The sequence below is a fragment of the Electrona antarctica genome, assembly GCF_951216825.1.
Source record: "Electrona antarctica genome assembly, chromosome: 7".
NCBI lineage: Eukaryota > Metazoa > Chordata > Actinopteri > Myctophiformes > Myctophidae > Electrona > Electrona antarctica.
Genome location: NC_136812.1, coordinates 17,516,673 through 17,660,851, shown reverse-complemented (window position 1 = coordinate 17,660,851; position 144,179 = coordinate 17,516,673). Strand labels below are relative to the sequence as shown.

The following is a 144,179-nucleotide window of genomic DNA, read 5'->3' as shown; positions in this document are numbered from 1 at the left end:
AGTATCTCTATGGTCATGTGCTCAAGTCGGATCTGTCCGATATTTCATATTCCATCCTAATTGGCTATAATTGGCTTTCACAGTTTGCAAGATTGCCCCGTTTGGAACAAAAGCCTCAAATCATGAACGCAGCATGCAATTTACGTGAAATCTTTCACACATTTTCTTACTAGGCTGAGGAATATATCCCACCCTTTTCACATTGGCCTGTTATAGCGCCACCAACAGGTTGATTTTTGCAAAACACATTTTTGGAACAAAATGCCTCAAATCATCCAATTGCCATCAAAGGCAAACATGTTTATATTACTCCTAAACATTTTGCCAAACATCTCACACAGTCCTATCCTCCTGGTGGAGACCTGTGCCCAGAAGGGCACTTTTTCTAGTTTTAGATGTGTTTTTAGTAGAACATAAACATTACACAGACTTTAATTGTCACTGTACAATACTTAAAATAGGAGTGCACGATTATGAAATTATGACTGATATCCGATCTCTGATTATTTGCAGGGTCATATCTGCCGATTCTGACCAATTTCCGATATTGGGCAGAGGACCACAATGGAAACAAGCCTAGGCCCTAGAGGGGCTTGGCCCAAAGTCTGTTAATAAAGTATTCAATCAATCAATAAATATACTCTTTTTCCTGAATGAGATGAGTACACAAATTAAATGTGGAATTTAGCCATTCACGGTCACATTATTATTGCATCATCAATGTCGGTGAAAATAATCTGGATTATTTTGAGACCAAGCCGATACCGATATGGTATTTTCATGACCGATATGGCCGATTCAGACATACTACAGATTATATTGTTTATCTCTACTTTAAAACAGCTGTCATGTTGCAACTTGTGAAATGGGACATTCATGCATTGAAGCATTTGGGTACTTTTTAAACCACTGTCAGCCATGAACTATATGATCCATGACTCTGCAGAGTCATGAGCCTATAGCGCTTGTCTTACCTATTGAGTAGCCTGTACTCCTCTCCTATTATTATTCTTTCTTATGAAGCAACCTTTTGAACCCCCCGTCAGTCTTGTCTTCAGTTCAGTGCAGCCTACTGAGACTGTATATGTCTGACATGGTCGATACTGCTAATGATGTAGCGGAGCTTTTTAGCCCTGACTGTGTTGTGAACCACCACATGGTCCTTGAATGGCTGCCCTGGGTCAGCACTCCTATGGGCTAAACCTCCACCCTCTGCCCCCCCCCCCCCCCCCAAGCCCCCCCTCCCCACAAACACAATTGACTGACTTCTATGTATGACTTCTATGTGTTTTCTTTGAAACATTAGACTATGTGAGGCCGAGCAGAGGGTCGAACAAACAGCGACCTTCCATTCCCAGACGGCCTCTCCCACTATGGCTTCGACGTTAAGGTTTGCTCTGTGTCCTCACACACTGCCTGAATAAATGAAATGTATAGCGAATGTGCACCTGAGGCAATTCAACTGAATTCAAAGACTTTAGACAATGGATAAGTTTTCTTGTGTGCAATAGTGATTCTATTTCTCGAGTGACAGTGGCACCGCAGCCACTTTGAAGAAAGGGATTGTTATTTTAGTACATTTCAACATATGAAAAGCCAGTAGGCCTACACTCACACTGAGGGACCAGCCTAATGATCATCATGCAGGTGAAATATTAACTTTTACACACTAATTTAGCTGACAGTCTAGACTAGAGCCCTGCTCGGGCAGAGAGATAGCAGAGAGAGAGAGAAAGCAGTTGAATATCCTGTAGTCCATGAGCAGAAATGCCAGACATGAGCATGAGTCATTAATCCAAGGCCAGAGCGGTACGCCTGGTGGCTTTGTTACATAGATTCATGACTACTGCGTGTGTGTGTGTGTGTGTGCGTGTGTGCGTGCGTGCGTGCGTGCGTGTGTGTGCATGTGTGTGTGCGTTTGTGAGCACATTTGTACCGGCGCACTGGACAACTGAATCTAAATAAATTGTTGACAGAATTGATTATTCAACAGAAAGCATAACTTAGTGGTTATTGGTTGCAATGCAATTTGTGTTTCAACAGAGGTCTTTCATGGTTCTTATTAAGTCCTGCAGCATCCATCATCCCAGTTATATCAGTATAATGTCACTTTGAAGTGAAGGGCTGCGCAGGCCTGCTATGTGTCTGATATCCATGTGACAATATAACAGTAGCCAAGTCAAAGTAAATGTAATGCCTCACTGGTCTAGCAGGATGGGCCGTCAGATTTTGAGGTAATAGAGTTTGAACAAAACAACAACACAGAACTGGTGAAATCAATGGATATAATGAACAACATCTTTCTGCAGGGTATAATGTCCTCAGCTTGTCGAGGGAGGGAAGCTGTGATCCACATGATCCACAAGGGCCACATGATGCTGTCTTGCTTTTCGAAGGGCTCTCTAATCCTGCTCAAGTTTTTGTATGTGAGTAGTCACGTACTGTATCTAGGGCACATGCACCGACAAAAGGTCCTTTGTTAAGCCTAACAAAACGTGGTGATACAGGCAGATGGCATAGAAATGAATTTACACTTTTTATATAGCAACTGTCCATATTGATTGAAGTAGCACCATATTTAACAAAACACGTGGATTCCGAGGCTACACCATATTCAATCCCACTCTAAAACTTTGCTTTACGTTTCTCCCTCAACACAGATGGTCACAAGACAAGACCATTTACATTTAAATGTGAATTTAAATGTACATTTAAATGTGCAATTAAATGCGTATTTAAATGCATATTTAAATGTACATTTAAATGTACGTTAAAATGTGCATTTAAATGCATATTTCAATGGGTATTTCAATGTGTATTTAAATGTGTATTTAAATACACATTGATTCATACATTCAATACATTTATTCATTTATTTATTTATTTTTTAGATTTTAGCCCTCCATATTGACAAGGTAGAGTTATAGGTCCCTATGGGGTCAGTAGTTGCAGAACTACCTTACAACTGACAAATGAGGTTTGCAGATATACAGTAAACGTAGTCCTGCAGAGCTGTGTTTATATGTGCTAAATTAGCCAGGAAAAGTGGTTGAGGAATTAGGGGCTCCATTTTTGTCTCATCTTTCTAAAGCCACTATTTGGGGATTTAGGAGTGGGGAAAGGGGGCTCCAATTTTGTCGCAGCCTTTACCCGCAGCGCGGCCCGCAATTCAGCCGCTGCCCGAAGATTAGCTTTCTCTGTCCCTTAATGGTATTTTCGTCCCGCGTCACCCGCTATATTTTTTGCCGACACCGGTATTTGCGCCTAGAGGTGTGGTCATGGGCGTGTTGGCACGCTTTCCCCTAAATTGCTATTTTGGTCACATACATTTGGGAAGTCGCTAGTGGAGTTTAAAAGCACCCGTAAGCCGTGCCAAATTAGTTCGGTAGAGCGGCGCACGGCACGCCGCACGCACCTCAATGGAGATGCCTGCAGGCACAGACAGGCTGCCTCATCTCTCCTTATTCTCCTATCTCTTTGTAATTTTCCTATAATCAGCAGATGCCTGCCACTTCCTTGTGTCCATTGTGTTTATATAATTGTATAGTCAAATAAGCTATTTGTGCGCGATTCCATTTCCATTTGCTCTTTCAGTTCATGATCACCCCAGCAGCAAATGGGGTTTATTGACCGAACTTTCCTTTTCGCTTCATACCGTTCCGTAGAGACGGCCTACACGCCTACACAATCTATATACCAAATGAAAGCCCTAATTTCGTAGTTTACATAGAACTTAGGTGTTTAAGGGATTTAGACAGGTAACCAAAATACCAACTTTAGTGGGGGAACACCCTTTCCCCACTCCTAAAACCCCAAATAGTGGCTTTAGAAAGATGAGACAAAAATGGAGCCCAGGGGGTAACAAAATTAATTGCCTTCTTCAGGTGAGAAGACACCCTGAAGAAGGCAATTTGTTTGCCGAAACGTTGGTAACCCAATAAAAAGTATGTTTTGCATCGTGACTACGAGCTCCTTTCTATTTCCAACTTCCAATCTTAAAAAACATGTACCTTACTACCTGTACTTTCAAATAGCCTACTTTTAGTAGGCATTTAGTAGAATCGGCCTCGCCACCTCACTGACTTGACTTTAACGGGTTAAGTCAAGTATACGTTGGGCATCAAATGGTTTAAAGACCTATTTATAGAAGGGAGCTTTGCATCCTTTGATCAAATTTCAAAGAAATATAGTCTACCTTGACCACACTTCTACAGATTTAGTAGAATCGGCCTCGCCACCTCACTGACTTGACTTTAACGGGTTAAGTCAAGTATACGTTTGACAGAGCAACCCTGAGTAACATTCGACCAGGAGTATATATTTTTTTACTTTCTTTTTTACTCATTTCAAGTGTACTGGAGTTGAGTACTTTGTCCACCTACTGTCCACATTCCCACATAGCTCTACTCTTCAGTCTGCTGCCAGATTGTGTTCATGTTGCCAACATGCTGTTGACATTATGGCCAAATGTTCTATAGCTTTCAGTCTCCCACCTGTGGGGTTTAATTGCCAGAACTTCCGCTTGACAGCGTGTTTCTCTGTTACTTCCGTCTTTGCCAGCCCTGCCTGCCAGCCTGTGCCCCCCACGCTGTGTGTTTTGCCAGCCAGCCTGCCTAGCTCGCTCGCTCCACCGTTCCGCAATGTTTGTATGTCTGCCTCATTCAGAATCACTTCCACCTAGACTATAGTCACATACCCTTTAAGGTTGAGAAGAGTCAATTTACCTACTTAGGCGTATCGGTTACGCGCAAATGTAAGGATCTTTTCCCAAAAAACGTTGTCTTTCTTGCAAACGAGTTAAGGAGTCATTACAGCAGTGGTCGCCTCTTACAATGTCCCTTGCTGGCCGCATAAATTCAATCAAAATGAATGTTCTTCCTAAATTCACATACCTCTCAGGTGACCCAGCCGGGGTGATCAAGTCCCGACTTACGTCCCAGTAGCTACCCTCGATCAGTCCCATTAGGGAAAAAACAGGGCCACACAATCCGTTCCTCCTGAACTACTCTGCCGGGACTGGGAGGTACCATTCTGGCGCGTGGAAGGACTAGGCTCTGTGGGTTGACTCCTGCCCGGGCCCCTCCTACGTCTCACCAGGTCCACTCCTGCTCTCACCAGGTCAGGCCCTGTGCGGTGCACCAGACTCCCAGCACCGCAGGCACTTTATTCAGGAATGGTGGATTCTCGAGCCGCAACGGTTCCGCAGGCTCGAGAATGTTACTTAAAAGGGTAAAGAGGGATGGAGGCATGGGGCTCCCCGATTTTCGTCATTACTATTGGGCTGCTAACATCCGGTGTCTTGCCTTTTGGAATCATTTATACCTTAAGCCTAATTGCCCAGAATGTCGTGCAGCGATTTATCACTCACCGGTGGTGCGTCATACGCTGAGAGTGTGGGCCCAGTTCAGGAAAACTTATAGAGACCTCTCCCTGGTCCTGTTGCTTCCAACCACCTTTTTGTTCCATCAATGCAAGACATGACCTTTCAGAGTTGGTATGGGAAGGGCATCAAATGGTTTAAAGACCTATTTATAGAAGGGAGCTTTGCATCCTTTGATCAAATTTCAAAGAAATATAGTCTACCTTGACCACACTTCTACAGATTTTTGCAGGCCTGACATTATGTGAGCTCTATATTACCTGGCTTCCCCAATAAGCCTAATGCTAACCCTATTGATGAATTTCTGTCGTTAAGGGCGCCATTTCAATATTATATGATATCATTTCAAATTCGAGGCCAGCGCCCTTAGATAAGATAAAGGCCGACTGGGAACATGATCTGGGGCTCACACTGTCTGATTAAAATAGTCCATAGAGCTCATATGTCTAAGGCTAAACTGGCTAGTATTTATCCTGACGTAACTCCTACCTGTGCAAGTGCAAGAGTGCAAGAGCGGTGCATGATGCAACTTTGATCCATCAGTATTGGATGTGTCCGAAATTACAACAATTTTGGGGGAATGTGTTCAATACTCTATCCAACATTCTACATCAAAATCTAGACCCAGATCCCTTAATGGCTCTCCTTGGCACTGCTGGAAGGGATGACCTTCCTTTAACACGCATACGTATATGGTCGACTTTGCCTTATTGCTTGCTAGGCGTGCCATTCTGCTCAAATGGAAGGATGCTGCCCCGCCCGTGCTCCGTCAGTGGCTTTGTGATATAATGTCCTGTCTCGAGTTGGAGATGTTAAGGTTTTCAATTGCCGGCTCTGAGAAAAAGTTTTACAAGACCTGGGGCCCGTTTATGTCATTCTACCACAACACACAAACTGCATAGTGTGCCGTGCCTATGCCTCGGCCAACGCCAAACCACAACAGAAACAAAATCTGCTCTGCTATGAAAAATCTGCTCTGCTATCTTTTTATTATTATTTTTGTAATTATGTATGCATGTATTTTTGTGTATATGTGTATATAGATATTTTTATTTATTTGTATTTCCTCCAGACTGTTTTTCCGACTATCCTTGGGATTGTGGGTGGGGGGAGGGTGGGATAGGGGATTGAGTTTTATTTTGTATATGTCTGTTTAATACTTGCCCCTGGGCTTCTGTTAGAAAAAACCTGAATAAAAAGATTTTGAAAAGAAATAATCACTTCCAACTGCACTCTCCTCTCCATAACAAACGGTTCACTGTTCCCGCTTGTTCTTTTGCTCCATAATATCGTCATTGTGGTGCGACTCATCGACATCGTCACCCTATAATCACTGTTTAATGAACCCGTGTTTTGTTTTGTTTTTGTTTTTAAGATTTGTTTTTGGCTTTTCTGCCTTTATTGATAGTTTCACGTGAAGACTGACAGGAAAGAGGGAGAGAGAAGGGGAGAGACATGCAGCAAAGGTCGTCATGAACGGGACTCGAACACGCGATGCGCTGTCAGGCCAGAGCCTATATGTGGCATGCGCCTCGACCACTAGGCCCCAATAAACCTGTGTTTGAAGGTCAGAACAACTAAACCTGAAATTATTGCAGCTAAAATGAACGAGGAGCAAGTCAGGACACGTGGGGAATACGAACCAGTGGTGTAAAGTAACTATATGTACTCAAGTACTGTACTTAAACTTAAGCACACTTTTTCAATACTTTCACTTCTACTCCACTACATCTCAGAGCCAAATATCCTACTTTTTACCCGACATTTATTTCGAGTAGCATTTATTTTAACACTTTATTTAGTAGTTACTCAGACTGAATGTACCCAAGCTTTACTTGGCACAACACAGAGGGGTGGAGCAAACTAGCGCTGGAAACGGACGCCGGCATTGGTTGAACAACCTATGTTCATTGTTCAAGAATTCAGGATGCCAATATTGTTTGTACTTTTACATCATTGTAAAAGGCCCGGGCGGCTGGTGTAGCGGTTCGGGCACCTAGCTTGACAACGTGACGCGGGTTCGATTCCCGATCCCGACATCCTTTGCTGCGTCACTCCCCGCGTGAATCTATTCTACGTCTGAGCATAGACATGGTAACTCCCCGCCTGCCTCTGATATACCGACACTGCCCGTCTTGCCCCATGGTCAGCGGTGGCCGAACGGTTTGCCGAGCGGTCTTGTTATCGGAAGGTCGCCAGTTCGAATCCCCGGACCGGCACGTTCAAATTACCACCGATGAAGTGCCCTTGAGCAAGGCATTGAACCCCTACCATGAAATGTTCTATGAGCAGGGTCTGGCTGTAAACAAGCCTCTCGAGCTTAGTCCATTCACCCTGGGTAAACAAAGAACTTTGCTTTGCTTTGCTTTGCTTTGCTGGTCTCACCAGACTGTCCTCCGAGAATGACAGCTTGGCACGCGTGACAGGCTGCAGCCTTGTAACTAACTTGTGACTTTTGTAGAAGAGGCAAACTAATATTGTTTATGCCGTTTGCTTTGATTGAATAATTGATTGAACACGTACGCTGTACTATGATTTGATTTGGGTGTGCTCTAAATAAAGTGTTAGTGTTGATTAGCATGTATTAATCTATAGTAAACTAATACTATTATACTAAAAAGGATAAAGACTAGACACATCAGACTATCCAGCATAGCGCTATATCCACCTCGGAAGCAAGTCTGGTAAGGCCGGCAGTGTCGGTAGGCCAATCAGAGGCAGGCGGGGCGTTACCATGTCTATGCTCGGACGTAGAATAGATTCACGCTCACTCCCCATCTCTCTTTCCAGGGCTATTTCCTGTCAGATTAGTGTATAGGCCTACTATCTAATGAAAAGGCAGAAAAAGCCCCCCAAAATATAAAAAAGAATCACACTTGTGTGAAGTGAAGGCCGCTCTTATCATCATGCAGCATCATACATCATCTCATTCCAGCCAATGAGAATTTGCGCGTCCTCACCTTCATCTTCAATGTTTGTGTTTACGCAATATTTGTGTAACTGGCAAAACTGGCCATTCATTGTCAATGGCATTCAATGTTCGTGTTTGCACAAACACTCAAAACTGGCCATTCATTGTCAATGGCATTCAATGTTTGTGTTAGAACAAACACTCAAAACTGGCCATTCATTGTCAATGGCCGGGTTTCCCGAAAGAACCTTCTTAAGAACACATTTCTACGCATGCGCAGATGCCCTCTAGGCCGCAAACAGAAGCCTGTCTGCTGCCTAATTGGCTGCATGGGCAGCGAATCAGACACCATGTCCTTTTTTGGGAAACGCCGTCAAACACGACAACATAGACATAGAATACAGGTAGAGCACAGCCTTACGTGTCATAAGGCCTCCTGCACGAATGAATTTAGAAGCAACCCCGTTTTTCCTAAAGCCTTTTTAAATATAAGAATGTCGTAATTAAATTAATATTTTTATCTCAGCATCATCTAGAGAATTTCAGCCATCTTGCCATATGTTTTATATTTCTTTTAGAATTATTTGATTACCCGTGACAGCACATTTAGGAAAATGCGGCTATTATGCGGCTATTATAACAGTACACTGTGGAGGATTTTATTCATTCAGTGTGTGATTGTGTGCCAGTCTGACTGAGGCTATATACTCTTTCTCTCATGTCCGCTGCATGTGCGCTCATGCTCCGCATCGCTGCAGAGGAGAAAAACGGGGAAAAGGGTTCTGTTTAAAGTGTGATCATTTAGGCTAACCTAGGATCAGGTTAGTGTTGCAGCGACACGAACGGCTGTGTTACGTGTGATGATTATTAGGCTGATTTAGGATCAGCAGCGCAAGACTTACCACACAATTCAAGCCCCGTCCTGCATGGTTTTGCCTTGCGCTGATTTTAATGAAAACACCGACGTGCAATTATACTTTATATCACGATCACGGATCTCGACAACAGTGTTGACCTCAACGAGGTGAAAGCAAACTAGCAAAGCTCAAATCAAATTAATATAAGAAGGATTAAAGCAACCATGACAACTCTCCTGTGTATCCCATGCATTCCCCACACGTGGATAAAGAAGAGAACAAAGTATAGGAGCTGTTTATAAGTAATAATATATTATAATATTCCATTCAGCCAAGACCGGTACATGCATGATGTATCTGCTTCTGCTAAAACTCTGATTGTGTGTAAAAAAAACAAAAAGTCCAAATATTATTAAATTAAATTTCAGAATGGTAGACCTGAGGCCTACCATACCAGGCCTCAAGCCTGGTATCTATGCACGGAATGTCTATGTTCACAGGCTTCATGTGCGGCCTAGAGGGCAAGTGCGCATGAGTAGAAAAGTCTTCTTAAGAAGAGGTGTAAGAATAATTATTTGAGAAACCCGGCCAATGGCATTCAATGTTTGTGTTAGGACAATGTTTGCGTTTACACAAACCCTCAAAGCTGGACATATGAGGGGCTAGCGCCCCTCTCAATGATACTGTATAGCCAACATGTGCAGCTAGATGCAGAGATATAAGTATTCAAGGACATGATATGTGAGTTTGCAGACTGCGGAGTGCTTTTATTGGATGTGAGCAGCAAACGGGAGGCATTGGAGAAGTGGACAGATGAGAACAGAAGACCAGAAACTGGTAGTTGCAGTCAGTGGCATTTCCAGGAATTACATTTTGGGCAGGCAAGAATTACATTTTGGACAGGCCCCCCCGCGCACAATCGTAGCACTAAAGCCAGAGCAGCCAGACGAGTAGTATACAAAGGCTGAAAGGCATGCATTTACATTCCAATGGGTGATGACGCGCTCTACCGCGACGGCCAATCAGCTGTCCACTAATAGTTCTCATGTCTTGTTTTTCTCATTGTATGGATTTTGGCCAGGCCAGAAATTTGGACAGGCGGACGCCTGCCCTCGCCTTATTGTAGATACGCCTCTGGTTGCAGTAGTTGAGCCTGATGCTGCTTGGATAAGGAAGGGTCTGATCTTCAAGGTGACCTTAAGTGAGAACCAACAGGCTTGAATGGTCACTCCGCATGTGCCTTGAAGAAGAGCTGACTGTAATCACGCCCAGGTTATTGGCAGTGTGGGTGTCACCATGATATTAACGATGGAATGGAAATGGAAGGAGACCAGGTTCAGTTAGGGACACACACTTGCCTCCAGCAGTCTGTGCAGTCACTTTGACACTGCTGCCATGCTGTCATTGCAATTTACTCATTTTCCAATGGATAGTTCTTAATCAAAGTTACATTTCCATTTAAATAAAATATGAAACGGTAAATGTGTTTGTGTTTTGTTCAACTGAAGATCAGCTTCATGCATCTTGAAAATAATTGTTAAAAGCATGCAGCAACATGGATTAAGGGTGGTGAAAATGTTCCTAATTTGATTTGTCATATTAGCTACATTATTACTTGGAGCCATGCGTGTTCAATAAAGATTCTGGTAGAGTGACCTCAATTATCATAAAAGTAATAAAATCTTCACATCTTCCCTAATTATAATCCTACAGCAATGATGGAATATGTAATAGATAAGGATAAAATGAGAAAAGACATGATGATAATAATTCTAGAAATATAACTTCACTGCACAAAAGGCTTTTGATAATTTCACAGAAGTGTAATGTCACAGAAGATACAATGAAACCACACATTTACACAAAGAGAGCAGATTCAAATTCAGAAAAGTCAATATATTTGTGGCACTGGGAGCATAATTATGTTATTCCTGCTGAAATTACTTTTCTTTCCACAGAAAGAACGCTGTGATGGGTGATGTTGATATAGCCAAGGTTTGAGAGAGAAAGAGATGTTTGTAAAATACAAATTCTGGTAGAGTGACCTCAATTATCATAAAAGTAATGAAATCTTCACACCTTCCCTAAGTAACCTGACCTATTCTGCCTACACGTGACGTGTCATTCAGGACGTGGTCTGCGCCATTTTGAAATAGGGTTAAACAGTCAGTTGAAACCAATGGGAAGCAGTGCAGCAGTCTTTCGTCGTAGGGTTTCATTAGTTAAGCTGTTGTTTTATCGACTTTTCCGTTTTTTGAGGGGCGCTAGCCCCTCATATGTCCAGCTTTTGGTGTGTGTAATCCAAAATTTGCCCTAACACAAACATGAAATGCCATTGACAATGAATGGACAATTTTGAGTGTTATAACACAAACATTGTGTAACACAAACATTGAAGATGAAGGTGAGGACGCAAATTCTGATTGGCCAGAATGAGATGATGTATGATGAATATACAATGATAAGAGCGTCCCTCACTTCACACGGGTGTGATTTTTAAATGTCAGCTGACTACTTTGAACTAAAGGGCTCGCACCAATTAAGAGCATTAGCTCAGTATAAACAAAAGTTGGCGACAAAGTGTCCATACACACTCCTCGGAGATGGAAATGCCCCGGGCCACACCCCAAAATACCCCAAAAGACACGATAGTGCTGCCAAAAGTAGAAGAAACTAGAAAAAGTGCCCTTCTGGGCACAGGTCTCCACCAGGAGGATGTTTTGTGTGTGTGTGTGTGTGTGTGTGTGTGTGTGTGTGTGTGTGTGTGTGTGTGTGTGTGTGTGTGTGTGTGTGTGTGTGTGTGTGTGTGTGTGTGTGTGTGTGTGTGTTAGAGACTGACACGGGAGTGGATTTTCACTCCTGTCCTGTCCCACTCCCACAGAAAAAATCCTGTCCTGTCCCAATCCTGGGCCAGAGTTAAAAAAAAAAATCCTGTCCTGTCCCACTCCTGTAGAATGACTCCTGATCCCATCCCGCTCCCACTCGAAATTACTCCCGCTCCCATCCCGCTCCTGTTTTTTTTTTTTTTTTAATTAGTCATTAGGAAAGGCAATTGATGAATTGATCGATCCATCTATCCATCTATCGATCCATCTACTGTATCTATCTATAGGCCTATCTATCTATCACTTCTGGCTTCTCAAGACAGATAGCCTACCAATAAAATTAAAATAAATAAAGTGGGCAATGTTGGATTTAACTTTGACTACCAAATACAGTTCTGACACTTCATTTAAGTCCTATACGGTTTTTCCCTGAACAGAACTTAAAGCTTAACAGTTAACAAGTGCTTTGTCAATTAAGATTTAAAAAAAAAACCTCAGTGTTAATTTAACTCTATATGAATAATTATTCAGTGTACAAGTCTGTATGGCAGTGGTTCCCAGGGGTCCTTGAGAGAGTTCCAGGGGGTCCCCAGCTAATTAATAGTTTGGAACCAAATGGACCCTTATGGGTCTGTAACAAATTATGTTATGTGAGTGTACAAATGGAACCAAATGTTGTTCCATTTGTACACTCAGAGTTAAATTAACATTGATTTTACAATATAAATTGGGGGTCCCAGCGATAAAAATATCATTAAATGGGGGTCCGTAGACTAATGCATGTCAAACTGGGGGTCCTTGAAATTAAAATGGTTGAGAATCACAGCTACAGAACCGTAATACAAACATAGCATCACAATTGAAAGTTGGAACGTTGCCACTGCCAGGGGAAACAAATGCATCAGGATGATCTGGCTATAAATAATCGATTAAATCACGGCACCGGCGCGATGCAGAATCATACACGGCCGCATTACGATGTCTTCATATAAAACTTTATAAGACGTCCAGCCCGACTGGTTTGCAATTGGAGGTTTTTGTGTTGTGGAAGCACTATAGTAAGGGCATTTTATCCGGTATTTGACCAATCTGGGAACTAAATCGTTACCAAGAAATTTCTTCACCAATGTGTTTCTAAAGGTGTCTAATAACATATACTAAAAGTTTGAAATTCAACTCCCGTGGGAAATTGAGTTATTAGCATAATATGTGATATATACCCATAACATCCTATATAAGGCAAAAAAGTCCAAATTTCATCATTCTTTAAGTAGCATGTGACATATGAAACTAGGGGGTTTTCATGATTCTGAATCCATTCCAAGCATTAGTTTTGCACAAAAAACACTCCTTGGGCTAAATTAGGCCATATCCACTTGACCAAATGTGCTGACCTCATCACGTTTGTGAGGCCGTTTTCCCCCCAAGGAGTGTTTTTTGTGCAAAACTAATGCTTGGAATGGATTCAGAATCATGAAAACCCCCTAGTTTCATATGTCACATGCTACTTAAAGAATGATTAAATTTGGACTTTTTTGCCTTATATAGGATGTTATGGGTATATATCACATATTATGCTAATAACTCAATTTCCCACGGGAGTTGAATTTCAAACTTTTAGTACATGTTATTAGACACCTTTAGAAACACATTGGTGAAGAAATTTCTTGGTAACGATTTAGTTCCCAGATTTTCATAGATTTCTCTTACTACTAGCACTGCTGGATTATGGGTAATGCAGTTCTTTTGACTTGCGTCAGTCTCTAGTACTGTGTGTGTGTGTGTGTGTGTGTGTGTGTGTGTGTGTGTGTGTGTGTGTGTGTGTGTGTGTGTGTGTGTACAAAGCTACTCCTGAAAGGTTTAGAAGCCAATTGTAGGCAATGAAGGTGGATTATGAGAAATCAAACAAACGCGTCTTGATCACATGACCATGGAGAGCATGTGTACCGATTTGCGTGAAATTTGGATAAAATCTGAAGGAGTAATATTAGAAAATGTGTTTTACATATGTCGGCCTCCTGGTGGCGCTATAAAGAGCAGATGAGCAGGCTGAGTTGAAAATGTTCATGTGGCATTTCTTCCTCGGCCTAGTGGGAATGTGCGTGCACAATTTCACGGAAATCACACGATGTGTCCATGATTTGCAGCATTTTGTTTGAAACTGAGCACTCCTGCAAACTTTGGAAGCCAATCTTAGCCAATCAGGATGGAGTCTGAGAAATCTGAAAGACCCGTTTCGTTCAATGGCTCTAGAGAGACTGTGTACCAATTTGTGTGATGTTTGGACAAAATCTGTAGGTGTACTGTCCAAAAACTTGTTTTGCACAAAGCGGCCTCCTGGTGGCGCTATAACAGGCCGTTCTGGAAATTCTGGGGCAGAGGTTCATCGTTGGCATCCAGGGGGTGTGTGTGCAAAATTTGACATCGACCGGGTTAACGGTGCCAGAGATTAGCTGTTCACAGACGGACGGGGACACACACACACGGACGGACGGACGGACACACGGACGGACGGACGGAGTGCAAAACATACTCTCTCCCCATGCCTTCGGCCTGGTGGAGACAATCACATTCAGGTCTGAGTTCTCGCTGTCATTTCAATCCATAGCCAATTACACAGCTGGAGATGCCTGCCATTTCTCCCTGTCTATCATGCTGTCCGAGTATTTTCCAGTGTCATTGCAAAATGGTTGATACGGCATAACTGACAGGTTAGGTGTGGGAGTAAATTAATACATTTCACTTTTCTTGCTCACCTTCTATCAGGTAAAATAAACTGTTCTCCATGTGTGTGTGTGTGTGTGTGTGTGTGTGTGTGTGTGTGTGTGTGTGTGTGTGTGTGTGTGTGTGTGTGTGTGTGTGTGTGTGTGTGTGTGTGTGTGTTATTTCTAATTCTGGTACTTAATCTGACATCCTGTATCCCTCTCACCCTGGCCTATACAGTGAAATTCATCTCATAATGGTAAATGGTGCATTTATATAGCGCCTTTATCCAAGGCGCTTTACATAGATAGAACCTCCATAACCTCAGGCATGAAGTCCTCCACCAGCATCCTCGACCCTATCCCATCCACCCTATAGTCATAGCCTGCCTCCCATCACTCTCATCAATCATCACCAATGTAATAAACTCCTCCCTGTCCACTGGCTCTGTCCCTCCTGCCCTCAAGCTGGCTGCCATCACCCCCATCCTCAATAAACCAGGTCTTGACCCCAACACCCCCAATAACTACCGGCCCATCTCCAACCTTCCCTTTCTGTCCAAAATACTGGAACGAGCAGTTGCCTCTCAACTCAAATCCCACCTAGACAACAATAACCTCTATGAGACCTTCCAATCTGGCTTCCGTTCACTCCACAGCACCGAAACAGTTCTCCTTAAGGTCACCAACGGCAACGACATCCTCCGCTCTGCCGACTCTGGTTCCCTGCATCCTCATCCTCCTCGACCTCAGTGCTCCCGCTCCACTCAGGACTTCTCACTTAACATCGACGGCTCCCTTGTCAAACCCTCCCGAGTCCCCACACATCCGCAACTTAGGTGTCATTTTTGACCCAACTCTCTCATTCCTCCCCCACATTAACCACATCACAAAAACCGCCTTCAATCACCTCAGAAACATTGCCTGCCCCTCCCTGACACCCTCAGCAGCTGAAACCCTCATCCATGCCTTCATTTCATCCCGACTGGACTACTGCAACAGCATCCTCTACGGCACCACCACAAAAACCCTCAATAAACTCCAATATGTTCAAAACTCGGCCGCCCGCCTACTCACCTCCACCCGATCCAGAGACCACATCACACCAGTCCTTCATGATCTCCACTGGCTCCCCGTCAAACAACGAATCGACTTCAAATTACTCCTCACCACCTACAAATCACTGCACAACCTGGCTCCCCCCTACCTCTCCGATCTCCTCAAGCCACACGCCCCATCCCGCTCCCTCAGGTCCAGCGAAGCCGGCCTCCTTGAGGTCCCTAAAAGGATCAAACGGAAAACCTGGGGCGACAGGGCCTTCTCTGTGGCCGCCCCCACCCTCTGGAACGCTCTCCCCAAACACATCCGAGATGCCCCCTCACTTCCCACCTTCAAATCTGCACTGAAAACCCACCTGTTCACAATCGCATTTCCAAGCTGATGTGTTTTTAAAACTTGTTATATGCACTGTTTTATTGGTTTTATTCTTATAATAGTTTTTTTCTAATAAAGTTGTCTTTTTTCTTGTTCCTCCCCTGGCCCCAACACATGTAAAGCGTCTTTGAGTGTCATGAAAAGCGCTATATAAATCCCAGATATTATTATTATTATTATTAAAACAACTATGTTTTTATGCATTTCTATAAGAGATGGATGAGTCATCTCTTCTTCCCCACCAAGTCATTTCTCTATTGATAATCAATATCATAGGATTAGCATGCAGTTAAACGTTTCATCATACATATTTTTTCCCCCATGACATGAATTTTAAGTGACCACATATTTTTAAGGTATCCATGCATATGCATTTTATGCATATATGTTTGTACACTCTCAGAGTTGAATTAACAGTCAGGAGTTTGTTGTACTGCAAGTCTATCTGTAATCAAAACATTTCAGAGAGACTGGGCGAAAAAGGTGAACAAACAAACACCCTCCTATTGCTGCCAAGGTTCCCTGCTCAGCCTCAGTGCTCATACATAAAAATAAATCAACGAAAATCACACACGTGTGAAGTGAGGGGCGATCTTATCATCTAACTCATGTTGCTATGATTAGGTGATGTAATGATGATGTAAAACAAACGGTGTCAAAACAAACATTAAATTATCTTTATTGTTAATGGGATTTAATGTTTGTGTTAGGGACAAAACAAACATGAAATTCTCTTTATTGTCAATGGCGTTTTTAAAACAAACATTGAACTAAAATCAAACATTAAACCTGTATATAGGAAGGGCTATATAGCACAACATTTGAGTGTCTTGTTGTCGTAGCCCCTCCAATATGTCCAGCTTTTAGTGTGTGTGCAAACACAAACTTTGTCCTAACACAAACATTAAATACCATTGACAATGAATGGACAATTTTGAGTGTTTTTGCGTAACACAAACATTGAAGACGAAGGTGAGGACGCAAATTCTGATTGGCCAGAATGAGATGATGTATGATGATGATGTGCGATGATAAGAGCGCCCCTCACTTCCCACGGGTGTGATTTTTGAGGGGCGCTAACCCCTCCTATATACAGCTTTTGTCCCCACAAAATGTCCGCAACACAAACATTAAATGCCATTGACAATGAAGGGACAATTTGTCATCTTGTCCCCACACGTCTCATATTTTCCATCGACAATGAAAGGAGAAATTAGGTCAAATGTCCGCCAAATATGACGTATGTCCGCAACACAAACATTAAATGCCATTACTTACTTACTTATGCTCTTCGCCCCCAATGGGGCATAAGGCATGCCATTGTGAAGGGAAAATCTACGTCATCTTGTCCCCACACGTCTCATATTTGCCATCGACAATGAAAGGAGAAATTAGGTCAAATGTCCACCAAATATGACGTCAAATTGTGGCAACAGGCAACAGGCATTCTTGATTGGCCATGCAGTATGAGATGATGCATGAGGATGTACGATGATAAGAGCGCCCTCACTTCACACAGGTGTGATTTTTGAGTGGTGCAAACCACTCCAACAACTGGCTTTTTTTGAGTGGTTCAAACCACTCCAACAACTGGCTTTGTTAGTACCCGTGTGTGTTTGTGCCTGTACGGGTGAGCATGGTTGCTATGATTAGTATGTGACGTCACTGACATCACCGACATCACGCGGAGAGTACTTATGACACAGATGCTTTCCTGGTTCTAATGTACAGTAACTATAACAATAAATGTGTAGTTGCACCACTCAGTTCACACAGGTGTGATTTTTTCATTCTATTTGATTTCCATCTCATCTTTATTTTAGTATAGTATAAAATCAACAAGTTGTCTCAAGACACTTCAGAGACCCATCATTCCCCCCTGGGCAAGACTAGGGTGAGGGCACTTGAACGTGTTGGGAACTCCAGTGTACGGAATTTAATTAAACTAACCTTTTAGCTTAACCAATAGGCCTATACCCTCTGCATGGGGGTTACCTGAGCTGGAACCATCGGTGAAATTACTCAATCACTCGAAATTGTAATAAACGCAAGCAAACAACAACATTGTCTTTTAGTCATTTATTTACTAATCACACTCAAAACATGTATTAATTAAACTATACTGTGAAAAGATATATGAACATGCCCGACTTGCGTTTCTCACAAGGCGGTTAGCAATGTGAGCATCAACACTTTAACTGGTAGGTATACTGTAACACTGTCTAAAACACAAAAGATTACAAAGAAAATAAACTATTAACATCACCATACATACTACATCGACTGTATAAACCGTATCAATGTGAATATAATCAAGGCATTTTAACATCAATAATAACACGAGCAATAACATCGGCACCGCACGTACACATTGGCGTGTTACCCTCAGATGTCTACCATCTCCGACTGAACTCCTAGTAAAGCTGCACATCTAAAATTATATGTGAATTATTGTTTTGAGAATACTATGTCGAAAAGAAAAATCAATAAATAGGCTATATGTAAAAAAAAATTAAAAAAATCACACCCGTGTGAACTGAGTGGTGTAACTACACATTTATTGTTATAGTTACTGTCAGTGACGTCACATACTAATCATAGAAACCATGCTCACCCGTACAGGCACAAACACACACGGGTACTAACAAAGCCAGTTGTTGGAGTGGTTTGCACCACTCAAAAAAAGGAAAAAAAAGCTGCACATCTAATATCCATGAGATAGATTGTAATGAGCGAAAAAGGTGCTAATATTTATTACCAGTAAGACTCAGACAGCAGACTGCTGGGCGAGCGCTGGTGCTTTGGCATGGGAGGTCAGATATCAACATATGGGCCTGTTGAGAACTTTAGTTTTCGCCGGCTGCCGGGCACGGCTGCATTAATAACTTTGGGGCAGGCCCGTCTAGAGTTCCAATGGACAGGTATCGGTCAAAAGGGAGACATACTGTATGACATATGGAATGTCAGAACAGCGTGAATCTATTCTACATCCGAGCATAGACATGGTAACACCCCGCCTGCCTCTGATTGGCCTACCGACACTGCCCGTCTTGACTGTCTTCCGAGATCCGAGGTTACTCCGTGGTGGTAAATAATACAAGAGAATGACAGCTTGGTACGTGCAACAGAAGGCAGCCATGTAACTTTTAAGTTTTATTTTTGTAGAAGAGGCAAAAAACTAATATTGTTTATGCCGTTTGCTTTGATTGAATAATTGATTGAACAGTGAACTTTGTACTATGATTTGATTTGGGTGTGTTCTAAATAAAGTGTTAGTGTTGATTATTGTGTATTAATCTAATTATAGTAAACTAATACTATTAATAAAATAATAAAGATTAAGGGAAAAGAGACCTTTTTACAGTACAATAATGTAAAATGTAAAACTTACAAATAAATTACACAATAATCAACACAAACACTTTATTTAGAACACAACCAAATAAAATTATATTACAGTGTACAGGTTCAATCAATTATTCAATAAAAGCAAACGGCATAAACAATATTAGTTTGCCTCTTCTACAAAAAATTAAAGTTACAAGTTACAAGGCTGCATTCTGGAATTTCCCACCACTGAGTAACCTCGTCTGGTTTTGACATATATCCATGGAGATCTAAGGGTTTGAGGTCAATTGTGGAGTTGCTGGCCATTATTGATGACATCCGGGATCTCCATATATGGGCTTAATTGCGAGAGCAGGTCGTATTTACTATGACATCATCTCCATCCCTGATGATGTCATGAGACCTCATCGGGGCGACTGTGGCTCAGGAGGTAGAGCAGGTCGTCCAATGATCCATGGGTTGGCGGTTCGAATCCAGGCTCCTCCGGTCTACATGTCGAAGTGTCCTTGGGCAAGACACTAAACCCCAAATTGCTCCTGATGTGCGGGTTGGTACCTTGCATGGCTTCCGCAGCAATCGGTGTATGAATGGGTGAATGTAATGCACATCTATGTAAAGCGCCTTGGATAAAGGCACTATATAAATGCACCATTTACCTTTATATATTTACCTTATATATTTAACATTTACCTTACCTCATTTATATATGGGGGCTTTCCCATGTATAGGGATTCTGAGTGATACACTGACTGACTCTGACTGACGGACAAAAATTTACAATTTCATAGTAAATGCGAGCTGCTGTTGCAATTTAAGTGTATATAAAATGCGAGACCTCGCTTCACCACTATAGAGGCTTTCAGCCACTCAGCCACTACATTCATTTTGATTAATGTGACTGATGGAAATAAAATTCCGGCGACCCCAAGGATCGTATGAATGGATAAAAATAAATTATATCTATTCTGTAATGCTAATTAGAAAGGACTGTAAATATATATATACCTTCAATAACCCAGCAGGGAGACCAAATACCGTGCTGTATTTACCTTAAAAATGAGTGAGTAGCCCTTTAAATCTTGAATGACAGTCACTCTACCATAAAAAATAGAAGGATACCTTAAAAACGAATTGGAGACAGACGAAATAAAGTTCTGAGAGGAAGTTTAAGGTTTTAACTGTAATTTTTAGTAGGTAATAAAGTCAATTTACATAGAGAATGTGCTACATGGTTCAGATAATAATAATAATAGTACAATACATCACTATAATTTAGAGTATTCAATTGTTCCAATATGGATCCGAACTGCCCCTCTTCACAGCATCTTCCTGGCTTATACTGCATCTGACGTCAGTTGTTGATAAACGTTCATTGGCTGAATAGATAGTTCATTTCCGCAATATCCACGGTGGTGCTGGTTGTCGAGCGCTCATTGGACCAGCACATGGATGATGAGACTGGTATCGTGACATCTTCCTCGGTTCCGTCATTGAGGGCCATCGACCGGGAAAGCACTGAGGCTGGCGTTGCTATGGCAACCTGAAGATAACATTCTTTCCCTGCTAGCTGTGAACTGTTTAACAGAGAAATGGCCGGCTATCTACTTTCTCACTGGGCACCAAGGTCAAATACATGTCTCAAATCAAAATAGGCCTCACAGTATGCGAGTTAACTTGCCTGGGGACAGACAGTATGGAGACCGAATAAGGAGTCAACAAGATATATGATATAAAATCTGAATGTGGCGTCAGGAAATCCATAATATAAATATGATAAAATAATATAAAGGATAATATAGGGCTGAGATGACATAAATAGGATAAGGAGAACAACCCGGAGTAAACAGGCAGTAGGCTAAGAGTAAAATGATAAAAAGGGCAAGATGACCAAATATGACCTATATGGAACACGGTCTGGGCCCAAGTTCTATCTGAGTTGACCCACAGAATATGATGGAATGGCCAACTTGACATGACGTGTAAACAACATGTCAGAATTTATCTATCAACTCCGCCCTTAGTTTACAAATAATGTCAAGGTGGCAACAAAATAAACCTACTTAAAAATGGGAAAAGGTAAATTATAATTTATGGAATTTAGGATGTCCGAATGTGGAAAAAAAATAAAACAATTAAAACCTATTTTTTTTTAATAAAAAGATAATAATAGAAGCATAAGCTAAGCAACTAGCAACAAAATAATTATATAAATGTACCTAATAATTGAACAAGGTAAACCAAGGTAAACCAAGGTAAACAACCTAAAATTTGGAGCCAAAGGTCAAATGGACCACAGTACCTTCAACATGGGGGGCTTTGTCAGCCAGGTGCACTAATCACATTCCTTCAGATCACATCAGTGGGTCACATTTCAGGGCTCTCAAACAGCAAACACAGTAAACTTAAGAGAGGCTATCCTTATGACAGGTAGAAGTTAGTGAAAAGTCAAGATTTTTTTGTCTGGGGTCCTGTGGAAACCTTACTAACATTATCACCCACAAAGGTGGGTTCTCATAGCCAACAGGCCTGGATACAAGTCCATAGGATCTATGTCCATGTATCCTGAAAATAATTTAGACAAAACTCACATGAGATGGTATATTCCTCATTCCCTTTATTCAATACTTCCTGAGTCCTCGTCGGTCCTAATGGGGAGGCACACCAGTTCCTGAACAGGATGAACAGAATGAAAGGGGAAAAATTAAAACATGTTTTGGAGATATGAACTGGGAGATATGTGGAAGAATTATTGAATTCAGAATGGTAACTTAACTATGGGATAATGGCAATGGAATGCCACAGCAGAGGTTTGGTTCTGACTTCTTTGACTACCTGCGATATGAATATCAGAGGAGAGAAAGGAGAGAAAAATACTTTGGCCAAGGCCCAATATTAATATCAAATCAATAACAGTAATACAAATAAGTTACATTAAGTGATTGAGACGGTGGATGTCCATGGTAAAAAAATGGGAAAACACCCTAAAACTGAGAGTGTCAAAAACGGTATAAAATTAACCTTGAGTGTCATGAATGGACTAAATTTAACCTTAAGTTGGGAAGGCTGCGTTCCCGATTGGAATGCACCCAAAACTGGGAGGGATGGTGATTAGATAGCTGTTTATATAACAAAGAAGCAAGTGTTCTCAAAACATAAAAACAAATGAAGAAAATAAGAAATGGAAGGACAATGGGTGAAGGGGGGGAGGGGGTGGGGGGAAACAAAAAAACAACTGTACGAGTATGAGTGTGGTTGGTGCAAAAATAAAAATAATGATTGAATCAGGGTAATAAAAAATAAAAATAAAATAACCATTAGAGGCATGGTGAAATAAAATTAACCTTAAAGGCATGGTGAGGTAGAAAACATACCCAATAATCAAAATGAATAATGAACTGAGGCTGGGTTTCCAGTACTCACTATCACTGGGAAATACAGTACTCAAGGCTGAGGTTCAGAGAGAACAAGAGAGTGCACTATGACCAGCATATCACTCACCTCGATCCTCTGAAACCCCGCCCTTCACGTCTACACCAGTGATAGCGGCCAGTAAATCCTGTGGGTGAACCATAAAGAAAACAAAATATCAGAATTATACAGGGAAATATCAGAAATAAAAATATATCAGGTGAAAATGAATAATAACAATGTAACTAGGTGATTAAAAAAAAAAAATACAATACAATACTTGAGGGTTTACTGTGTAGTTTGGCAGGCAGAATTCCATATAGGAAAACTATAACACATGGGTGAGACAGGTTAAATCATATGGGCAAAAACATGACTAATAAATGATAAATTTAAACAAATATTTGCACCGGTTATAAATTGACTTTCACAAAAGTCATAAAAAGGTGTTCCTCGCAGAGGAAGAAAATCAGACAACCCTACACAAAAACACGTGACAGGTTAAGCCTCTCGATAAACTAGCAGATAGCACTTCATGGCTCCTAGCACTTAATGGCCAAAAATAGACGGTCAAATTGTCTCGTAGTTCACGAATCAGCAAAGTATACGGGATTGAAGAGATGGCTACCCTCAACGCTCATTCCCCCAGTGCTAACTGGTATGTCAGAGACATCGTACCCATAAATGGCAAAATAGGCATTAGTTGCCTATAGCCGGAAAATATGAAATGGAGAGAAAATTATAAAATAAATGCCGGTATGAAAGTGTTCAAATGAAAGAAATGAAAATGGGCTACATAATCTCCCTCCTGTAGTTAAAAGAGAGGAGAATATACTTAAAAAATGAATGGAAAGAACAGTGTGATCTGTTCACTTTGGAAAATGGTGAAATGTTTCTTTAAGGGGAAAATAATTCTAAAGGGAGAATAACTAAGAGTTAAATACTGTTGAGGGTCACGGTTAAGATAAAATAAGTACCCTGTTAATCCTCTACTGTTCCGGCCAAGAAGAGCAGAAAATATAATGGAAAGAAAATATAGAGGCGACGCAAGCAGTGTACTCCAGCAGCTAACTGAAACACAACGCTCTGCCACTCACAGTATGAAGTTAGGAGAGGTATAGCCAAACTGAAGAGATAGGACCTACGTATGTCCTGAAACGTTATAAAGTTTAGATGTATGATAGACAACCTATTGTGACCATTCGTTAGCAGGTAAAAAAATGAAATTAACTAAATTGGACAAAATAAAAGTAGTAATTAAAAAATGATAAATAGGGAGAATAAGTTCTGTCTTGAATGTTAAAACTGTTATGACTGAAAATAATTTATTTAATTCAAAAAGGGAGTATTCCACACATACACAGGGAGAGAGAGAAAGAGACAGACCCAGGCCCAGCGTTCTCCCCGTAAATCTCACCTGGAGGGAGGACAGACAGAGACAGACCGTTCTCACTGTGCATATCACTTATTGGAGGGAGAATAGAGAGAGACAGACATATGTCAGACATATGTCACTCACACTATGTATTTCACATATAGGAGGGAGGACAGACAGAAAGAGACTGTTCTCACACTGTGCATTTCACATGAGAGATATTACGCAGATAGACCGACCCAGGGCTGCTCTTTCAGGCATACAGACACAAAATAGGATACACTGAAATTTGTACCTAATGTTACATGTAATATTATGAAAAATATCCAGATGTAATCTTAAGGCAATGATAAAAAATTTAAATGCAGTAAAAACTGTAAAAATAACTATTCCTAATACACTTCTGAAGTTATAAAACAAGATGGCGTTCCCACAGCACACACCCACAGACTGGGAGGGGGACACGCACGCACACACACGCACTGAGACTGCACTGACATGCATTACAAAGTAAACGCACGCTAACGGGAGTGTAATGGGAGACACAAAACAAATGTAGATAAGAAAAGCGTAAATTAAAACAGTCGGACAGGGAAAAAATCGCCTCAGCTGAGGAGGGGAACGAGATAAATGAATCATAATAATCATAAAACTATCTAGTAAAAAGCAAAAGCTACGCTATGCCACAGCGCTAAAAAAAATAAAAATAAGAATATAAAACAAAAAGGGAAAAAGGTGTGTGGAGGGGGAGAGGGAACAGACGTCATATCTGACGTGGCCATGATAGCTCCGTCACATATGAGTCCGCTTGTATTTACTAAAGACGTAAATAATTGCCATGATGCAAAGTACTATATGGAGCACATTTTCTCTGTAAATTGATTCCTACCTTATATCGTTGTTCACGTCGAAGGAGTCAAGATGGAGAGCAGCTCTTCAAACGAGGCAACACAAAAATGTCTAATTAAAAAAGAATTATGATGGGGAAAAAAAATGGGGAAAAAAAGAACTGTAAATTTGGAAAACACTGATTCTTTTTTCTGTCCCCCTGTCTAGTGATTAACACTTGCAGGGTTCTGAATCCGGCTCGAAGGACCAATTGATGGAAATAAAATTCCGGCGACCCCAAGGATCGTATGAATGGATAAAAATAAATTATATCTATTCTGTAATGCTAATTAGAAAGGACTGTAAATATATATATACCTTCAATAACCCAGCAGGGAGACCAAATACCGTGCTGTATTTACCTTAAAAATGAGTGAGTAGCCCTTTAAATCTTGAATGACAGTCACTCTACCATAAAAAATAGAAGGATACCTTAAAAACGAATTGGAGACAGACGAAATAAAGTTCTGAGAGGAAGTTTAAGGTTTTAACTGTAATTTTTAGTAGGTAATAAAGTCAATTTACATAGAGAATGTGCTACATGGTTCAGATAATAATAATAATAGTACAATACATCACTATAATTTAGAGTATTCAATTGTTCCAATATGGATCCGAACTGCCCCTTTTCACAGCATCTTCCTGGCTTATACTGCATCTGACGTCAGTTGTTGATAAACGTTCATTGGCTGAATAGATAGTTCATTTCCGCAATATCCACGGTGGTGCTGGTTGTCGAGCGCTCATTGGACCAGCACATGGATGATGAGACTGGTATCGTGACATCTTCCTCGGTTCCGTCATTGAGGGCCATCGACCGGGAAAGCACTGAGGCTGGCGTTGCTATGGCAACCTGAAGATAACATTCTTTCCCTGCTAGCTGTGAACTGTTTAACAGAGAAATGGCCGGCTATCTACTTTCTCACTGGGCACCAAGGTCAAATACATGTCTCAAATCAAAATAGGCCTCACAGTATGCGAGTTAACTTGCCTGGGGACAGACAGTATGGAGACCGAATAAGGAGTCAACAAGATATATGATATAAAATCTGAATGTGGCGTCAGGAAATCCATAATATAAATATGATAAAATAATATAAAGGATAATATAGGGCTGAGATGATTAGGCACGTGGATGGTGACATGACATAAATAGGATAAGGAGAACAACCCGGAGTAAACAGGCAGTAGGCTAAGAGTAAAATGATAAAAAGGGCAAGATGACCAAATATGACCTATATGGAACACGGTCTGGGCCCAAGTTCTATCTGAGTTGACCCACAGAATATGATGGAATGGCCAACTTGACATGACGTGTAAACAACATGTCAGAATTTATCTATCAGTGACGATAGCGGAGGAAAGCATGGCACCAACCTGCACATCGGGAGCAATTAGGGGTTCAGCGTTTTGCTCAAGGACACTTCGACACTAACTCTGGCATCAAAATATACTGAAAGTACCAAAATAAAAGTACTGATTAGTGATTATGCAGGAAGTGATCTATAAAATATATAAAAAAATCTTTTGAAAATAACAGATCTGATCTACAAGCTCATCTGTATAAAATATATTTTGAAAATAGCAGATCTCCAAGCTCACAACTTGTTGTGTGCTTGTAAATTGGCTATTTTCAAATAGCCAAAGGGCTAATAATAATGTATTATTATTATATTATTGAGATGCCTGAAGAAGGTCTTTGACCTAAACGTTGCCAATAAAGTTCGTATTGCAAGTGCAGACGGTTTATGTGCATTTTTCTGAATACATTGAGCCCTACCTACGCACCCGCCTCAGAGCATACAGGTGTGCATAAGACTTTGTTGCCTAATAATAATGTATACAATTAAAATTCACAAAGTAAATAAAGTTTTCAAAGAATTGTGTTGAGTAAAAGTATAGTTGCCTCTCAGATGTAGAAGTAAAAGTATAGAAAAATGCATTATGGGAATAGTGCAGATAGGCTACAGTAAAGTGAAAGTAGCCTATACTTCAAAATTTAACGTATTTGAGTACTACATTGTTTCTTACCACTGGACTATGGAATATATAGCACTGACTAACATGGAGCTGACGCAGCTGGTTAACATTCTATGGCACTGATATGAAAGCAGAAATCTCTGAATATGATGCAGAGGCACCATCTACTGGAGGGACGAATATAATGTGACGTGGCACTGCCAGCCATATCCATTGGTGGAAAGTAACCATGAAGTACATTTACTTAAGTACTGTACTTAAGTTAAGTACAGTTTTGAGGTATTTGTACTTTACTTTCCAATTTCCAGTACTTTTACTTCTACTCCACTATACATCTCAGAGGCAAATATAGTACTTTTACTCCACTACATTTATTTGAAAACATTAGTTACTATAGTTGTTACTTTGTAGATTTGTATTATTATTACAAAACATCTACATTAACAACTTCAGCCCTATATTTCAGCCATTTGAAAATAGCCGATCTAGCCGATCTACAAGCTACAATGCATCGCGATACAACGCATTGTGAGCTTGTAGATCTGCTATTTTCAAATTATTTTTATACATTTGAAAACTTGAAATGGAATATTCTGCATAATGAGTACTTTATACTTTTGGTAGGCCTACTTAAGTACTTTTTGATGCTGATATTTCTGTACTTTTACTCAATTTTTGAATTCCGGACATTACAAAATGTGAGTACGTTTTCTACCACTGGCCATATCTCATTTAATGCACTGAGCCAAACCAACATGACACGAATGAATGGGATTATGAATACATGAATGGGATTATGTTATGTCCATCCATTGCCATTAAACATTGTAAAATCTATACATTTTGTCTTCTGCAGGAGATTGGCTTCACATTCACATGGATTTCTAATCCTTATTAACTAATGTAAACTAGAGCTAAATCCTTTTTTTTTTGTTTTATTTAACCTTTATTTAACCCGTAGAAACCACATTGAGACTAAAGTCTCTTTTACAAGTGTGAACTGGCCAAGAGAAGAGGCGAAATAAGTAACACAGCTCTGCCAGTAACAATACAAGACAATAACAGGACAGACAATCATGCAACGTTCATAAATACAGTAGGCCTACCCACTACCGAAGAAGCTCAAAGGGAGAACAGGAACATTCAACCAATAAAGGCTAATATATTGCGGTATATTATTTTACAGGACACCCTAGTCCCTACCGTATCCACTGTACAGAGACTAACCAAAAATGGGAGAGCACTCGAGATAGAGAGTTTTAGACGGCAGACAGCAACTTGATGGTTCCCTCGGCTGTTTATTTCAACAAAGTACAGCAGCAAAGGTTAAGGCTCACACAACTGTGTGATGAACTCAGAACAAATGGCACTATTATAATCAAGATAACACCCTAGGGGTCCCCTGAGAAGAGGGTCTCAGGCCGACACGCTGTAGGTGAACAGGATGAAACAGGCCTACTTAAATACACAGAGCACATTTGTCCCAAGACGTGACATATTGTAGAATTATGAATGAATGAATGAATGAATGAATGAATGAATGGTTTATTTCGATCTATTCAGTTAGACAATTTTTTCTTTTTTAAACACGATCGAAAAGGAATAGGCAGAAGTTTATAGCTTATGTATGACTATCCTCATTACATAAGCAGTTAAAGGACCACTTCACCACTTTTCAACTTCTCTTCCTATAATTGGTCCTAACTAATGTTCATGATAAAATACCACAATTTTTTCCTACTCAGTCTGTGTCTCATAGGAAGGCTGTGGGCAGTTCAGAAACCCGTCCACCAGTGACATCATCGATGGTGAATCCAAGCTAATAGAAACGGCAGGCTTTCTTTTCCTGAAAAGTTGCAATGCAAAAGTTGAAGCCATCGTTCTCACGATAATACAAATCTAAATATATTTTAAAACAAATCTTGTTTTAAAAAAAATCTGCCTAATGATGATGTCACTGGTGGACGGGTGTCCGAACTGCCCAAAGCCCTCCTATGAGACACAGACTGAGTAGGAAAAAATGGTGGTGTTTTATCATGAACATTAGTGAGGACCAATTATATGAGTGGTGAAGTGGTCCTTTAAGCAGGAGCAATGTTTCAGAAGTGTGCCCATGGCAATCCTTTTAAAACTCACTAGGGGAATCACAGAAGCCAGTTTGAGTCTGGTCTGTAGGTCATTCCAAGACCAGGATCCAAAAAAAGCAAGACTTCTTTTTTTCCCAGACTCAGATTTTGTTGGGGGCACGACATAGCCTTAGGTTGAGAGAGTTTTGGACAAGTTCAAATTTAGAACAAATGTAAAGTGGAAAATGACCAAGAATGGCTTTATAAGTGAGAATTACAATATACCATTGTAGCAACCTGCGAGACATTAAAGAGCACCAACCCACTGGCGTACAGACTAGTAGCTACACTGACAGTGATGAGTCACTGGGAGTCACTGGGAGTTCTTGCCACCACCTCTCTTCAAAGGACATGATTACTCTTTATTTAATTTCCTTTATCCTTCATTATGTTGAAAATGTGTTGCTCACCAGTCACCATCCAAAATAATTGACAAATGGCATTATTATTATTATTATTATTATTATTATTATTATTATTATTATTATTATTATTATTATTATTATTATTATTATTATTATTATTATTATTTGCAGCCAGGCGGCATGGAGCCTGGCTGGATGATTATAGGCTCCAACTTTGGACTGGACTCAGCTTCGGTCACTTAGAAGTGAGGCATAGCCTGGGAAATTCCTTTTGGGTACTTAAATGTGTGTGTGTGAGTGGATTGGTAATAGTAAATTATGTTGAGAATTTGAGATATGTCCACCCCGAACCATATAGGCCTTATGTAGGCTATGATTGTCACGGCATGGCCACTTTCTAGGGAGGCTGGTGAGCTTATAGTCCACCCTCATAAGTCATCATATTTTATTTGTAGGCCTACTTTGTAACATTGTAAGCTTACTTCAAAATATTGAGAGGTCAATCCAATTTTAGTGAAATTAAAATGCATAGGCCTATTCTGAGAAAACACGCTGAAATTATTAATTAATGATATTCATTATTCATTTTAATTACCGGTTGTAACGAAGACTCTGACTAGGACGTTGGGCTATACGACATATGACATGTTTAGTATGACAATCCCTATATTTGGGCCCGAGCCGACCTAGTGCTGATATCAGATAGATATGGTAGAACCATATATGGATAGATCTAACTGGCTTAGTCATCGTGACAAGCCTGGTCGGAGAATATATAGAGGGTCGGCTTCAGGGAGAAGGCAGAAGTCAAAGCATCCTGGTTTAAGTTCTAACCGGACACCACTGCGGGGGTCCTAAGCTAAGTAATCAGCAATACAGCCTTGAGCTATTTTATACCGGTATTGCATTTTGTCATCGACCAAGGTTTTCTCTAAATTCAGTAAATAAAGTGCTGATCTTGTCATCGCCTGGCGAGATGACGTAAAAGCAGTACGTGCTTACGCACCGTGTTACGCACATGGTATAAAACCGTGCGTGTTGACGTCAGCGGTCTCTTCCCTGCCAATGCCCCTCGTGAGCTAGGCAGTGTAACAATACTCTCCTTTTCTCCACTGCGCGAATCCCCATCCATCTGTCAAAATGGTAAGTCGAAATTATGTATTTGTTTGGTTTATGTACCCGACGCTGACAGTAGAATTGTCTAACATTCCTATTTGTTTACATTTAGGTCTGTCTTTATTGCGGATTTGTTTGCCTAACTCAGCTGTGAATTGTGCCTTGGAACAAAATGGCGACCATTTTATCCTTTGCCGCACCGTTATTTCTCAACATAACATGACTGAAGTGTCACGCATTCCGTTATGTCTTTGTCAAGAGCTTTTCCACAATATTCACTATTTCTAGCTGCTCTCCGGCTGTTTGAAGACAGTTCCAACTGATCCAATGAAGCATAATCAGGAATGAGACTACGTCTCAACATTGGTCTTGCGCCGGTTGTCTACGTGTCGTGCTTGTGTCGCAGCATACAATAAACGAAACGGGTTGTCTGAAACGTGAAACGACAGTTTACCAGTATTGTTGCATTGAGTAGCTCCCAATGTTGACGGTGTTACTGTTCACTGTCACTGATATCTGACATGTCTAGTATGGTTGGGTGGATACCGGCATTTCGGGTCGTTAGCTAACTGGATAGTCTTAGCATTAAATGCTACTCTGTACACGTGGCCTATTATGCCGGGCGTAGCCGGTTAGACTGTAAATGTTGCGAGGTTTTGATTATCTCTGCCGGCTTAAGTGAAACTGCCTTTTAAGGTTGCCGAACCTAAAAAGTAAAAGTTTTCAAAGTAATCATAAGTGACGTTTGCTGGCCGCTAGCAATGTGATGGCGGTTGGCAGACTGCCTTGTTAAATGGGCCTGGGAGTGTTGCCTCAGAATTACGCACTGGCTTTTCCTCGCAAAAGACCAAGTGGGGTTAGATCTACGTGTAATAATGCTTCAGAATGATAACACTGTTTTTTGCTCACACAAGATCAAGTGGCGTTATATATCTACGTGTATGGTTTTCGCTCACACAAGATCAAGATTCTGATGCAATATTACGCTCACAAGATCAAGATTCTGATGCAATATTACACGTAGCCAACATCTACGTGTAATATTGCATCAGAATGATTCACTGGTCTTTGCTCACAAGACGGACTAGGCGGGTTATAAATCTATAATATGTAAATTGTTTTGAGTGAGGTTAGATTGGAGCATGCTGCTCAGATGACAGCTGAGCTGTCATAGCCAATTTATGTGTAATCACTTGGAAAGCTGACCATAATGAACCACCCTGAATGCAATATAATGGCCCTAGGCACAACGATCCAGCACTTTCCCCCAGTATCTATGTAGTTTAGAAATCATTGTTGAAGAACAATGGTCAGTGGAATTCCTGGCCCCATGCTATAAAACATGTCTCAATGGAGTAAAATAAAATGGGATGAAGCTGCAAGTGAGAAAATTATAAACTTCTTAAAAAAATCAAATTACATCTGACATTGTCTGTTCTGCTGCAGTGCTCTAATCAAAGCTTTCCCCTCAGGTGAACTTCACGGTAGACCAGATCCGTGGCATCATGGACAAGAAGGCAAACATCCGTAACATGTCTGTGATTGCGCACGTAGACCACGGAAAGTCTACCTTGACTGACTCGCTGGTGTCGAAGGCTGGCATCATCGCCGCTTCCCGTGCCGGTGAGACCCGTTTCACCGACACGCGCAAAGACGAGCAGGAACGTTGCATCACCATCAAGTCCACGTAAGTGTTCTGTGGTCAATCTTATCTGAATCACTCCTTATTCCCATAGTTCCATTCTCACCATAATCTAATGAGATGCCCTTTTTTGCCTCAGAATGCTGACTCACCTGGTCACTCCACATTTGGCAGCAATTGGAACAGTGTTTACTTGACTCCAAGTTACTTATACTGGCGTTTGCATTCATGTCTTGCCACATTCGGCCAACAATCTTTCTTCACATACCCTCCATGTGACCCCAATGTGATTTAAGGAATGGAATATTCCTGTGATTGGATATTGTTTCTATTTCAAATCTTGGTTACAGGTTTATGTAATTGTTGCAAGAGTCAACAATTGCATACATTTCATTACATAAGAGTCAAATTATGTCTGGTTACTAAATGGTTTATAAAAATGACAAACGTCTGCATGTAAAAGGTTCTTACTCCTAGGTTATAAACATCTGAGTGCAAAAGTTGTAAAGTGACCTGGCTTACACATGTCTAATTGCTTGTTCTGTCATCTCAACTTCCACAGTGCCATCTCTTTGTACTATGAGCTGCCAGAGAGTGACCTGGCCTTCATCAAGCAGAGCAAAGATGGTTTCGGTTTCCTAATTAACCTGATCGATTCCCCCGGGCACGTTGACTTCTCCTCTGAGGTGACCGCCGCTCTCCGCGTCACTGACGGAGCCCTGGTTGTGGTCGATTGTGTATCTGGTAAGAGATTTCATAAATCAAGAGTGCCATGTAAATCTCTTTCAATATTGTAATTCTGTGAGGTTATGTATTTTAACTGAACCCGTTGCACTATGTTGTGTTGGACTTCTAAGTGGCTAAATATGCATCCGTCTGTGCTTTCCCACCAGGTGTGTGTGTGCAGACCGAGACTGTGCTGCGTCAGGCCATTGGTGAGCGCATTAAGCCTGTCCTGATGATGAACAAGATGGACCGTGCCTTGCTGGAGCTGCAGCTGGAACCCGAGGACCTCTACCAGACGTTCCAACGTATTGTTGAAAACGTCAACGTCATCATTGCCACCTATGGAGAGGATGAGACTGGACCCATGGGTAGCATCATGGTGAGTGGGCAGTCTTTGTCCTATTTGGTATTTTTATTTATTTGGAGCTATAATGGCCATGCTTGTCCGCTTCAATTTTCCCTTGAAGACATGAGTCACTTCCCAAGAGTAATTAAGCTTTTGTACTTGCAAAAGTGTCAGGCCCTTATTAAATGTATATGAAGCCAGGAAATGAATAAGTTGAAATATCAGACTTGTAAATACAATGGACGGTTTGAATCTGTAAATCTTTTCTGATTGTGTATATTGCTATACATTTAATTTATGCTTCCAGATTGACCCAATCATTGGTACAGTTGGCTTTGGTTCTGGTCTCCACGGCTGGGCCTTCACCCTTAAGCAGTTTGCTGAGATGTATGTAGCCAAGTTTGCTGCCAAGGGCAATGCACCACTGACGCCAGTTGAGAACTGCAAGAAGGTGGAGGACATGATGAAGAAACTGTGGGGTGATAAGTAAGTTTCAGTCCAGAATGTATGAGATGGATACAACTTACAAGGAATTGTCCTTACGTTAGGTGCTGAGACACACAAACCTAACACTTGATTCAAGGCTAAGCAAATTAATAGACATTCGATTATCTATTTATAATCTAATATGAAATGGCTTCTGGCTGCTACCTTGGAAGTTTTATTGGCTTAATACACATTAAATATACCATCTAATGGTGATTTCATTTTTTAGGTTCTTTGACCCTGAGACTGGAAAGTTCTCAAAGTCGCAGATGCTTGAGAATGGCAGGAAGCTGCCCCGTACCTTTGCCCAACTCGTCCTGGATCCAATCTTCAAGGTGATTTATTATAGCAAGCTGCTGCTTTTCTAAATCAATCTGTCACTTAAACATTTTCAGTTAATCCAATTTAAAGAATTGGAAAAGGATTTGTGCAAGAATTTATGCCAAAATATATATATTTTCAATGCTTTCTTTCAGACAACTTAAAGATGACAATTGTAAAACACATGTAAGTGTGTAAAGCATGAGTGCAAAATGCTTATTGTGAGTGCATAGCATTAGCAATTTAGCAAGCATAACATTTACCACAAATAGAAGTACTGCTTTTGCTTAGGCTTGTGGGGTTTTTTTCAGGCTAATCGTGTTCTGTTATGTAGTAGTGTGTTCATTGCGGAGAAATGCAACCATGCGATTAAGTGGGTTGTGTGCACGTTCACGTTTGTTGCTGCTTTTTGGCAGGCAGTAGTTTTGCAGTATACCCTTATGCATTTCGACCACACCCATGACAAACCTCATTTCCACCAACAAATGGAGCTCACTGAAAAGAAATGTCTCTCCTTGCATTAGTTTTCCAGAAGTGCAAACAACTCTGGCAAATAACTTTTACTATTTTTATTTTTTTACACCAATTTTGTCCATGCAGCTACATTACTCACTGCTCTTCTGCAGTGCACACATCTTGAGAAAAGTGTCCACTCCCCTCAAATGAATCTCCACAATTGGGGATGCACAGAAAATTCAGTGATCAAAATAATTTGGCAGTGTTTCCTTATTTTTGATTCCACAACGCCTACGCTTCAGTCACCAGTATTGCAATTCACAATTGTCAAATGTTCCCGCAACATGTAGCCGTCTAGAAATGAGGCCGCAGAGTGAGGTGTAAATTAACAGTGATTACCAATGGTAAAACGTGGCTAATTGATATTGGCATTCAATGGGTACTGATGCCTGGCCTGCTCAAATATCAGTGCATGTTCCCCCACTAAATACTGGCCTTTACAGCACTGATTGTTGTACTCTAATGCAGAAATATTATCTTAAGTTTAAATGTGTACTGCTGCAACTAATGTATGGCTCACTTTCAGAATGAGAACTTTGTTTTGCAACAGTTAATTGTGGATGGATTTATTTGAGTGCCTATTTGACAGATTATATTGGTCTAATTCTGGAAATGTCTCATCTTATCTCTTGCTATGAATACAAATGAGAGTTCCTCTTATCGGCATATAATGGGTGTTTGTCACATGAATACGAGGCTAGATATACTTTTTGGCTTGAGTGGCTTACTTTTCTGTACTCTATTAATGTGTTGGCATGTTTTCACTTTTTGAGCCCAGGAAAGCTTAATCATTCTTTTTCAGGTACTTGTGCATCACTGTAGCCGTGTAGTGCCATGTAAGCTCACCTTTGCACATTTAGCTGTAAATGGTCTTTAAAGACTTGAAGGCAAGGTGTTCCCATACGTTGGAAGATTTGGGTTTCACTCATATCGTGTTTAGCAGTGTTGGCGACTTGGCGGTCAACATGAAACATTTGAAATTAGTTGCCAACAAATTTGTATTTGTTATACATTGCTCCTTATATTTGTGTCTGTGTTAAGAAAATGTGCCCAGTGTCAAGTCAGTGGGATATTAATGGATGGGAAATTGAAATGTCTATGATCAATATGTAGACTGCGCCTGCAAGTGATGACATACATTATCTTCACTTTGACCTGATTGTCCAGTGATGAATATCTTCAGTCTGAGCATGGCAAGCAGCGGTTTGCCCCATACCTCTACTCCGATGATCCTATATCTACTCCGATGATCCTATATCGTATCTCCATATACAAGTGATTTGTTCTCTGCTGTTGCCCCAATTTAGGTGTTTGATGCGATCATGAACTTCAAGAAGGAGGAGATTGAAAAGCTGCTTGAAAAGCTGGACATCAAGCTGTCTACTGAAGACAAGGAGATGGAGGGCAAACCCCTGCTGAAGGCTGTTATGCGTCGCTGGCTGCCCGCTGGAGAAGCTCTTCTTCAGATGATCACCATCCACCTGCCTTCCCCTGTCACAGCCCAGCGCTACCGTTGTGAACTGCTCTATGAAGGACCTGGAGATGATGAGGCTGCCATGGGTATGAAACGCTTGATATGCCTATACATCAATTCCTTTGCTACAATTATGGCTTATCCTAAAATATTTCTTGATCAGTGTTTGGTGAACCAGTTGTGTATTGACAATTGTGGTCTTACTATAATTTCCTAGGTATCAAGAACTGTGACCCCAAGGCTCCCCTGATGATGTACATCTCTAAGATGGTGCCCACCACCGACAAGGGACGCTTCTATGCTTTTGGCCGTGTCTTCTCTGGCACCGTCGGAAGTGGCTCGAAGGTGCGCATTATGGGACCAAACTACACCCCTGGAAAGAAGGACGACCTCAACATCAAACCGATTCAGAGGTTTGTTTCTGCTGTTGGATCAATGCTTTAAAGTTTTGAGTTGAGAAAAGCGGCTTCAGGTTTTTAGCCTGTATGTGAAACTAGACTGTATAATGATGCATTTTTCTTTTCAGGACCATTCTGATGATGGGACGTTATGTTGAGCCCATCGAGGATGTACCATGTGGAAATATTGTAGGTCTTGTGGGCGTTGACCAGTACCTTGTCAAGACCGGGACCATCACCACCTATGAGCATGCCCACAACATGAGGGTGATGAAGTTTAGTGTCAGTCCTGTGGTCAGAGTGGCTGTGGAGGCCAAGAACCCAGCTGACCTGCCTAAGCTGGTGGAGGGTCTGAAACGTCTGGCCAAGTCTGACCCTATGGTCCAGTGTTCCATTGAAGAGTCTGGGGAGCACATCATCGCTGGAGCTGGAGAACTGCATCTGGAGATCTGCCTTAAAGACCTCGAGGAGGACCATGCCTGCATTCCACTCAAGGTAAGAAGTACAATGTGAAGTATTGTGAAAGCTGAATTTGATCCACAACCTACTCCTTGTATAGCTCAACTGAAACATGATGTGTTTGTGTAGAAATCCGACCCTGTGGTGTCCTACAGAGAGACAGTCAGCGAGGAATCATCAGTGATGTGCCTCTCAAAGTCTCCCAACAAGCACAACCGTCTGTTCATGAGGGCCGCTCCCTTACCAGAGGGCCTTGCAGAGGACATCGAAAAGGGTGACATCAGCAATCGTCAGGAGCTCAAGGCTCGTGCCCGTTTCCTGACTGACAAGTACGAGTGGGAGGTCACTGAGGCCCGTAAGATCTGGTGCTTCGGACCTGAGGGAACTGGACCCAACCTGCTGGTAGATGTGACCAAGGGAGTGCAGTACCTTAACGAGATCAAGGACAGCGTTGTCGCTGGCTTCCAGTGGGCTACCAAGGAGGTAAGAGGAAGCGATGACTGGTGTTGAGGCTAGAAGTTTTTGCCATATTGCATGAAATTGGTAGCGAATAGCGATGATCATAGCTATGACGGCACACTACTGTTGGGTCATCAGTGAAATGTACTTTTGCCAGTATCTAAAAACATTCACTTTGTCTAGGGTGTCCTGTGTGAAGAGAACATGCGTGCTTGCCGCTACAACATCCATGACGTCACCCTGCATACTGATGCTATCCACCGTGGTGGCGGCCAGATCATTCCCACAGCTCGTAGAGTACTGTATGCCTGCCAACTCACAGCTGCACCCAGACTCATGGAGCCAGTATATCTGGTTGAGATCCAGGTAAGTGCCCCTCCTTTGCTGCTGTTTTGACTCGTTAGAAATGTTAAATGGTATTTTTTTTTGTCCTTTTTCCTCCAGTATAATATCAGACGTTCCCCCCTTCTCATTCTTTTTCCCCTAGTGTCCTGAGCAAGTGGTCGGTGGAATCTATGGTGTGTTGAACAGGAAACGTGGACACGTGTTTGAGGAGTTCCATGTCATGGGAACACCCATGTTTATTGTTAAGGCCTACCTGCCTGTCAATGAGTCATTTGGTAAGTTTACATTGTGATGGGACTAGGAATTTCTCTTATCTGCTGTGGTGTATAAATATGAAACTAGATGACGCTAGTGTGAAAACTTTTGCTTAGAAAAAGATCCGTTTTAACCTCCCTTTGCATTGTTCTGCCTAGGTTTCACAGCTGATCTGCGTTCCAACACTGGTGGCCAGGCTTTCCCACAGTGCGTGTTTGACCACTGGCAGATTCTTCAGGGAGACCCAATGGATCCTACATCCAAGCCTTTCCAGGTTGTCGCTGAGACGCGCAAACGCAAGGGTCTCAAAGAAGGCATCGCTGCATTGGACAACTATATGGACAAGTTGTAAAAGGAGGCCCCCCCACTTCTTCCCTAATTCCGCCCCTCTTAAATTACCTACACATTGTGGGACAGGACTGTACAGAACACCATGAGCACTAATGTTTGCCAAAAGGATTGTTATTATCCACAAAACTATTAGAAAAATTGTAAACATCAAATAAAGGAAATAAAAATTGTCATTGTGTAGGTCTCATTCATAGTTGTGGTGGTGTTAAGTTGTGAGAATTGAGTTTTGTCACAGACAGTGGTAGAGACAAAATTGAATGTGGCAAACTTTATTTACAACTTGCATGAACAAATGGGTGATGGGGCTTAAAAGCAAACATGTACTGTGTGATATGGTCTTGCTGGTAAACCTGTTGGGCAATGCACTCAAAGCCCATTTACAGTTTACATACACCTTGAGTATTGGCCAGTGTGCAATTTTGGCTTTTCTTGCATGAAACTTATGACATGCAGCAACTTGCTGCTTTACTTGTATAAAGATATCTAAGCATGTTTAAGATGCTAGAATAGAAATTATGCAAGACTAAGTATAGCATTTATGAATTGTAAGACTTGAGATGTTACACATACAGCTTAAGAGTTGCTTTTTGCTTTAGCTACCAGGTCAGTAAAGGGCTGAGGCTGCAGTACCTTTGTTCTCATGGAAGGATAAAATTGTTGGCTCTGCGCTTGCACCCAACGTGGGTTTAAAGCTCCATGTCATAATTCTGGCATCCTGTCAAAGTGCTTCAGTGCCACCGTTGCTTGGATAGGAAACTACTCTTGTAGCCCTGCATGGTTCTTGCATTGTTTCTGCACATTAATGGTATTTACATGTTGGGAGAGGGGTAATTAAACCAGTCCTGCATGCCATTTACAACCTGCTGACCACAGATGAGGTCTCACTAGAAAACATACCTGTGCTAAATTGTTTTCTGGAAAGACAGTTCAACCCTGTTGGATGACTGCAGAGGTCAAGTGACAATGAAGACGTTCTGACAAGTTAATTTGCCGTGGAAGTAGCTTATTAAAAAGTCAGACGATTCTCTAAGCCGAATGGCATTTGAACTTTACACAGTATGAGTCAGCATGTGATGGGTATAATATACAGAAGGTATTAAAGGTCTTATGTATAGAAGATAACTTCTGGGATCTGTCCATCTTCTACAGAAGTGCCATTGTTGTTGCCTGCAGCATAGCAGAAAGTAAAGCATGTCTTGGTGCCAGTGGCAGAACCCTCATGGGTGACCTTCCGCATGCCTTTGGTACCATAGTGAGAGTCGGGCCCCTATGAAATTAAATTGTCATTTTAGTTCAATGTCACATGTTCATGCTAACCATACACAAGGTGGTTTGTTTCAATCAAAAATGGTATCCCAAAATGACATAGTTACTAGAGGTGCTCCGATCAGGTTTTTTGGGGCCGATCACCGATTGGTTTCCTCGCGCTTGGCCGATACCGATCTTGGAAAATTTGAATATTTCTAAAATGTCAAAACTTTTCCTGTGAGTGTGGCAAGGAAGGGGAGAATGTTCAAGCCTCTCACAAAGATCCAAAATGATATATTAATACTATACCTGTGTGTGTGTATGTGTGTTAATATATATATATCTATATATATATTATTATTATTTTATAGCACTTATATGTTATAAATGATCGCCTTGTCCAGATCGGGTAAATTGCCAATCACCGATCAAATCATTTGGAGTGAAAATCGGCCAATCAATCGGAGCACCTCTAGTGGTTATGAACAGTTGTGAAATAATTGTTGGGGTATTCCCTTAAGACTTTCCCCATAATGGATAACTGCAGTGTACTGTAAATATTGGAGAATGTGTGGAATATGCATTCACCTTGAGAGTGGCACAGGCAATATAGTTGACACTAGGCAGAATTTCCACTGGTTCCTTGAACATGACGCGGAATGCACTGGCAGAGCCATCACAACTGAAGCCTGTATCATTCTGGCCCAGGATTGTGTTACTGTCTGTGTGAATGATCTGGAAGACATATTTAAGGATTGTACATGTGAGAAGATTGTGCTGCAATTAATCTGAGTCTGCACAATCAAATTGAGACCAACCATTTTTACATTGCTATAGGAATTCAATTAAAATCTTACAGCTCTGGGAGCTTGTTAAACGTATTCGTTGTTATCATTTTTAATCTGGGACTGCATCTGTGTCACAGTAGTTGTTATATACGTAATTTATATATTAGCATATGTTTTTCAGAAAATCTAGGTTAGGGTTTAGAATGAGTTTTTAGAATTGGCCTCAGGTCTAAATGGGTTTAGACCTGCCAAATAGTACATGTGGCATGAGAGGAATATCACATGTCTAGAAGTAAAAGAACACACCCTCTCATATAATATTGCTTAATTTGACTGCTTTGAGAATGGAAGTTGTACAGGAACCTCTGTCTTATGTACAGCTTCTAATACTGGTAACAACAAAAAACTCAACACATGGTGGCTATTCAAGATGCACTGTTGAAACTGATCTAATAAGCACCCCGACATTATTCCATACCTGTATGTTGACCTGGTAGTCTGTAGGACCATGTATTGAACCATATAATCCAAAGCCCACAACAAATATCCTGCGATTTACTGAAAACCTGCATGAAGACATTGTACAATAAAGTTTAATAAGCAACATATTGTGCATGTACATGAACATGACTGGTGTGTGTGTGTGTGTGTGTGTGTGTGTGTGTGTGTGTGTGTGTGTGTGTGTGTGTGTGTGTGTGCGCGCGTGTGCATGCGTGCGTGTGCATGCCTGTGTATCCATTCCACATGCATTAATATGACTAGAAGACTCACCGAATGCGGTCACTGGTCCCGCTGTATCCCCATCGGCTCTCCACCTGTCCAAAGCGTGTGATGCTGCACTCCTTGCCCCTCAGGCAGCAGCGAGGACGGTCAATGAACTCCACATGAGGTTTGGGATTAACTGTGAAGTGGAGGAACAGACTCACCACCTCCCGGTCTGTCAGGATACCAGACTGTGCAGGACCTGATATAAAACCAACAACATTGAGACATGCATCATCAGCACAGAATGTATAATTTTTTATACAAGTGTTTGCTCTTGCATTATGTGTGAATAATGCCTGTCATATCAGCACTGTACCAGCAGCAAACTCCTCGATAGTCATCAGAGGGAAGCGGATGAGAGAGATGGCTTTGCCCAGGACTTTGCGTCTGTTCTCTGGAGTGGGCTGGAACTGCTGCCGCGGAGTTTCTGCCTCTGACCAACGCACTGCTGCTGCAAACAGACGTATCTCACGCACCCCCAATGTGTCCCTCTCAAGAACTGCAACCAATGTGTCTGTGTAGCAGGGCATGAGAATATTACCTTAGAATATTTTGTTTTGCTTTCTGTGGGCTTAAAAACACTATGCATAACCACCAGCAGCCTCAATGACCTAATCCTTACCTACCCAGGTCAATATCAGTGAAGCCCTCTGCAGCCAGAGCATCCGCAGTGTTCTTGTCAATGTTCTCGAGACAGAGGCTGGCCAGCTGGGGCTCATCAAACAGTCTAGCCTGAAATAAAATAATGATTTAATAAAATAATTTGCATTTTGGTTGAAGAGTAAAGACTCAACTGTGTAGAGTACTGTGTTGTTATTGTGTTACACACATACATTGGAAATGAGGGCCTGCCCCTCAATTGTACTTCCAAATTGAAATAATGGTTATGATGATGAACAACGATGACTAATTAAATGGACATGAGTTCTCAATAATCACACTTCTTGCACATCTGCTTATATTTAGTACATAAATTCTCCACTTTCAACTATGTGAAACTATGTTAGGCCATGTAAATGTAGGCTATAACCTGTCATTATGTTACACAAATGTAAGATTGGGCTACATATGGAGAAAATATGTCACCTAAGCAACTTTGACCATAATGATGATTGACGCCAACACATCAGAATAAATGGTTGTTGCTCTTATCACACTAGAACAAGTCCCAGCCATAAAAAACCCAATGCATGCAGTCTGAATATCAAGGATTACCTGAGTGAGGAGCATGAAGGCGTTATCAGCCCTCAGGTTTTTCTTAAGAAATTCGACACAGTGAGCCTCCAATGCTGGAACAGCATATTTCTTAGCCGAGTACAGAGTGGTCATCACTGTCTCAGGGCCGATCTGCACCTCGTCGGAGTACAGAAACCTGGAACCATGGCATACAGTTGACATTAATGAGTAGCTGGATGTAAACACTCTTTTCTTCAAGCAAAAGATAAGACAACTGAGTTGCACCTTGAGGACAGAAAATAATGACCTAGGCTACACCAAGTAACACGATGGACGCATCAAATACATTGAACGTGATTGTAGGAAATGGGAGAGGTTAAATCTGGAAGAGCATCACTTTAGAGTGCAAGAAGAGCAAAGAATAAAGCATGGTTTGTCAGTTTTCTCACTTGTGCATTCTGTTACTGCTAAGCTTACTTGAGCAGGGCAAGGAAGGCAGCAGGCTCCACGTCAGGCAGTTCGATCTCAGTGGAGGTGGTGGCCATACCGCCATTGAACATGGCATCGAACACTGCACTTCCAACTGCAAGGGCAAATCTACCAAGACAAATTGATATTAACTAATCATAGGCTACTCCCTTTCATCTCTGGTAGCTTATTGTAATAATATTATATAATACTAAACAATGATCTATAAAGTAATGACATAACATAAACAGTCTTTTTTAAAGTGCAATTATTAACCCATCTATGTGGCTATAGTCCAAGTCCAATTTCAAGCTGTGTAACAGTGTATCGATTAACAAAATCGAATTTGCTGCATTTTTGTCAGAACGTATAGTGATTCACCCTTTGCTACATTATGCCCATTCTATTCTGATTCTACCGTTACTTACCTATGAGCCGGTATCCGCTGCACTCCCATTCCCTTCCCCACAAGAAAATGCACGTCACTTAGCACTTCGTTATTGAACAAGAATGCGAATCTCTCTTTCACTGTGTTTTTGGTGGCCTGCCAGTTGTAAACCGGTTCCCGGTACACCAGCACGGCTGCGGAGGACGACGACGGGGTATTCGGCAGCGACGGCGACGCCAACGAGACGGTTGGTGGGTCTGCAGAAGAGGTTGAGGAGGATGCTGCAGATGAAGAGGAGGCTGCCGCTCTGGCTGCCATGGCACCGGGAGGAGCCGTCGGCTGCTGCGGGGCTGCGTGCTGTCGATGCGGGGAAGTGTCTACTCGAACATCGGCGCCAGCCGCGCCAGTGTCCCTGCCAGCAGGGCCCGTCTGTGGGTTGTTTGCGTGACTGATCTCCGTCCTGCTCTGGGCCCCGCTGCCCCCCGGTGCCCCCTCGTTTGTGATCGCCAGAGAATGAGCGTTGTTGTTGCTCGGCGGAGCGTTGCCCAGCGGTCCAGGTGAGGGGAAGCGGAGCGACGGCGCTCTGCTACTGCTTTCTCCAGAAGCCATCTTGGATCGGATGGTCGGATGGAGCGCAGCGCAGTCTGCAGGGTTCGCTCTGCTGCTGCCTGGGATCAACAAGCAGCACATGCAGCGCCTAGTTTAGAAACATGAGAATGAATGACATGTTAATAGGCCTATGTGAAGCCAGATGCAGGATTTAACTCAGTGGTTAACCTTTTGATTGATTGAAGTATTTATTAACAGTTTCCAGAATTATAGTAGGCTAGATTTCAAGCACAACTCAATAAAAAACTGTTAACTGTGGACGACACATTGATAAAGCATTACACTGGTTTACCACAGGGTACACCATCATCTGATTTTATTTTCTTTCTTTCTTTCTTTCTTTCTTTCTCTTTCTTTCTTTCTTTCTTTCAAAAAATTCAACATTTTTCAATAGGACCGTATACTCCCGGGGACCCCACTTAAAGAACCGTTTAACTCACTGCGTATGTGCAATTGTGACCAAATATATGTAGGGCCTACCCATGCTATTTGTACATTTTGTATAGTCTCTCTGAGTTAGGAATGTATCAATAAATGATGTATTACACAGTAATACACACTGGGAATTAACAACAGATAGCCTTTGTCAATTCCTAAGATGATGATGGATATATTATAGACATGGACACATATATATCAATCAGTTGATATATTATAAAACAGCCAGGTGCATAGACTGCTCACAAGAGGAGAGCGTAAGTTGGGACAGCTGTTTTTCTATACAATGCAATCTGTGGCAACTGGCTCACGGTAAGATCCTGTGAGATTACGCTTAGTTATTTACAACTAGGCTTGAAGAAACAGAGGGGGTAATTAAACCCCACAGGGGTCTGCGTGAACTCCTTACCCTAGATGCATCCATGGGATAACAGCTGCATGGCATATTTTAGGTCAAACTCTGCTCTGCTCTATCTGTCTGCCCTGTCTGTCATGAATGCAACGTATCTTTGTCAAATATGCATCTAGAGTCAAGAATACAGTCTAACTATTTCATTGCAGGTGTTAAATAATGTTCTGTATATTTTATATGGTACATTCATTTTTATTGGTATAGTTTCATCTGTTGCTAAGTTCTCATAGGAAAACCTTGCATGATAGTCCTGGCTCACTGATTGGCCAGTAAGTAAGGACAATTCTGAGTCCCACCCTCATGAGAGAGGGGGGGAGTTTTAAACTTGCATTAGTATATAGACTACCTGTTTCCGTTCCGATGGTGTGCTCACTCGTACCTAGCTGATTTGAATAGGCCGTGTGCGTGTGACTCCAAGGGCCTTTGTTCCCGAAAACTGCCTTGTGAAACTGCATTTCGTACCTCTTTCAATAAAACTTGGATACGACTTTTAAGACAAAGAGAAACTCTCCGTTTGGATTTCCTTGAACACCACACCACTGCAAACTACACAGAACCGTTATTAAATATTCTTCAGATGGTGCCGATCCCCGGTTGCTGAAGGATCCCTCGTCTTGAGCTGGGTGAGTGTAAAATTATTATTACAGCTGTTTTACGAGGGGAGCCTGGTAAATTCGATCCAGGGTCGGATCTGTGCATATAGGCCAGTGGTGAGGTGTCTCAGAGCGTGAGAATTTATCTTTTTCTTGCTAGGCAGTGGCAACGCATTCCATTTACCATTGTTTTATTTTAACTGTAAACGCCGGGCGAGCAAAAACCTCGTCCTAAACCCTGGTTTTAAATTCATTTTTTACGACAATTAAGTTGAAACTAGTTTTTGTAATGTTCCGCCGTCAAAGTGGCGGTTCATTATAAAAACACATACCTGGCCAAACGTGCAGAAGATATGGCGTAGCCATATAGAACAATACCTTTGCTTCAATTTGGGGAAGCGTGGATTCTGATATATCTTATAGGCTAAAGCGATTTCAAACGGCACACGTTTTTCGGGGAACCGGTGGGATGTGAATAGTAGCATGCGAGCAAACTACACAGTTGCCGCAGTGCTGTTCTGCCCCGCTGGGAGCTCCGGAAGGCGCGCGCGGTTTGCGAGCGTTTTTCATGACCAAGTTCTATTTGCGTGGCCGTCCTCGTATTACATGGGGTGCACATTATTTGGACGGTTTTGTGCGTTCCTGAGGGCTAGCCGAAGGTGGTTAGTAGGATAATTTGGCCCTACGTTGCTGGGTGTATGGAATAGGAATCTGAGATTTTGGGTGATTGATATTAATATTTATTAATATTATTCTTCTGAGGTTGTCTGGATTACGCAAGGCCCAGTAAGACGAGCCGGCGAGCGTATTGCAAAACAGGGATTTTGTGACGTATATATATATACGATGCATAAGGTGCGCGCACTGCTGTATACTTGTGTTTTTTTTTACGTTGCTGTGTGGGGGTATGTGCCTGCATTTCTGGTGATTGTTTGGTTATGATCGCTTTGTGCTGGCGCTATTTCCTCCTAGCGGTGATTTGTGGAAAAACACGGGTGTACGTTTGAAAGTTTTACACCTTCGTATAAGTGGGGGTGGGGGGTCTCTGCTCGACGGGGTATGGGGTCCTTTGTTTAAGAAAAGTACAGGGGCTTTTGCTGAAACATCGCGTGGGTCTGTGTGGAAGTGCGGCTTTATTCTGGGATTAGATGAGTATTTCTCTTGTATAAGGGCTAGTCTGTTTTGAGCAGCGCTACACACAGATGCGTGGGATGTGAGGGCAGGGTCGTATTCCTTCGTCCTGTGGACAAGGGTCTGGACAGGTAAAGTATGGCGATGTTATGTTGTTGCTACACTTTTGCCAATGATTTGTCGTCAGCGTACTGCTTTCCACGTTTGGGCGTATTGTTTTGGGGGAGTGGGTAACCTATATGAGGAGCAAGTGTTTCCAGGAATCGGATCTTTTTTCGCTTTTTAAATGTTTCTGCATTACTAAACGTGCGTCTTACGTTCGATTAGGTTACGCTTTGCTTTTCATTGTGTTTATGGTTGCTCTTCCTGTGAGGCCTGAGTGGGACGTGCAGCGTGCTGATTTATTTTTGCTGTTTGTATCATTTGGGTGACGCTCATTTGGATGTGCTCATCTTGTTGTTAATATCTCTTCGTGGCCATTTTGGTTTTCCCAGTGGCATTGCGGCTCTTTGAGTACTGGCTATCCGGCTGTACTGTCTTTGTTCCCGTTCGGGAGCGTTTCTTTATTTTTTACAAGTCTCCTCATACTTCCGGTGTGTGAGCGGGTTTGTTCTGGGTTGGCTAGGGGCGTGGTTTTTGTTCTTTCTGTCAGCAACTACTGCTCCCTTGTGCCGTTCCGTGCGCGTGCGTGTGCGTGCACTCCTCTCTTTCGCTCCCGTTTTCCTGGGGAAATTATGACGTTTCCTTTGGGGTGGATCAGTTTTATTTCTGATTTAATCGACGTTATTGGGGTTACGTGACCGCATGTGTTCTGGTGCTGCCATGGGTCGTTTGACTCGTTTCCTCTGTCTTTGGCTTGACAAACTAGCCTTTTGATGCGGGTATGTGTGTGCCTGGGGCTGTGGGTGTCTGTGTATGTCTGTCCGTATGGGTGATTGAATGTTTTATGGGTGGCTTATACCTGTGGTGGTGCTTTGACACTCTTCTTATGGTGGACAGAATCCTGTCTATCTTTCCAGAATCCTGTCTATCTTTCCTATGGCTGAGGCTGCATGTTATTGATACATGGAGAAGTTTCATGTCTCAAATGGGGGGAGGTGTCGTTAGAATTTGTATTGATTTAAGGCATTGCAATATGTCTGTATACGAAATACGAGGGTTAAAGGTGGTTTTAGATTACTCTTTATGTGTGCTTTTGTGGATGTTGTCTGTCTGTGTTGAGTATTCATTGAAGGAACAAAACAGTCTAGAAGGCCTCTAGGATGTTCATTTTCTGGCTGGACCAGAGAATGAATTCTGTTGGGTTTTGATAATGTTATTTATTCACTTGGACGGCATGTGTATGGGCACATATTTAGACGTGGTCTGGATCTGTTTGTTTGAAAATTGTATTTTGAATACGAAAAGATGAGTAGGCTACATTTTTGTGTCATTCTTTTCTACATATTATTTTTATTCAACCCGGGTGAAAATAATTGCTAGAATGACTCTTATGATCAGACCATTTTTGAGTTGAGTGGTGCGGTCTTGAATGTGTACTGAATGGGTGTTGGGCTGTGCGACAATTTTCGCCAGCCAGGAGACATGCATAGCTCTGCACAGTAAGGATGGCTTCACCGACAAACAAAAGTTTGGTTCAGTTAGGCCAGGCAGTATAGTCTATTTTTTGATGAATTGAACAATGGTGGACCCTCTTGTAAGCTGTCCACTCACAGTTAGCGGCCTTTGGGTTGAGTTTGTGCTTGAAGGGTACTGTAATTCTGCGAACTGTTGGTAAATATTTCAATCAATCAATTATCTTTAAGACTCGAACGGCTGGTTGCATTAATTGACAAGAGGCTAGCTGTGGAGTCACTAAAGATGGCCTAAGATAACAATCTGTTAAAGCTTACAATAGCTGTGAGTTCATCCTGTCATATAACAGACAGGGACCTTTTATTACTTAGGAATGCTCTCGGAATAGACCACCTGTGGTGACGTGTTGACTGAGGCAACGGAGGGTCAACACACATACACACACAAGATGGGACAGAGTACAGTGGACTGATTCCGTGTCCTTCTACCTTGTCCCATGGGTGAAGTTATACGTGTGTGTGTGAAGTGGTTATGTTTGAAGAGTTGGAAAATAGTACTACTGAACCGTGGTAGTGGTTTAAATCAACTCTGTGAGAGTCCTGCGTGATGAGTATGTATGACTGTACTCAATGTGTGTAGTGCGTGCCTGTGCGTGGGTGCGTGATGGATGCGTGTGTCAGTTGGTTTGTTCTGCTGACTATGGTTGTACTGAGCGTGATGTTATGGATGGCGTAGCACTGTTTTCGGTGATGATCAGATTTTTGTCATGAGCCATGTTGGTCATGGCTCAGGGGGAAGTGATAGGTTAATACATTTATGAACAAACTAGATAAATAAACGAAATTAATAGGAGGTTAACAAGTAAACTGGATGCATGAACTAGATTAGATAAGGGAACTATAATATGGCTATTCATGTACGTTAGAGTGTACAAATATATAAGAGTGAAATTATATTTGAGAAATTATTTAAAGTGCATTTATGGACATTTTCTGTGTTAAAATGTGGAGCTAAGAGTAACCATTGGGCATATAGTAACCACGATAGCGAGTCTATTAACTTCACTGTAGGAATATGGTGTGGGGTTAGGCCCTGGTGAAAATAGTAGCTATAATAGGGTGTTACCTCATTTTTGATCAGTGACTGTTTAAAGGTGGATTGACTTTTTTCTTAAATGAATAATATAGATATTACAGTAGGGAGGTTCATTTAAATTTTGACGGAGACAACAGCTCAGTCTATTTTGTTGTCTTGTGCTCAAAAACTCAGAGATTGGGGACAATTAAGGTTTAAAAATGTGGGTTTAATTTGGGGGTCCAAATAAAATTTAGAGGGTAAATGACAAATGCATCTCAAATTGGAAAGGGTTACATTTAGGTAAAAGTTAGGTATAGGTTAATTAGGGATTGTTAAAAATACAGTTCTTATTAGTAAAATTTATATATAGTTCTGCATGAGTAATTTGATTCTGGGACAAAAACAGTTGCGTAGGGTGAGATAAATCTCCATTTACTCAGTATGGGGTTGGTTGTATGCAAATGAGTGTGGGTGATGGGGTAACTATTCCCCTGCATGTGTGTGTGTGTGTGTGTGTGTGTGTGTGTGTGTGTGTGATATCACGATAATTGATTGGGAATAATGTATGTGTGAGTGAAGAGTGATAGTTAAATGAGCGAATACATACAGAGCTACGTGTGAGGAATTGCAATGACAATTTTAGCATGCTCTGACGGAATGTGCTTTTAGGGAAGGAGGGGGAGAGAGCTAAAATCCCTTCCTTACACCCTCAATAAATAACTTGTTTAGTTTCAGAAGGAGGGGGGATCGCTATCGCCCTGAATCAACACTATGTTTCAGGTGAAGAGAGCTTTAGGGCTATCTCCTCTCCTTTGTTTTAAAAAGACCCACTGTGAGCTGTGAGCAAATTTATTGGGGGGCTATTTACAGTAAACAGATGGCTACCCCTGTTCAAAGATCTTTACTATAGTTAGGTTTATTACATCCTTTCTGTAGTAAGATGACATTCAGCATACCAGCTGACAAATATTTTTTATATATTTTGACCACTAAATGGCATATTGTTACAATGTTTCCTTCATCTCTTTCTGAGAGATCTTTCATGTCACCTTACTGTGACATGTGGTTGAAATTTCGTTTGAGGGTTACTGTGAGGGGGGTTGAGGGGCAATGTATTTCATGTGTAGGATGTACCAGTCATTTCCACAACATAGTGGGTTCTTTGTCCTTATGTTGACAAACGTCAATCTGTAATCCGTTCGTGGGCACGTCTTGTGCAAATATACAATAGTAACAACGGAGTGAGTCAGGTTATATTATCTTTGGGCCTTGTAGTTGTTCTCTTCTGTTACGGATGATTTCGGAATCAGGGGATATGACTACAACTCCCTTTAGCTCAAATGTTTGCAGGATACAGATACACATGTCTATTGAATCTGTTATTAATTATAAATACCATTTCTGTGGCTGTACTCGACAGTTTACATTTTTATAAAGTTAATCTGTCGCTAGGATGGATTGATCGTAGGTTAATTGTTTCCTTTTTCAGGTGATTAAGTAGTAACATTTTCAGTTTTTATTTCTTTCAGTTGCATGCGTGGTGGACAATACATGGGTGAGTATTGGAACGGCCTTCTCTTTGACAAAGTTTTTGTCTTAATTTTGAACAACTGGTAGGAATATTCCCAGGTGTTTGGTGTGTATACTTGAATTTATAGTGTACATTTTTTAGGAGGCCGGTCAATACTCTATTCATGATATAGCCTACCACGTTTTTTGTAACACATTTTTGGCCCGTAATTATAGTTAGTTTTTAAAAACCCCTTCTCACGATTTTCTTTTTAAAAGTAAAACCATTTGGTAGTCCATTTGGATATACGTGAGTTTTAGTGTAGGGAGTTAGCCCCATCTTTTGTTTTCGAGTTCTATTAACCTGCATGGGTGATGGTGCATGACTGTTACATAACTAGACGTTGTTCTGCCAGTTTCAACTCACAGGGTAACCTTGTCTTGAAACATTCAGTGTGTGACATGTTCTAACAATTTGTTTGGTTTGTATTGTTTATTGTAGACTTAGTTTAAGTTTAAAGGGGGGCTATTGTGGGTACTAATACACAGTAGGATTTTTGGGAAGTCACTGCATTTGTGATTTTCCGGTTAATGACACCCTTTTCACTACACTATGTTATAGGAGGATATTTGAGTTTTATAATAGGTTAATTTGGTTTCTGTCTTTGAACACCTAAATTTCGTTGCTTTTGTTTCCGCCTGTAGATACATATTTTTGTATCTATTTGTGTGAACTATATATAGCTATACAGTTCACGGTGTACATGCTTCCTGTGATAACCGCGTTAATAACTGGTTTTCAGGTTGACCATTGTGAATCAGTGTGTTTCCTTTAGGGTTTTGACAACTAATATATGGGGTAATTTTGCATCACAGGGGGGTTATTTTTGAACAATTGTGGGTGCTTATAGTAGCGATAGAAGTGACTATAATTGTAATTCAATATCCTCTGACCTTAAGGTGTGCCCATATACCGCTCCAGTATGAGTGGGTCACATACACGCGCATGCTCCTCCCAACCAAATGGACTGATGGCTGAATTAACTTCAATTTTGGTTGAATGGGACTCTAAATGGGACTTATGGGGCCCTTCTGGCCCATGGCCACAGGATAGCGTATTTTCTCCAGTTGTCATCAATGCCTTGAACGTACGAATACAGGACTATAGACTGGTCCTGGAGCATAGGGTTAGGGCAGAACGAAGGTTGATGGATCTCTTTCTCCAAAGAGGACAGGAAATGTGTGAGGCTTATGCCCAATGTCATGTTGATGGGTCACCAGTACAGAACACCCTGTCCACATCCGTTGATGGGTCACCAGTACAGAACACCCTGTCCACATCCGTTGATGGGTCACCAGTACAGGACACCCTGTCCACATCCGTTGATGGGTCCCCAGTACAGGACACCCTGTCCACATCCGTTCGCTCTCCTGATGAAGGAGCCTGCGTTTTTGATGCACGTGACTTAGATTTTTCTAGCCCCGATCCGGATGACGCATCAACGATCGCGGTGCCACAACGACCGGACGGCGGAAGTGGTGGACTGATGCTGGGAGGGGGTCCTGAAGCCACGGACGTGTGGATGGTAAAGCGACGGAATCGTAAGGATGTTCGCCCTTCGGATGTTTTCTCTCCTTCTGATGTTGTTTTCTCTCCTTTGGATGCTACAGAACCTCCGCTGACATTTGTCTCCCAGCAGCGTGAGGAGGAGGAGGCGATAAGGCAGTTGCATAAGAGACAGTTACAATGTTTTCAACAGGAATTAGCCGTGTTTCTTCTGAGAGAGAAAATTGAACAAGGCCTGCCTGAGGGTGTGCAGACCGCCTTGAAGACTGCGGCCCGTGCAGTGGACTCAGCCCCGCTGCCTCAGAACGGTCCACCAGTCGTTCAGGCACCTCTCAGGGTGGCGGGGCCACATGACGTTCCATTGCTCGACAACCATTCTGTTCTTCCTAGAGACGTCCAGCCTCGTCAGCGTTTTCGCCGTGGTCCCAAGCTGCGATACCAAGGCTGCTTCAGATGTGGTAGTTTGTCACATATGGAGCGGTATTGTGTACAGTTGCCGCCCGGCTCCTGGCAGGGACAGCCGTCGTGGGGAGCGTCATTTGGATGGCGTGGGATGAGGGCGCCCGTCCAGCCGTTGCGCACCTGTCGTGGTTGGCCTGTGCCACCACCTGACCCTCAGTAAGAGTTCCTGCGGCTCAAGTATACCGGGCGGAGATCTGTGGACTACAACTATGACGGCTGAGGTAACGTGTGTCAGTCATTGATCGTCTATTTTTGTTTGACATTTCTGGGAAAGCTGCTGATTTTTTCTTTTGGACATTAACATTAGGGCAAGTGTTATTTTTACCGCTTGTACAAGAAAGGGGAACCCGTCCCCTTCCCTTTCATGGTGAGGTGATAAACTGGTGACTAAAAAAAAAAAAAAAAAAAAAGAGCTCACTTTCTATTATCTTTGTGGTTGGAGATTACATCCTTTTGTGTTCTTAAATTTTACTTTGTTATAGGTGCTAAGTAGTTGTGATTTTTGGTGGGCGATGATGACGGTCTGTGATTCAAAATGGGTGGTTTGTTCGGTCATGAGGGGTAGCATGTGCGTGTTGGTTATTTTCTCTGTATTTTCCTGGGGATGTTGAATTCCCAGGAAAAAGGGGGGAGTTGTATTATTGTATACAATATACACTTTATATTATAGAGGTCAAGTCTCTTGCATTTAACATAGTCTAAATGTAATCTCTCTCTCAAAAACCATGGTTAATACACACTTTGCCATGCCAGAACAAGAGAGATTAATACAAAACAGTGGGATTAATGTCAGAGAAAGTCACACTAAATTGTTTTAGGGTTGTCAAAATAACAAAGGGGAACATGCCATGATTTGCAATTGAGTTGTTGGTGCTTTGAGGGGAATTAAATTACATTGGAGGTATATAAATGAAAGTCAAAACGAGGACTAATATGTTATAACACACTTTCTTGATTTTTGCATGGAGGGCTAATATTCTAACCGCATGAGTTGAGAGGGACTTCTAACTTTCTTTGGAGGAAGGCTGCATGTCACCCTTTAATAGGTGGTAATAGGTGGACATGGGAGAGGGTTCCATTCTGGTCATCTACACCGGAGTGATTTCCCGCTCCAGGGGCGTGTCAACAACTGACATCTGACAGCACCAAAAAGGGGGAGTGGCAACCCGACAGCATCCAGGGGGGTGTGTCAACCGGCAGCTGCCATCACAACAGAATGCTTCTCGCCTAGCCTCTATCGTCAGATCAACACAGCAGGTGACCTTCACGGCCACTGAGATAGCCGGAGAGGTGTCAACCCGACCACTATTCTGCAGCCGAGACTACAAGGATCTCCTATGTTCACACTGGAGAAAGGAGTGTTGTCCTCCTGCTGCTATGGAGAAGGGAGCGTTTTGATGCTTCTGCTGTCATGATTGACATGGCTAAAGCAATAAGCTGTCATTCAGAATCAGAGCCTTGTGATGCTCAAAGGAGATTCTGTTGTCTTCTGCCTACTACAGTCCACTTTTGCCCCCGCCCCAAACCTAAGAGATCTACGTCCCTCATCAGTCAATGCAAACTATGCCGAGTTCTGAGAATCAAGGAGGATTTTCCAAGCGTTGTTATTCTATAGGCGAAAAAATAATTGTGGGATATTTCCTACCGCGCGTTGGACGTCCGATTGAACAGTTTGTGACATGGAAAAAAAAAAAGAATCGTTGTTTTTGATTAATGTTGAAAGATGTTATGTTTTCATGTTTGTGTTTGTTGTTTTCTGTGCTGATACAGCTCAAGTAGATTTAACAAGGTACTGGTCTAGTACTGTTGTTAGAGATGTTTATTTTCGTTGTCTTTTTTCATGTTTTAAGTGTTAACTTTTCATTTACAGGGATCTGAATTTAATCAGTATAGGAATTTGATTTAGTCTAAATAGGATTTCAGTTAAAGAAGGAGTTTAATTTCTGTTTTCAGTTTCAGGTCTGTCCTACAACAGAACAAGCCCTATGTTTGTTCTGTTCTAATTTGATACAATTCAGGTAGTTAACAAAATGCTCCTGTATCTAGGGGGGCCTACATTGGGACGTGTCACGTCAAATTATGGTTTAATAATTAATTTTGCATTTTGGAAAAAAGAAAGAAAAAAAAAAATGATTTATTTTTGGAAAAATTAATTTGGCAGGTTATGAATTCTGATCCTTTAATTGTATTGCAACAGGCGTAAAAGCCTGTTGAGGGAGGAATATGATGGATATATTATAGACATGGACACATATATATCAATCAGTTGATATATTATAAAACAGCCAGGTGCATAGACTGCTCACAAGAGGAGAGCGTAAGTTGGGACAGCTGTTTTTCTATACAATGCAATCTGTGGCAACTGGCTCACGGTAAGATCCTGTGAGATTACGCTTAGTTATTTACAACTAGGCTTGAAGAAACAGAGGGGGTAATTAAACCCCACAGGGGTCTGCGTGAACTCCTTACCCTAGATGCATCCATGGGATAACAGCTGCATGGCATATTTTAGGTCAAACTCTGCTCTGCTCTATCTGTCTGCCCTGTCTGTCATGAATGCAACGTATCTTTGTCAAATATGCATCTAGAGTCAAGAATACAGTCTAACTATTTCATTGCAGGTGTTAAATAATGTTCTGTATATTTTATATGGTACATTCATTTTTATTGGTATAGTTTCATCTGTTGCTAAGTTCTCATAGGAAAACCTTGCATGATAGTCCTGGCTCACTGATTGGCCAGTAAGTAAGGACAATTCTGAGTCCCACCCTCATGAGAGAGGGGGGGAGTTTTAAACTTGCATTAGTATATAGACTACCTGTTTCCGTTCCGATGGTGTGCTCACTCGTACCTAGCTGATTTGAATAGGCCGTGTGCGTGTGACTCCAAGGGCCTTTGTTCCCGAAAACTGCCTTGTGAAACTGCATTTCGTACCTCTTTCAATAAAACTTGGATACGACTTTTAAGACAAAGAGAAACTCTCCGTTTGGATTTCCTTGAACACCACACCACTGCAAACTACACAGAACCGTTATTAAATATTCTTCAATGATTTATTGTGTCTTACTCTTAACTTAAACTTTCTTACAGGTCGGCTAGCTGTGCTGCTGACTTTGGTGACGCGAGGTTAACATGTGTAACCTAACCTAACCTGCTGTCATGGCAACGCCATGAACGGCGTTAAGTTACGTATGGTATGATGTAGTGGCAGCGGTGGCCGAACGGATTGCGGAGCGGTCTTGATACCGGAAGGTCGCCAGTTCGAATCAGCGGTCCGACACGTTAAAATTACCACCGCTGAAGTGCCCTTGAACAAGGCATTGAACCACTACGATGAAATGTTCTATGAGCAGGGCCTGGCTGGAAACAAGTTCTTGAGCTTAGCCCAGATACCCTGGGTAAATATAGTAATCATTTCATGTCATATGACTCATTTCTCATTTTAGAGATAGTCGTTTGTCCAGGACAATTTGTTCGTATTTCTTCTTATACAATATTTTGGTATAAATTACTAAATACGTTAACAAACATCGGCTCCAGTGGTACATTGTAAGGTAGTTAAACGTAAAATAAATTATTATTATTATTAATAATAATAATAATAATAATAATAATAATAATAATAATAATAATAATAATAATAATAATAATAATAATAATAAATCGTAAAAAATGAACACGTGTGTTGGTTGTAGCCTAAGAGTTTGACTCTCGTAGATATATTTATCGATTCTGACATTTAAATGTCAGAATCGATAAATAGGCTACATCTACGAGAGATGTTGGTTGGTAGAATGAACTAACCAATCGTCGGGGCGCATGGCGTCAGCCAATCAAATGTGAGCCCCTCTTCCTGTTTGGGTAAGAAGAGGTTCATCATAAGGTGAGTAACGAAATGTTTTCTACGGCTAAAAGTAGCCGTTCTTTTTTACGATAAAAGCGCTGATTTGTGTGCATAAATGTCCACCCACCCGATGTCTAAACGATATGAACTGTACGTGTACTGTTTCTTGTAAGCGATCGCATTCGATTGCCGTATTTTCCATTGTCCGTTGCTTGCACGTCCCATGCGAATTGCAGTTTACATTTCGTTGCACGACGGTGTCGCATGCCGAAAATAGCCGATCTGCAAGCTCACAGCGCGTCGCATCCGCGACGCGTTGTGAGTTTATAGATCCTCTTATTTTCTATGCATGACCGAAATTAAGCAGCTAGCGTCGGCGAGCTAGTAGTACTATCTAGGGAGATTAAGTTACAAACCAGCGCTTTGTTTTGTAATAATACAGCCCCGTTAGCTGGTTAATTACTAAATGAGCGCATGTATCATTGCCGGTAGTTAATATGGTCATACTATGATATGTGCATTTATTTTGCTATTCGTCGTCGCTTGAGGATTGTTGGTGAACAAACTGCTTTTGCACAGGGATTATGGGAGGAGTGAAACAGGAGCAGAGCGATGCACCGCCGCAACCCAAAGGTACACATCCATCTGGACCAGCAGTACAAGAAGAGGTGAGTACTTGGTTTTTCCAATTTAGTTTATTTTCAGCACTTTCGGACAACAAAAATGCATGTCTGTGTGTGTAATGTACAGCAGTGCGATTTAGAACAAGAAAAATCCAAGGCACAAGCTGTTGTGTCCACCACTTTTCATAATAAGGTGTCTAGATGTCTAAAAAGGGGACAGGGAGAAGCATACTGCTTATAGTTATCGAGAGATAACATATCGTATGAAAATCCATGGCTGAGGGAAGTAGGGGTGCTGGGGCGGCTGGAGCACCCCCTCGGACAGAGGGCGGAAATAATAATTTTAATCAAAACAGATTTCTGTTACTAGGCCTTATAAATATGCTGTATCACAGTATCAGCGCCTTATCCTGGTTAATTGCCTGTGTCCGTTTGCTCATACATGGAGAGGGAAAGTAAAAGCCACTTTTCCACGTGTAAATTCCACTTGCATTTCGCACACCTACTGTAAATATCTTCCCGCGGCCATGCAAATATCATAGCAGTTAATTGTTTCCCATTGATTCCCAAGGTGGGAGTAGCATTAGGCAACATTTTTCAGGTGAAGGACCCCTAGCTGAGAGAGAGGGATGAAGCAGGGACCCCTACTAAGCTAGTAAGCTACTGTATAAAATGGTGTTGCATGACACAATCATAGATAGCTTCCTAGACTTGTTTGACAGCACTGTCACGCTATACTCATACTGTAAAGGTGGTTGCACACTGTACGCGTTTTTCGGAAAAAACGACGGAGAAACGCTGCTAAAAATCCGAAAAACGCGCTCTGTGTGCAGGGACCTTTTGTGTTGTGTAAATTAATGTACCTGTATTTTGTTTAAGACATCTAACCACATCATCCCTGCTTATAGCCGCAATTTGCAACTCTATATTTTTTTACAATGGGATGAATATAGAGTTGCAATACCCTCCATTGACTCCCCACTCATCATATTGCGTTTGCGATCTGCTGGTCTTAAACGACGTTAAACTCACCAACATTGCAGCTGTAGTCCAAGCTTGAATTATGCTCTTTCAATCTGCCAAGCTTGTTTTTCATAAAAATCCCCCGTAGACATGTTATGAGCTACTTTCTGTCCAAAATATTCCACAAGTGATATTCCTGCCGTAATATTCAACCTGCCGTAAAACAAGACGTGTGGGAGAGCGCTTGTTTAATAGAAGGCCGTGCGTGACGGGGCGTCGCGCTGCGTCGGCCTCTTCTTTGGGTGTCTTACCTGCGCAGGTAAGATTCTATTAAACAAGCGCGGAGTCAATGGAGGGTATTGCAACTCTATATTCATCCCATTGTAAAAAAATCTAGAGTTGCAAATTGCGGCTACCCTGCTTATAGTATAGCTTTCGTACTTTGTTTGCTCCTTTCCCCCTTTAAACGACACCTCAAGTTCATAAAGGCTCGGAGCGTGAGGCCTTGTTAACTTGTAAATCTGATCTGCTATTTTTAACAACCCCATGTGATAATTAGGCCTGTCACAATTATTTGAGATAATTGCAATTATTTTGCATATATATTGCAATAGTCACAATCGTCATCATTGTTTCCATGTGTTGAAATGTGTAGAAACCTTACAACGCATCACGTGTTGTAAACTTGTAATCAGCTATTTCTACTATTTTTTCTGCTAGTATTGTATACTTTAATTAAAATTAAAGTATAGAATTATTAAATGTCAATAATTTGTTTGTATATTTAAATTGTTTGTCATATCTGCCCCATGCAATTTTTGATTACGAAGCCTAAAAGGCAAACAGAAATGATGTTTTTATTCATATGTTTCAATGCCACAAACACAATTTAATTGTTTTCGCAATTATTTCTGTGACAATTAATCGTCCACTTAACCATGACAGCGCTAGTGATAATACATATTTCCCTAAATCTGTAGCCAAAGAAGAGAGGGTGGCCAAAGGGGAAGAAGAGAAAGAAGGTGCTGCCCAACGGTCCCAAGGCACCAATAACGGGATATGTGAGGTTCTTGAATGAGCGACGCGAACAGATGCGATCCCAGTACCCAGAGTTGCCTTTCCCAGAAATCACAAAGAGACTTGGAGCAGAGTGGAGTCGATTAGCTGCTGGTGACAAACAGGTAGCCAATGTGGATTCAAAGGCGTGTTTATGTGTTTAAGTGTCTATGCAAAGTTGCACTTCACTGTGATCAGTGAAGTGCCCCCCGAACCTCAAATGACGTCACATTGTAGGCTCTACAGAGCCGAACCGACTTTTATTCGGCTCTAAAATAGGAGTATGAATCGCGCCTTAGTGCTCTGGCATATGCTGTGGTACAGGACGCATTATTAATTTGCCCCAAATCACACATAATTCTGATTTGTCTATTATTCATACCTACAGACTGATTTTCAAATATAATTTCACAATATATAGTCATAGCCTAAAGGGCCTTGCAAACGTGAAGCGAGGATGCAGGCGTTGTTGCCTGGATCAACACAGGTCTCCTCCAGGTCTGTTGAAGAGGGGCGCAACAACGCAAGCGTAAAAAAAAAAGCTAAACAGAATCCAGGTCTGGTGAGTCGCGGGCGTGTGCACGTAACGAGCATGCGCGCAACAAATTCACAGGACCGCGCTCACGTAAATACGCTGCTTATGTTGTCGCACCGCAACTTCTCAGAGCAAAAACGCAGGTCTCATTGAAAATGAACTATAGGCGCGTTTTATCGCTCCCCGTTTGCAAGGCCCTTAATGCATTTGGAAAAGATTAACAATTACACATGTTTCAATAACAATACAATTACGTGGCTTTGTAACATGCTGCTAACCATCTATAAGGTGTGTGTGTGTGTGTGTGTGTGTGTGTGTGTGTGTGTGTGTGTGTGTGTGTGTGTGTGTGTGTGTGTGTGTGTGTGTGTGTGTGTGTGTGTGTGTGTGTGTGTGTGTGTGTGTGTGTGTGTGTGTGTGTGTGTGTGTGTGTGTGTGTGTGTGTGTGGGGTGGTTAGAGTTTCGCGATTACATACAAAGTCAATGCAAAGACAAGAATTGCGCGAACGGGCGTGGCGCTACCTGGCGCGCTACAAACAGGACGAAACGAGTCGAATATTCAGGTCTGAACGCAGCTTTAGAGTCACTTTTGCCTCACTTCTTTAAACGGACATCGTACTCTGTTTAAAGTGCTCTAAACAAACATTAGAAAGTCTGTAGACTTGGCTGCCACATAACAACACGTGGGGGCTGTTTATTGTCATTAAAAGTCCATAGATTTGGCTGACATATGCGAAAGCCAGATGATGGAGGGGATAGCGCCCCTTAATAAATGTAGGACATCTCACCGACATCCCACCTTCTCTCCATATTTGGGCAAGACTGATGAAATGTTGAAATCAATACAATGTCAGAGATCCACATGAAGACCATGACGTTATTAGACCATGTCTTATTAGAACTTTCCATTCATTTAAAGCTATGACGAAATCAGGTGTGTTGTTTGTGTGCTGACAGCGCTACCTGGACGAGGCAGATCGGGAGAAAGAGCAGTACGCCCGGGAGCTGAAAGCGTACCAACAGAGTGAGGCCTTCCAGATAACCACTGCTAAAATACAAGACAAGAAGGTCAAGAAAGGTAACAAATGGCATTCATAGTGTGACGTGTATTCTGGTTTCTGCTACAGATGTCTACTAGGTGGATATGGGAGGGCCATCAGCGCAGGTCTGGAGCACCTGGGGCCGGTGCTCTCAGGCTATCTCATTCTCTCCTTGCACATTTGGTTTGTTTTTGAGTGGTGCAACCACTCCTATAGACAGCTATGTGTGTGGCTGGCTGGCTGTGTCCGAGCACGAAAATTGAGTTTGGTTTGTTTGCACAACCAAGTGTCACTGTTGCTGTTGCGCTGTATATATGATGATTTGGGATGTTACAGTACAGTACAGCACCCTGGCCGCGTTCTTCCGGGGACCCCTGGGGACCCCCACACAGAGTTGCACTACTCACTTCACACGGGTGTGATTTAAAAAAAAATTAAAGCCATCATCCAACACCAACACCATACTTTACAGGGGTCGACAATATAACTGGCCCGGTGGCCCAGATGTACTTTCCAGATCATCCGTGCCAGTAGAAGTTATCAATGGAAAAAATGCCTTGAAAATTATTTAATAATAATTTCACATTCATGTGAAATCGTCTCAGTAATTACCACTAAAACAAAAGCGTTACGTGATCCAGAATCCAGAAAGGTGCGCAGCGCTGTGCCCACCTGTGAGGAACAGCGTAGGCTGGTCTGCAAGCAGTTCACAGCAAATTGTTGGTATATAGTGTTTGTTAGTTCAGTAACATAGGTCTCCCTGTCTCTCCAGCTCTTTGGTAAACCTAAAATACATTTTCAGTTAGGTTACAATTACAAATGTCATCCAATCAGGAGATAGAACTCCACTAAGATCATTTATCAGTTTGTGTTCCAGGTACAATTCTGTCTGATTGGATATAATCATTGAAAATGAAAATCCTGAAAATGTATTTTCAGAACTTGAGAGATGTGGAAACCCCTCTTACTGAACAAATCCTCTTTAGCAGCGGCGGGAAAGAACTCAACTTGTATGCACGTGTAAGAGGCTGTGTCCAAAGAGCACATGATATTGTTGGTTTCAGGCAGAAACCTCTTATCTCCATATTTTAACTTTGTTTTTTGCAAATGAATGCCTTACGTGATCCTACTACAGCCGCATAACACAAAAGTAGCGGAGCTGCAAGCTCGTTTAGCAATTTTTGACTTTGAATCCTGAAAAGTAACAGTTTTGAACATATGAGGTTTCAACCCGACAGAGACATGGCCCACAACAAATGTAAAGCGCTGGAAAACGCGTCATGCGGCTCAAGGGGAGTGCATGCCAGGTGCACCGTACCATAGGAAAACAATGGTTTTGCTTGCGATGTGGTTCTGGCGACCCTTAACTCATGTTTTTGTTTTTCAGAGGACTCTCCATCAGTCATTATCAATGCTACCGCCACATCGGCATTACCAAAGGTATACAAACGATCCTGCGACTCTTGGTGTTAGTGTATATGTTTATTATAAACAAACATGCTGGGTGGACCTTTATGAATGCACGATTGTTGTCATGTAGGCTTCTGAGCTGCCCAGCAGATTTGACATCCCCATCTTCACAGAAGAGTTCCTGGATCAGAACAAAGGTAACAAGACAAGCTGTTTGGTCAAATAAGGTGGGCGGGGAAGGCGTTCCACAGTTCGGGGGAGTGGGGGGGGATTGTATACACGCTACCCCATGCAGTCTATAAATCCCATTGTTCTGTTGGGTGAAAATATGACATGGCACTTCCCAATGCCTTTTGTGTGTCAAGAGCACACAATGGAAAATCACAGCCGACATACCAGCCATTTTACATGATCAATTCCAGCGGGTACAGGCTTTAGTTCCGACACACACACCAAAGTGATTTCCGCATGATGTCGGACCTTTGGTGTGTCGGATAAGCGTGCGCACCCCATTCCAGCGTCTGCATCGCATGTCATCATGTCTGGATTTTGCCATAGAAAATCTCAGGTAAGCATCTGATTGGCTCGGTTGCTACGGAAGTCCATAGTTGGTCTATGCTTAGCTTAGTTCATTTTCAATTTAGGCATTTAGAAGACTTTCTTAATATTGATCTAGGGTCATAGGTAAACAAAGAACATATTCCTCAGTCTAAACAGTAAAATATCAAGAAAAAATATATAATCTGTGTTTTAGGTCTACACTGTTTTAGGTCTACACTGACCTGGCATCTGTCTACGACGTTTTAGCCTTTGCATAAGCCTGCAAGGTCAAGTCTAAGCCGGTGGAGGTCTATAAATTGGTAAATTCATATGGCTGTCACACATTTACGGTGTGGCTCTGCAGGAGAGTGTGTGTGTGTGTCTGTCTGGTTTGTCCGGAACTGAAGCATTTAGCACCAAATGTTTTGTGCACATGGCAAGTAGGCCAACTTAGTACGTCCATGCAGTTATTTTCATATGTTTTTATTGTCTTCCATTTTATAATGTAAGTCAATGGGGCTTGTATCAGGCTGAAACGATGCCCATATTTTGAGATGTCTTGCATAATGTCATGGATATGCCAGCATAAATGATAAAAGCTGGGTGCATGCAACATTGTCATTTTTGTCCTACAATACATTGCCTCACTACAAATCAAATGTCCATTTTATTCCAGCACGAAGATAGAAATCGCTTTACACAAGGCATTGGGGACTATTGCCGTATGTCAGAATTTCACATCCTCATGATAGAACAATGGGATTCACATCAAATGTTAGCAAAGCTAACCTGAAACATTTTCTATCTGTTCTCAGCTCGAGAGGCTGAACTCCGCCGGCTGCGTAAGGCCAATATTGAGTTTGAGGAGCAGAATGCAGTGCTGCAGAGGCATATCAAGGACATGTACAATGCTAAAGAGAGGCTGGAAGCAGAACTGGGACAGGATGAGCTTCGTACCCAGGCACTGCACAAGCGCTTGCTGGCCATAAAACACACACTGATCAGCAGTCTTTCATCAGTCGCTCTGCCAGGTGAGCTAACCACGGACTTTATTCTCCTGACTAGGAAAATACAGAACGAAGGCAGGAAGTGATATTCTAGGCAAGATATTAGTCAGAATGTCTACAACAACATGTCACAATAACATTGAAATGGTATGTTATCCTTATCACTAGTAGATAGTGTGCTATTTTCTTGAAAACAAGAAAGCTGTTTTGAGTTTCCTAAGCAAAGATTTCTGGCGATCTGTAGAATCTCAGGCCTATAAGTTAAGCTACATGTTTATTATTACAAATAAGTTGTGTGCTTCGGGTGTGACAGTACAGTACAGTGACACTACAGTACAGTAGAGGGACGGCTCACCGGAACCGGCCCGGGCCCCTGGGTGTGTTCCTGGGGGTCTGGATATTCCGGGGACCCCCACACAGAGTTGCACCACTTTTTTTTTACCTTGACCCTGTTTCTATTTTCCATCAGGTACAGGTGAGACCCCATCTCTAGGGAACTTGGACACATATCTGAGCCGTCTGAGTGTTGTGCTTGAAAGCAACCCTCACAAGCACCGTGCTTTCCTCACCCAGCTGCGAGAAGTCCTGGCTCACCTGGACAGGTAACTATATAAATTATAATCATGGTCAATGGTCATGTTATGAATGTTTGTCTCATATGGTCGTGAGCCATAATTTGCACATGTTCATGAAGTGATACTTTACTTAAAGCGATACTATGAACACCAAATACTGGTTTAACCAATTTAGGACGGAAACCCCTTTGGGGGTTTTTACCTTTTCAAGACGTGAACCCCTTTTGGGGTAGTAGTTGCTATGTACAGTAGCCTATAGTATAGAAGGCATAGAATCGGCCACAGGTCTAAATGGGTTGAAAAAAGAAATGTCTTTACTTTATTTTATGTCAAACTCTGACATACAATAATTGCAAGTGGTCTTGACACTAGCTGTTTTGGGAATTTGGCAAGTTGCTTCGACCTATAAATGAAAAAGCTGGGAAGCGCTATTACTAACATCCATTTTATTAACTTAAGTCAAGTCTGATGTGCTAACTGCAGTTTTCATCTTTCCAGTCAATATGCATTCAATACTGTATATGTGATGTTATACTGTATATTTGTCATCTTATCTTATTGTCAGTGAGAAATTATGAAGAAGTTGCAGCCGTCCATCCATTCCCTGCTTATGATGTACAGATGACGGTCTCTGTGATGTGTAAATATTTGCCATTCATCTGTAACTAACATCTAAAGGACAAGACTGCAAAAAGTGCAAAACACCACGCATTGTCAGGTTCATTTGTCAATACGATGTATGGTACATACCGTATGATCATGCAGAACGTGTGTATTCTTGCACAGTATTAATTGTGAGTGTAAGCCTATGTTGCAGTGTGGAGAATATTACAGTTCAATTCAGGGAAGGAATTTTATTAAATCTCAGAAATTCTGTTTTTATCAAGTAGTACTTAACCTACTAATTATATTTACAGTAATTTACACAGTAGATATCTGTTCTTTCAATTAATTAAAATGTAATCGAGTTGCTTTCTGAAATGACTGAAATTAAGGCATTTGGACTCAAACAGTTTGTTTTTGTATTCGCTGGTACCGTTTAGTCTCAGACATTGGTTTTATGGTCTGTGCAATAAGAGAAGCCTAGTTGTCAGTTTACAGTACATGCCTTTATGGCATTGTGTGTGAGATCATAGTTTCCAGATGGAAAGCTTAATTTGAAATGAGGAGAGTGATAATTAGGGGGGGGGGGAAAATGAGGTCATAAGTGTTTGACATGGTATTGTGACATTGATAAGTGATATGGTTTGGGTTTTGGGATTGTTTGTCTTTGTAAATTTGTTGAAGTTTGTACCATGTATTGAATGAAAAGAAATGTTAAATGAAATCACGTTACATCCATTTGCAATAAAAGTGAATATAACGATTATGGCCTATATTTTGTGGTCATCATATTGGGTCTTATTCAACTTGCTCTGAAGTACTGGAGGTGTTGGTGGGAAACCGTATTAATGCATTAAGTCATCATTTATGAAAATGATCAGTGTACAATATAATGTGCTTTTTATAGACCAATAGAGGGATTGCATATTTGCCAACCATGAAATTATTCCCATCATATAGGAATAATCCATCACAGATATTCAATGGATTAAAGGGATCCCTGGCTAATAAGCCTTACATGCCTTAGTCAAGTGCATTTTATAGTGTGGGTGTGTGTGTGTGTGTGTGTGTGTATTATATATATATATATATATATATATATATATATATATATACATACACACACACACACTACGGTTCTCCCTAGTTTTATTTTCTTCCTGATGATTTATAGCTATGCACATTTAATGTTTTCTTTTGCTATGTTTTGTGTCCTTGATATGTTTTATGTATTGCTGTTGTAAAGTGCACAGAGACCCCTTGGGGTGATTTTGTACTATAAATAAAAAATAAACTGAAACACACACACATACACACTGCGTTTAAGGACTACAAACTGTAGTCTTGTTACTTTTTATAGAGAGGTCTCACCATTCACTCTTTAGGAGCTAGACTCGACATCAACATTGACGTCCAGTAGAGGGAGCTGTTGAACCACACCAAAATGATAAATGAATGAAATCCAAAGCAAAGCAAAGTTACTATATTTACCCAGGGTATCTGGGCTAAGCTCAAGAACTTGTTTCCAGCCAGGCCCTGCTCATAGAACATTTCATGGTAGTGGTTCAATGCCTTGCTCAAGGGCACTTCAGCGGTGGTAATTTTAACGTGTCGGACCGCTGATTCGAACTGGCGACCTTTCGGTATCAAGACCGCTCCGCAATCCGTTCGGCTACCGCTGCCAAGTATGGTCTTTGTATTCGTTTATGGGTCAAATTTTTTTGTTTTGCATTGTTCCATGTACTAGATGGGGGCCAGGCCGTAGAGCACTGAGTCGGTAACGATGGAAGTTGTTAGATCCATTCCCCACCCGCTATGCAATACCAGTTGTACCCGTGTCAGAGTACCCGTTCCTCCCATCTGTCTGTGTCCCTTTTATGCCCATATACCGGTATGCAGATTTATGTATCTGTCTCTCTGTGTGCCTTTATTCCTATATTTGGAGTTGTGTCAGGCATGCCCAATTATGGAGTGTTGTGATGTCAGAACAGGCCAGCTCCATAGATAGAGCCTGGGCATGGGCCCTGTCCAGAGCCCGGGCAGAGGCCTTTTGTGGCGGTTCTGGACAACCGTTGGTCCGACCAACTCAACACCGGTGGGGCGAACGGTTCTCGAGTTGCGTGGATTACAGACGTACATACACACACACAGAGACTTGGTGCATTCATAGATAGATAGATGTTATACGCAAATAATGGAACAGGAGCGCACACCAGATGAACTGTTTCAAAGAAAGGATGTCGCACAGCTCGTATAGCCACGATGCAATAACTTTGCTAATTTTACTAATATATTGACACAGTAAAAGGTCTTCTTCAGGGTATGATATGTTACCATATATTATATAGTACATGTATGTTACATACTATACATACTCGCCTATAGGATTCCTTTTGTCATATAAATTCATACGGCAAAAGACTGCATTGGATGATCTTGTCCTGTTTGTGCAAAGTGTCAACCTACACGTTCTTCCCTATAGTTGCTTTCTACAACAATGTCTCCCCTGTTGCTCTACATTGACGCGTAGTATCAGTGGTTCTGATACTTGAACATTTCTAAAGGTTTCACGGCCTAACCACGTGACCTTAAGTGGTCAGATGGTTGGGCCGTGTGCATTTTCAGAGCACGTTTATTTTAATGGTCGATCAATCGATTATGTTCCGACTTGGATCCGACTTGGATCAATGGATGTTAGAACTAATACGTAAGTCCTATTTAAGTTCTTATTTGTTGGAATGATGAAAACTCACGTTTTATAGTTTTAAAGAAAGAATACCATGATCTCTTTTTTTACATTAATTTATATAAATGTTATCTATCATTAAAATCGTGTTTTGCCCATTATTCCCAAATAATTGGCAAAACAAATATTGTAATCATAAGTTAACATAAGATAACAGAACGAGTGTTTTAAATGATGATGATGGTATTGGGGTCAAATCATGTATTGAGGGCTGGGAGATGCTTACAATCACAATCACAATGTGTTTCAGCATCCGGCTCTGCCCCCTCCTCATCATCCATCATCGCCTTGACGTCATGTTTCGGTAGCTGTCCACAGAGCAGCGGTGCTGAAGCTGAACAAGATGGCTGTGCGCTGGGGAGCAGAGAGCTGAAACCAAGAAGAGTGTGAGAAACAGTCGTAAAAATTCACCCAAATCTACATAGTAAGCCGACAAGAGTCTCGGCAGTGAGACTGTATTTTGTGAAGGGTGAAAACCCACAGTAGCCGTAGCCAGGTAGCAACGCTAGGCTTCTGTCACCTGCCCACTTTACTGTTCGGTTTGTATTGAAGTGATTAGCAGCACGAAGGGAGCCGGTGGAACGATCAAGGCACGTTTAAGACATGTCATTGCTGTGTGTCGGAGGTGAGTAAAATACATTCGAGTTTAAAATAATCTTGCTGTTTATTTCCGAGACCACTTAACTTGTTCAGCTTGAAGTCTTTTCAGCTTGTTGAGTGGATAAATATGTCAGATTATAGTTTATCGATTTCCACGGGACTATAACTGAATGAATGACTGACTGCATTCTACTTTTCACTGGAGAAACGCTAGTTTCTGCTGTAGGCTAATAACTCGAGTGAAAAGTAAAACACCTGGAAAGTATGCGATGTCGTTATTTCAACCACGAGGGCTATATTTAGCTTTTGATTAAATCACTTGAACCAATTAAACCTCTCTTCTGCTGAATGAAGTCCTAAAGTCTATCCAAGCTGGATGGAGACAGAATTTACAACTGAATCTATTTTTGATTGGAATGCTGTCTGTGGTCGCATAGATAGCTTTGGGTAGTGGTAGTCACTGTACAACAAGTTAGACCTCGACTTCATTTCCAATTACCTGACGGTATAACTAACGTTGCTCATGCTCTTTGTTGTATGTGTATAATCTGTGCATGGGCGTTTACTCTGTGCGGTGTTGTGGTTCTTTGATGCTCACGCTGTCCACCAACCACGTGATTGGCAATTTAACGTGTTATTTCGCGTTTTGATTTAAAGTAATTTACGCAAAGTAATTCATGTCAACGCCAACTGACGCCCAAGATGCAGTTTGTAATGCTGTTTAATCAGTGTAATATTAATGTCGTTTGTGAAGTTTTACATGTAGCTACCATAGTTGTTTGTCTGGGATCTCGCTCTCTCTCTCTCTCTCTCTCTCCCTCCCTCCCTCTCTCTCTCTCGCTCTCTCTCTCCAGAGAAACATAGTAGCCTACAGAAAGAGGTGCCAAGAGAGATTTGGTCTCTAGAGCTACGACTTCTACTGTATAGACAGTGTAGCACTGTACTAGTCATAGAAGTATAATTCAAAACCAAGTTGTTTTAAAAGGATATGTCACTTTCAAACATGTTTGGGGTCATTTTAACATGTGCTTTTGTGTGCACCCCAGACAGTTTTTAAGTTGTAAAGTAAAACATGGCCCCCTCACGCATTAGAAGGACAGTATTAGTCACCAGAGCCAAGGAGCATGTTTTTGATGAATCTGAAATGGAGTTTGAAGTTAGAATGGGTTTATATAAGAAGGGGGCGTGTCAGACAAAATGAACATCAAATATGTAAATTCTGAATAAGAAAACTTAAAAACTGTCTGTGGTCCTCATGTACAAGTAAAAATGACCTGAAACATGTTTGAAAGTGATATTTATTTCATGAGATAAACCTAGATAACTACACAGTCCTTCAAAGCAGATGTGCTTGTTTAGCAGTAGTGTCTCAGAGTCAGAGCCTCAGCCTGATGGCCTCAAAAGTCTAATATCTCCCCTGGTCCATGGTATCCCTTTGGTCTAGTGGTTAGGATATTGGACATAAACGCGGGAGACCCAAGTTCGAATCTTGGGTGTTACATTGGTGTCGTGACCCGGATCGGGTTTCCCCGTGCAGGGAGGAGGTCAAAAGGGAGGTGAGTGTTGCAGAGTGGCTCAGAGCCTCAGTCTGATGGCCTCAACAGTCTAATATCTCCCTTGGTCCAGGGGGATATCCTTTTGGTCTAGTGGTTAAGATATTGGACTTTCACGCAGAAGACCCGAGTTCGAATCCCGGGCAGACTCGGAGCCTCTGCCCGATGAGAAACAGGCAAAAAAAAGCCTTTTAGGCTAGTGACTAGTCACTAGTGGATAAGATGTTTCACGTGGGAGACAGTCACACCAGGTTAGAATTCCGGTCACTACACTTGTTTGAAGCCTCAGTTAGTTCTACAATATTTGACCCGTGTACCACACGACTGCAGCATTATAGAGGGTCACCCCGTGTACCACACGACTGCAGCATTATAGAGGGTCACCCCGTGTACCACACGACTGCAGCATTATAGAGGGTCACTCCGAACGAGGCAAGCCACATGCTTCCACATGCTTCCGTGTACCACACGACTGCAGCATTATAGAGGGTCACTCCAAACGAGGCAAGCCACTTGCTTCCATTTTGGTATAAGAACTGCATGTGCTCTCTTGTCTCTTTACAAAGTGTCCAGCATTGTCAGACTGTCGAACAGAAGACATTGTGAAGCAGTATGTCCAGGGGCTTCTGTGGGTTTAATGAAAACTGAAGTTGGAGCATTTGGTTGTTGTCGGGCAGAAACCTTGCATCTCGATATGTAAACTTTTTTTCCGTAAATTAATACCTAATCAGGTTATTTTTTTCCCCCATTTCCTAATGGTTTTAGACATACAAGTTTCCCACCCGATAGTGACGATATGTGAGAGCTTGCTATGTTGCAGTCATCAGAGTGGTGGTGCCTCGTGCTGCACACACACACACACACACACACACACACACACACACACACACACACACACACACACACACACACACACACACACACACAGCTGTCTGGATTGAGACACATCCTCTTGTGGTCCCTTCATGTCTTGAAGCTTTGTTGTCATAGCAACCCCAGTGGTGGTTTTGGCCTCCATTGGCGTTTTCTCATTAGTCTGTGTCACTACAGACCTTGAACGATGCTAGTATTATTGTCATATATGTATGGCAGGTTTCTGACGTTTGTAAGGGGATATGACGAGAGCTGTTAACCTTGGTCGGCGTGGCGAGATTCATGTAGAATGACGCTTTACTGACAGGCTTCAGAACAACCACAGAATTGCAATACAATTATGTACACTGTTATGTTGGTTTAGATTAGAATAATTTAACTGCAGTATTTCACTGTTCTGTCAGAGTATACCCTAGGCAAAGTCACAGAAACTGACCAAATAAGAAGTGGTGATCCTATTCCTGCTAATTGTAGACATAGTGAAAGAGAGCAAGATACTCTCTATAGGTAACTGGACGAATATGCACAGTTAGTCTACCTTTACAAACAATATTCCGAGAGTGACCCATAGGAGACTTATCCTCAATAATAACACCTTCTCCTATACATGCATTATGCAAGCAGCCGCTAGAGACTATTTAAATATGCATTTCAGATCATTAGTGAAGAATGTTGCACATCTGAATACAGAGATGAATATGATTTAGAATTGGTTGGTTTGTTTCTCCTTGGCCAGCACTGTTTCCTTGAGACAGTTTAGAGATATTATCATATCAACAGTTTAGAGATATTATCATATCAAACATACAGCTATTTCTGTGCATGAATGACAAACAATGTTGTTTGGAGTCTAGACATTGTTGGATTTGTCCAGTGGACACTAATGTATTGTTGCTGTTGGGCAGAAACCTCCTATCTCCATATTTAAACGGTTTGTGTTTTTTCGTAAATGAACACCCTACTTTATCATACTACAGCATCACACAAAAGTATAAAAATCACACTCGTGTGAAGTGACAGGTGCCTGTTAATGTTTGTTTAAAGTGCTTTAAACAAACCTTAAAACTTTGGCTGCCACATGACGACAAGTTTAGTGCTCTAAACAAACATCAAGTCCATAGACTTGGCTGCTACTCTATGTTCGTTAAAAGTGCTCTAAACAAAGTCCATAGACTTGGCTGCCTTATGACGTAATTCCGAAAGCCAGACGTTGGAGCTCCCAACGCTCCAGCGCTAGCCCTCAAAAAGTAGCAGATCTGCAAGCTTGAAATGCATTTTTGAGCTTGTCGATCTTCTACTTTTGCTATTTTGGAATTTGGATCCTGAAAAGTAACAGTTTTGGACATATGAGAGGTTTCCACCCAACAGAGACATAATGATGGTATATGTCACACTATTACTTTGTGAACCAAATTCTATTTAGTTAGTATTTGTGATGTATGTTGTCATAACAAACACATACAGTATATGTTACAACTCTATCAGTGTAATATCTTTGTCATATTTAATTATTTGTCCTTGTTTAGAGTCTTGCTCTAACTAACAAACTAGATAGGTAGCCTACTTGCATTCATAGTTTATACATTTTAGTTGCAGTTGTCATTCTTCATAACCCTATAAAATGGATTTCTTATTGGGACCTCTTAGTGACTGTGAGATATGGTGTAGTTTCATGGCACATTCTAATCAATATTAATTTCAATGACATATCCCTCTGGCATATAAAGTATGTGACTTAATGTTTTCTGACAGGGACTGAGGGAAGGCAATATGAAACTTGGGGTCTTTCAAACTGAGTTGTGAGTGTTTGTGCACACGGAAATGTTCTGCATCAGACTCGCTCTGGGGTGTGGGGGGTCCTCCTTTGTAAGTGTTTGATTGGAAAATCGCAGGAAATAAAAAGCCCTTTAGCTCTCTTGAAACAACATCTGACTGTATTTGTCCAATTTAGCTACGCAAAGAAAGGGTTCACAGGAAATATATATGTGCCACTCAAGAAATATGTGCCACTGGTTTAGTATTATGCCTGTGAGCCGAGAGTACCCCCATTCCCTTTTCCCACCCCCACACATTGGCAACCCCCCCCCCAACCCCCCATACACTTCTATCACGCTAAAGTGGTTATTTTTAGTGTTGGGGATGCAGCTCACCCTGGCCAATGCTCGGCTGCACAGAGAGATTAATGTAGCACGAGGGAAAGCGATAGAAAGCGGCGCACACGTGCTCTGCTTCCACATGGCAGGAGGAGAACCCAGGAGTGAGGGAGTGAGGTGTCAAGAGAGAGAGAGAGAGAGGGAATCCAGAGCGGGTGGGGATGGTGAGAGAGGGAGAGAGAGAGAGAGAGAGAGAGAGAGAGAGAGAAATAAAAGACAACTGGCAGAGCTTCTCTGAATTAGCCTTCGTAAGCAGCAGGAGGGCGAAAAGAGACGGCTCATTTGAGCAGCTCTTTTGTCAACTGTGTACAGCACCTCCTTCCCCCCACCCACCCATCTACCAGTAACTGCTTTGTAGGCAGTTTGAATATAACAAAGGGGGATATCACTTTGTAATCAGCAAAGGATTCATATTGACTACTGTGGGATGGAAGATGACTGACACACCCAGCTCTGAGTCCAGTTATAGTTTGACTCAGGCCAGGTGTGTCTGCTTAAATCATCCTCCATCCCACAACTACATCATCGATTCCTCCTCCTGCTTCACTCATGAGGAGGGCGTCCAGATGATAAGCATTGTCCTAAGGGGGTCTTTAGTGGCGATGCTATTTTTGGAAGTCCATTTTTCTGCAGCGATTGTGCTGAAAGGGAAAGTGAATCCAGAAACATCCTCGCCATTAAATCAATTCACTGTGTCTTCAACTCCCCAAATCCATAATGGCTCTTACGAGACAACGTATTTGTTTTTGGTTCACTCAAAAAGCATACAACAGTAATGTTGTTGTAGTTGGGGGCGTATTTGCCGAGTAGATTTACACTGACCCAGAATTCATGCTCTGCATTTATCCAATCCTAATAGCTATTAGGATTGGATAAATGCCTGATTTATAATTAGTTTCACGCTGGTGTTGCATGCTGAAAATAGCAGATATACAAGCTAACAACGTGTCAAATTTGTGATGTGTTGTGAGCTTGTATATGCTATTTACTGAGCACTCAGACTTTAACCCCCAGCTCCCCGGTTGCTGTGGAGTGTGGAACTAAGCTGAGAGGACACAAGCGGACTACTTGGGAGGCAGCGACTAAGCTTCTGTATATGGAGCAGCTGGTCAGTAGGTCAGGAGGAGTGGCACTTTTTTCTGGTTCCCACAAGGTCTCTGCAAACGTTTGGATGTCAAGCAGTGTGTGGTGTCTGAACTCTGAAGATTGCCTATAGTCCTCTGAGGGAGGAAGTCCCCACGGAAAGGACTGTCATTTTTGAATGCTGCAGCTGCACCAATCCTTTCTTTCATTCTCATGCTGTTACTCTTGGGTGTTTTTGAGCGCTACCTAACCGCTCCAATGAACAGTTGTGTGTGTGTGTGTGTGTGTGTGTGTGTGTGTGTGTGTGTGTGTGTGTGTTCATAATATGACCTAAAGTGGCACTGTTGAGCATTAATTGGTGCTTTGGCATGGGGGGATCAGATCAACATATGGAATGAATTCTGTACTGGCCATTTTTGGAGCGTGTCTTGAGTGTACAGGGTTTAATGAGGTCAGATCAACATATGGATTGTCAGAACAGGTCAGCACCACATATGGAGATCTAAGGGTGGCAGCGGGGGCAGTGTCTTGAGTGTACAGGGTTTGATGAGGGCCTAGTTAACACTCCCATCGCCCAGGACGAAGTACTTTGTCCTTTCTATTAGTAACGCCCGTCGCCCAGGACGAAGTATTGTCCAAAAGACGAAGATTATTGATATGAGAACGGATCGCATGGCTCTATAGCCCAGGCGCGCCTGCTGGGCAATCCTCGGTGACGCGCAAGAGTGAGACGTCATCGAAAAACCTCCCCTGTTTAGCTGATGAAAACGAAAATCTTAAAACGTTCATAACTCGCGATCTAAATCATCCCGTCTTTTTATGAAAAAAGATCCTGTGTTAGACGACGCTCCGCAGTCCAGTCGCTAGTCTCGATAGATTTATTCTTGTCTCCCGTTGTTGTCGATTGACTCTAGAGTGGTGTGGCTATTGTTAGCTGCTACACACACATCAACAACTTCCGCCGGTCCGTCCGGAAAAGGAGTCCGTGTTTATAAATCGAATGGGTGCATTAATGTAATGGATTAAATAACCCCGGGCAATTAAAGTGTTAAGGCCGGGCCTTAATTTCCGGTCCTGATGAGAACTCTAGTGTGGCAGTGTCTTGAGTGTACAGGGTTTGATGAGGGCCCAGGTAGGGCCGGAACTTCATTTTCGGGCCTGTTGAGAACTAGTTTTTGCCGGCTGCCGGGCGTGGCTGCACTAATCACTGTATTGCATTACTGCTTTTGTTTTTTAATGTTTATGCCTTGCTTTTCTTTTCTTTTTTTGAGTGGTGTAAACCACTCCTACAACTGGCTTTGTTAGTGCAGAAAAAATTAGCATGGTTGCTATGTTCACCCTGTTCACCCGGGTGTGATTTCATTACGTCAGACATGATTTGAGTGGTGTAAACCACTCCTACAACTGGCTTTGTTAGTCTGTGCAGAAAAAATGAGCATGGTTGCTATGTTCACCCTGTTCACCCGGGTGTGATTTCATTACGTCAGACATGATTTCATTACGTCAGACAGGCTATATAAGACCTTACACCACTCAGTTCACACGGGTGTGATTTTTTTCTCTCTTCATTGCTCTGTAAAGCACTTTGAGCTGCATTTCATGTCATGAAAGGTGCTATACAAATAAAGTTTTATTATTATTAATAACTTTGGGACAGCAGGCCCGTCTACAGTTTAAATGGACAGGTATCAGTCAAAAGGGAGACATCGAAGAGGAAGGATGGATGGGGTAGGATTATGGAATGTCAGAACAGGTCATCTCCATATATGGAGATCTAAGGGTTTGAGGTTTGAGGTCAGATGTAGAGATCTGGCCAATATTGATGACATCAGGGATCTCCATATATGGGCTTAATATTGATGCCATCAGGGATCATCATCCCTGATGAAGTCACGTGATGTGGGGGGTGACCAACCAAAACAACTGACTGACTGACTGACTGACTGACGGGAAATGCACAATTTCATAGTAAATGCGACCTGCGGTCACAATAACAATAGCACAGTACAGAGTACAGTACAGCACACACACACACACACACACACACACACACACACACACACACACACACACACACACACACACACACACGCACGCACGCGCGCGCGCGCGCGCGCGCGCGCGCGCGCGCGCGCAGCCTGCACCGCTCAGTTCACACAGGTGTGTTTTTTACGCATTGTGAGCTATTCTATAGATCTGCGAGCTTATAGATCTGCTATTTTGTGCGACACTGTTATGAAGAACTATAGGGCATTCATTCCAGGTTTCATGCCTGACAGCAACGATATGCAGCTTCAGTCTAAATATCCATGGTTAAAAAAAACAGGGCTTTGAATATTAATGTCACTGTACATGCAACGGGGGTGCATGGAGTTGGCAGGACACAGGGTCGGATCAATAATGAATGGAGACTGTTGACCATTGTGGCCTAATATGTTACTCTCCAGAGGTCCAGCGTTGACTGTTGATGATAGTGGCACCTTGACAGAGATGATCCTGTATTTAACCCATTAAGACCTGAGGATGATTCTAAAACATGTCTTTGAAAACCGTTTTCTGATAAATGTATGTTGCTATATCAGTGCTATATCGGTGCTCAAACTGTTTCATTTCAAGGACACCCACAATTCGGTTTATTTTGTCTGCAAAATATTTTCAGCAACAAATTTTCATGATTTTTCTAAAATAGCAGATCTACAAGCTCATAGCACGGCATGTACAATGTGTTATTGAATAGCTGATTGTGACACTATTGACTACTTTTGCTGGGGATCCCCCTGGAACCCCCCAAAGGAAAATCTGAAATGACACAGACGCTTTACTTGATTGAATGCGTCAAAACGCCCCTATTGCTCTGTGAAGAAGAATGGATAGAGAAGAGCTAAAGCAGAATTATTTCTCTAGCTATTTACCTGTGCTAACAGCAGCCTTATAGGACTCCCAGACTGGCTCTGGGAGGTCCTGACATCTATCGATGAATGAAGGCAGGCCTTTGATATTGAGATTGTGGCATTCTGCACTATAACAGAGAGGAGGACTAGGCTACGTAGAGCTGACCCATCCTCCTCCCTCTGAAATGCCAGGCTGCTGTCAATCACCAGTCAACCTTGCATGCATGCATGCATGCATGCATGCATGCATGCTGAATAGGCTTGAGGCAGAGGCATGTGTCCATTTCATGGAAAGAGCCACATCGAGTTAGACGGTCCAGTGTTCGTCAAAGTGTGTCTTCGAGACAGCTTTCACCACGCTTGGTTTTAGTACTATTTCTGGAAGAAACCTCTTATCTTTATTTTTGAGTGGTGCAAACCACTCCAACAACTGGCTTTGTACCCGTGTACCCGTGTTTGTTCGTACCAAAAAAACGAGCATGGTTGCTATGGTTAGCATTGAGTGGTGCAAACCACTCCAACAACTGGCTTTGTTAGTACCCGTGTGTGTGTGTTTGTGTACCTGTCCCTCAAAAGAATGAGCATGGTTACTATGGTCACTGACATTACGTCAGACCACAGCTGATCAGGCTATATAAGACCTTGCACCACTCAGTTCACACGGGTGTGATTTTGGTAACCCTTTCTTTTACAGTACAGTAATAACCATGAAATTACATGGTAATTACATGGTTATTACAAGGTAGTAAGGAGTAATTACTGGGTATTTACTAGGTAATTACATGGTAACTACAGGGTAATAAACACAACAATTACTAGGTAATTATCAAGTATTTTGTTGACTACTACCCGGTAATTACCATGTAATTATGAGTATTTACCAGGTAATTACATGGTAATGTAACCAGTAATTACTATGAAAACTAATCAGTAATTACTAGGTAATTATCAAGTATTTTCTTGACTACTACCCAGTGATTATTAGTATTTGCCAGGTAATTACATGGTCATGTAACCAGTAATTACTCAGAAAATACAAAGTTTTCCCCAGTAAGTAGTAGGTAATCCTTATGTATTTTCCTGCCAACTACCAGGAAATTATAACCTATATACTAGGTAGTTACCAGTTAATTACACTGTAAATACTGGATAATGGCCATGTAGTTACCTAGTATTTACTATACAATTCACTGACGACTACCAGGTATTTACCCATGAATTATTGAGCCATGTGTTATCAATCAATTGGTGCAGTTGACCGTGAGGCTGTTAATGACGGTATTTACATTGTAATTACCAGATATTAACCTGATAACTACCATGTATTACCCAGTCCATTACATGTTAACTACAGGGAAATATACCCAGTAAGTACTAGGTAATTATCATGTATTTTCTTAACTACTACCCGGGAATTACCATGTAATTATGAGTATTTATTATTGATTCATGCCTTATCAATCAACTGGTGCAGTGGCCGTGTGGGTGTTAATGACTATTTACATTGTAATTACCAGATATTAACCTGATAACTACCATGTTTTACCTGGTAATTACTCAGCATTTACCCAGTAACTAGAAAATATTTAACCGGTAATTACCTGCTATTTACCCAGTAAGTGTGATTTGTATTTACCTAGTATATACTAAGTAATTAAAGTGGAACTGTGACTGTAAAAGAAAGCGTGGTTTGTTTCCATATTACTACCTGGTACTTTCAGTATTTACACAGTAATTACGGTAGAACTGGACTGTAAAAGAAAGCGTGGTTTGTTGCCATGATATTACTTGGTAATTACTCAGTATTTATCCAGTAACTAGACAACTATTTACCTGGTATTTACCCAGTAATTAAGGTGGAACTGGACTGTAAAAGAAAGTGTGGTTTGTTTCCATGATATTACCCTGTACCTTCCCTGTAATAACCATATTTCAGTTTGTAATCAACGAGTAGCCCATGAACTCAAGAATGACACAATGATGACAGTTTAAGGGTTTTTATATAGAGATGGTTGCACAGCCACAGACAGACATGGATGGATGATTGTATGAATGGTATCTGAAATGACTAACCTTAACACACTTATCACTGTAAAGTTCAAATACATTAGCTGAGGCTAACTTAGCTTGTTAGAGCCCTGTTACGCTACCATAGATGACTGCCAATGTTAACCTAGCAACATGATTTAGCATAGCAAATACAGGCAAAAACGAACTTTTTAGAGAACACATAGATGAATGCAACATTAATTAATATTGCACTGTATAAACAAACAATGAGCATACTTCCTGAAGAACGCATTCTGTGATCCTGTTTGTCTGTCTGTGTAGCTGCATGTAGAGTTGCAGCTGGACTGGGGTCCTCTTGCACTGACTACACTGCCCAAACAGAAGCCTGAACTAAAGTAGAAAAATGGGTCCTCAATATGAATAGAGTGTGCATGAAGTAGCCTTCACTAAATGCTATGGGGAATTTTGTACACAGTTACTTTTACAATTCATGGTTTAAACCAGTGGTTTTCAACCCTTTTCAAATCAAGGTCCATTGTTTATTTTGCATTTGAGCCACGGCACGGGCCACCATTTGATGAGATTTAATTATTAAATTCTTCTACATTCTCTAACTTGTGTAGACTTCTTGTAAATTAATTAATGCAGATGTTTTAACAATTATTTAACTATTCATAAAAATGTGACCTGTAAGGGTCCACTTGGTTTAATTTTATGCTCTCAAAAGTTAAAGAACTATAAGGGTCCATTTGGTTACCAAAGTTGAAAACCACTGGTTTAACCTGTAGAAAATAATTGATCGCCATGGCAACCCCAGCCTGGACCTGATTAGGTGAATTCCCAACACCTGCTAAATCCCCCAAACCTGTATCTTGATTGGAGTCAGTTTCCACTCTCTACACTCACTCTCCCAACCATTCAGTCATGCAGCTACACAGACTCAGACAAACAGGATCACAGAATGCGTTCTTCAGGAAGTATGCTCATTGTTTGTTTATACAGTGCAATATTAATTAATGTTGCAACAATTCATTCATCTATGTGTTCTCTAAAAAGTTCGTTTTTGCCTGTATTTGCTATGCTAAATCATGTTGCTAGGTTAACATTGGCAGCCATCTATGGTAGCCTAACAGGGCTCTAACAAGCTAAGTTAGCCTCAGCTAGTATTTGAACTTTACAGTGATAAGTGTGTTAAGGTTAGTCATTTCAGATACCATTCATACAATCATCCATCCATGTCTGTCTGTGGCTGTGAAACCATCTCTATATAAAAACCCTTAAACTGTCATCATTGTGTCATTCTTGAGTTCATGGGCTATTCGTTGATTACAAACTGAAATATGGTTATTACAGGGAAGGTACAGGGTAATATCATGGAAACAAACCACACTTTCTTTTACATTCTAGTTCCATCTTAATTACTGGGTAAATACCAGGTAAAACATGGTAGTTATCAGGTTAATATCTGGTAATTACAATGTAAATAGTCATTAACACCCACACGGCCACTGCACCAGTTGATTGATAAGGCATGAATCAATAATAAATACTCATAATTACATGGTAATTCCCGGGTAGTAGTTAAGAAAATACATGATAATTACCTAGTACTTACTGGGTATATTTCCCTGTAGTTAACATGTAATGGACTGGGTAATACATGGTAGTTATCAGGTTAATATCTGGTAATTACAATGTAAATACCGTCATTAACAGCCTCACGGTCAACTGCACCAATTGATTGATAACACATGGCTCAATAATTCATGGGTAAATACCTGGTAGTCGTCAGTGAATTGTATAGTAAATACTAGGTAACTACATGGCCATTATCCAGTATTTACAGTGTAATTAACTGGTAACTACCTAGTATATAGGTTATAATTTCCTGGTAGTTGGCAGGAAAATACATAAGGATTACCTAGTACTTACTGGGGAAAACTTTGTATTTTCTGAGTAATTACTGGTTACATGACCATGTAATTACCTGGCAAATACTAATAATCACTGGGTAGTAGTCAAGAAAATACTTGATAATTACCTAGTAATTACTGATTCGTTTTCATAGTAATTACTGGTTACATGACCATGTTATTACCATGTAAATAACTGTAATTACCTGGTAAATACTCATAATTACATGGTAATTACTGGGTAGTAGTCAAGAAAATACTTGATAATTACCTAGTAATTACTGATTCGTTTTCATAGTAATTACTGGTTACATTACCATGTAATTACCTGGTAAATACTCATAATTACATGGTAATTACCGGGTAGTAGTCAACAAAATACTTGATAATTACCTAGTAATTGTTGTGTTTATTACCCTGTAGTTACCATGTAATTACCTAGTAAATACCCAGTAATTACTCCTTACTACCTTGTAATAACCATGTAATTACCATGTAATTTCATGGTTATTACTGTACTGTAAAAGAAAGGGTTACCGTGATTTTTTTCTTTACTTTTTGTGTTTTTCTTCGTAAATTAATAACCTACTTGATACCCTACACAGTGTCACACAAAAGCCTCAATAGTAGTAGATCCACGAGCTTGAAGCATGGTGTAAAGCGACATGTTTCGAGTTTGTGGATCTGCTACTTTTGAATTTGAATCCTGAATATAGTAACAGTTTGAGGTTTCCACCCGTCACAGACAATATGATATGATATATGATATAGTACTATATTGTCAGTTTGCACTGAAATTTGTTTTGCGACCCAGCGGCCTTGTATGCAACACATATACACACATTTGATATAACACCGGACAAAAAAAAAATACAGTTACATAGAAACTTAAGGGCAGAGAGCAATGTCCACAGCTCAGTCTAGTCTTGGACAAAATCCTGATTAAGCCTCAGAGTCGACTGATGGACAAAAGACCTCTTCAGTCTGACCTTATTGTATGCTGGAACACCATATCTCCTTCCTGAAGGCAGCAACCTATACTTTCCATGCAAAACATGGCTAGTATTAGAGGTGATATTCCTTGCTAACCTTAGGATGCTGTTATCATTGAGCCTTGGAAGTGGTTGTCCAACAATCTTTGAACAAATGTTTAGTTGTTGCAGCAGTTGTGACTTTAAGGCTACAGACAAACATCCATAACAGGTACAGTACTGAAGAACACTCATGTGAAAAACAAAAGAAGAATCCGTCTACTAACACCAAAGAATCTTAAACGGCGAAGGAAATAGATGCTTTGCTTTGTTTTCTTACACACTGATTCAATCTGATCTTTCCACGACAGGAGATGATCTATTTCTACTCCTAGGTATTTGTATGAACATACCTGGTTAATCTGTGAATAGTGATGGGGGATCTGTGTGTCTCTTATGGTGCACCTTTTTTGTGTTAATGATGAGAGTGTTGTTATCACTCACTGTTATCACTCCATTCAATATCTCGATGAATGTGTGTGATACGTGATTGTAAATACAGTTTCAAGCCTGGTCTTATTTTCAAGATGAGTAATAATGATAGGCTATTAGGTTTTGTTGTGTCAAGATTTCCGCTTGAAATCCTTGAGACTTTTAACGCCGGCATTAAATTACTAATGAACAAGCACTGTTTTGATTGCTTGTTTTTATGTAACAAAACACTCATCTGACTCATCTGTGAAAGTGAAAAAACAACTAATTCTAAAACGGTTAATTCCAATACTTGATTCTGATTGGCTGGTTTCTGATTAGATGACGTACTAAATCTCACGATAATCTACACCTTAAATCAGTTTATATCAATCCCAGGTGAGTTACAGTGATTCAGCATATCTGTAGCTGAACTAGGGAAGGAAGCTTGATTTCCATACAAACCCTGGTCGTGCGGGCTTCTTAGCACCGCCTGCGCACATAGCATATGGTGAGTAATAATAATAATAATAATAATAAACTTTATTTGTATAGCACCTTTCATATATAAATGCAACTTAAAGTGCTTCACATGGCAGAACATAAAAATAGCAATAAAACACAGGCAAGCAAACAATGGTAAAGCACATACAAAATAAAAGCATACAAAACATAGATGGACGAAAAGCAAAGCACACAGAAAATCAGTCAGAACAGAGATGTTAAAAACTCAACTAAAGAGGTGAGTCTTGAGTTGAGCTTTAAAAATGTCTACAGAGGGTGCGTGTCTGAGTTGAAATGGAAGTCTATTCCAGGCTGTAGGCCCATAGAAGCAGAAGGCTGCATCACCATATTTTTTTGTAGACATTTGTTTAGGCACTTCAAGCAGGCCAGCAGTGGAGGACCTGAGGGGGCGGTTAGGAACGTATCTGTGGGTAGGCATTCGCGGAGGTAAGAGGGTGCAAGACCGTTTAGGGATTTATAAACAAGTACAATAATTTTAAAATCAATCCTAAAAACCACCGGGAGCCAATGTAGTGAGTATAAAACTGGAGCAATATGATCTCTCATCTTAGTTTTAGTTAAAATCCTAGCAGCCAATTTTGAACAAGTTGAAGTCTGTCCGTTGACTTCTTTGGCAGGCCCGAGAGGAGGACATTACAGTAATCGAGACGCGAAAAACTAAGGCGTGGACCAATGTTTTTGCATCATCTAAGGACAGATAGGCTCTAATATTTCTTAGATGAAAGAAGGCAGTCTTGGTTGCTTCATTAATGTGAGCATTGAAATTTAATTCTGAGTCAATAATAACCCCCAGGTTCTTTACTACAGACTTACTTCCTACAGTCAGGTTGCCAAGTTTGTTTTTTATTGATTCTTTTTGCTCATTAAAACCAATTATAAGAACTTCTGTCTTATCCTCATTTAGTTGGAGAAAGTTCTCACTCATCCAGCATTTAATGTTGGACAGACAGGATAACAGTGGGTCAAGGGCAGAAGGGTCATCAGGAGCTACAGAAATATATAGCTGAGTATCATTCGCGTAGAAGTGAAAATTCACTCCATGGGCGCTAATGAGTTCTCCAAGCGGCAGTATGTAAAGAGAGAACAATAGAGGACCAAGGATTGAGCCCTGTGGTATACCGGAATTGATGTTATGTGTGTCCGAGACAAAGTCGGCTAGACTGATAAAGTAGCTTCTTTCTGATAGGTATAGGAGGAGAACCAGGATAACGCTGTGCCTGACGACAATGCGACAATGTTTCTTAAGTGAACGTGTGTGATCGTTGATCCAGGGTGTTGTTCTGGAAGTGCATTTATTTTTAACCTTTAATGTAGCTACTATGTTGAGAGCAGATTCTACTTTAAAATTAAATTGTTGCACCATGTCATTCACTGAGGGAGTGACAAGTGAGGGGGGAGCAGATGTGAGATGACGGGGAAAGTCATTGGCGGCAGATGTGTTAAAAAAACGTTTTTTTTTCTAGAGCTGTGAGTAGGGACCGAGTGACTCTGGCCCGGGTGGCGCTTGTAAATACACAAGTGCCCCCTATTCCCTTGTCACTCAGAACAGCTGTTCGCTAAGTAGCTATGCTACGGTTTTCTCTATGTATTTGTTTGGCAAAGGTTGACAACATAACCCAAAGCCTGACTGGACTGGTTGAGAAAACAAGGAACTAAGTACTTTCTCTAAATTATTTGGACTAGTTTCATGATTTTCATGTTTCCATGTTTGTACCGCTTTAGAAAAGCAATAAGCCACGCAAAGGTCCAAGGTTACCTTGTATTTTATAATGTCTGAGAGGGTCGGAGGCACGAGACGTAGTCTCACCACGCCTCTCAGCCATTATAAAATACAAGGTAACCTCACACATCTAGTGGCTTATTGCTTTAGTATAGTAATAGTAGAATGTAAGAAACAGATTCATGTTTTACTCTTTAAGCCCTTCGTGACCATTGTTTCCTCTATATCTGTCTTGCAGTGAAGAAAGCCAAGCTCGATGGACCCCAAGGTAAGTTCTCATTTCTGTACTGTGGAGGCTAGGTGATGATGAGTGACATTCCCATCTATGCCATGTTAAGTAGGGTGATGGTGGTTTGGCACATTTATTCACAACGTCACATGATCATTGACTTCTTCTGATGTGCTCGCCTTATACCGTTACATCTTTCAATTGTATCGATGGAATTGATCACTATATGACCTGATTGGTTAAGCATTGAGTCGTTGAGTGATGTCTGACGTTAACAGGTGGCGTGCAATCAATGTGAAGATGTTGATTAACACGGAAACGCACGCATGCGTGCGCACACACACACACACACACACACACACACACACACACACACACACACACTCACACAAAGTGGCATTCGTTGACAGTGACATTTCTGCTTTTCTTTCTTTCAGAGAAATTTAACACTTACGTGACACTGAAGGTACAAAATGTTAAGAGCACCACCATCGCAGTTCGTGGCAGTCAGCCATGCTGGGAGCAGGACTTCATGTTGTGAGTCACACTTCCATCATTCTCCTCCACTTTTGTATTTCAGCAGTTCTCAAAAGTTTCATGTCAGGGACCCCAAAATGTATACGGTATGTGTATTTAGCCACTGGATCGTGTGCCAGGGAGTCAGGGATTCCCATACAACATACGTGTTGTTAATGTTCTTTAAAAGTATTCCAACAATTCACATTTGTTTGAAAATAGCAGATGTATGGGTTAAAATGATTAAATAATTCAATTGGGGACCCCAGCTGGAACACCCTCAAGGAGAGCCCTGGTGTTCCCCGGACCACATTTTGAGAACCACTGTTCTATTTTACCGGCTTCATTATAGACATGCCATCCTTCACCTGCTTCATTATACGCACGTCGCACCATCATTCAAATCTATTAAAGTTATTAGTGTGGTTGCCTATAAGCAAGCAGACTATTGTTATTAGAGTGTCTAATAATATATATATATAATTCAATTCACAGACAGATAACTCAGCTGTCACCTCTCTGACTCAGGGTACACATATGTTTGTATTACATTTTTGTCTCCACCAGGCCGAAGGCATGGGGAGAGAGTATGTTTTGCACTCCGTCCGTCCGTCCGTCCATATGTGTGTGTGCCACCAGGAGGCCGCTTTGTGCAAAACACGTTTTTGGACAGTACACCTACAGATTTTGTCCAAACATCACGCAAATTGGTACACAGTCTCTCTAGAGCCATTCAACGAAACGGGTCTTTCAGATTTCTCAGACTCAATCCTGATTGGCTAAGATTGGCTTCCAAAGTTCGCAGGAGTGCTCAGTTTCAAACAAAATGCTGCAAATCATGAACACATCGTGTGATTTCCGTGAAATTGTGCACGCACATTCCCACTAGGCAGAGGAAGAAATGCCACATGAACATTTTCAACTCAGCCTCACGGTGGCGCTATAACTGGCCTCTAACTGCACGGATCTGTGGATAACTTTGTATGCCAACTCCCTAGAGGCCAAGGAAAAACCTTTGCCTGGAATTTTTCACATCTGCTCTTTATAGCGCCACCAGGAGGCCGACATATGTAAAACACATTTTCTAATATTACTCCTTCAGATTTTATCCAAATTTCACGCAAATCGGTACACATCTTCTTCATAATCATGTGATCAAGACGGGTTTGTTTGATTTCTCATAATCCACCCTCATTGGCTACGATTGGCTTCTAAACTTTTCAGGAGTAGCCCGCTTTGTACCCGTTTTGTAGAAATCGCCACAACTACTCAACGCAGCGTCCGATTGTGGTGAAACTGTGCATGCATATTCCCACTAGGCTTTGTAAGAAATGCCACTTGACAGTTTTCAAATCAGCCTCATGGTGACGCTACAACAGCAGGCCAAGCCGCGTCACACACACACACACACACACACACACACACACACACACACACACACACACACACACACACACACACACACACACACACACACGTTTATATTGCTCCTAAACATTTTGCCAAACATCACACACACACTCCTATCCTCCTGGTGGAGACCTGTGCCCAGAAGGGCACTTTTTCTAGTTTATTTTATTTTAGCAGTTTAATTTATGCTTTCCAAAAAAAGTAATTTTTACTGGCGGGGTGTGGGTGTGTGTGTATTGCACTGCTCCAGCAGACTTCAGAGGCCAGATCAATTTTGAAGTTTTCAACACCATCACCATCTGATGATAAGGACTGGAAGTTGCCCAAGCAGAAGAACATTCCCAAAGCAGAACAGATTGAGAAAAACGTTTTTCTCCTCTTTTTTAATAGACATTCATCTGCCGAAACCCATGATGAAAACAATACAGTTCTACCCCCCTCCCATCTTCTTCCTCCCTAGGCTCACTCTTCCTCTTTCACTCTCCCATCCACCTATCTCCCCCCTCTCCTCTTCTATGAAGCCACAGCCCAAGTCAGCCATTTGGCAGATTACTTCCCTGGCTCTCATATCAAAGCTGTCTATTATTAGGATTTGATTCACTTGGGAGAGCATTTTTTCCTGCAGAGTGCACATAGCGTTTGCCCAGCTCAGTGTAGGAGGAGATACTGAACATTCTTTGAAAGTAATATAATTGACCACCTGACTGTAGCTATAATATTATATTGTTGCTGGCGGGCAGAAATCTCACTATTTCAATAATATAATGCTTCATCGGAGTAGTGGGACAAATAGGCTCAGAGGTCCCTGCTATGTGTCAAGGCTTATGGAAATGTTTTCAAATTTTGACTTTGTATGATTTCTTTCATAAATGTAGGCCCTACTTGATCACACTACAGTGTCACACAAAAGTTTCAAGCTCGCAGATGTTTTATTTTTTTATTTAGTTTTGGACAATTTTTTCCACTTTATTTTAATTGGGGAAAATGTGTGTTATTTATGTAAGGTCTGTATCTCTCTCTCTATCTCTCTCTATCTCTCTCTCTCATCTCCCTGTCCCTGTGTTCCGTGCAGTGAGATAAACCGTCTGGATCTGGGCCTAACGGTGGAGGTATGGAATAAAGGCCTGATCTGGGACACCATGGTGGGCACCTTATGGATCCCCCTGCACAGTATACGACAGTCCAATGAGGTAATTGGTCTCTCTCTCTCTCTCTCTGACCCAGTTAGGATTCTGCCCCCCTAACCCCCTCCCTCCCCCCAACCCTCCCTGGATTACGCAGTATGTGCATGTGCAGTGCACCCCAATACCAAAACGTATTGGTATGTTTTCAGAGCCTTCCCATTTCATGATTCTCTGCGTTCATATGCATGAACTGAACTGGAAGCCTATATTATATGAGAGCAATATGATACGGTAACAAGTTATGCAACTGCAAGTTATGAAAGAACAAAGGGTCAGGACTAGTAGTAATTTACAAATAACGATGACTGATTAATACTGCCAAATAAGTACAGAAAATTATTAGAGCTGGGACTCGATTAAAATTTTTAATCTAATTAATCAGAGGCTTTGTAGTTAATTAATCTCGATTAATCGCATTTTAATCGCATATCATTATTTGACCCGAGAACAGTGAGAAAGCTATTTTTTCAAATGGATTTTGGTATACTAGTGAATCAATGAATAGTGACTACAGGATACCACTCATTTTCAACATTTTACTGTCATTAATATACCTTAGAGCTGTTAATAATAATAAATAATAAAAAGGTCACCCCATTCTGTGTTGCCTAGAACTGGAGGTCTGAAAAAAAATCAGTGACAGTAACAAGTACATCTTAGTGACATCACAAAGCTGTACTTCATATTGTTACTGTTTTTTGTCAGACCTCCAGTTCTAGGCAACAACAAATGGTGACTTTTTATTATTTCCAGTTTTCCACACAACTCCATAGAAAAATGTTGAAAATGAGTGGTATTCCCCTTTAAGCAATACAACTTTTCAACAGATAAACAAGTGCAGCAAGTGCCTATATAAAGTGGCTATGAATACTCAAATGTGCTTTGCATGGTGGGGCATTATTAGGGGGGAAACACTTAGACAAAGGAATAAAATAAAAAACGGTGGAATGAACTAGCTGGGGAATGCATTTCACATGGGGTTGGGGCAGACCATTGTCTGACCACGGACTTTCACACTTGCTGCTTCAGTATGTTTCGCATCGAGGACAGCTTGACAGCTTCGTGCTGTGGTGAAATCTCTGCAAGCCTCTACTCAGTGCGAGACATGCTAAGCTGAAGCAGCTAGCATGGAGCTAACATTGGTCATATGGATCCTTTCCCTCTGATATTGCACACAACCATGCTGCTATCCACGCGTCCATCCGATAGCTTTTAAATCTAAATGCCCCATCCACGGAGCAAAAGCGATATAAGCGGCTTCTTCATTCGATTCGTTTCTCGTTTGGGTGGTGTTGTTGTCTCAACTTGTCTGACGGAGCTGTAGTGTAGAGTGAGGGGGGGGGGCTGCTCCTCCCCCTGCAAGCTGTGCAAGGCATACAGCAGCCTAATGAGCCTATTCAGTACTAGAAATGCGCCCAGTGAGAAACGTTCCGCCGTGAAAAAAAAGGTGCGATTAAATGCGTTAATTTTTTTAACGCGTTAATTTTTCTGTAGTTAATTAATCTCAATTAACGCGTTAAAGTCCCGGCCCTAAAAATTATATTAAATTGTATAATGAATGGAACATTCTAATTTAATTTGTGCGTAACCAGCTAAATAGAATTACAATCCGAGTACTTGGATGACTTTGAGCTTGGAAACACAGTCTGTGTCGTATTGATTTACCAATTGGCACAGCTCAAGTTTAGCTTAAAGCTGTAATCCGTAAAATCTATGCCCTTCCCGGGATTTCCGGGATACTGACCTAAGGTGGAACACACGCTTGCTCAGGGGAGACATTGCTTTGTTGAGCTGCAGGCAATATCAATGGGCTACTGTATATGCACACAGAATAACTCTTCCGACAGTACTTCCAGGCCGCTTCCCTACTTCCTTCACAGGTGTTACCGATTATACTAATTAAGGCTCTGTTCCATTTGTTTCATATTTTCTATTTGCATATTTTCCTTCATAATACCTAATTTGCATATATAAATGTACAATTTCAGAAAATGTGTAATACAATAAATCATTGCCATCGTGTAAGTAATCAACTGGGAAAGTTTCATGGTGATAACTACTGTATTAATTACATTTTTACCTATTCACCTATCACGTACTGTATACTGTAGGTGAAAATAACCAAATGTGTGATAAATATGAAAAATCTACTACTGTGAAAGGGTTATCATATATTAATTTACTTATATTGATCCTATAAACAATTTAATATAGGTATGGTTTTGCCACTCAATTCATAATTAACATTCTAATTTTGGAGGTCTGGCTCATGGACTAAAAACTGGTTCTGAACTGAACCGGTTCCCAACCGGTGGAAAAGGGGCCTCAGAGTTACACACCCATATGGGCCATTTGGAACCCATTCAAGGACACTTTGAGACCCACTAGTGTAGCAGAGTGTTTCCAGTGAGCCAACACGCACAGTAGCAGCAGCAGCAGCATGACTCTTTCTCCTGTATGACCAGAATGGAACAGAGCCTTCATTAGTAATCAGTGGTAACACTTAGTAGGGAAGGGGCCCAAGTTCTTTCCAAAATGGCGTGTGTGCATAGAGCCCATTGTCAACCAGTAGTGTTCATAACTGCAAATGTACAGTACAAGTTATATTGTATTAACATACTCCATGCAGATAAAGATGCACATATTGTTTTATTCACATAAAAAATAAAGTTCCGTATTGCATCTTTAAGCTTCACAAAACATCTGACACACCTAAATGGTAACATTTCTCTTTTCTCTTTCCTCTTTCATGTACAAAGTACCACATGTACAAAGTACCACATGTTCAGCATGACAACACTTGACTTTCAGTAGTGCTGTTATACAAATACCATGGATGCATAGCATGTTTGAAGAGTGCAAAGGAAAAAAATAAATATAAAGAGATGGGTACAAAGGAATATCAAAGGAATATCTTAACTCCACTCATTTAGGGACTAGTATTTATACAATATATACTGTGTAGGCTGATACTGTATTCAGGTTATACTGTAGCACCATATTATGTTCATTTAATGTGAATAATAATTTGAATGTTACAATTTAGCAAAGACACGTTTATCTTAGATGCTGTGTAGACCTAACTTATCTCTCCCTGTGTCTGTCAGGAGGGTCCAGGCCAGTGGTTGACCATGGACTCCAACGTGATCATGGCTGAGAATGAGATCTGCGGAACCAAAGACCCCACCTTCCACAGGGTGCTGCTGGACACCCGCTTTGAACTGCCTCTAGGTTAGCCCACCCATTCATACACAGTAAAAAAAAACATGGAGCCAAATGGAGCCATGAGGGATTTATTGTTGTTCACTGTAAATTATGCACTGGGATTAACCTTTCAAGCATAAATAAAGCTTTTTGAATGAATGAATTTACTGCACCTTTCAAGTATGCCTTTGACAATGTGTGTTGTTGTTGTGTCCTGCAGACATTCCGGAGGAAGAAGCCAGATACTGGGCCAAGAAACTAGAGCAACTAAACGCCATGAGAGACCAAGATGTAAGGACATCAACTTCTCACTGTTTTTTCATTCCATTTCATCACCTTCTCTCCACTCTCCTCTCCTTCTCTCCACTCTCCTTTACTCTTCCTCAACCACACCTTCCTTTCTCTCTTCACCCTTACTCCTTTTCTCACTCACTCTGTTCCCCCCCACCCACCAACTGCCTCCACCTTTTCTCCTCATTGTAGCCATTCTCCGCTCCATCTAGTCTCAATATTCCCCTTTCCCTGCTCCCACATCCTCTCTCTCTGTATTTGCACTCTATTGGAAAATGAGTTGGTTTTTTCTCTTTTCTTTTTTTTGCGAGCAGTCAATACTTGTTGTTTTTTTTTTGTTTTTTTTAAGATATTTGGAGGCTTTTTGCCTTTATTGATAGATGTACAGTAAATTGACAGGACACGGGGAGGGAGATAGGGGGAAGACACGCAGAAAAGCTTGTCAGGATCGGGACTTGAACCTGCGACACGCTGTCAGGCTGGATTACCAGCTTGGGTGCCCTGGACCGTTAGACCGGCCCAGGCCTCGTATTCTTCTGACCTGTTATTGTGATCTTGCTGTTTCAGTATGCCTACCAGGAGCAGCAGGAGAGACCGTTACAAGCCCCGTCTACACAGTGCTGTGAGTGTCACCACCATCACACTCCATATTAGGACTGGACAATATGTCGTCGCTGTTGTTCAGAAACCTCACATCTCCATATTCTAACTTTTTGCCCTATCGTCACACAAAAAGCTTCAAAATGAGCAGATCCGTAAACTCTAAACGTGGTGCAAAGCGACACATTGTGAGCTTGTAGATCTGCTACTTTTGATACTTTTGAATTTGAATCCTGAAAAGTAACTGTTTTGGACATAATGAGGTTTCCCCCCGACAGAGCCGAACGATATCGATGTTATATTGATATTGTGATATGGGACTAGATAGTGTATCACCTGGGATTTTGGATAATGTTAATGTCGTGATAGGTGTTGTCTTTTCCTGGTTTTTAATCACGCAAGCATTATTTTTACTTGCAAAAATGCCCCATTCCTGATCTACCAGCTCAGAATACAGTGCAATGCATTGTGAGCTTGTATAGATCTGCTATTATATATTGAAAATCTTGTAAAAGATTAAAAACAAAATGTATAAATCTTTTAACTATCAATATCAATACTGAGGTATTTGGTGTGCGTGCGTGCGTGCGTGCGTGCGTGCGTGCGTGCGTGCTTGCGTATATTTTGTATCCATATCGCCCAGCCCTACTCCCTACATTTCGCTATTCAAATTCAAAAATATCAAAAGTAGCAGATCTGCAAGCTGGAAACGCAGCATGAAGTGACGTGGTTTGAGCTTGACTTTTCAATGCTGTAATGTGATCATGTAGGAGTGAGGCATTAATTTAGGAAAAAACACAAAAAGTTAGAATGTGGAGATGAGAGGTTTCTGCCCGACAGTGACGATATATTCCTATCCTCACCTCCTACACTCCTTCCTCCCACTCCCATGTTCCCCTCTCTGAATATTTTTACATGCCTGACACCTCTCTCCTCTTCGCTCTTCCTACGTTGTCCTCCTGGAACTGACTCCCCCTGGTTGTTGGAAAAAAATAATATTTATAAAAGTCTCTTGTTAATACTTAACATTGGTTCAATATTTATAAAACCCACTCACACACTTAACCACATTTGCTTTCAATGAAATATGGAGATACAAGGTTTCTGCCACAACAGAAACGCTCTGGTTAAGGACGGTGGGAGGGAGACAGGAACGCTGACACGACTATTTGTTGCCCACAGCTCAGCGTCCGTCGCCTGAGCAGTGTGATGATTGAGGGCTTGTGTCTAGTAGTCTACTCTACAGTCTGTCTGTCTGTCTGTCTGTCTGTCTGTCTGTCTGTCTGTCTGTCTGTCTGTCTGTCTGTCTGTCTGTCTGTCTGTCTGTCTGTCTGTCTGTCTGTCTGTCTGTCTGTCTGGTCTGTCTGTCTGTCTGTCTGTCTGTCTGTCTGTCTGTCTGTCTGTCAATCTGGTGGTCTGTCTGTCTGGTCTGTCTGTCTGTCTGTCTGTCTGGTGGTCTGTCTGTCTGTCTGTCTGTCTGGTGGTCTGTCTGTATGTCTCTGTCTGTCTGTCTGTCTGTCTGTCTGTCTGTCTGTCTGTCTGTCTGTCTGGTGGTCTGTCTGTATGTCTCTGTTTGTCTGTCTGTCTGCCTGCTGACGATGACAGGATGGGGCTCAGGTGGAGGAGGTTGTATGGTAGAAATCTGTGGAGGCTTACTTAGCGGAGTGGGTGGCTCAGATGTGTGTGTGTGTGTGTGTGTGTGTGTGTGTGTGTGTGTGTGTGTGTGTGTGTGTGTGTGTGTGTGTGTGTGTGTGTGTGTGTGTGTGTGTGTGTGTGTGTGTGTGTGTGTGTGTGTGTGTGTGTGTGTGTGTGTGTGTGTGTGTGTGTGTGTGTGTGTGTGTGTGTGTGTGTGTGTGTGTGTGTGTGTGTGTGTGTGTGTCTCACATTATGAACACAGTGTGTGTTTATGGATGATGACATGGATTGTCCGCATGGATTTACACCCTAAAAACATGCCTTTGTGTTTAAACCTGCCTGTAGGACCGTTTTAGTTAATTTATGGCCCAAACCTAATTTAATTTCCCACCTCTTATTTCCTTTGTGTCTTTGTAGGTAACTGGAGTCTATGGGGAGATCAGCAAAGTAAGTTCCTCTCACATAATTTTCTGTTATTCAACGCGTGAATAACCCACCTAATTTAATACCCACCTAATAGTCTTCTTTTCTGTGTTTTACCGTCTGTGACCAAACTCATATCAGCTAGTACAAGTATTCTACCGAGGGGTGTGAGAGACAATACAGCCTCACTGAGTTGTTTTGACTGTCTGTCTGGGGACCACTCGCCCACAGCTGGGGACCACTCGCCCACAGCTGGGGACCACTCGCCCGGGTCTCCCCTGCTTAGTGAGAACAGACTACAGCCCCTAACATTAAGTTATAGGAAGTAAAAAAAAACCTAGTTATAATGACGGAGACTTGAGCCACGAGAGGCACGGAGCGAGTGCATGGGCGAAGTCCGCTTTAACCGACTCAGTGCCGTTCGAGATTTGTTGGTCAGACCATTCCGAGCTTGCCAGATTGACCGGGGTGAGTGAACTTTGGTGGTCAGACATACGTGGGTCAGACCATTCCGACATGGCTGTATTTGACCCAGGGCGAGTGTGCTTTAGGGGGCCACTGTTCTTGTATTCCTCTGAGAGTAAACACATTTGTACTCTCAGAGTTATGGGGGGTCTTTGAAAAGTAGACCGTTTGCAAACCACTGAGGCAGACCATTGACCAGTGGCCCCCTTGTTGTGTCTGCGGTACAGACGAGGACCCAGACAGCGCTGTGGATGACAGGGACAGCGACTACCGCAGTGAGACCAGTAACAGCATGCCTCCTCCCTACTACACCACCTCCCAGCCCAACGCCTCCATGCACCAGTACCCCATGAGGCAGCAGCAAGACGGACACTCCTACATCGAGGACTATGACCAGACTGCCATGAGGTAACACAAGTCACTTAAACCCCCCCATCTACTTCGTTGACCGGTGGGGTTCCCCAGGGCTCTATAATAGACCCCCCCCCCCTCTATACAGTCAAATCACTTTGCTGACAATAGGCAATCTATAATGTTCACCCCCAGAATATGGACGCCTTAGGTTCGTGTGATTAACCAATCAAGGGGGTGGAACTGACACAAAAGCTACTGTTATGTGGGAACACGCCCACAACATTTACATAAGAAAAGCATGTACAGGCACCCATTTGGTGCCATTTTTTGCCCCAAATAGGCGATCTATAATGTTCACCCCCAGAATATGGACGCCTTAGGTTCGTGTGATTAACCAATCAAGGGGGTGGAACTGACACAAAAGCTACTGTTATGTGGGAACACGCCCACAACATTTACATAAGAAAAGCATGTACAGGCACCCATATGCTTTGTCCACACAAACACACATATATACCCGAGGCAGAGTGATTCCCTTCTCTTGCCTCTTTGGCCTTGCCTACTGTATCTGCTGCAGGATGAAGGGAAGCACACAAGGAAATAATACTCGGTAATGTGTTGAATATCACTCATTTTCAAAATAATGTGCTTATTATACTAACTTGACTTGGGTTGTTTAAACCTGGCTAGCCTGCATATCAACGCTGTCCGGCAGAAACCTTTTATCTCCATATTTCATATTGTCTCTGTCAGGTGGAAACCCTCATATGTCCAAAACTGCTTTTCAGGATTCAAATTCGAGCTTGTGGTTCTGCTACTTTTGATTATTTTGTGTGACGCTGTAGGATGATCAAGTAGGGCGTTAATTTACGAAAAAACACAAAAGAATATAATATGGAGATAAGAGGTTTCTGGCCGACAGCAACCACTGCTCAGCTCCTTCTGCTTTATTCTGTGTTTTGTGTACTAGGCAGCATATACAGGCCTGTATATGCTGTAGGCCTAGTACATGCTGTACATGAAAACATGTTGTCCCATGGTGAGCTTCCTCTGTAGAGAATAACTTTGTCCCCACTGTATACAGGCTTTCTCTGTGTGGCACAGAATGCTTTAAAGCAGGTTGCGTATCAAGAGAGCATTTCTGCTGGTATGGGCGAGTGTCTTTGTGTATGAGTGATGGCCCCTACACACTGTAGGAGTTTTAAAGTTGTCGGCGAGTTTTTGAAATCGGCTGTCATTATATCTTTGTGACTTTCACACTAAACGATTGGTCGCCGACTGGGCATCACACACTGCAAGAGTTCACCAAGATGCGATCCAGACCCGATATAGGCTATATACACATCATTTGTTTTTTATTCCAATTCATTTTGACATCTCACGCATGTGCAGGATGCTGTGATACAAGCGCGATCGAGACCGACACAGGACGCCTCTCTCTCTCTCCCTCTCTCTCTCTCTCCCTCTCTCCCTCTCTCTCTCTCTCTCTCTCTCTCTCTCTCTCTCTCTCTCTCTCTCTCTCTCTCTCTCTCTCTTTCTCTCTCTCTGTGCACGCCACACACACACAGGATAGCCAGGCTACACCTTGGGCTACACAGGGCGAAATGTTTGTGATAGCGTGTAGCCGACGTGGGCTGCAGCGAGACAGGACGTTAAATCTTGATCTTCATGAAATAACTCCGTCTCGGCGCGCGTGCGCACACACACACACACACACACACACACACACACACACACACACACACACACACACACACACACACGCACACACACACACACACACACACACACACACACACACACACACACACAGAGAGGGAGAGTTTGTTTGCTCCGATGCGGTTTTATCAACATAATATTATTCAAGTGAAATTAGTTGGTTTTATATACTTTAACAGCAACATTGGGCTAATATAGCTACCATTGTACGACACATGACAGGTATTTACCCAAGGATCTTCAGTCAGATCGGGGGTTTTGTCGGCGAGCGCCAAAAATGGTCCCGACAGCATAATCGGAGCAAATATCGGGCAGTGTGTACGAGCCATGAGTGGATGGGTGTGCAATGCATGCAAAAAAGAGCACCAGACTTTAAGTGTGATGTAATATCCTCTTCTGTGCCAGATTATTTTGCAGAAAAAACTCACCATACACCATACATCGGCAAAGTATAAATAAAGCTGAACTGGGCATATCGTCTCTGTCTCTGCCCAAAACATTTCAGGATTCAAATAAAAAAACTAAATTGCAGATCCACAAGCTCGAAACTTTGATCTTGCGGACGTTCTACTTTTGTACAGTATTATCAAGTAGGGCGTAAAAAACGTAGAATTTGGAAATAAGAGGTTTCTGCCCGACAGCAACGATATGTACAGTTTACAGTACCGGCATTTATTTATCCCCCCCCCCTTCATGCACTTCATCTGTAATCACATGCCCACAATGGGGACACCAGGTTAAAAGTGGTTAAGTCTGGTCCGAGCCGTCTTTGAAAGGTTTTTGCACTGAGCTCAACTGATGCTCCTCTGCTAACCTCTCCCCCAAACCCCTCCCTTCCTCCTTCCTCCCTCCTTCCTTCCTCCTCCTCTCGCCCAGACTCAATGATAGTTTAGACTCGGCCACCAACGGGTGCGGCAGCGATATCGACTCGGGCTCGGGGTCGAGCCAGCGCACCAGCCGTCAGTATTCACTAGACAGTAGGCATTCGTTCTCTGATAGGTGGGTCTCTGCACCTCCTCCTCTCCCTCTCGCTCTAGCCTGTGACTCCGTCTCGCTGTGACGTCAGTGGTGGACTTGTCCCGTCCTCCTCGCTCGCTGTGCTTGCATGCTTGTGCTCTAAGTTACCCTCTATTCTCTGTTTATATGTACAGTACACTATTATATTCATCCTTATTATATATATATGTACAGTACAGTATTGTATTATTTACATGATTTGTATCTTTATCTTTAACCTGTTGCGTCCTGTAACTAAATATACTGTGCACCCGGTGACAAATGTGCTCTTGTAAACAACCAGAATCATGCCCCTTCTTTTCCATGTTTGTGGAGTTCCGCACTGTTCGGTGTGTGTGTATGTACAGTGTGTGTGTGTGTGTGTGTGTGTGTGTGTGTGTGTGTGTGTGTGTGTGTGTGTGTGTGTGTGTGTGTGTGTGTGTGTGTGTGTGTGTGTGTGTGTGTGTGTGTGTGTGTGTGTGTGTGTGTGTGTGTGTGTGCGCGTGTGTGCACACGTGCGCATGTGTGCACGCGTCCGTGTGTCTTTATGCGGACCATGCCTGGCCTTCATGATGTGGCGCTGTTTTAGGATGAGGTAATCGGTAATTATCAGAACATGGAGGGATGTTATTCAGTAAAAGTGTTGGTATTAGGTTTTTGTGTGCCTCGACAGAGTATCTGCTATCCGCATGCTATAGTTGTGGTGGGCCTGTCTAGGCTAAAATGTCAGGGCCGAATTCTTTACCCAGTTCCAGCCCTGATGCGGACCACAGTAAACCAGGAGAAATCAAAGAACAGTGTCACGTTTGGGTTACATTTTGGAAAAGTGTCAGATTTGGGTTAGGATTAGGTGTTTAAAACGGAGGTGTGGTGTGGTCGTGATTCAGGTTAAAGAGAGAGAAAGAGAGTCGGTGTGAGTATGACTCGAAGGGGCTAATTGTTAGTTATTGCTCAGCTGAGCTAATGTGTGGGCCTGTGGGTCTCCTCCATCGTATATAACCATTTGTGTAAACATGTGTGTATCTGCTTCTGTGGAAGTCTGTTATTACTGCCTGTTGTTGAGTGAGGCAGTGAGAAGAGCCCTGTCCCACAGTAAATAATTATACAGCTATATCTCTCCCTCCGAAGCAGAACAACGCAGGAAGCCTTCAGCTCAGAGACATGCATCCTCCTATACTACAATTTATTATTCTTTAATTTACTTTGAAAAATGACCCAAAGTAAAATATAGTCTCTTTCCCACTGTTGCCTTTGTTGGGACATGCACATGTGAGATTTTCATATTCCGTTGCTGTCAGGCTGAAACCTTCTATGTCCAAAACTGATACTTTAGTTTGACAAACTAGGTCATTCATTTACAAAAGAATCATGAAATGTTAAAAGAAATATGGAGATATGAGGTTTCTGCCCGATGGCAACGGTATTTGAAGATAATTCCCTATACTTGTGAATGGGTTTCATGAAGGCAGTGCAGACAGACAGTGGAGCTACAGATGAGAGCAGGAGTGACAGCCCAGGACTCAACAAGTGTGCTTGATGTTGCTTTATTTGGCTGAGCCACTTGTGCGAGCCTTCTGTGTGTTTTTTTAAATTGAATCAATAGATGAGTGTGTGTGTGTGTGTGTGTGTGTGTGTGTGTGTGTGTGTGTGTGTGTGTGTGTGTGTGTGTGTGTGTGTGTGTGTGTGTGTGTGTGTGTGTGTGTGTGTGTGTGTGTGTGTGTGTGTGTGTGTGTGTGTGTGTGTGTGTGTGTGCGCGTGCGTGCGTGCGTGCGTGCGTGCGTGCGTGCGCAGTGTTTGAGGATGGGGTGGGCTGGGGGAGAGGGGGTTTAGGAGGGTGGATCACTAATGAGCACGAAATAAGGGAAGTCTTGATTTGTTTGATGCATTGATAGATTGAGTTATTGATTTGTTCATGTGATCAATCATCCAGCCTCTTATTCCCTCTGGTTCCCACTATAGCCCCAGGCTGTTCCCAGACCTCTCTGTTACTGCTCCCCCAGTTCCTCATGCATTATTGAACACACTTTGCTGCACTCAATAGAGCCTAAATACTGAAGTGTTGATGTGTGTGTGTGTGTGTGTGTGTGTGTGCGACTGTGTGTGTGTGTGTGTGTGTGTGTGTGTGCGACTGTGCGTGCGTGCGTATTCCTGTGTGTCAGATCGCCCTGACTCATGCAGTGTCTAACAGCGTCATTCATCACGGTGAACACATACAGTAGTTCTCTCAGTCTCTCTCTCTTCTTCCTCAATTGACAGGGTCTGTCAGATTTGAGAAGGTTGTTTTTCTTTCATTTTATTCAGAGTTTGTATCTGCTATTTATATGCAAATCCTCTGTGTATGCATGTGTGTGTGTGTGTGTGTGTGTGTGTGTGTGTGTGTGTGTGTGTGTGTGTGTGTGTGTGTGTGTGTGTGTGTGTGTGTGTGTGTGTGTGTGTGTGTGTGTGTGTGTGTGTGTGTGTGTGTGTGTGTGTGTGTGTGTGTACACACAGTATGTGTATAAATCATCCTCTCCTCCCTAATCTCTCCCTCTACTAAAGCTCACTGTGGCAAGAATTCCCCCGATTTTAAGCCCAAGTGCGGAACGCCCAACTGGAGGCAGTCTAGGCTAATAATCCTCATGGCCCCCCTGACCCTGCGGACCCCCACCGCACCGACTCCCAGGGCGACTGACAAAATCCAACATGTTTGATTTTTTCTGGGCCAACTCAAAGGCACAGTCACGTAGTTTGTATTGATCATATTGGTCACATTGGGACTGATATCTGAAACCATCCCAGGCAAATCTGAAACCGTCTTAACCACGTGAAAACATAATTCTGGGATGGGGAAATTGTGTGTGTGTGTGTGTGTGTGTGTGTGTGTGTGTGTGTGTGTGTGTGTGTGTGTGTGTGTGTGTGTGTGTGTGTGTGTGTGTGTGTGTGTGTGTGTGTGTGTGTGTGTGTGTGTGTGTGTGTGTGTGTGTGTGTGTGTGTGTGTGTGTGTGTGTGTAGTTGTCTGTGTGTAACTGGTCTCCATATCTCCCTCTCCCCACCAGTCCGACAGATAGCCGCTATGCCTCGTCAGGCGAGCTGAGCCAAGGCAGCTCCCAGCTCAGTGGAGAGTTCGTTCCCCAGGACGGCGACAGCCTGCGCGGCTCCGAGTTCTATGATGAGAATGACTCGTACCACTCCTGCCACTCCTCGGTCAGCTGTGGCAAAGAGGGCTCCCCCGTCTGGGGCTCGGAGGAGCCCCAGGTGGTCTACAGCGATGAGGGGGGCTACATCAAGGACGGAGGGGAGGAGGGGGCCCTGTACGAGGAGGAGGAGGGAGACATGTACGAGGGGGAGGAGGAGGGGGCAGAGTACAACTATGACAACGAGGAGGAGATGCCATACGAGGAAGACGAAGACCTGTACCCACTGGATGGCACACTCAGCGAAGACCAGGAGCCGCCTTACACCCCCACGCCCACCAGCACAGCCCCCGCCTTGGAGCCCCCCTCGGACGGCCTGTCCTCCACGAGGCCTCCTCTGGAGAAGCAGGCCACACTGCACCAGCCAGCCCAGGGCCAGCTCCAGCCCCCCAGCATTGGCCCAAGCATGACCCCTGCAGTCACCAAGGACAACACCGCACCCCCTTTCAGTGCGGCTTCCGCTAAGCCTCCTTTTACATCCACACAACCAGATCTGTCTACCTCCACAGCTACCACCATGTCCTCCACCATCACCACCACTGCCTTCACTACCGTATCCCTGCAGTGCCCGGCCTCTGACGCTCAGTCCTTAATGGAGCCTGAGCTCAAACCTGAGGTCCCACTGGAGGAAAGTCTAGCCTCAAAGCAGCCTTTGTCGGTGGAGAGTGCCCCTACTGAGGAGAAAACAGAGGAGCCACCAGTACCAAGGTGAACATTCAGATGCTGTTGATACACTGTCAGATTAGTCTTATTAGTCTCCAGTGTTTGACTCAGTTCTTGATGGAAAGACTAAACATTATGTAGACAAGAGGTGAAATGTGTTTGTTGCATTTTGGGGCTGTTTGTTTATGTTGGGAACATTTATAAACATTTGAGGATAACAGATTTATGATGGGGCAATAAAGTAGTTATTTTCCATATACCAATTAAGCTTGGGGTTAGGGTTAGTTTTAGTTTACTCATTGATGGGGATACATTTTTCCATAATTTATTTCATGACAAATTAACTTCCAAATGATTACACAATCTATATTCATATATGCACAATCAAGTGTGGCAGCGGTGGCCGAACGGATTGCGGAGCGGTCTTGATACCGGAAGGTCGCCAGTTCGAATCAGCGGTCCGACACGTTAAAAATACCACCGCTGAAGTGCCCTTGAACAAGGCATTGAACCACTACGATGAAATGTTCTATGAGCAGGGCCTGGCTGGAAACAAGTTCTTGAGCTTAGCCCAGATACCCTGGGTAAATATAGTAATCATTTCATTTCATTTCAAGTGTGGCAAATATTTCTTCTCCATTCTTTGCCAGTTTCCCAAAGAGAGAGATCATGGAGCCTGGTCCTGCTAGGGCTAAGGCCAACTGGCTCCGACTCTGCAGCAGAGTGCGACTTCAGCTACAAGAAGTAAGGTTTATGTGTACGTGCGTGTGCGCGTGTGTATGTGTGCGTGTGTTTATGTTTACTTATGCACCTGTGTGTACAGTGTACACTTGTAGCCTACTGTATGTGTTCATATTATGTGTATGTATTCATGTGATCATAAGTGTGTTAGAATGTGTTAGAATGTGTTTCCTCTTCTCTTTCCTCCTTTGACTCACTACTGTATTTGAGTTCACTGACTTTGCTTGTCTTAATTGTTTTCCGAGCTTAAAGTATGCTGACCTGTCACCTGACATACTATTCGTTGTTGATAACTGTGGTTTGTCTTGTTAGTCGTGTTAAGTCTCTGTATTTGTTATGATAGTTTCTGTTTACCCCGTGTCTCGTATGCCATCTCATTATTGTCTTTTCAGTTGTTTGCCACCGCCGTTGTGATTTGCATGTTGTCCATTCTGATTACCAAGGGCTGGAGTGGACGCTCAGGTAGGTGTGATCAAGATATGGGGTAATTAATTAGTCAGATATGACTGTCTTAGGGCTCAGAGTAGAATTGGGTAGACAGCAACCTGTTGTGGGTCTAATGGTGTTTTTTTAAGCGGCACTATGCAATGTTAATGTTCTGTATGGTAGGGTATGTTAATGTTCTGTATGGTAGAGTATGTTAATGTTCTGTATGGTAGGGTATGTTAATGTTCTGTATGGTAGGGTATGTTAATACAATATAACTTGTACAATTGGGGTGGTTGTATTGTGTCTCCCTGTTCTTCTATTGAGACATTTAGATCGTCATGTCTCACCTAGACACAGGATCTGACACTAATTTTGACCTGATGGTCAAGATTACATTTATCCCCTGAGCATTCAGGCAGGCTCTATTAGCTCAATGGTAAAAAAAAAAAAGAAACAGGGTTCAAATCCGGGGTAGAAGAGGAAAATGACAGTTATTCGGCCCCCTGAGCATCAGTATGACGTAGGTATCAGTACTGCGTGTGTCATTTTCAGAGCAGCCAGCGAGACAAAGAGCATGTCTTTCTATAATAGACCAGATAGAATTAGAAGAATGATTACACAGATAGTCATCTGACAGTAATCCACTTTTACTACGCTTCTCAAATGCTGAGACCTCACTGCTGACGTCAATAAGTAGGACATACCCAGTCTGTGGAAGACGTACTTGGATGTTATACTTAAGTAAAAGTAGCAATACCATATATTTTCATTTGTTTAGCTATACGTAACACAATTAAAGTGATCATAAAATAGTATTGAAGTAGATATCTACTGACAATTTCACAGGACCTCTATTCACAATATGAAACCAGGTGGTAGTGGATCTTCAATACAGAGGTTTATTTTGTGCAGAGCATAAACAAGCAATGGTCAGGATCTGACATGACACCACTTCACAACAATATCCATTCTCTCAGTAGGCAGGTCTCGGCCAGACGGCCACCTTCCCTTCTCATCTATTTCTTAATTCTAGGCAATATGAACCATCTTGTTACTATGGTTGTGTTCATTTTCTGCAAGTCATGTCTAGCCGGTGTACCTAAATACATACATTTCTGAGAATCCGTTTTCCCGCAGCTCACTGTGAAGTTCGCTGTGACCTAGCCAAATAACTAATCTGTCTCTTGTGCACGATTGGTCTCCTATGATAGACCTTCCCTGAAGGAGTAAGGTAAAAGTAGAAGAATAAAGGTTTTTTTAAATGTACTTAGTTACGTTCCACCACTGTAAGTACCACTGTAAGTACCACATGTGGTGAAAGAGAGAGAGAGGGAAACACAGCACAGCACAGTACTATCTCTTATTTCATCTTTTTACCTCATGTTATTTAATCATTTGTGAATTTCAGGGACAAGGCGATAGGCAGTCGCTATGGTAGCAGCTATAGAAGGGAATGGAATAATGACACTGTTTCATAACAGTGTCATAGCGTTATTCCACCATACAACAGTCTATATATATATCCATATATATTACACACACACACACACACACACACACACACACACACACACACACACACACACACACACACACACACACACACACACACACACACACACACACACACACATTTATTTACGAAAGAAAACCCAAAGTTCAAATATGGAGGTAAGAGGTTTCTGCCTGAAAACAACATGTAAACAAAGTCTCTTACACTGGCAAACCATGATTGAAAGTGCAACAGTGTGGTATTTCTCGCTTCCACCTGTCCATACCACCACTCTAATGGATGTCTCTCCACCACCTCTGTCTTTCTCAACAGGCCAGAGGAGAGAGCGTTGGGATCTGTTCGCTGCTCCTGTCAGCAGGGTACGTACAGTAACCCAGACTCTCTTACTGTCAATGGACCGGGAGGCTCTCGGATCAACCAGCTTGCAAGGAATCTTACATTTGTGTAGTTGCACATACAGTATGCATTGAAATCCCATGCTGCTAATAGTATCTTACTAATGTATGCATTGCACAGTGATTTTACGTGTGTGTGTGTGTGTGTGTGTGTGTGTGTGTGTGTGTGTGCGTGTGCGTGTGCGTGTGCGTGTGCGTGTGCGTGTGTGTGTGTGTGTGTGTGTGTGTGTGTGACTGTGTGTGTGTGTGATCCTCAGGGTGGGCGGTGCTTTGTACAGCATAGACAGCATGCCTGACCTCAGGAAGAGGAAAGCTATGCCGCTGGTCAGAGATTTGGTGAGGGCTCAGACCAACCTACTGTATATCTCTTGTAGTTATTCCCCCTGTCTCATAAACATACCCTTCTGTATGTTCTGTGATTCTCTTATTTTGTTTTCTTCTTCCTTGTGTCCTGCTCTTCTATCATCCTGGTGTTGAAGCCTCTTTGAGTCCTCTCTCTGTACTGCTTCTCGTTTGCATCTACTGTGTATGCATGCTTGTTGACGACAGGTTTCTGCGCTGTGACAGCCTGCGAGGCTGCAACTCCACCGGGGCCAGCCATAGAGTAGGCTAGGGATCTTCTGCAAACTGACACTGTGACTGTATGCTTGAAGCTGTGTCATTAAACAGGCCTTATGACCCTCATTGATGCTGTCTCGCACGTGACAATTCTACGCGAGATGCTTATAAATAATGCAGAGGAAGTTTTTTGCATTTCAAACGGACATTACACGTAATGCAGAAACATTTAAATTAATATTTTAGAGACGTTATATAAGATGGGTTTAGTTTTGTCAACGGAACTGACGGCCAACATGAGAGCAAGCAATGATTATTTACCCAAAAACCCTGGGGAACTAAAGTGAAACAGACATCTGACAGACCATCTGACGCAGTGAGGAGACACTACTCCAGTCGTCTGCCTGAATTTGCACACTGACTCGTTTTATGTTTGTGAACACCGAAAGCCTGAGTTGTAAAATAGCCCATCTAAAAGCCGATCATTGTGAGCTTGCAGATTAGTTATTTTTGGCAAGTGACACCGTAGTACAACAGTATTAATTAAAGCATTATTTATTATCCTAGACAGGGTAGGCCATAACAGATCACATCAGGGTCAAATATGATATCCTCAACCAGTCTTTGTGACCAATTGTCTGCGATGGCCCTTTTACTGTGGTCCGTACTGATAGCGGGTGAGACAGAACCGTGGCGTTGAGAGAACGTGCCTGTATTGTAATCCCTGGAGTGGCCTCTCGGCCACGGAGGCAACCCCACCTGCTGGGGAAGTCTCAGACACTGTCCAGTGCACTCTCCTGTCAGAGCAGGACTCCTGGGATGTGAAACTCACGACACATTGACGGCAGTCCGCTCCTTGTTTTCCTCCTTCCTCGACCAACCCCTCCATTGATCTGATTCTCCGGGCTGAGTTCTGACCGTCTGGAGATAAACTGGCCAATATCACCTGCCAAATGACTGGGTTCACTGCAGTGCTGCCTGCGTAGGGCAGACTGGAACCTAGCATTACCATACAGGAGTAAAACGCTTTATTCATCCATCTTTTATAGGCCTATCTCACAGCATTTCCCCGCCCCCTTTCCACACCCCCCTTTTGGAGCTAGTGGTGTTATTTTTTCTGCGGTCCATAGGCTTCCATGTTAAAAGAGGTATTTTCACAAGCCACAAACTACTGTTTTGTAAAGGTAAGGTGTATTCTACTTATTTGAGTTGTTATACCATTGTGTTTTCTTCATATTATCATCGGTCTTTGACATTTTAACATTAGGAAATGTACTTAGATTCTCCAGAGAAAAAAAGTGTAAATGCTAATGGTTAAATAACACCACTAGCTCCAAAAGGGGGCGTGGAAAGGGGGCGGGGAAATGCTGCGAGATAGGCCTATTATGCCCGACGCTTACTCACTGATGACCCACACACTGCCAGACAGTGGCGGCCTTATATACAGTATGTTTCAATCGTTTCAATTGAAACGGGCCTCGAGCCTCCAGGGGCCTCCCAAAAAAAGAAGTAATATTGCATTGCATCGCTTGCCTTCCAATCAGCCTTGTCAATTATTCAGCCTCATCCTGTACGTCCACTTATACCTAGTTGGCAGCAGCTAAAGTTGCGATTGCATCATTGTATAGCCTATGCTTCCTTCCAGTTATACCTTAAAGTAAAAACATTGTTTAATCAAGCTGCTTTTGTGTATTTTTCTACTTGGCTGTGTATGATGTTCTCTCTCTCTCTCTCTCTCTCTCTCTCTCTCTCTCTCTCCGCCTCTTCTTTTCCTCGTTCTCCTTCTGTTGATATGATCGCCCATCTTGCCACACTTCTACTCTAGATACTCTACTGAGTTTACTTTAGCTTTCCACTGCACTGGACCGCCCTCATAGTATCCCCTCATTCTGGAGGTGATCGTCATAATAATAGCAAAGGCCATGAAACCTGTCGTGACTGGCTGTCTAAACCAGGGGTTCCCAACGTTTTAATGTCAAAAAGCCGTCAGGGGAGGGAAATCTCTGTCACACTGCACTATAGTGACTCCTACAGGTTCGTCCGGCACCTCCCCTAACGATATGGCAGGGACTACAGGGGGAATTGGGAATTGGTATAATAATGACAGAGAAAATGAATGAAAAAAAGGAATAAAACAAAGAAAATATGTGAGATTACTTTGGCGATAACCTGACATATAACCATCATTGAAGCGGATAACCTCTGCTTCAATAATGCAAACTACAAGGAATCCCATCAGACAGACATTAACCTGTAACATCTGTGGTGTAACCTGTTCCTTAATTTCTTCACGTTGAAAAGCCCATCAGGGTTTTAAATGTTGTATCTGATAACAATGTCTCATGTCTCAGGACTCGATAGCATTTCACTTTTGGGGAAATTAATCCCACTACATTGGCCCTGTTCCTAACAGTATATTGTCTTCTCCCCCCCTTTCTGCCTGCCTGCTGCCACAGGCTATGGTGAGTAACACGGATGCTGGTTTGTTTGTTTGTCAAAAGCTATTGTGTGTCACCACTCCTCTCTAAGGGAGCGCTTTCAATTCCGCCACAGTCATTTTATCGTCGGCTGTAATCACAGAGAAGAATATCGCCAGACAGGCCTGTAATGATGACACACTGCATGCCTCAGAGACAGAGGCAGACTGACATTTGTCTTAATCACAGCTAAGCTGAGTGATATTGAAGCGTGTTATCTGGAGCAGTGATTCACAACCTGTGGAGCGGGCCCCGCTCCAACCTGTGGAGCGCGCCCCGCTCCAAATAACTGTCAAAACAGTAGACACGTATACTATACTGCACTATGATAGTTCCATTGACCAGATGTGGTCAATGGAACTATGGTCAGATGGGTGGGCCATGAGCACTTTTGAGATTTTCAAGGTGGTCCCTGATCCAGAAGAGGTTGAGAACCCCTGATCTAGCACAATGGTTCTCAACCTTTTCAGGCACTGAATAATCATATTTTAACTGGGGACCAACCCACACCCCAAGCACTTGGAATGTAGGAGTTGAGGCATTCAATTTTGTTTGACTCAGTTCCAGGCACAAGACAGATATTGTGAAAATAGCAGATTGCGAATTTGCGAGACATTGTGAGTTGTAGATTGGTTCTTTTAACAATTTTTGCCTCTTTAATATATAATAATAATAATATTGGACAATTTGGCCGATGTTTGAGCAGTATTTATAATACAGTTTGTTGATTACTTTTGATTACTTAGAGTTTTATTTTCACTCACTCACTCTCTTTTCTCCCATGCAGTCGTTGGTGCAGAATTCCAGGAAGGCAGGCATCACTTCAGCTCTGACGTCTAGCACCCTGCACAACGAAGAACTGGTCAGTCACAATGACTCACAATGACTCATTCAGAGACTCTATCATCACAGTCATGTAGAAATGGGTCTGAAAAAGGCTGATCAAAAGCAGTGTTCAGGACATTTGTTTAGTCATGGCAGCATTTTTATGGGTCTGTCGTGAGTGACTGAGTAAATATCACTTATATATTTATTTTACGTTTCCGACAATTTCTTTTGTATTATTATTAGGTTTTTTTATATAGACTTATACCATATCTGCTATATATGCTATATATATATCAAACAAGTGGAAATATCAGAGCTTGTAGATTGTCTATTGTCTATTACTATTCATTCATTAAGAATGTTTATTATACGTTAGTTTCCCAGGGAGACACCAAATGTCTATTTTGGTTTTCGAGCTAAAACTTCTATTGTGGGAAACACTGATCTATCTATTCTAAAGTGCACATATACTGTTCCTTTTTACTGATATTACATTACTGATGATGATATGATATAGCTGTTGTCGGACAGAAACCTCTTATTTCCATAGTCTTTACATTTTTATCCCACGATTTTAGCAAGGCATTTTTTTCACCCAGTGTCAATTATCTAATGTAAGCCTGAGCGCTACACTCCCTCTGCCAACCTGGGGAGAGCAACGGACTGACCTCATGCTTCCTTCCATGCATGAGGAGTCCAAGCTGCTTCTTTTCACCCGACATTGGGGAGTTTCCCCGGTTGGACGTAGCACACGGAAGGAACACGTTATTCCAACCAGTTCCTTTCCCCTCCATTAGGCGCCCCGGCTGGCCATGGGGAGGCAGTATAGCGACCATAAGGATTTTTGCATGTTTTTTGTGAGGGTACCTACCTACCCTAGGGGACACGGGGAGAACATGCAAACTCCACACAGAAAGGCCCTTTTGCCAACCCCACCTAGGGTATGCGCACTGATGACGCAGAGGAGAGAACACGCCCCCAGCGCCCCCAGTGGGAATCGAACCCAGGACCTTCTAGCTGTGAGGCGACAGCACTACCGACTCCTGAAACCTCCTATCTCCTTATTCAAACTTTTTGTGTTTTTTCATAAACGCCCTAGCAGGAATGGATTAACCCCCATGAGGGCCCCTGGGCCGGTCATTTTAGCAGGGCCCCCATAGCGAGCGTGCGCACAACATTTTTGTGTTTTTCCGTGTTTTTATCATGTTTTTGACCTACATTGAACTAAATCAATGGCCAATGAAGGGCCCCAGGAGCCCTTTTCAGGGCGTCAAACCTAGTAATGCGCGGTCCAATTTCCCCGAAGGGCCCCTGAGAGCCAAGGGCCCCTGGGCTACGGCCCCACTGGCCCAATGGCTAATTTGTCCCTGCGCCCTAGTTGATCATCATACTACACTAACTACAGCGTCACTCAAAAGTAGCAGATCCACGAGGTCACGTTTCGAGCTTGTCGCGAGGCTGACTACTTTAACTATTTTTTTATTTGAATCCTAAAATGTCACAGTTTTGGACATGTGAGGTTTCCACCCGACAGAGAGGATTATATTAGCTGGCATTGAATACATTCTAGTATAACGTGTTTCTGGTTTTATTTACAATCTCTCTGACTCTTTCCTCCATACCCTTGTAGAAGAGCCACGTTTACAAGAAGACCCTCCAGGCTCTCATTTATCCCATCTCCTGCACCACGCCCCACAACTTTGAGGTGTGGACCGCCACCACCCCTACCTACTGCTACGAGTGTGAAGGGCTGCTGTGGGGGATCGCTCGCCAGGGAATGCGCTGCACAGAGTGTGGGGTTAAATGTCACGATAAGTGCCAGGACCTCCTCAACGCCGACTGCTTGCAAAGTAAGACGATATTGATTGAACGACCAAAATCAATTGACCAAGCTGCTAATGAGCTGAAATGGTCCATTTGATCTAGCTGAGAAGGTTAGCAAAGTGTCGTTCACTTAAAATATGACCATAATGAATGTACAATATTTTTCGTTTACTGTAGATAATTTAATTCAATTCCAGTTAAAGAGCCTTTCAGCTCTTCTCGGGTTTGACTATAATAGACTATGAGTGTCTTGGTGTCTTCTAGCTATAAATAATAAGACTGGGTAAATGGGCAGGATGGGCTACAGAGAGTAGCCCATTTATCATCTTCATTTCTATGAAGCAACCAGTCCTCCCTCGTATCCTTCTCATGCCTATTGCTTTTTGTCTCCACCAGGCCGAAGGCATGGGGAGAGAGTATGTTTTGCATCTCTTTTATTTGTTAAAAGCCATTTGTCTTTTGTTGACATCCAAACCTCTTTTCCTACCCATTTAGGGTATGTTCCCACAATCCGCAAAAAAATAAGAAAAAATGTGCTTTTGGGGGGGCAGGTGGAGCGCTTTCAGAAGTTGAGAATAGTTTACCTTTTGATTTGTCAAATAGGGTTTATTGAGAAAGGTAATACATCCTCAGGTTTCTCAAGTATATGCATAACCGCTTTTTGTCAGCTGAACAATCACGATAAATGCTGTCTGTAATACAACTCTATGGAAAAAGTAGCCTTCTGAATATTGATAGCAATGTTTTCAACTAGCAGGTAGAACTAAAACCCATCTAGATTGAACCACTGCATGGGCAATTTCTTGCTGAAATTACATTTTCTTCACATATTCTCTTTGCTATTTCTACTGCTAATCAGGAGCAGCAGAGAAGAGCTCAAAGCATGGCGCGGAGGACCGAACCCAGAACATTATCATGGTTCTGAAGGACCGCATGAAGATCCGCGAGAGGAACAAGCCGGAGATCTTCGAGCTCATCCAGGAAGTGTTCGCTATCGTCAAGGCAACCCACGTCACCCAGATGAAGCAGATCAAGCAGAGTGTGCTCGATGGAACCTCCAAGTGGTCAGCCAAGATTAGCATCACAGGTGAGAGTATGACAAAGGCTCAGGCACTGTTTATTTTAACCCATTATGACCTGATTCTACAAATGCCTCCTGATTGAATCAGCAGTTCTCTTTCAATATTTTTCAAAGATGTAAAAAAATTGCCGATGTACAAGCTCGCAGCGCTGGGAGCTTGTATATTTTTGAATAGCCAACACTAATAGCCAACGCTAAAACGCTAAAAATAGATTGAAACAGGTTTTAATGTGGTTTTAAGAATAACCAGGTGGCGTCTGTGTGAGGATACTAGGCATTTATAGGGTAAAATGGCACATTTCACGCAAGAGATAATCAATGTGGGAGCAGGTCATTATTGAGAAATATATCCTGACAGGGTGATTAGACCCAGAGGCGAAGGGAAGGGGTCTTTATAACCCTGAAAGGGTTTATTTGATTGATTATCCCGTCTATTACACGCCCTACTTAAACTGTCATTGTGCCATTGTGTCTCTGTCTGTGTGTCAGAGGAGGGCAGTGGACAGTTCATAAACATACCTACCAGTGGCATCATGGTAGGCAGGGTTGGACATTTCAAACAATATTATTGTTTTATTATTTTTATTTAAAGGAGAATTGCAGTTATTGAGTTCAGCAGTCATTATCCAAAAATAGAAGACTATTGAATTATGTGATTGACCAATCAGAATCAAGCAGTCAACCAAGCTCTGTAATACTGTAAATAGGGATACATACTGTAGACCAATTATTTGTTTACCAACATTGAAACTGGACGCACAGGTGACTGTTTCATCTAATACATTCCCAACAGATCCCCCAAACAGATCCCAACAGATCCCCAAAAGATCCCCAAATGTTGTTTTGAAAGCACTGATCAGTCCATTCAGCCTCATCTTGTGTGTTCGCTGGCGAGGCGCACTCGAGCAAGACATATATACTTCATCACACAACACAATTGCACGCAGAGAACAGCTGATATACAAGCTGATATCGCATCACGGATGCGACCGTTGTGAGATAGAGGTCTGCTATTTTCTGCCGTTCACAGCTCACAGGACTGAGCATAAATTAGGCTTGGTGGGTGGCAGCTGTGCGTGCACGAGCAGCTCTGGTCATAGAGAGCTCCCCCCGGTCTTATGACAGCGACTGTAGGTGTGGTTTTGAGGACAATTGTTTTGAATTTTTGAACTGTATTGTTTACACACAACAGAAACCAAGGACTATATATTTAACGGGTGAGAGATCACAATAAAAAATCCGTGCATCCGTGCATCCGAGTGCAGTGACCACTTTTCCATTGCATCTTATGAGCAGTGGAATTCATGTACAAGGTGCCGGCCTGCCAGTGGGGGCCTTAGGGTTTGGGAGCACGCATACTGGTGCTTATCAGTGTGACGTCGTCTGTTAAGGGGTCTCTAGGAAGGAACAAACAATGGCTGACAGGCTGGCGGTGTTGTTCTCCACAGTGCTGTGTGCACAGGGCTTGCAGGCCAAGGATAAGACAGGCTCCAGTGACCCCTATGTCACCGTCCAGGTGGGCAAGACCAAGAAGAGAACCAAGACTATCTATGGCAACCTCAACCCTGTGTGGGAGGAGAACTTCAACTTGTGAGTAGAAGACAAGATTATTATTATGTTAAATGAGTGCAGTTCATTTAGAACTTTTGTTTTACTGTCAGCATTACATATCGTTGCTGTCACGCAGAATCCTTGTATCTCCATATTTCAATTTCTTTTTTGTAATTAATGCCCTACTAATCTCATACAATAATCTCACAAAAAAGGAGCAAAAATCGCCGATCTACAAGCAAATCAGCAAATTCCTATTTTTTAAATGAAAGTGGTTAACCGATTACATCCCGCTGTCAGTGGCTGGAATCTGGCGTCAGTGGCTGGATTCGCGTCAGTGGCTGGAATCTGGCGTCAGTGGTTGGAATCGCGTCAGTGGCGTCAGTGCCAACAGAATGCAGGAAAAAGGCAGTGAAGAAGACCCTGGGATAGGGCCCTCGTGAACCGGAAGTAGTAATCTGCCATATTCTCGTCAGACTCGGGACGCTTTAATCTACTGATATAAACGCTAATATGATGATTAATGTTTTAGTAAATCTAGTGTGGGATTTATAAATATTGAACCATTGAAAAGTATTAACAAGAAGCTACAAGCAAAAAGAAGGTACTTTTTTTCCTGAAAAGTAAAGCTTGTAGACATACAAGGTTTCCACCTGCACGACTTATAGGTTGTGCTAAATAAATATTCCAACATGATTTGTTTGTTAACTGTCATTGGTCATTTCTCTCTCTGATGTGTCCATGCTCGCAGCGAGTGCCACAACTCTTCAGACCGCATCAAGGTGCGAGTGTGGGACGAGGACGACGACATCAAGTCTCGGGTGAAACAGAAGTTCAAGCGGGAGTCTGACGACTTCCTCGGTCAGACAATAATCGAGGTCCGAACGCTGAGTGGAGAGATGGATGTCTGGTACAATCTCGGTGAGTATAGGATATTAAAAAAAAGTTAAAAAGGGATATTTACACAATTGCACGCCTCCTACATAATAGTTAACTAAAAAAAGTTAATTAAGTTAAAAGTATGAGGGCAAGTGTTTCTGTATGAGTATTAAAAAAAGGGATATTTACTCATGACCCGAAAAATTGGTCCGCGAGTCCCGCGACCCACAAACTGTTCTAGATCAGTGGTTCTCAAACTGGGGTCCGGCAGGGACCCCCATGCAGGGGTCCTTGAGGAGTTACGGGTCCATTTGGTTCCATTTGTACACTCGCATGGATTGCAGTCCCAGAGATAGAAAATCATATTAAATGGTCCGAGGCCTATATGTCCATGAAATTAAAAAGTTTGAGAACCACTGTACCAGATGACAGTATATTGCTGACTGATACTGTAAGTTCACCTTGACTGACTCAACATTTCCTATTAGTTTTGTTTCAGTGGAAGTGCCAGTATGTGTTCCCACTGTGTGCTGTGCTCCTTTCAGACAAGCGTACCGACAAGTCAGCAGTGTCGGGTGCTATCCGCATGCACATTAATGTCGAGATTAAAGGAGAAGAGACCGTCGCCCCGTATCATGTTCAGTACACTTGCCTCCATGAGGTAAGTTATTGTGTGAGAGTGTGTGTGTGTCCAGTATGGAGTGTAAATTCTGCCTTAAATTCGAGCATGCATTTTGGCGTGCGCTTACGTCAACACATGTGACGGCTGAAATCAATCTGGCACGCCCCTAGAAAATCAAAGGCTACAACCCGATGGCAAATATAGGCTACATTAATCACATATCACAGTTACGTGCGTGCGTGTGTAATTTACTTGACTGATATCTGTTCTCTGTTATAATAGAGCCATTCCACATGAAACAGGTTAATACCCTGTAAAGTTTGCTTTGCTCCAGTAAACTACTACATCAGACACAGTTCCATTACCCCTGACTGATGCAGACTATTAAACCACAGCCTTACTTGGGCTATTAGAACATGAAAATATCTGAACCTTGTCCAAGAAATGGCCGTATAGTTATTGTTGCGAGAAATGGGGCAATTGTTTCACAAAGCTAACTTAGAATGCAGCTTAATGTTGGCAGAGGGCCATGGTAATATCACATTTTAGCAGCATATACCTGTAGCGCAGCAAGTTCAAGATAAACAATCTTGCCTTGTTATTGCTTTATGCACCCATATACTGTATAACACCTACAGTAGGGTTGACATTCATTAACTGGACCTTTGATTAGAAATGAGAGAAATTAATAAGTGAATTAATGAAATAATTAATGAAAAATATCCAATATACAAGTGAGCTTGTACATCTGCTATTTTGAACATTTGTGAAAAATGTGTGAGCACTACTGATTTTGCACATTGCACGCGCGCACGCACGCACGCACGCACGCACGCACGCACGCACGCACGCACGCACGCACGCACGCACACACACAAACACACTAACACACACACACACTAACACACTAACACACAGCAATCATGTCGTGCTCATTCATCCTTTGACATAATAACCTAAGAGCAGACCAATGACTTATATTATCCTTTCACTCTGTCAATTATAGTCTTTAAATCCTACTTCCAACGCCTGCTTTTTTACTCCTTTTGTTGCTTTTACTGTATCTCTCATATTCCTTTATCTCTTCTTCAACTCACCATTTTGCTCTTACAATTCATACTTGGGTACAATGTTAGAGCAGGGTAGAACAAAACAGCTACTACGTGACGTTGTGTTGTGTCTAAATGTCATTACCCACCAGGAGTGACGTGAATAAACCATGCGAAAAGGCCTCGCGATTATTTCATTTCAATAATAATATATCGATTATTAGGCATCACCAAAACAAAGATGTTTTGGTGATGCCTCCATTAGTAGGCTACAGGTTGAGGATTTTATTCGCACTGGCAATTCCACCTCATTGCAATTATGTTGCATGATCGTTGCCTCGTTATAATGGCACTCGATGCTCATAACACAAACAGCAGTTTAAATTAATGTGAATTATTCGCACAAAATAAACGCTCCCGTGTGTGTCTGGACCTTAACCTGGAGTCCCTCAGGGCTCTATACTAGTGTATTTTCTGTTATTATGGGGAAAGCTTTCCTTTTTTATGCGTTGTTATCACGTCGATCTGCTATTCTCCGTGAAAGCTTTCGCCACAATGCGGATGCTGAGGTTTAGCCTTTGCGTCTTTTTGTCAGTTACCTGCAGTACACCTCTGTGGTCCTCCTGTCCACCCCTCTGGGTTCTCCCTCTGTGTAGAACCTGTTCCATTACGTGACAGACATCCAGACCGGTGGCGTGGTGAAGATCCCTGATGCCAAGGGGGACGATGCGTGGAAGGTCTACTTTGAGGAGACTCCCCAGGAGATTGTGGACGAGTTCGCCATGCGATATGGAGTGGAGTCCATCTACCAGGCCATGACGTACGTTCTCATATCTTAATTTCTGAACAATCTTGTTCCTTTAACCCATTTAGTCCTGAGACCAGATTCTACAAATGTCTTCTAAATCAGTTTTCTGAAAACCCCATGTTTCTATGTCAGTGGTTCTCAAACATTTTCATGTCAAGGACCCCCAAAAATTATATGTAATTGGCCGCCGTCCCCCATCTCAAAATATGTTGTTCCAGGGACCCCCCCAGAAGCAAAGATTTGAGTTAAAAACGATCGGTCTGAAAGAATATACAGTATATTCAAAGATTTGTGCCACATTTTCACAATTTTTCAAAGCATAACATAATGCTCAAAACACCAAAAGGGGTTCCCGTCCAGAATGGGTAACTGTTTTGGGCATATGAGATTTCTACTCGACAGAGACGAATTCATCGTGTCTTTTGCGTCTGTTTCCATGTTTGTGTCCCTTCTGTTTATTTATTGGCATTTTTGTTTGCAATCATGTACCTTTCTTCTTCCAGCCACTTTGCCTGCCTCTCGTCTAAGTACATGTGTCCGGGTGTGCCGGCGGTAATGAGCACCCTGCTGGCCAACATTAATGCATACTACGCCCACACCACGCAGGCAACCAACAATGTGTCTGCCTCCGACCGCTTTGCTGCGTCCAACTTCGGGGTGAGTCACTCCCATCCTCTCGCTTCTTGGTGACACAGAATCCAAATCCAGAATCCAGAATCCAAATCCAATTTAGAAAAGATTCTACACCCAGTAAAATGACTGGTTTATTGTTTATCCTTCTCAGCCTGTTTCTACATTTATTATAAAAAAGTTTTTTATCGTTTAAAAAAAAAAACTTCAAACATTTTAATAAACAGGATGCAAAAAAAACATGACATGGTTTTAATTGTTAAATTCGATTGTATATCGTTGCTGCGGGTAGAAACCTCCTATCTCCATATTTTAACATATAGCTGATTTGAGACTTCAACTTTCCGTAGCCTCAATTATTTCCACATTTCCTCCATCCTACGAAAATGAGATCTCTTGGATAATTTTTTTGTTAAATTCACACTGATGACTCTACTGTGTAACAGTGTGGCCACTACAAGTGAAAGTCAGTTATATTTGTTGTATTAAAATGTAGACACACAAAAATGTGACGTGTTGCGAGCTTGTAGATCTGCGATTTTCATTATAGGGCATAGTGTTTAATTCAAATGTCTTTTTTTCCCTTCCTAGAAATCTAGTGGAGGCAAAGTACAGATACTAAATTTGTTTCACTTACCCATTAAAACCGGGAAATAGCTTTGGCTGTTCAAAAATAGCAGATATACAAGCTCCCAGCGCATCACTTCGTGCCACACTGCGAGCTTGTACATCTGCTATTTTTTAACATTTTTGAAAAATCTTGAAAGTATGAGAACTACTGTAACTGATTTAGAAGGCATTTGTAGAATCAATGGGTCGAGTACAGTACAGTGAATGTACTGTGCTACTGTCCACACCCGTGCGTGTATTCTGCCTCTGGGTCTGATCCTGTCATCCGTGTATCTCTGTGTTCTGCAGAAAGAGCGATTTGTGAAACTTCTCGACCAGCTCCACAACTCCCTGAGGATTGACCTGTCTATGTACCGGGTAATGTAGCTGTCCGTCTACAGTACCTGTCTCATCCTCTCAGAGAAGTGCAGTGATTATGCATGACATCTCAGTGCAGCTGCAGACCAGCTGAGACCTTACTCCTACTCCTACTCTTTCCATGCCAGCATTCCCTGCTTTCAGTTTTAGTTTTTTTTCCCCTCCGTTGTCTGCCCTTGCTTTCTGGTGTAATGATATAGCGAGACCCAGCAGACAGATATGTTAATTACTAAGACAGCTCCTCAAACACATGCCAGGCGATGTTCCAAACCCACCCAACAGCAAGTGGTGGGATCAATAAACGCCCCCCACACCCAATCTGTATGTGCAAACATAAATATCTGTATTATATAGTATAGTATAGTATAGTATAGTATAGTATAGTATAGTATAGTATAGTAACAGGTCATTTCGAGGAAGCAATCTGATTGGTTGAAACAGCCTTCTAGTCGTGCTTAAACTAATGTAATGGAACACCTAATCAAAACATCAAAAAATCAGCTGCTCTGTTCTCCCAGCGTGCAGCCGACTGGGTTGCTAGGCTAGCGAGTTTCTTGGGACATTTGTGGTGGTCGTCTTTGTGTAAGTAGTCAACTGGGGAAGTTTTATGGTGATAACTATTAATGAAATTTTTTACCTATTCACCTATCGTATGGTGAAAATTACAAAATGTGTGATAAATATTACAAAGCTACTCCTGTGGAAGAGTTATCATATATTAATTTACTTATATTGATCCTATAAACAATTTAATATAGGCATTTTTTGCCCACTCAATTCATAATTAACGTTCCAACTTTGGAGGTCTGGCTCATGGACTAAAAAAACAGTGGAAAATGGGCCTTTGAGTGTACTGATGCACGCACGCACGCACGCACGCACGCACGCACGCACGCACGCACGCACGCACGCACGCACGCACGCACGCACGCACGCACGCACGCACACACACACACACATACAAATACAAATACAAATACAAATACAAATACAAATACAAACTCATGCACACATAATGGAGCAGGGTGATGTGCTTACATTGCTTTGTGTGTTGGACTCCAGAACAACTTCCCAGCCAGCAGTCCTGAGAGACTGCAGGACCTCAAATCCACTGTGGACCTCCTCACCAGCATCACCTTCTTCAGAATGAAGGTGATTCTCTCTCTCTCTCTCGCTCTCTCTCTCTCTCTCTCTCTCTCTCTCTCTCTCGATTACTTTTATTTATGTCTTGACAGAAAGTAGGAAAAAGAAACATCTGCACACTAGTTTCTAGAGCTCCACAAGAGACTTACTTTATGGCAAAAATGCTACGTTTCGACCCTCTATGTCTTCATCAGGCAAGATTGACAGAAAGTAGCTCATAACATGTCTATGGTGGATTGTTATGAAACCTAAACCTTGCCGATAGAAAGAGGATAATTCAAGCTTTCCGTATAGCTGCAATGTTAACGACCTTTCTGTTTGGATGTATGGTATGGAAGTAGTATTTTGCCACTTAATGTGGCGATGATGATGTCACACGCATATCCTCTATCTTATTTAAGCTCTCTCTCTCTTTGTGTCTCAGGTCCAGGAGCTGCAGTCTCCACCCAGAGCCAGCCAGGTGGTGAAGGACTGTGTGAAGGCATGTCTCAACTCCACCTACGAGTACATCTTCAACAACTGTCACGAGCTCTACAGCCGCGAGTACCAGACAGACCCTGTAAGACGTGTGTGTGTGCGTGCGTGTGCTGTGTACAGTATGTGTGTGTGCTGTGTACATTTTGTGTGCGTGCGTGCGTGCGTGTGTGCGTGCGTGCGTGCGGTCAGTTCTTCCATTTATCAAGCCTGTCCTGGATTTCGACAAGGATTCTGTACCTCTTTCCCCCCAAGCCTCATTAAGTCACCAGCTGCGTTTTCAGTCTTCCTTTGTGAATGAAAAAATCTGAATTTTCACTTTGAATAAAACATTTCCCCCTGAGGGGAGGTGATATGTTTTGTAGATCATTGTTCATGTTGAAACCCTGTGGTGCTAGGCTTTTCTACCCCGTCCCGTCCCCCCCTGTCAACACTTGAAGTTGCAAGCCTGTTTATTATGGTTTGAGCAGCAAGAGTTGAATATATGCATGAGTTATACTGGATACTGTCATATAGTTGAATTGCACATTTTCTCTAGTGTTTCAAGACAAATGCAGTGCGGTTCACTTGGAGGGAGTTGAGTATGTGGAGTATTGTACCATTATGACCAGCTCAGTTTTCCTTAAAGGTTTCTAGTAGTCGTGACATTGGTATAGAGTGGCCAATTATTCTGGAAAAACCCAAACCGGGTCCCATAATCACTTAAAACCTTTCAGACCTGCTATTTTCACTACTTTTGACAATCTTCTCTGACATTAGGTTGAAATTGAAACACTTTGCACACCTAGTGACTCCACCTTTCAATAGAACTGAACATGATAAAAAAATGTATCTGAGCAGCACTCAACTGTTATTATTTTAATTGAAAACACTTTGGTAGTGAATGTTCGAAACCGGAACATTTTTATTGTGTTAGAGATACTTGTTGAGACTCGGGACACCCGGCTTGAAACCGAGACAATCTCTGGTCTTCACATGGTGATGGTGTCTGTGATGGTGTCTACATGGTGATGGTGTCTACATGTTATGGTGTCTTCACATGGTGATGGTGTCTGTGATGGTGTCTACATGGTGATGGTGTCTACATGTGATGGTGTCTTCACATGGTGATGGTGTCTTCACATGGTGATGGTGTCTGTGATGGTGTCTACATGGTGATGGTGTCTACATGTGATGGTGTCTTCACATGGTGATGGTGTCTGTGATGGTGTCTACATGGTGATGGTGTCTTCACATGGTGATGGTGTCTGTGATGGTGTCTTCACATGGTGATGGTGTCTGTGATGGTGTCTTCACATGGTGATGGTGTCTGTGATGGTGTCTTCACATGGTGATGGTGTCTTCACATGGTGATGGTGTCTGTGATGGTGTCTTCACATGGTGATGGTGTCTGTGATGGTGTCTTCACATGGTGATGGTGTCTTCACATGGTGATGGTGTCTTCACATGGTGATGGTGTCTGTGATGGTGTCTTCACATGGTGATGGTGTCTTCACATGGTGATGGTGTCTTCACATGGTGATGGTGTCTGTGATGGTGTCTTCACATGGTGATGGTGTCTACATGTGATGGTGTCTGTGATGGTGTCTACATGGTGATGGTGTCTTCACATGGTGATGAATGTATCTGAGCAGCACTCAACTGTTATTATTTTAATTGAAAACACTTTGGTAGTGAATGTTCGAAACCGGAACATTTTTATTGTGTTAGAGATACTTGTTGAGACTCGGGACACCCGGCTTGAAACCGAGACAATCTCTGGTCTTCACATGGTGATGGTGTCTGTGATGGTGTCTACATGGTGATGGTGTCTACATGTTATGGTGTCTTCACATGGTGATGGTGTCTGTGATGGTGTCTACATGGTGATGGTGTCTACATGTGATGGTGTCTTCAAATGGTGATGGTGTCTTCAAATGGTGATGGTGTCTGTGATGGTGTCTACATGGTGATGGTGTCTACATGTGATGGTGTCTTCACATGGTGATGGTGTCTGTGATGGTGTCTACATGGTGATGGTGTCTTCACATGGTGATGGTGTCTGTGATGGTGTCTACATGGTGATGGTGTCTACATGTGATGGTGTCTTCACATGGTGATGGTGTCTGTGATGGTGTCTACATGGTGATGGTGTCTTCACATGGTGATGGTGTCTGTGATGGTGTCTTCACATGGTGATGGTGTCTGTGATGGTGTCTTCACATGGTGATGGTGTCTGTGATGGTGTCTTCACATGGTGATGGTGTCTTCACATGGTGATGGTGTCTGTGATGGTGTCTTCACATGGTGATGGTGTCTGTGATGGTGTCTTCACATGGTGATGGTGTCTTCACATGGTGATGGTGTCTTCACATGGTGATGGTGTCTGTGATGGTGTCTTCACATGGTGATGGTGTCTTCACATGGTGATGGTGTCTGTGATGGTGTCTTCACATGGTGATGGTGTCTACATGTGATGGTGTCTGTGATGGTGTCTACATGGTGATGGTGTCTTCACATGGTGATGGTGTCTTCACATGGTGATGGTGTCTGTGATGGTGTCTTCACATGGTGATGGTGTCTGTGATGGTGTCTACATGGTGATGGTGTCTACATGGTGATGGTGTCTACATGTGATGGTGTCTTCACATGGTGATGGTGTCTACATGTGATGGTGTCTTCACATGGTGATGGTGTCTTCACATGGTGATGGTGTCTGTGATGGTGTCTACATGGTGATGGTGTCTACATGTGATGGTGTCTTCACATGGTGATGGTGTCTGTGATGGTGTCTACATGGTGATGGTGTCTACATGTGATGGTGTCTTCACATGGTGATGGTGTCTTCACATGGTGATGGTGTCTATGATGGTGTCTGTGATGGTGTCTTCACATGGTGATGGTGTCTTCACATGGTGATGGTGTCTGTGATGGTGTCTGTGATGGTGTCTACATGTGATGGTGTCTTCACATGGTGATGGTGTCTACATGGTGATGGTGTCTACATGGTGATGGTGTCTACATGGTGATGGTGTCTGCATGTGATGGTGTCTTCACATGGTGATGGTGTCTGTGATGGTGTCTGTGATGGTGTCTTCACATGGTGATGGTGTCTTCACATGGTGATGGTGTCTTCATGTGATGGTGTCTGTGATGGTGTCTTCACATGGTGATGGTGTCTACATGTGATGGTGTCTGTGATGGTGTCTTCACATGGTGATGGTGTCTTCACATGGTGATGGTGTCTTCCAGTGGTTGAAAAATTACTACATACATTTATTCAAGTACTGTTAAGTGACATTTTGAGGTACTTTTACTTTACTGGAGTATTTCCAATTTCCAGTACTTTTACTTTTACTCCACTTTGATCTCCGAACGAAATATTGTACTTTTTCCCTACTTTTTGAAAACTTTGGTTACTAGTTAGTTACTTGTAGATTATTTGTAGACTATGTAGATTATTATTATTACAAAACATACATTAACCACTTCATTTCGTCCATTTGAAAATAGCCGATCTGCGATCTGTTATTTTTTAAAATATTTGTATACATTTTATACTTATAATGAGTACTTTCTACTTCTGGTACTTGAAGTACATTTGTATACCAATGCTTTTGTACTTTTACTGAAGTTAACTTTGAATTGCGTGCGTGTGCGTGTGTGTGTGTGTTCTCAGGCCAAGCAGGGGGCTGTCCCTCCAGAGGAGCAGGGACCCAGCATCAAGAACCTGGATTTCTGGTCCAAACTCATCACCCTCATCGTCTCCATCATAGAAGAGGACAAGAACTCGTACACGCCCTGCCTCAACCAGTATGTCTCTCTAGTCTCTCCCCCATTTACCACTTAAACCCTCTAGATGTATAGACTTGGTAAACTGGACCTGAGTTGTCTTTGTACTTGGATGGCTGTTTTTCTGTCTGCACCAACTCTCTTGGCCATAAATAGCTGATCTTCAAGCTTACAACGCATTGTGGAAGTGGTTAATCGAATTGTATAGAACTGTACTTTCTTTGTTTGACAAGCTGTTAAAGGACCACTTTCTCATTGTGTTCTTTCTGTCTCGTTCACTCTCACAATCAAAACCTCCCTCTCACTCTAATTCACTTTTCACCTAGCGAGCTCAGATGAACCCTTATTAGATTGTAATAACCCTCTTATTTCCGAAGACCCATTAAACCTTTGCCCCTTTTCTTTCCCATTAAGATTTCCCCAGGAGCTTAACGTGGGTAAAATCAGTGCTGAGGTCATGTGGAACCTGTTTGCTCAGGACATGAAGTATGCGATGGAGGGTAAGCATGCATTAATTATATAAACAATATTGACCAAGCCTGCACTTGACTACTGTGATGACGGTGTACATAATTCAACAAGACAAAGAGATTGCGTGCAGGTTAGATTTGAGGTTAATGCTTATAAATACATGCAGTGTGTAAAGTGATTGTAAATGGGCTAAAATAGCTTAAATGCCCTGGAATAATCAGCACTAATCATCTGCCTTTCATTTGTTGTATTTCCCCATGCACGCTCTCAGAGCATGAAAAGAACCGGCTGTGTAAGAGTGCCGATTACATGAATCTTCACTTCAAAGTCAAGTGGCTGTACAACGAGTACTGCAAAGACCTGGCCTTCTTCAAGAGCAGAGTACCTGAATACCCCGCGTGAGTTTGTTTCTATGCCCATAATAACCAGGGTTACAACAATATGACTTACAATATATAACTAACTATTGGGGTGGTTCTATTTGTCTCCCTGAGACATTTACATCCTGTGTCCAGTTTGAACATAGCCTTTGACACAATCCTGTTTCTGGTTTGTTTCCCCAGAGAGTGTAAACATTGGGGGGGTCACTCCAGATTTCACATTGAACATTCAGTAGAATTACAATAACACATGATATGTAGATACATATTATGGTGATATATGATTATAAGCAAAGCTCTGCTTCTCTCATACAGGTGGTTCGAGCCATTCGTCATTCAGTGGTTGGATGAGAACGAGGAAGTGTCCCGAGACTTCCTGCACGGCGCTCTGGAGAGAGACAAAAAAGATGGGGTAAAAATTATTCCTCTTTTCTCTTCACTGCTCTGGAACCACCGAGTCTCTGTTCTCATTCAGTTAGCTCAACTTATTTTTCAAAAATGTAGATAGCATTTTATGTAGACATTGCACTCTAGACTGTAGACTCTTTACTGTACTGTTGTTCTACTCCTTATGATTCTTGATGACAATTTTTTATGTATTGTTTACAAAGATGCTAACGCTCACCAGAGTCCTTGTAGCGGTGCCAGCCCACAGGAGAGAACTGCAGAGGGGATAAACAAGAAAGTGGTCCGCACACGCCAATAGCCAACGTTTCGGCGGTTAAGCCTTCATCAGGGAATGATGAAGGCTTAACCGCCGAAACGTTGGATTCATTTGTCTAACCTGCTGTGTCCTAATAAAGTATTGGCACTCTGGCTATTGCCGTGTGCGGCCACTTTCTTGTTTTTTCAAGATTCCCTCTGCAATTTTTTATGTATTAACATGTGTTGTTCTTGCTTACTGTAAATCGCTCTGGATTAAGAGCGTCTGCTAAAAGCCTAAATTGTAAATTGTAATTGTAGTTAGGGTAGGGTAATACTCCATTCTTTGAACTTCCTCCAGAACCTTATCAGGTAAAGTGTATGAGTATCCCTCGCCCATTCCACCACTGTACTTCAGAGACTCCAGAACAACAATAGCTAGGGCCTCATTTTATAAAACTGTGCATGGATACTAAGTGTACAGCAGTGGTTCTCAAATGTTTTCTTGCCAAGGACCCCCAAATTGATATACATTTCAAGATTTTTCCAAAATGTTCAAAAATAGCAGATTTACAAGCTAACGGCATGGCACAAAGTTGATCTGCTATTTTTGAATACCAACGTATTTAATATATGGATAAACACTGCTGCAGTGCAGGGAACAAACCTAATGTGTCAACATTTATCAGTCTTTAATATAGGCCCAATTAGTGCAGCTGACCTACAGTACCTGCTGTACAAGATAAATCTCATTAGTGCAAGTGTACTAATGGATATTATCTAGAGGAGATTCACTGCTCTGGCCGCCGCCATGAGTCTCCTTACATAACCCTTACCACCATCAGTGTAATTGTGTCACAACTGTGTGCATTTGCTGTATATCAATTTGTATGTTGCACATAACTAGCTGTTATTTGTTTGGTCAACATTGCCGCTGTCCATTTTCACCTTGGTGCTGAAACTCGGTTATGAGGTTATGCATGCACTGTGCACACAGCAGTGTGATGTGTATTCTTTAATGTTAGTTCTGCCCACATGGCCTATTCTCTAATATTCTTTGCAATGCCTTCTTGTAGCCTAGAACTAGGCTGATAAACCCCTCCTCCCCCTTGAAAACATTTCATTCATTCTGCGAGAGTGAAAAGGTTGTCAAGCAAGGGGGAGGGGTTTACCAGGCTAGCCCACACCCGTGTATTCATCCTTGTTATAATAGACAATTAATTGTTGTAGATCTCAAGTGGTTGGTCTATGTTTGTTTGTTAGTCATGGTTTTAGTACAGATGCACACAGTCTCCCTCCCGTCAACTTTGTTTTTATACATCTCAACTTTTGTGTGCAGTGGCATGCAAATCTTTCAAGTCTGGTGTTGTGCGTACACAATGGTTATAAATTAGGCCCCTGGGCTCAAAACTGAGAAAATGCCTTGGCAAAGAGCACATTTCAGACATGTCTTTTGTGGGATAAAGACATTGTGGAAGTGTGAAGAGCCAGGATTGAGGCATGTGTGTTTGACAGCACGATATTTTTGATTAATGACTGAGTTCTAACCAAAGGAGTAGCTGTCCCTGGAAGAACGTACGCGTTTCGGCCTGTATGGCCTTCCTCAGCGTTTGTTTTCATTCTCAGAGGTAAATAAAATCATGTAAAAGGACATACAATGAGTGCTGGCATTTTCTTCACCTCAACTTATATCTTCGAGCCTTGCACCTAGAAGGATTGTGTTTGAACCTGGAGTGCTGCGGGTTGTCTGCTACGGCAGTACTTTTCTCTCAGTCCCTGGAAGAACAGCTACAGTACATTGCTACAGACCTCTTGCCAATTAGGGATCAGAGACTAACCACCAGCAATAATTGCAAAGAGACAAACAGGAGAGATCCCACCTTCCACTGGCTGGCTGGCTGGGTTATTCAGGGATAGTGGGCTCACTGGCGAAAACTAAATAAAAACTAAGCTATGAGGTCTAAAACTAAGACAAAATATATTGGCAATTTCTTCAACAAATAAAAACTACACTAAAATGTTAGGAAGGGACTAGTTGAGAAGAAATCCAGTAGAACTAAAAGACAAGTCATTTTATGTTTGGTTGCGCTCAGGTGTTGCGATTATCCAGAATCTCTAGCAAGACACCTGGGTCGACTGGCCGTCATCTTCGTTTATCTCGGCCTCATCCACCTATATTGACCACAATTTATTTATACATTTTTTAAGCGCTTGCGCTTTTTGCTCTGACTCTCGTATAGCCCTAATTGATGCAGATGCTTGGCTCTTTTTCGTGCGCTTAGAAAGCAAAGAAACCTTTCTGCTTTTGTGTGGTGGACAATTTACAACACAAATTGATGTCATCGATTCTCAGTTGTGTACAAGGTTCTCACTGATTGTGCCTTGCTATGCACCCGGGCTTCTTTGTGTGCTATCAATTCAAAACATTTCCTCCAAGCAAGCCCTTATGCCTCCTCTCAAATGTCTTCCGCTGTTCCCCATCCATTGTCATCAACGTCCATGTCCTCCTGGCCCACACTGTTCCCCCTCCATTGTCATCAACGTCTGTGTCCTCCTGGCCCACACAGTTCCAGGTGACGTCGGAGCACGCTCTGTTCTCCTGCTCCGTGGTGGATGTGTTCTCCCAGCTCAACCAGAGCTTCGAGATCATCAGGAAGCTGGAGTGTCCCGACCCACAGATCGTAGGGCACTACATGAAGCGCTTCGCCAAGGTACATGAAGATCATTTCAGCCATTCAAGTAGTTTTTTTGTCGTACGTTCAGATATTGAATACTGGGAAATTGTAGGACTATACACACAATCGTGTCCCTCACAGAGGTTTTTCATGTTATTTAAGGTAACTAAATAACTGTGTATTAATTGTAGTGTTTCCATCCTTTTCTTCTCCAGACCATCAGCAATGTGCTTGTGTCCTACGCCGACATCATCTCCAAGTGTTTTGCCAACTACGTCAACATGGAGAAAGTGGTGAGTGGCCCAAGGCGTAACCCCATGTGTCCGAACTAAAGCCTGAATGACTCATGATGGCGTCATATTATTGATGTGTCCTCTCGTCTCCAGCCGTGCATTCTGATCAACAACATTCAACAGCTGAGGGTCCAGTTGGAGAAGATGTTTGAGGCCATGGGAGGAAAGGATGTGAGTGACTCACCTCTGTCCCCTCTGACGTCTGTACAGCCCATTGTGTGTGTGTGTGTGTGTGTGTGTGTGTGTGTGTGTGTGTGTGTGTGTGTGTGTGTGTGTGTGTGTGTGTGTGTGTGTGTGTGTGTGTGTGTGTGTGTGTGTGTGTGTGTGTGTGCGTGCGTGCGTGCGTGCGTGCGTGCGTGCGTGCGTGCGTGCGTGCGTGCGTGCGTGCGTGCGTGCGTGCGTGCGTGCGTGCGTGCGTGCGTGCGTGCGTGCGTGCGTGCGTGCGTGCGTGCGTGCGTGCGTGCGTGCGTGCGTGCGTGCGTGCGTGCGTGCGTGCGTGCGTGCGTGCGTGCGTGCGTGCGTGTGCGTGCGTGTTCGTTCCTGCCTCTGTGACCTCCTCCTGTGCCGTATTGCTTTCTCATGCTGTGTTCAAACTACAGTAGCTGTGACAAGAGCTATAAAACAGCCAGTCGTGTCCAACTACATTGCTGCAGATCGAGTCGCAAATGTTGCACAAGCTACATGGTGTAAAAGAAAACCATAGGGTTTAATAGCACATGGAAATGGCTAACGGTGGCTTGAATGAGTTTTTCCTGCCCTCTTTGTCACATAATCATACTGTACAGTATGTCAATCTACCTGTTGCAAATATGAAACCTATCAATATTGAGCAAATATGTCCCAAGGTTCGCCTAAAATGTTATCAGAAACTATTTCTGGTTTCACTATAGGTAAGATAATTTACTGATAAACTGCCATTGTACTGCTTACTACTTGAGAACCACCAGAGACAGACAGACACGTCTGCAGCAGGGAATATTCAAATGCCCTAATCCTAATGTGCTTAATGTGAATTAAATGAATATATGGCACAACAGCATGGTTGATTTCTCACCTAAAATCTTGTATTAATAAGTATAATAGATCGACACACAGGCTTTGTTTCCTGCTCTCCACTTACTCAAACATGATGCTGGATGCAACAACAAGTAATCCATGCCCCTGTCGTCACTTAATTGTGAGTGCTTTTTAGGTTTAGGTGACGCACATCGATTTTGGTGTGAGTGCACCTTCCGAGTGCATCTGCTTGCTAGTGTCCTCTGCCACACTAGACTAGACAAACTCAGACTAGCTGTGTAAAAGTGTGTGTGTGTGTGTATGTGTGTGTGTGTGTGTGTGTGTGTGTGTGTGTGTGTGTGTGTGTGTGTGTGCGTGTGCGTGTGCGTGCGCTTCAGCTTTGTGTGGAGGCCAGCGACATCCTGAAGGACCTGCAGGTCAAACTCAACAACGTCATGGATGATCTCAGCAGAGTCTTTGCTGTCAGGTACGCACGCACGCATGCACATTTAACATCTTTATTTGCAAGAAACAAGAAATTCTTGAACACAAACAATATGGCTGCACAAACTCAACTCAACAGCAAGTATGTCCGGATACACATCATGGATACAGGAAGCATTGCTTCCTCCATACTGTATATGGCAACTGCCAATTTTCACAGATACTGAACAGAATTTAGCCTATGCCTTAACTCATGGCTTGGGCATTCCTGCAATCTGCAGGCCTCTCACAACTGATTTATGTACATTACAGAGGCTTCAGTGTAGTTGCTGATGTATGATGATGATGATGTATTGAACCACATGACGTCACAGGGGCCTAAAACGTTTATACAGAATAAAAAGTTAAAATAAAGTTGGGCAATTACTATAGTCTGGTTGCCTCTGGCAACCACACTAATACAAATGCTTTACAACTCAGTAACAGTGCTAGTGGCTGGCAAAATATTGGTGGCTATACCAAACCTGGCACCTTCTGACAACTGAAAACACAACAGACTTCATTCTGACCCACACAGTAAAATCCTCTGCTTTATTAGGCGGTTCTGACTTCCACAGCAACAAACTGTGCCATGTGTGGTTTGTTCCCTGCAGCTTCCAACCTCAAATTGAGGAGAATGTGAAGCAAATGGGCGACATCTTGGGCCAAGTGAAGGGCACCGCCAACGTGGGCAATGCCAGCAGTGTGGCTCAGGACGCAGACAACGTCCTGCAACCCATCATGGAGTTCCTGGACAGCAAGTGAGGCCATCTGCCATTTTAACTGAGCGTTTTTCTGGGCTCTGCTTTCTGGCATCGCTTTGTATACACAAGGGACTTTTTATATAGAACTCTCTCTCTCTCTCTCTCTCTCTCTCTCTCTCTCTCTCTCTCTCTCTCTCTCTCTCTCTCTCTTTCATGTTCCTCTTATTTCTCCCAGCTCGCTTTGCATTCTCAGTATCTACATTTCGCTGATGTAGTCTTCTCTTGGCAGCAGAACAGTCCCAATGTCTGTCGCTAATTATTCATCCCCCCCCCCCGGCCTTCCTTCCTCCTCTCTCTGTCAGCCTGACACTGTTTGCAAAGATCTGTGAGAAGACGGTGCTGAAGCGCGTGCTGAAAGAGCTGTGGAAGTTGGCGATGAACACCATGGAGAAGACCATTGTTCTGCCTCCACTCACGGATCAAACGGTGAGTGCACGAACATGTGCATTAGTACATGTGTAAAATATACATGCCACGCACGCACGCACGCACGCACGCATTCAAAAGTTGACATTTCATGAACAGGCTACCTGTCACAGCAGAGAACACAATCTTGCAGCTGTTTGGCCTTTTTCTTTTGAAAGGCCAAACCACTAAAGGCACATTTATGGACTATTTGTCCACAGACATATCCGAGACCTGTGTCTGTGAGTCACTGGGGGCTGAGTGTCAGGTTGTCAAAGAAGGCTTGATCATTATTTAAAAATCACCCCCGTGGGGCGCCAGCTGCATGGCCCAGTGGTCCAGGCGCATGCCACATATAGGCTTTGGCCTGACAGCGCGCCGCGTGTTTGAGTCCCGTTCATGCCACATATAGGCTTTGGCCTGACAGCGCGCCGCGTGTTTGAGTCCCGTTCATGACGACCTTTGCTGCATGTCTCTCCCCTTCTCTCTCTCCCTCTTTCCTGTCCATCTTCACTTGATACTATCAATAAAGGCAGAAATATTTTATTTATTTTTAAATCACCCCCGTGTGAAGTGAGGGGCGCTCTTATCATCGTACATACATCATCCATTCATTGTCAATAGGAAATTAATCTTTGTGTACGACAAAAATAGCCGATTTGCTCGTCTACATATGACGTAAATTCTCCATTCATTGTCAATGGGAATGTGTAGGACAGTAGGACAAAAATAGCCCGTCCGTGAAAAATGAAATACATTTATTACAAGATGTCTTTATATCAGCGAGATGATGTCGCAGAATAATTTCCCTAAACAGACATTACAGTCTGTAGACTTGGCTGGCCTATTACGTCATTTGGGAAAGCCATGCATTGGAGCTTGGAGGGGCTGTAGCGCCCCTCAAAAAACAAATGTACTGTATTAGAGTATATACGTAGAGATAATGAGTTAACCCTCACACGCATACAAACAACTCAGAGCCTGAGGATGGGTTGTGACTCAGGATGGATTTGCAGTTCATTTTTAGTGAGCAGAGAATTGCTGCGCTGCTCTGCGTGAAGTAAAGAGACGGGATGAATATTTCATCTGTGTTGCTGATGACAACCACAGCAGGAAACCATGTTCCACAGCACACACACACACGCTCGCACACGCACACACACACACACACACACACACACACACACACACACACACACACACACACACACACACACACACACACACACACACACACACACACACACACACACCAAAACGGCATCAAAGCAAAGCATTGAGAAATGGAGGAGGGGGGAAGGACATGGAAAGGCAGGCATTTTGTGTGTATTGAAATTCAAGATGGCTCTCCTTCTGAGAGATGTGCACAGCATTGTCGTCAAATTGACGTGACATGACAGTTTTAACTGCCTACATGTCCATTGCTTGAGCAGATCCAGGTGAAATCCTAATGCGACAGAAAGGGGGAGAAAAGGAGTGCACCATTTCATTTGAACCTCAGCTCATGCTGCTATCCAACATGTCACATTCTAATTATACTTAGAGATCCTTCAATAATACACAAGTAAGTCAGTTGTTTACAAATTAATGAGTGAAATATTCTGCCCCAGGATTCATCTCCTTAAAACATACATTTTGGAAAGCAGCCTCTTTATTTTTTATTTTTTTTGTGTAATTATATATATATCTGTTCTTATTTGGGTTTAATTTTATTTAATAAGCAAGAGCCTCATATCATTCTGAAGGGGAAGGGAATTGTTTTGCCAGTATTGACCCTCTTAGGCTAGCCCTCGCCTGAAAGCTGTGTCTGTCTGTGTCGACGGCAAAATGACAGTGAAAGAAAACAGGAAATTACATACAGTAACAGTAGTAACAAAATGTATTAAATTCCTGCAAGACATAATCTTCCCAACAGCCGTTTCCCGCTTTGTGAAGAATTCAAAGTGACTCTCTTCCATGCTTCACTACTGCATCTACTCTAGGTTTTAGAAGTCTCTCTTAACAGTTACAGTAGCTCCATGTCCCTCCAAACCCCTTTGTTTTCTGACTGATATGGGGCTCTTTGCAGCTTTGACTGACCCTTTTCTCTGGTTGTTGTCGTTATTATTACATCCTGCTCCCATGCTCTCCCTCCACAGATGATTGTAAGTACGGCACTCCTGCGTGTGTGTCTGTCTGTCCGTCTGCGGTGGTCGGTCCTCTGCTATATGTGGCTGCTATCTCCCATGTTCTGCCCTCCATGAAAACCCAACCCCCATCCCTCATTTTCTCCAAAACAAACTGTCTATTCTCTTCTCTTCTCTTCTCTTCTCTTCTCTTCTCTTCTCTTCTCTTCTCTTCTCTTCTCTTCTCTTCTCTTCTCTTCCTCCCCTCCAACTCTCGATCTGTCCTTGAGGAGACAGAAGCATGGTGCATTCCTGACTGGGTCTGACAGGTCCCGACTACCCCTTTAGAGCCTCCACCAATCAGATGCCCCTATGCTATTTCTCTTCCTAAATCAAGAAGTGGTACTCCCTCCTTACGCCTGGTGTTGCCTTGTTTCTTCTTCTTCTCTTGCATTGTGCCCTCCCTGGGACTCAAGCGGGGTGAATTTGGCCTCTTGATGGCTGATCTGGTGTCCTAGTGCCCCTCTGCCCCTCCCCTTTGTCCAACCTTTCTCCCCCTCTGACTTGTTTCCCCTTTCCCCCACTTCACCCCACCTTACCCACTTCCCGTTTGAAGTCCCCACCCCCCACCCCCCCAGTGTGGGTTTGTTGCTTGCATCTAATCTATTTCCACACTGCAGTCTTCTCTCAGTATACTGTACTGTACTACACTATACTGTACTGTAACGTATGTCTCTGCAGGCCTGTCATGTCGGTCTGCTGTCCTGGTTTGGTTCCATGTTCTGTTTCTATGATGGCAATTGTAGTTTCTGGCCACGTGTCACGTTGGAACCACTGTGCTTCTGATGGATAGAAGAGGATGTGGCTTTGTTGGGATGCTGCATAAACAGTGTTCATGCTATACTGCGTGCTACTGTACTTCCCACTTATGATTTTTTATGTTGTTGTTTTTTCTTCTATTCTGTGAACTCTTGGTACCTACCTATTACTTTACTCTAACATAGTGTTCTTCTTTAGCATAAACGTGTTTTTGTTAAACTTTTACCATTTTAATCTACCGGTATATGTATAATCTTGTAACAACAGTTATGGCTTCTCTGCTTTGCCTTATATGACTTCATTGGGCACTATCTCAAAGTACATAGCTCTGTCCGAGTACTGTTTATTTTTGAAAAATATACCATCTTCTGACTTTAATATTGGTAATGTGATAGCATTTTCAGTGATAATACATGAAAATAATGGAACCCCTGAAACTACTGTAGGCAAGTTGAGACAGTCACACAATATCCAGACAGATTTTGTAGGTTTGGTCATTTTGTGAACACAACAAAAATTGTTTTCCACCAGTGGTGAGTGTCTCCCAATTTAGTTATCATGGCTCATGTGGCAAATGCAGTGTTATGACATTTACCCACTTTGACCAATGAAAATTAGCAATACTCAGATACCAGCCAATCAGACCACTGAAACACTTCCTCATGTATTAACCACGTCCTGTCTTTTCAGGGGAGGCTGAAGAATGCTTCTCACAGTGATGTAAGGACAAAAACCCCTCTAGATTGATGTGTCCTGTCTTACTGTATCTCCTCCTTTGTACCGTACTCTCTCTGTGTGTGTGTGTGTGTGTGTGTGTGTGTGTGTGTGTGTGTGTGTGTGTGTGTGTGTGTGTGTGTGTGTGTGTGTGTGTGTGTGTGTGTGTGTGTGTGTGTGTGTGTGTGTGTGTGCGTGTGTGTGCGCTCGCGCGTGTGTCACGTCTCTTCGTTTCAAGAGCATACAGTACACTTTATTTGAATCTTCCCAGATCCATCCTTATGCACGGAGACTCGTTTGTGGGGTTTGCTTACCTTTTATCTTGTTATTGTGGTACTCTTTGTACACCACTGATTGAGATGTAACAAATGATGTACCCTTAAAAACATTCATCATGTCTATGGCTGTCTTGTTGATCAGAGTCGCAGTCAACAACACTTAGTGATATACTCTGTTAGCAGAACGTCACTAGGTTGTACTTCCAGTAGAGGATAGATTAACAGAGGAACACTGCATAGACACAGGCAGTTCTCCCCAAACAACCTGTGTGTGTGTTTGTATGTGTTTGTGCATGCTGTATGAATTTGCTGAGCTAATTTCTGATGTTTTTGTAATGCAATGTGTGACTGCGTGGTGAGTGGTCACATGTGCGCACGAGTACTACTGTATGTGTGTATGTGTGCGTGCACGCGTGCGTGCGCTTGTGTGCACAGTCTGAACAGTGCTTCAGGCAAAAATGTTCTTCTAGGCTTAGATAAGGTGTGTTTCCTTTGCATGTCAGAACAGTCACTGTCTTCAGTGTGACATTATACCCCTGCACTGCCACCCTGTGTTCTGATGATAACAATGACATTATTCTCCCTCTCTTCTGTCCTCTCCACCTTCCAACCCCATCCTTCTTCTACCCTCTTTGGCTCCGCTCCTCCCTTTCCACCTCCAGGGTACTCAGCTCATCTTCAACGCTGCCAAGGAATTGGGTCACTTGTCCAAACTGAAGGTAGCGTGTGTGTGTGTGTGTGTGTGTGTGTGTGTGTGTGTGTGTGTGTGTGTGTGTGTGTGTGTGTGTGTGTGTGTGTGTGTGTGTGTGTGTGTGTGTGTGTGCGTGCGTGCGTGCGTGCGTGCGTGCGTGCGTGCGTGCGTGCGTGCGTGCGTGCGCGCGTGCGCGCGTGCGCGCGTGCGCGCGTGCGCGTGCGTGTATGTTTTGTATGCATTTAAAGAACACTGCTCTATTCCAATGCAGGAGCACATAGTCCGTGAGGAGGCCAGAGCCCTGTCGCCTAAACAGTGTGCTGTGATCGAGCTTGCACTGGACACCATTAAGGTACAAACCATTGCACCGTCGCCGCAAGCAACTCTTAGATCCTATGTTTAATATCTGGAATCTAGAGTTGCGATACCAACCCTTGATAGCCCATACGTCCAAACGGAAAAGTCTGATCTGATTGTATTAAACAACATTGCAGCTATGGAAATCTTTTGTATCTGCCAAGATTTTTGTCTCATAAAAATCCACCGTAGGCATGTTATGAGCTACTTTCTGTCGATGAATTCATTGCAGGGGATTATTTTTTTTGATCCCGATCCGATCCCGATACCACAATTTCTGTGTTAGCTGATACCGATATCACCCCTGGGGGTCCCCGTACCCCACTTTGGGAACCACTGCTTTAGCCACTACTATCAGAGAAGTTTTGGGACTGTTGGTATTTCAAGGCTCTCATTTTAGAAGCCAATGCTTTGAAAATTGGATTTAGGTTTTGGTCATAACCAATTCAGGTTGCTATCATATGATATTGGCACGGCAACTTGGTGTGACCGCAATAAAGTCTTCTTGCAGTGGTCCGCCGATTGGTCGTGATGTCATGTGGTCTTCTACATCTGACTCCCTATGTACAGTAGAGAGTAGTGTGTGAGTGACTGAATTCGCACACAGCCTCTGTCAGTAAACACATTTGGATTGACTGTCCCCTCGCCCTAGGGCAATAGGAGCTACAGTAAATGATGAGATGAGATCCAAAATTCACAAAAGACACTTAAAAATGACATGGAAAATAAATGGCCCGGACTAATACGGGCATTTGTAGTTCATGAAGAGGAATCCCCCCCCCAACCCCTTGTCTGTGGTCTGATAGCCTAGCATAGTTTTAAGTAAATTACACATCTCTGGTCAAATATTTCTACCCCATTCATAAACCAGTGGTTCCCAAACCTTTTAGCTCAAGACCCAAAAGAGAAATGTAATATTTGCCTGGAACCCAAACTAGTGCAAATAGCCGATCTACAAGCTTACAACGCGACAGAAGTGATCCATTTCCTCCCTCTGTCTGACCTGTGCTGACCTTTCTCCGTCTCAGCAATACTTCCATGCTGGAGGTGTGGGTCTGAAGAAGACCTTCCTGGAGAAGAGTCCTGATCTGCTGTCTCTGCACTACGCCCTGTCTCTCTACACCCAGGCCACGGACAAGCTGATCAAGACCTTCGTCCAGTCACAGAACGCACAAGGTAACTCAACTGAGCCCTCTCTTTCTCTCTCTTTCCAACCTCCCTTTTGAACTGCCTTTCTTTTCTTAAGACCCTCGTATCAATCTCTGCGTTAGATATCTTAATTTGTTGACCTTTATTGCTGCTCGCAGTTTTAATTTTATTGCTGCGTTGTTCTGAAAATGTGCTCTGTGTGCTCTTTGAGAAGCGATTCCGGCATCTCCCATGTCTATTTGTAGTTAAGGATTATCCACGTGTCCGACTGTATTTCCTGAAATTACCTCACATGCTTTATAGAGTAGAAAGCAGTGGCTCTGGGTGCTTGATATTTTATTTCATAATGCTCTTGTGAAATATTGAGTCTCCAGTTAGCTAGTCTCCAGAAACACAAATAATCTCTTAACATGAGCCGTCCGTCTAGCCATTTGAAATAATTATACCACCAGGAGTTTTTTTTCTATAAACGTTAGATGACTGACTGTTCCCATGCGGTCTAAGATCCACATGGGAGTCACTCTGTTAATAGACACCCATCTTGTTTGTCTCTGCTTCTGTCCATTTCCTTTATGTCCACTGACTCATCAGGAGGCTGCATAACAGCCATCGCATCTCTGTGTGAGAAGCTTACACGTGTCCCTGAGCAACATGAGTAGAAATGCTGTTTTATTTATGATGTTTAACAGTAGTTTAGGGAATGTTTAAACACAGGAATATTAATAGGCCTGTCGGTTCACTTTCACATTTAAAACTGTGAGTTCCAGCTGTCTTGTTTCTAAATTCAATGTCTTCGGTCCTTCATATTTATGTGTCTCTACTACAGTATTTTCCCTTTCCCTTCTCTCTCTCTCTCTCTCTCTCTCTCTCTCTCTCTCTCTCTCTCTCTCCGTCTACTCTCTGCCTCTGCCCCTTTTTGTGGGCCAGTGTTCGACGGGAAGGGCTTGAGGTTCACCAGTAGTGAGGATTTGTACCCAGACCAGGGTATGTGGACCTCAGGCTTGGGGCCTGAGACCCCTGGGGGCTCCCAGAGGGCCTCCAGACCAAAGCCCTGCTCCCTTCACCCTACAGTACACACCCCACCATTATGCATCCTGACTCCTGAGACTGCCCTGCCTGCTCAGATTCATCCCTACAAACAAACCCAGTCTCTCAGCCTCTCTCTCTCCCCCCTCTCTCTCTCTCTCTCTCTCTCTCTCTCTCTCTCTCTCTCTCTCTCTCTCTCTCTCTCTCTCTCTCTCTCTCTCTCTCTCTCTCTCGGTTGTCTCAGTATGCCCCGTCTTTCTTTCCTGCTACTATAACCCATGTTCTTACTACAACACACGGAGCATAGACTTAATGCATTCATGCATGTAATGTGTACACACACTGTACAGTACAGTATGTGCGCTGCTGTTCCGTATACATACCCCCCTGTGTGTATGTATGAGAGACCACAGAGCAAGGCATGATCTCCAGACATCAGGCACAGAGAATACTCAGGCGTCAGAGCCTGGAGCATTCTGGAGCAAGCATGATGTCATGGAAGGAGGCTTCTGGGCCAAGTCCACTTGTGAGTGAGCGAGTGAGCGAGCGAGCGAGTGAGCGAGAGCAATTATCTACAGTCATTGAACCAGACACAGAGAGACTTGCTGTCTTTAGTAACATCACTGCATCAGAGGAAATTATTTTGCAGATGTTACTTGCCATTTCTAAATTCTACAGCCATGATAGTAATTATGTAAAATTTCTTATGATGATGATGATGTCATAATGATGATGGTGGTGGTGATGGTGATGATGACAGTTGGCTCAGATTGTCTGGGAAGGGTCCCTGTCCTTGTTTTGGCCTTCAATGCCTATACTGTACACGCACGCACGCACGCACGCACGCACGCACGCACGCACGCACGCACGCAGATTTGTCCAATCAGAAGTGGTCCCCAGTGTCGGGTGGTAATGCCGCCTGTCATTGTAGATCAGCATCAAGAGATTTTACTCTTTTTCTCTCTGCCACCCGGATCTTCAAATCCTCATGCAGTCCATTTGACACAGTGTCACGATCTGGTGGTGTGGTGTGGTGTGGTGACAACCCACATGCAGGACAGGAAGGGCAGCAAGAGTTCAACACCCAAGACTGGGTGATTTCATACAAAAATAACAGAGAAAATGTCAAATCACAAACTAACAATAAACATGATGTGACACCAAACAATGACTCGATAAGGACTGTCTGGGGAACAACACTAATATACATACAGTATGAGGACTGATTACACATACGACGTACAGCTGGGGGAGACATGAACATGTGCATGATATGGGAAGTTATGCTGCCTTCCAAACACATTATTTAATGTATTTTATTATGTATTATACGGTCCAGTCCAATAGCATATATGGACACTACAATTAAAACTAATTATTTTAGATGTACACTATCTATAAGTATTACATGTATGCCTTATGCCAAAGATTGCATAAGTTCTACTACACCTTTATGTATATTGGAGAGGCAAAAACTCTTGCCTTTCCTTGGCAGCATCTTGCTTTCTCTTAGCCAATGGCATTCCCAATTATGCTCATGTCATAGAGGGTATGCGGCTATATGTGCGTGACATCATCATACCTGGAAGTGAGTGGTAAAAAACTACTTTCTGGCCTTGACAGCCCATACTGTACATCCAAACAGAAAAGTCCTATCTGATATATTGCATTAAACAATGTTAAAGATGAAACTCCATTTGCGACTCGATTTACTTTATACATGCCTATACCCTCTATTGTAGGCAGAAAACACTCTCTCTCTCCCAAACACTGCACTATGAAATCCTGATAATCCTGTTAATGTAACTCTGAGAGATTGATGTTAGTACTGATACTTACTACCCCCACACGCACACACACGCGCACACGCACGCGCGCACACGCACACACGCACGCACGCACGCACGCGCACGCACGCACGCACACACACACACAGTACGCCACAGTACGCTACCTTCAAGTATCCTAATTCCTTGGCAGCGTTGAAGATGAGCTCCCACAGATACCATTGACGGATCAAAAAAAGAAATAAAAGAGCAATTAAAGCAGAAAATATTCAAATCAATCATTGTAATTTGATACAGATATTATCTTCTTTTAGGGCAGATTGCTTCTTTTTAGCATCTTCTTTACAGGACTGTTATTACCTTAAACTGCACTTAATCTGTCAAAAATGGCAACATTTTGGCATCTGTCAAAAAACATCAACATTTGGGCACTGGTCCAGTAGTGAGCTATCAAGGATGAGGGGGCTACACACATGGAGTAGCTCAAATGCCAGCAGTTTCCAAGATTTTTGAAAGACATCAATTGGGGACTCGTTTAAACCACCGTCTGCTGCTAATAGGAATGCTGTAAATAGAATTGGAGTTTTCTCAATGCGTGTGCCTCATCACCCGTTGTATAGCTCTGAAGGGTTGAGTTGGGCTCCTTTCTGACAGACAGATAGATAGATAGATAGATAGATAGATAGATAGATAGATAGATAGATAGATAGATACTTTATTGATCCCGAAGGAAATTTGTTTTGTCCAACAAGACCTGAGAAACTGAACTCTCCGCCAGCTCCGTTCCTCTCTAACCATCCCCTGCCATGCTGGAGAACTCCTATTAAGGAATGGTCATGTCTGGATCCATCCCAGCATGTTCTGACCTGACCTGACTGGCAGTATCTCAGGAGAAACAGAAATGTGTTGGTCTCTTTCTCAACTCCCTACTAATGCATCTTAACACTCCACGAGACAACAGAGCCACTGTGCAACTACGAGTGGACATTATGCTGTCCCAAATTAGCCTAAACACCTTTGCATTGCTCAATGTTTTAAAAAGACCAGCCAGTAACCTCTTCTTTTGCATTATGTCTGTTTAAAGAAAGGATAACACACAGCTAGGTAGATAAAGTATAGACCCCTTACAAGGCTCATTTCGCTGTAGGGGGGCTGTATATACACCGTAAATTATACGTCATATATTCATCACAGTCTTGTCCTACCATGATGAAAGCATATATCTCATAGCTGCACAGTGTGACGTCCACATAAACTTCTCCTGTAAAGTAACTTTCAGAAGTACTATAACTTGTTGCATGGTCAGTACTTTCTGCACACAATTTACAGGACTGAAATGAACTTGATCAGTAAAGCGAGTAGAGTGATTTATACATCAATGCGTGCCACCAGTGTCCCATGCCGACAATATAGCACATGATGATCTTCTACAAGCTCACAACGCGCCACGATGCATTGTGTAGTACAGTGGTTCTTAAGGGGGTCCGTGAGGGGTTTTGGTTTCCAAGAGGTCCCCAGCAAAATGCTTTAATCTAGCATCACGTTTTGTTTAACCACTTTAACCATTGGCTATCTTGGAAGTCTTTGAGTCATTTGGAATATTTTTGAAACATTTCAACATTTGTGGCAGGGTTCCCTGCCACAAATGGGGTGGGTATCCACAGCCAAATACATATTAATTTGAGGGTCCTTGACATGAAATCTTCTGAGAACCACTGGTGTAGTAAGATCAGCTATTTTCAGAGCAGGACATCGTCGTACGACAAAGTATAAATCAGGCTTAAGGGCCCATATGTGCGAGCATCAGGGGTTGACGTGTCTCCTCTCTGGCTGTCTGTCCCGTCAGGCTCTGGGGTGGACAATGCTGTGGGAGAGGTGTCCATCCATGTGGAGATCTTCACTCACCCCAACACCGGAGAGCACAAGGTCACGGTTAAAGGTCAGTTCATGTTCTTCAATGTTCTATTACCCCATACTCCCTCAGATGGGTGCACAAGGCAATGGTCCCTGGTTTCATCATTACAATGGTTTAAAAGAATAAATAAATAAATGCCAGCTATACATTTCAAATTTTTCTTTCTTCAGAATTACACGCTTACATTTTCAAACTCACTCTCTCTTTCTTTCTCAGTGGTGGCTGCCAATGACCTGAGATGGCAGACACAGGGAATATTTCGGCCATTTGTAGAGGTCTACATTATCGGCCCTCACCTCAGTGACAAGAAGAGGAAGTATGCCACCAAGTCTAAGAACAACAGCTGGGCTCCCAAATACAATGAAACGTTCACATTGTGAGTAAAACAAAAGCGGCTCCAATCACATGCTCTGTACGGTCATTATTGTATAGTGCAAAGCTGTGACTTTACAGGAAATGGAAAAAACTATTTTTCCATTGGTTAAATATTTATAAAAATCCATAGACAGACTTTCACACACTGGAGTTTTTATGTTAATATAGGCATATTAAAGTTTTCAAAATCCAATAAGAAAGAAGGGTTGCAGTTCACTCATCCCGGCACTGCCCATAACCTGCAAGAGAAAAAAGGAAATGTACGTGTCAGACATTTCGCCATGCACCGGCGACAACACTCCTGACCTTTTGGCTGCCGTGTTAAGTGGTCAGATGGGTGAGCAGCGTGCATTCTCAGAGCACGATTATTGTAATCATGAGTCAGTCGATTGTGTTCTGGGTTGGATCAATCACAATGAAAGATGTAGCTGCAAGCAGCGATAATGGTGGCAAGCAAGAGGGCAATAAGCAATAAAAACAATATAGCTGCAAGCACTCAATAAGAAAAATCACACCTGTGTGAACTTAGCGGTGCAGGCTGCTCAACAACACCACTGTTGAGCAGGTTTAAGCGATTCTGAGGGCGGAGCTTACTGGTAAGTGGTCAAAGTGACAGATGTGTTCCGCATGAGTCAAGGCACATTTGTAAACAAGATCCATGGATTTTGGCCAAACGACATTTGGCCAAAATGAGTTATGCCTGTTCAAAGGTTTATTTGTCAAACGATTGCTATAGCGCCCCCCTTTGGCCATGGTGGAGTAAGACTGGTTTCAGCGCCATTTGGCATGACCCTCTACCATACTGTAAAGTTTCATAAACATGTGACTGCATGTATGTAGAACCATTTTCATAAAACTGCAATATTCATTGGCTCATAAAAGCTTAATTTTTTTATGTGTGTCAATATAGGTCCAAAGTTCACGTGTAGACATTTTCGTGCATTTTGATCAAAGATCCCGGGAGGAGATAGATGTTTATCATTTAATTCAAAAGGTGGGAGATGTAAAGGTCAGAAGTCAAAAAGTCAGAACTCGAAAGCCATGCCTGTTCAAAGTTTGCATTTTCAATTGAGTGCTACAGCACCACCCTTTGGCCAATGGTCGTGTACTTCGCATCTTCACCGCTTGGCATAGCTCTCTACCATATTGGCAAGTTTCGCGAAAAGCGAAAAAATAATTCCGTTCCGTACAAAAACCGGGAGGAATAATGTTGCTTGCTTACCTCGCTATGATTACGATGAAGTCGCTGAATAATCCCTCGCTGTCTTTTTTTTTTTTACGAGAGGCATGTTGAAGTCAGAAATGAAGAGCTTACAGTAGTATATCCATCTGGTCAAAACCACGGAGAGCTCCATAGATTTGGAGATACGAGGCATTCTTTCTGAGCCGTAAACAGGGAAGTGAACGCCAACGCGCATGCGCGAACAGCAAGGAGTATGGTGCAGAAGGAGAGGCCAACCCCCCAAAAAAAGAAAGAAAATCTGAATATTTTTCTCTCGTTTGATATCAATGAAAATGTGCTAGGACGTGTGTACAACTGTACACAACTGTACGTGTGTACAACTGTACACACGTCCTCGCAATCCATCGGTTGGATTAGCTAGGACGTTTCCACACGTCCTACGGTCTAAATGGGTTAAAGAAGGAGCTGTCACAAGGCCTCTGTTTGGGATTTCAGTACAATGGTGTCACGCAAGTAAGACACGCTTGATGATTTCGTGCACTGATGGGCTGGCATGTGAAGAAAGATATTTGCACACAGACGTTTAGGACAGGGAAATAAAGGCACAATGAAAAGCACACCGAGTGGCAGACATGCATGTTCTGTCCTAAAGGAAATGATAGCAACAATTCAAAAAAAGAAAAGTAAAACATTATAATGTATGAATTGAAGTATGAATTGGGCTTTAGTCTCTCTCTCTCTCTCTCTCTCTCTCTCTCTCTCTCTCTCTCTCTCTCTCCTGTTTTCCCTCCCACAGCACCCTCGGCAGCGAGGTGGGCCCTGAGGGCTACGAGCTCCAAGTGTGCGTGAAAGACTACTGCTTTGCGCGTGAGGACCGCACCGTGGGCATGGCCGTCATGCAGCTGAAGGACATGGCCTCCAAGGGCAGCGTGGCCTGCTGGCTGCCGCTGGGCAAGCGCATCCACATGGACGAGACGGGCCTCACCGTCCTGCGTATCCTCTCCCAGCGCAACAACGACGACGTGGCCAAAGAGTTCGTCAAGCTGAAGTCTGACCAGCGCTCCGTGGAGGAGGGCCGCAGCTAGGCCAACAGAGAGGTGAAAGCTGAAGTCTGACCACTGCTCCGCGGAGGAGGGCCTCAGCTAGGCCAACAATAAGAGGTGAAATGACTTGTCTGGGAAAAATGCGAAAGATCTGCCACACGGCGCCAGCTGCTGCTCTGGTGTCGCCCCGGTGGCTACTGGTTACCCACTGCCACGATGTTCCTAGTGATGTAAAAGCACAGCTAGAAGAACAACGGTCACTACGCGTGAAGTGAATACGTCCATTTTACTGACTAGGACATTGTGATAATAGTACAATGTAATATCACAATTTGAATATAATTCAAACATCACCGTACCTGTCTTGACTCTGTAAAGCATCAACGTTCGTTATGTAGAGTTTAAGTAATATTCTACCTTCCACTAAACCTCTCTTCAATGAGGTGATAGTCATTTCATTCCAAACCAACATTTGATATGTAGAAGATACATACAGTTGGAGGCCATCGATATTGTCCTTTTCTTTTTGCTGGGGTTTGCGTGATCTGCGCAAAAGGACAGTTAACCCATTTTGGGCGGGAACCCCTTTTGGCGTTTTAAACATT

The 144,179-nt window shown here is 42.5% G+C and overlaps 4 protein-coding genes across 5 annotated transcripts; 3 read left to right on the top strand and 1 right to left on the bottom strand.

Moving 5' to 3' along the window:
- The first annotated feature begins 30,602 nt into the window (after positions 1-30,602).
- Positions 30,603-38,663, top strand: LOC306926862 (elongation factor 2b). The gene is made up of 13 exons (XM_079506336.1): positions 30,603-30,742; positions 32,188-32,402; positions 32,920-33,101; positions 33,251-33,462; positions 33,737-33,915; positions 34,145-34,250; positions 36,060-36,312; positions 36,444-36,639; positions 36,753-37,119; positions 37,213-37,566; positions 37,726-37,908; positions 38,030-38,162; positions 38,301-38,663. Exons 1-13 carry the CDS (start codon positions 30,740-30,742, stop codon positions 38,492-38,494), a joined length of 2,577 nt encoding a protein of 858 aa, XP_079362462.1. The 5' UTR covers positions 30,603-30,739; the 3' UTR covers positions 38,495-38,663.
- Positions 38,664-38,792: 129 nt separating this feature from the next.
- Positions 38,793-44,115, bottom strand: btbd2a (BTB (POZ) domain containing 2a). The gene is made up of 9 exons (XM_079506337.1): positions 43,367-44,115; positions 42,948-43,067; positions 42,510-42,666; positions 41,921-42,026; positions 41,611-41,808; positions 41,301-41,493; positions 41,008-41,095; positions 40,330-40,476; positions 38,793-39,760 (listed from the first exon to the last, which is right to left on the bottom strand). Exons 1-9 carry the CDS (start codon positions 44,014-44,016, stop codon positions 39,599-39,601), a joined length of 1,821 nt encoding a protein of 606 aa, XP_079362463.1. The 5' UTR covers positions 44,017-44,115; the 3' UTR covers positions 38,793-39,598.
- Positions 44,116-56,491: 12,376 nt separating this feature from the next.
- Positions 56,492-65,658, top strand: hmg20b (high mobility group 20B). Of its 2 annotated transcripts, none has more exons than XM_079505890.1 (9): positions 56,492-56,582; positions 57,123-57,211; positions 59,110-59,310; positions 60,675-60,795; positions 62,145-62,197; positions 62,298-62,364; positions 63,523-63,738; positions 64,184-64,316; positions 64,855-65,658. In XM_079505890.1, the coding sequence occupies exons 2-9, from the start codon at positions 57,128-57,130 to the stop codon at positions 64,865-64,867; spliced, it is 888 nt and encodes a 295-aa protein (XP_079362016.1). In that variant the 5' UTR covers positions 56,492-56,582; positions 57,123-57,127; the 3' UTR covers positions 64,868-65,658. The 2 variants fall into 2 exon arrangements, with proteins under 2 accessions (XP_079362016.1, XP_079362015.1); XM_079505889.1 differs by lacking the exon at positions 56,492-56,582 and adding an exon at positions 56,636-56,693.
- An 18,792-nt stretch (positions 65,659-84,450) lies between these two features.
- unc13a (unc-13 homolog A (C. elegans)) lies at positions 84,451-143,616 on the top strand (the record flags this gene model as incomplete). The annotated part of the gene is made up of 43 exons (XM_079505407.1): positions 84,451-84,517; positions 84,640-84,669; positions 85,068-85,167; positions 87,629-87,746; positions 90,848-90,971; positions 91,165-91,235; positions 91,803-91,857; positions 93,888-93,917; positions 94,586-94,766; positions 97,308-97,430; positions 100,463-101,308; positions 101,914-102,007; positions 104,259-104,305; positions 104,599-104,677; positions 108,164-108,238; positions 109,835-110,054; positions 110,888-111,115; positions 112,558-112,699; positions 113,412-113,581; positions 114,085-114,200; positions 115,867-116,030; positions 116,522-116,675; positions 117,567-117,635; positions 118,698-118,787; positions 119,203-119,337; positions 122,911-123,044; positions 123,438-123,523; positions 123,766-123,892; positions 124,190-124,286; positions 127,084-127,227; positions 127,407-127,484; positions 127,578-127,655; positions 128,879-128,967; positions 129,578-129,724; positions 130,030-130,153; positions 133,747-133,776; positions 134,711-134,767; positions 135,011-135,091; positions 136,125-136,272; positions 137,173-137,229; positions 140,905-140,997; positions 141,190-141,349; positions 143,328-143,616. 43 exons carry the CDS (start codon positions 84,451-84,453, stop codon positions 143,614-143,616), a joined length of 5,547 nt encoding a protein of 1,848 aa, XP_079361533.1.
- Between the last annotated feature and the right edge of the window lie 563 nt (positions 143,617-144,179).

Coding starts and splice junctions, on each gene's coding strand:
- LOC306926862 (XM_079506336.1), top strand. Junction 36,640..36,752: donor AACATCAAACCGATTCAGAG/GTTTGTTTCTGC, acceptor TTTTCTTTTCAG/GACCATTCTGATGATGGGAC. Junction 37,567..37,725: donor TCCAGTGGGCTACCAAGGAG/GTAAGAGGAAGC, acceptor CACTTTGTCTAG/GGTGTCCTGTGTGAAGAGAA.
- btbd2a (XM_079506337.1), bottom strand. CDS start 44,016: ATGTGCTGCTTGTTGATCCCAGGCAGCAGCAGAGCGAACCCTGCAGAC. Junction 42,667..42,947: donor GCCTTCCTTGCCCTGCTCAA/GTAAGCTTAGCA, acceptor CCATGGTTCCAG/GTTTCTGTACTCCGACGAGG. Junction 41,494..41,610: donor TATCGAGGAGTTTGCTGCTG/GTACAGTGCTGA, acceptor GTTTTATATCAG/GTCCTGCACAGTCTGGTATC.
- hmg20b (XM_079505889.1), top strand. Junction 59,311..60,674: donor TAGCTGCTGGTGACAAACAG/GTAGCCAATGTG, acceptor GTGTGCTGACAG/CGCTACCTGGACGAGGCAGA. Junction 63,739..64,183: donor TTCATCAGTCGCTCTGCCAG/GTGAGCTAACCA, acceptor ATTTTCCATCAG/GTACAGGTGAGACCCCATCT.